General features: G+C 50.0%; 2 protein-coding genes across 2 annotated transcripts; one reads left to right on the plus strand and one right to left on the minus strand.

Moving 5' to 3' along the window:
- Positions 1 to 1,619: 1,619 nt before the first annotated feature.
- Positions 1,620 to 17,397, plus strand: LOC140390351 (pre-B-cell leukemia transcription factor 1-like). The gene is made up of 3 exons (XM_072475424.1): positions 1,620 to 1,807; positions 3,873 to 4,008; positions 17,209 to 17,397. Exons 1-3 carry the CDS (start codon positions 1,644 to 1,646, stop codon positions 17,380 to 17,382), a joined length of 474 nt encoding a protein of 157 aa, XP_072331525.1. The 5' UTR covers positions 1,620 to 1,643; the 3' UTR covers positions 17,383 to 17,397.
- A 31,093-nt stretch (positions 17,398 to 48,490) lies between these two features.
- Positions 48,491 to 109,835, minus strand: LOC140389138 (uncharacterized; the record flags this gene model as incomplete). The annotated part of the gene is made up of 8 exons (XM_072473295.1): positions 48,491 to 48,561; positions 74,743 to 74,797; positions 75,125 to 75,163; positions 75,726 to 75,788; positions 106,082 to 106,201; positions 108,710 to 108,809; positions 108,899 to 109,105; positions 109,738 to 109,835. Coding segments are annotated over 8 exons (753 nt in total), but the record flags the coding sequence as incomplete, so codon positions are not given.
- Between the last annotated feature and the right edge of the window lie 13,987 nt (positions 109,836 to 123,822).

Consider the following 123,822-nt stretch of genomic DNA (forward strand, 5'->3'; position numbering starts at 1 on the left):
ATTACGGCGCTCTCTCCATTACGGCGCTCTCTCCATTACGGCCCTCTCCACTACGGCGCTCTCTCCATTACGGCGCTCTCTCCATTACGGCGCTCTCTCCATTACGGCGCTCTCTCCATTACGGCGCTCTCTCCATTACGGCGCTCTCTCCATTACGGCGCTCTCTCCATTATGGCGCTCTCTCCATTACGGCGCTCTCTCCATTACTGTACTCCATTACGGCGCTCTCACCATTACGGCCCTCTCCATTACGGCCCTCTCCATTACGGCCCTCTCCATTACGGCCCTCTCCATTACGGCCCCCTCTCCATTACGGCCCCCTCTCCATTACGGCCCCCTCTCCATTACGGCGCTCTCTCCATTACGGGGCTCTCTCCATTACGGCGCTCTCTCCATTACGGCGCTCTCTCCATTACGGCCCTCTCCACTACGGCGCTCTCTCCATTACGGCGCTCTCTCCATTACGGCGCTCTCTCCATTACGGCGCTCTCTCCATTACGGCGCTCTCTCCATTACGGCGCTCTCTCCATTACGGCGCTCTCTCCATTACTGTACTCCATTACGGCGCTCTCACCATTACGGCCCTCTCCATTACGGCCCTCTCCATTACGGCCCTCTCCATTACGGCCCCCTCTCCATTACGGCCCCCTCTCCATTACGGCCCCCTCTCCATTACGGCGCTCTCTCCATTACGGCGCTCTCTCCATTACGGCGCTCTATCCATTACGGCGCTCTCTCCATTACGGCGCTCTCTCCATTACGGCGCTCTCTCCATTACGGCGCTCTCTCCATTACGGCGCTCTCTCCATTACGGCGCTCTCTCCATTACGGCGCTCTCTCCATTACGGCGCTCTCTCCATTACGGCGCTCTCTCCATTACGGCGCTCTCTCCATTACGGCGCTCTCTCCATTACGGCGCTCTCTCCATTACGGCGCTCTCTCCATTACGGCGCTCTCTCCATTACGGCGCTCTCTCCATTACGGCGCTCTCTCCATTACGGCGCTCTCTCCATTACGGCGCTCTCTCCATTACGGCGCTCTCTCCATTACGGCGCTCTCTCCATTACGGCGCTCTCTCCATTACGGCGCTCTCTCCATTACGGCGCTCTCTCCATTACGGCGCTCTCTCCATTACGGCGCTCTCTCCATTACGGCGCTCTCTCCATTACGGCGCTCTCTCCATTACGGCGCTCTCTCCATTACGGCGCTCTCTCCATTACGGCGCTCTCTCCATTACGGCGCTCTCTCCATTACGGCGCTCTCTCCATTACGGCGCTCTCTCCATTACGGCGCTCTCTCCATTACGGCGCTCTCTCCATTACGGCGCTCTCTCCATTACGGCGCTCTCTATTACGGCGCCCTCTCCATTACGGCGCCCTCTCCATTACGGCGCCCTCTCCATTACGGCGCGCTCTCCATTACGGCGCGCTCTCCATTACGGCGCTCTCTCCATTACGGCGCTCTCTCCATTACGGCCCTCTCTCCATTACGGCCCTCTCTCCATTACGGCCCTCTCTCCATTACGGCCCTCTCTCCATTACTGTGCTTGTGCCTTGTGGAGGGTCACTGAACCAGGCCGCCGTTGTTCAGTTTGATCTTCTCTCTCCCTCGCTCAGGCCTGCAGTGAATTTACGACACACGTGATGAACCTCCTGCGGGAGCAAAGCAGAACACGGCCGATCTCTCCGAAGGAGATCGAGAGGATGGTTGGGATCATCCATCGGAAGTTCAGCTCGATCCAGATGCAGCTAAAGCAAAGCACGTGCGAGGCCGTCATGATCCTTCGGTCCCGCTTTCTCGATGCCAGGTCAGTACGGCACGTCTACCCAGCTCAGGGTCACCGTCGTCCTGGAGGAGGCAGGTTCTCCGCTCTTCCCTGACCAGTGCCGGGATCCAGTGTGGGATCTCCCTGATTTTATGGAAATAGAATGCTAGCTTTTATTTCAATGGGGATGGAGTCTAAAAGTGAAGAGGTGTTTCTGCAACTGTACAAGGTAAGAGTGAGTCCACAGTGAGAATACGGTAAACAGCTTTGGTCCCTTATTTAAGGAGAGATATGTTATTGGAGGCAGTACAGAGGAGGTTTACTAGGATATTCCCGGGTATGGAGGGACTGCCAGGCGAGGAATGATTAAACAAGTTGGGTTGTAGCTCAGCAGAATGAGAGGTGATAGATTGAAATAGACCAGATTCTGGGGGGTGGGACAGGGTAAATGTTGGCAGGACGATTCCACTCATGGGAGAGAGCAGGACCAGAGGGCATAGTCGCAGAATAAGGGGCTCATTTAAGACGGATTTGAGGAAGAAATTCTTCTCCCAAAGTGTGGTGAATCTTTGGAATTCTTTACCCCAGGAAGCTGTGGAGGGCGAGTCCCTGAACATTTGCGAGGCTGAGATCGATAGGTTTTTAATCAGTTGGGGAATTAAGGGTTACGGAGAGAAGGCAGGAAAGTGGATTTAGTGAGTGTGAGATCAGCCATGATCTTATTAAATAGTGGAGCAGGCTTGAGGGGCTGAATGGCCTGACTCCTGTGTTTTCTGATCCTCTGTCTTGGGAATGGACTGGAGGAAAGAAGAGAGGAAACGTCACAGGTTTAAATTTTGCAGTTCAGGGGAGGGAGTGGGACCCGGGTGTGAGCGTGAGCGGAGGGGGGGGAGCGTGAGCGGAGGGGGGGAGAGCGAGCGTGAGCGGAGGGTGGGAGAGTGTGAGCGGAGGGGGGGAGAGCGTGAGCGGAGGGGAGAGCGTGAGCGGAGGGGGGAGCATGAGCGGGGGGGGGGGGGGAGAGCGTGAGCGGAGGGGGAGAGCGTGAGCGGAGGGGGGAGCGTGAGTGGAGGGGGGGAGAGCGTGAGCGGAGGGGGGAGCGTGAGCGGAGGGGGGGGAGAGCGTGAGCGCGGAGGGGGGAGCGTGAGCGCGGAGGGGGGAGCGTGAGCGGAGGGGGGGAGCGTGAGCGCAGGGGGTGGAGCGTGAGCGGAGGGGGTGGAGCGTGAGCGGAGGGGGGGGAGCGTGAGCGGAGGGGTGAGAGCGTGAGCGGAGGGGGGGGAGCGTGAGCGGAGGGGGGGAGAGCGTTGAGCGGAGGGGGGGGAGAGCGTGAGCGGGGGGGGGGGAGAGCGTGAGCGGAGGGGGGGAGAGCGTGAGCGGGGGGGGGGGGGAGAGCGTGAGCGGAGGGGGGGAGAGCGTGAGCCGGGGGGGGGGGGGGGGGCGTGAGCGGAGGGGGGGCGTGAGCGGAGGGGGGGGGGGAGTCAACGGAGGGGAACGGGAACAGAGGGAGGGAGGAGGTGAACAGATAATAATAATCGCTTATTGTCACAGGTAGGCTTCAATGAAGTTACTGCGAAACGCCCCTAGTCGCCCATTCCGGTGCCTGTTCGGGGAGGCCGGGAGGGGAATTGAACCGGCGCTTCCGCCATTGTTCTGCGTTACGAGCCAGCTGTTTAGCCCACTGTGCTAAACCAGCCCCAGATGGAGGAGCGAAGAGAAAAAAGTCTTGATCGCACCAAAATATTTGTGTTTTTTTAGAATTCATGGGGCATGAAAAATCCTGACCGGTTGGCATGGGCGCAATGCAGGAAGGATGGGGGGAGGCAGGAGGAGAGGGGGCCAGGAGGAAAAGGGGACTGAATTGTCCCGGAATGGTGCAGAGTCTAGGGTAACGTTGGAAGTTCGGGAAACCGAGTGACCAAAGGATTGCCAGTAAAATGAAGGCTTTATTTGCAGGACCCTTCCCGCCCCTCCCCCCTTGGCTCCCAGGTTGCCGCATGTGCACGACGGCCTTGTGGCAGTGCTGAGGGAGGCCGGAGTTTTGGGATTTTAGCACCGTGCTGCTCGCTTGTCCGGTCATTTCTGCAACCTTTTTTTTTTTTGACCCCTGCAGGAGAAAAAGGCGTAACTTCAGCAAACAGGCCACGGAAATTTTGAACGAATACTTTTACTCCCACCTCAGTAACCCGTACCCCAGTGAGGAGGCCAAAGAAGAGCTGGCAAAGAAGTGTGGCATCACTGTATCGCAGGTCAGTGTATCTCAGGTTAGGTCCATTTAACCTTCTCACAGGTACTTCACTTATTATTGTCCTGTCTGTTTTCCGTCGCTGTCGTAATCGGTTGCTTGCCGTTTGTTTTGTGCGCGCCAACTTTGTGAATTGAAATGTTGGTTGGCTATTCAAATTTTATGATGGCTGCACGGCCTGTATCTCTTTGAGGACTCAGCAGCGATCGAAATGTGTTTTAAAGCGGAACTATTTCCTCTGGTCTTGGGGTGGGGGGAGGGGGGGGTGGTGGGAGGGGTCGAACGCAGAAACCAATCTGAGCTAGGCCGTTTGAGGGCATTTCCAAGAAGCAGTTCCTCACACAAAAAGGCCCGTGGAAAAAAATCCGGAACTTTCTCCCCTTCTAAAAGGCCGGGCTGTCATATGAACGTTTGGGACTGAGTTTTTTTTTGGTTCAGTCAAGGTTTAAAGGCAAGGTTGACGAACAGGGTGGCCATGATGGATTGACTGGTGGAGCAGGCTGGAGGGGCTGGACGGCCTCCTTCACTTCCTCAGCTTTAGCAACTGCGGTGGAGAGGTTGCCCCAAATCTGTCAGCTGAGTCGGTTGGTAGCACTCGCGCCTTGTCCGACCCAAGGTCGTGGGTTCGAAACCCAAACCCCCAGTTTTGGTTTTTTTTAAACTATTCGTTTTCCGGGATGTGGGTGTCACTGGCTAGGCCCAGCGTTTGTTGCCCATCCCTAGTTGCCCTTGAGAAGGTGGTGTTGAGCTGCCTTCTTGAACCGCTGCAGTCCCTGAGGTGCAGGTGCACCCACTGTGCTGTTAGGGAGGGGGTTCCAGGGGTTTGCCCCCAGCGACAGTGAAGGAAAGGCGATATATTTCCAAGCCGGGATGGCGAGTGACTTGGAGGGGAACCTTCAGCTGGTGGGGTTCCCAGGTATCTGCTGCCCTTGTCCTTCTAGATAGTGGTGGCTGTGTGTTTGGAAAGTCAGCCCAGGCTGACACTCCCAGTCAGGGCCGAGGGAGTGCTGAGACGTCAGCGGCACTGTCTTTCTGGTGGGACGTGGGCCCGGGTCTCCATCTGCCCACTCGAGCCAAAGTGAACGGCTCCACTTTGCAGCACAGCAGAACCTTTCCCCTTGCTCCCCTGACCAATGTCTACCCTTCCGGCCACACCATTAAAGCAGATTATCCGGTCAATTGTGATTGTTTTGTTTTCGTTTGCGGAAGGCGGCCGAGGGCGAATTTGCTGCTGCGCTTGCTCACACAGTACACGGAGCAGGAAGTAGGCCTTGTGCCACCTCGAGCCTGCTCTGCTACTCAATAAGATTGTGTCTCACCGACCTCGAGCCTTCTGTCGGGTGGAAGGTGGGAGGCTGGTCAGGAGCACATTGGAATAGCCCGGCAGCAGGACGAGCTAAGGCAGGGGCCATATCCATACACTCCCTCTAGTCCCTAAACACGCTATATTCCCTTGATTCCCTTAGTCTAATAATCTTATTGACGTCTCTCCTGAATATCACAACGAACTGAGCATCCGCAGCTCACTGTGGGGCAGAGAATTCTGAGGTTTGGCTACCCTCAGAGTGAATTAATCTATCCTCCTCCATCCTAAATGGCCCATCCCTTAAGAGAGTGACCCCTGCTCCTAACCCGCCTCTCAGCGTTTGCTGTTGTCAAGCTCTTCATGCGTTTCAGTGAGGCACAGAATACAGTGGCCACACACAACACTTTGGTTTTCCTTCTCGATTTATTGACCGTCTGGACCGACTGCCCACAGTCTCGCCCGGTGACCACGCGTGATTGAAGCCGGGGCCTGGTCTCTTCATGCTGCATCAGAGCCAGAGGGTCGGTGTTCGAAAGTCCATCACAACCTTGTAAAGATGTCAAGCATGGGCAGCAAGTGCCTGCCTTGTCAACGCCGCCCAGGTGCCAGGACCTAAACGGTATTGAGATTTCTCCCTCTGCTCTATTGCCCTGATGACAATTCCTTGACGCTCGGCTGCCATAAGCAGTTGCTGCCTTATTACCTCCACCTCATTGCCTTTCTCTGCCCCTGCCGCCGGGCTATTCCAATGCTCTCCTGACCGGCCTCCCACCTTCCACCCAACAGGATCTTGAGGCTGTCCAAATCTCTACTCCACTGTCCCATCAAACACTCCCAGGACAGGGACAGCACGGGGTTAGATACAGAGTAAAGCTCCCTCTACACTGTCCCCATCAAACACTCCCAGGACAGGTACGGCACGGTGTTAGATACAGAGTAAAGCTCCCTCTACACTGTCCCTATCAAACATTCCCAGGACAGGTACAGCATGGGGTTAGATACAGAGTAAAGCTCCCTCTACACTGTCCCATCAAACACACCCAGGACAGGTACAGCACAGGGTTAGATACAGAGTAAAGCTCCTTCTACACTGCCCCCATCAAACATTGCCAGGACAGATACAGCACGGGGTTAGATACAGAGTAAAGCTCCCTCTACACTGTCCCCATCAAATACTCCCAGGACAGGTACGGCACGGTGTTAGATACAGAGTAAAGCTCCCTCTACACTGTCCCTATCAAACATTCCCAGGACAGGTACAGCATGGGGTTAGATACAGAGTAAAGCTCCCTCTCCACTGTCCCATCAAACTCTCCCAGGACAGGGACAGCACGGGGTTAGATACAGAGTAAAGCTCCCTCTACACTGTCCCATCAAACACTCCCAGGACAGGTACAGCACAGGTTAGATACAGAGTAAAGCTCCCTCTACACTGTCCCATCAAACACTCCCAGGACAGTTACTGCACGGGGTTAGATACAGAGTAACGCTCCCTCTTCACTGTCCCATCAAACACTCCCAGGGCCGATATCGAAGGGAGTTAGATACAGAGTAAAATGCTAATTCAAACATTATTGTACTTTTGTTTTTTAATCGTTCCTCTACCTGGTTCCTGCGATGTACCTGAGTATTAACTGAGTTAATCAGATTACCCTTCGCCTCACTTGGTGCTGAGTGGCACCCAGCAAGTTGAGGAACCGGTTTTCTCAGTGTAAAAGAGCGATGCGTCTTTGGCGCCTCGTGGGCTGTGGCAGATTACCTTCCAACCCAGTTATTGCAAACGGAATATTTTTAATTAAGTTGCTGAGCATTTAGCTATCGTTATTCATGTTGGAGTTAAAGCTTCCATTCGAGCAGTTGAGATTGAAGCTGTTCTAGAAGTTGCGTTCAGTGGAAGGATTTTAAACTCCGGTAACTTCGGCAGATTGTGTAGGCTCGGAGTTTGCGATATCCACTGGTTAAGTGCAAAGAGCAGGTAACTTAATAGCTCCGAGATCAGGAAAATCAAATTGTACAAATTCCTTTAGGGTTTGCTAATCTCCAGCTGTCAGGGGACGTGGCAATTAAAGTGAAGCATTAAATGAAGGGTAACTCGGGACTTGTTAACCCTGTCTCCTCTCACCCTCTGCATTAAGGTGCTGTTCTGTTCTATATCCAGTTCCTCCCTCCATTTCTTTCTCTCTCTCTCCCCATTTTTCTCTCTGTCTCTCTCTCTTTCACGCTCTGTCTGTCTCTCTCTCCTGAAGATGCTGATCTGTTCTGGATCCAGTTCCTCCTTCCATTTCTCTCTCTGTCTCTCGCTCTTTCTCTCTCTCTCACGCTCTCTGTCTGTCTGTCTCTCCCCTGAAGATGCTGATCTGTTCTGGATCCAGTTCCTCCTTCCATTTCTCTCTCTCCCCCATTTCTCTCTCTGTCTCTCGCTCTTTGTGTCTCTCTCTCTATCTCTTGCACACGCTCTCTGTCTGTCTGTCTCTCTCTCTCTCTCGCTCTGTCTGTCTCTTTCTCGCTCTGTCTGTCTCTCTCTCACTCTCTCTCACTCTGTCTGTCTCTCTCTCACTCTGTCTCTCTGTCTGTCTCTTTCCTGAAGATGCTGATCTGTTCTGGATCCAGTTCCTTGCTCACTTCAATCTGGCAGCAGCAAAGTCAATTATCTACTGAGATCTGGTAACTAACAATGTCACGGATCTGCCCTGGATTCCGGCTGCTCATTACCACCCCATTCGAAGTACATCTGTTGAACACTCGCTCGTTAGCCATCATGTCAGCAGAGTTGGTTAAATATGCCTTAGGTTGGAGCCTATCACCTGTGGGATAGTCTTGTACAAAATGTGCCCACCGGTAATCTCTCTCACCCTTGTTGCTGATTTTGCCTTAGTTTAAGTGCTCTGTTTTATCACCTTTGCTCTTGAGTCGCCAGGTATCTTTATGATACCGCCACGTGGTTCAAGTCCAAGTAATGATCAATAATCCAATACACCGATTAGTAAGAATTAAATCAAAGCACATTTATTATACACTGTAATCACTACTCATGCGTAAATTCTACGTCTAAGCTACTTCTACAACTAACAGGCCTATACTTAACTTCGGACTGGCCCACCAGGTCAGGGGAACAAATGGCCTTTTGTTCGGGTTCTGAGTCTGCGGGATTCGAAGTTGGTACAGATTGATAGCTAGGAGCGCCTATCTCATAGCGAGCGTTGAAGTTAGACTTACAGGTTCGGTCAGCTGCTGAAGAGTGACGAGAGCTGGAAGCGAGCCGAAGAAGAAGAGTCCCCAGGGGCTTCCCGCCTTTCGAGGGAGACCCTGTACCTGGTCCCAAGTGATTGGACTTTGTCCCAATCACTTGGTTCGATTTTCTCCAATGCTGGAGCGGTTCCCTGATCGATGGGCGGTCTTGAGGTGGTTGGTCACCTCCCATTGTGTAGGCTTCTGCTGGCGCCGAAGAGTCTGGTTTTGCTTGATGTGTCTAAATGTTGCTCATTGTTCCCGGGGATTGCTCATTAATATGCAGATGGCTGGTGTTTTGTTATGCTGATGGTTGCTGATATCTATCTTGTCTGGCCTTTCCAGAGGTAAATACACAACCAACCTGCAGCTGCTCGTTTTTGTCCTGTTAGCTGACTTTCCCATCAGTCTTTGCCGTTCGCCATTTTAAATCGGGAGTTGGCCATTTTAAGTGGCTACACCCTCCACCTCCCGGCACACATCCTCGGTCCTGACTCCCAACAAAGATATATCCCAGCGGCGAAGAAGGATTTTAGGAAGGGGATAAATCAACCACGGTTAACCAAGGAAGTTCAGGACTGTAATAAACTGAATGAAAAACATACAATGTGGTAAAGATTATTGGTAAGCAGAGGATTAGGAAAGATTTAAAAACCAACAAAAGATGACCAAAAAATAATAGCGGGCGTAAACTGAATGAAAAACATACAATGTGGCAAAGATTAGTGGTAAACCAGAGGATTAGGAAAGATTTAAAAACCAACAAAAGATGACCAAAAAATAATGGCGGGCGTAAACTGAATGAAAAACATACAATGTGGCAAAGATTAGTGGTAAACCAGAGGATTAGGAAAGATTTAAAAACCAACAAAAGATGACCAAAAAATAATGGCGGGCGTAAACTGAATGAAAAACATACAATGTGGCAAAGATTAGTGGTAAACCAGAGGATTAGGAAAGATTTAAAAACCAACAAAAGATGACCAAAAAATAATGGCGGGCGTAAACTGAATGAAAAACATACAATGTGGCAAAGATTCGTGGTAAACCAGAGGATTAGGAAAGATTTAAAAACCAACAAAAGATGACCAAAAAATAATAGCGGGCGTAAACTGAATGAAAAACATACAATGTGGGAAAGATTTAACAACCAACAAAAGATGACCAAAAAATAATAGAAGGTGTAGACTGAATGAAAATGCCTTCAGCATGGCTTCATGAAGGAGGAATCATGCCGTATTCTAATTAAATAGACTTCTTCGAGGTGGGAGCGAGAGGGATAGATAAACGGGAACCAGTTGATGTAATACACTTGGAATTCCAAAAAGCGTCCGATGACGTACTGCACAAAAGGCTAGATCAGAGCCCATGGAGTTGGGGGTAGGATATTAGCATGGATAGAGGATTGGCTAACTGATAGAAAACAGAGAGCTAGGATAAGGGGGGCATTTTCAAGGTGGCAACCTGTAACTAGGGGCTGGGGCCACAAATATTTATTTAAAAAAATATTTTATTCAGGTAACAAAAGCAGAAGAAATATCATCTAACATTATAAATAACAAACACCCACTCCTGTCCCCCCCCCCCCCCCCCCCACCTGCCTTCCTCATTTTAGCCCCCTTAACCCTCCCCCTTTACTGACCCCTCAACCCTCCTTAAAGAAGTCAATGAACGGCTTCCGAGCAAACACATAAACCGATCCCCTCAGGACAAACTTGACCTTCTCCAGCCTCCGGAATTCCACTAGGTCGTTCACCCACACCCCACTTTTGAAGCTCCAAGTCCCTCGATCCAATATTAAAGTATTTTGTGCTAACTTTGTAATAGATTATAACTGGATTTGAAACTCTTTTAAAAGGTGCAGTTCCTTGTAAAAGAGTAGTCCCACTCAGGCAGCAATGGTTATTCAGTCATCAGTAGACCTTTCTCGTATAAAGCGGTAGCTAAGGAGATCCAGGCTACCAGAGAGGCAAAGGCCAAGACATCGGCCTCTCTCGCCCCCTGAACTCCCGGGGTGGGATTCTCCCTTCTGGGGACTCAGTCCCCACGTCGGCGGGAAAACTGGTGCCAACCACTCCGGCATAAACCCGCCTTGAAAGTGAGGAATTCTCCGAACTTTCAGGGGCTAGGTAGACGTCGGAGGGGTTGGCGCCGCTCCAGCCGATGCCGAAGGGCCGGCGCGAGTTGGCGCATGCGTGGAACGGCCGGCGTGATCTTGCGCACGCGCGGACCGGCCGGCGTATTTCCGTGCATGCGCGGGGGTACTCTTCTCCGCGCCGCCCCCCGGGCAATATGCCGGAGCCCTACAGGGGCTCGCGCAGAGGAAAGAAGTCCCCCCACGGAACAAGCCCGCCCACAGATCGGTAGGCCCCGATCGCGGGCCAGGGTCAGATCTCCCCCCCCCCCCCCCCCCCCTTCTGGGAGCGAGTTCCGCGTTCTCACTGTTCTCTGGGTAATGCGGTTCTCCTGTCTGATTTGTTCGTGATTATATTTCACTGATACCTTTTGTGAGGGCCACGAAGAATCCAGCACGAGTTTTAAGGATACAAAGTAATAACATTTATTTACAATAACATATGCATATAACAGCAGCAGCAACTTCCCTTGCTGCACACTCCTTCCTGCTGGTTCCTAAACTGGCCAGCTTTATTTATACTAGGAGTATACTAATGGTTTCTCCGCCCCCCTCATTGGGGAAGCTCAAACTCCCACAGGATTGTGCGATTGTCATTAGTCCTCAGCCAATGGTAAGTAGGCAGGTTATAACATCCCCCCCCCCGGCCCCCCCCCCCCCAAAGTCCAAGGAATCCACCGAAGACCCTGGCGAAGGAGGGCGTTGGACTCGTTTTGCCGCAGGCCGGACACCATTTGCACGAGGCGCTGGATCAGACGGCGTGTAACGAGACGGAGACCGGCGCTTCCGTGATGAACGGCGCGGTTGTACATCCACGGCCCGTGGACCCGAGGATTCCCCCTCTGATGCATCCTGTGTCTCCATCTCGGAGTCAGAGTCTGCTGCCTCCGTCATGTCAGCATCTCTATCTCCATTCGGTTCTGTAACGACCTGCGCAGGCTTCGAGTGAGGCACCAGTGGAAGATTGTGAGGACTACCTTCCCTTGTCTCTGGTCTCTGCGGCTGTTGAAATGAGCTCCGGGGGCGGGGAATCTTTTGAGGGGATGGTCTTCTGGACCGAACGTGGTCTACATGTTTGCGCTGGAGACGACCCCGGGCTTGCACCTGGTAAGATATAGGGCCCGTTTGGCGAAAGATTACACCAGGAACCCACTGGGCACCGCCAGCAAAATTCCGAACGAACACTGGGTCACCGGGCGCAAACTGCCGAATCGGCCGATGCCGAGAAAATCCCTGTCCCTGTCGTTCTTGTGTGCGGCGTACTTTTGCGCCAATATCCGGGAAAACCATACTAAGGCAGGTGCAAAGTCTCCGTCCCATTAGGAGTTCTGCGGGAGCTACCCCAGTCACCGCATGGGGGGTGGTCCTATACGTAAACAAAAACCGAGCCAGTCTCGTGTCCATTGATCCAGAAGACTGCTTCTTTAGGCCTCTTTTGAACGTCTGCACTGCACGCTCTGCCAACCCATTTGAAGCCGGGTGGTAAGGGTCAGTGCGGATATGGCGGATGCCGTTCATCTTAGTGAACCTCGCAAACTCCTCACTCGTGAATGGAGTGCTGTTATCCGTGACCAGCACCTCGGGGGGGCCATGCGTACTAAACGACAAACGCATCTTTTCAATTGTTGCGCAGGACGTTGTCCCCTGCATCTTATGCACCCCTAGCCATTTAGACTGGGCGTCAATTAATAGAAGGAACATGGATCCTTGAAAAGGGCCTGCGAAATCTGCATGTAAGCGTGCCCAAGGCCGCCCTGGCCATTCCCAGTGATGTAGGGGCACGGCCGGCGGAAGCTTCTGATGCTCCTGGCAAATGGAGCAGTTTTGGGCCACCTTCTATATGTCGGTGTCGAGGCCTGGCCACCAGATATAACTCCGGGCCAACATTTTCATTTTGGTCACATCTGGATGCCCATTGTGCAAGTCTGTTAGTATCAGCTCCTGGCCTTTTTCCGGGACAATCACACGCGTCCCCCACAAGAGGATGCCGTCTTCCACGCTGAACTCTGACAGCTTGGAGGAAAATGCCCGCAACTCGCCTGGGAGCTGTCTATGCTGCCCACCATACAGGACTGTGTGCCGAACCTTTGACAGGACTGGCTCCGTCTGGGTCCACTCACGGATCTGTGATGCCGTGACAGGCAAGGTGTCCATAAAATTTAGGGTTGCAACCACCTCACCGGTCGTGGGGGTCGACATGGGGCCGGTCGATAAAGGCAATCGGCTCAGTGCGTCGGCATTTGCTATCTGCGTACCTGGTTTGTGCTCCAGAGAATTCTCGTATGCAGCGAGCAACAAAGCCCAGCGCTGGATCCGTGCGGAAGCAATGGGCGGTATTGGCTTATCCTCTCTGAAAAGTCCCAGCAGAGGCTTATGATCAGTCACGATAGTGAAATGGCGGCCATACACGTACTGGTGGAAGCGTTTCACCGCAAAACCCACTGCCAGGCCCCCCTCCTCGATCTGCGCGTACTTTTTCTCCGCTGCAGTCAATGTGCGGGAGGCGAAAGCTATCGGTCGCTCGGCCCCGTTCTCCATCTTGTGGGACAGGACGGCCCCAATACCATACGGGGATGCATCACATGTGACGAGCAAAGGCTTTCCAGGATCATAGTGGGTTAGTAACCCAGACGACGACAATTGTTGCTTTACCCGCCGGAAAGCGGTTTCCTGCGGCTGACCCCAAACCCAGGTGTGATTTCTATTTAGCAGAAGGTGCAAAGGGGCCAGCGTAGTTGCCAGATTGGGGAGGAACTTCCTGTAATAGTTTACGAGACCGAGAAAAGAACGAAGATGCGAAGTGTCAGTCGGGGCGGGGGCCTGTTAAATTGCATGTACCTTCTCTGCGACGGGGTGCAAACCTTCGCGGTCCACCCGATAACCTAGGTAGACTACTTCCATTGCCTGAAATACGCACTTTGTGCGACATAAACAGACTCCAGCCTCCGAAAGGCATCTAAGGACAGCCTCCAGATTTTCCAAATGTTCCCGCTCCGACGACCCTGTAATCAAAACGTCATCTAAGTAGACAGCAACACGTGGTAAACCTCTCAAAATGCCCTCCATAACACGTTGAAAAATTGCGCAGGCAGAGGATACTCCAAAGGGCAACAGTGTATATTCATACAGGCCCCGGTGTGTATTAATCGTTACATATGGTCGGGAGGCAGGGTCCAGCTCCAACTGCAGGTAGGCGTGACTCATATCTAATTTTGTGAACGAGAATCCACCTGCAAGCTTCGCGTAGAGATTCTCTATGCAAGGCATTGGATATCGGTCGAGTCGGGAAGCCGTATTCACTGTAAGTTTATAGTCGCCACACAAGCGAACTGTGGCATCTGGCTTCATTACAGGTACAATTGGTGCTGCCCAGTCAGTAAAACGGACGGGCCTGATAATACCCAAACTCTGCAAACGAGTGAGCTCCCCTTCTACCTTCTCGAGCAAGGCGTAAGGCACCGGGCGTGCCCGGAAATAGCGCGGCGTGGCTCCTGGTTCGACTTGGATACGAGCTACGGCCCCTTTTATTTTCCCCAAACCAGGCTGGAATACATCTGGGTATCGTCCTAGCACCTCAGTCAACCCTTCAGAAACTGTTTGGAGGATGTGCTGCCATTGCAACCGCAAATGGCGCAACAAGTCCCGACCCAACAGGCTGGGCCCATGGCCGTGCACCACGATAAGTGGGAAACGCCCCTCCTGGCGTCCATAAACAACAGGGGTCATTGTAGTTCCTGCAATGTCCAGTGGTTCCCCCGTGTAGGTGGCCAACCTGGCCTGTGAGTCGGTTAATGTAAGGGTCTGTATACCCTGCTTGATGCGGTCGAATGTCCTCTGGGCAATCACGGAGACCGCTGCGACAGTGTCCAACTCCATCTCAAGCGGGTGGCCATTGACCCGTACTGTCACCTTAATGGGGGCCACACGGGGAGCTGCCACACAATGCAGCTGCAGGCAGTCCTCCGTCTCCACGTCCTCAGGAGTAGTCGCCGCAGGTTCATCCACATGGAAGGTACGGCATCTGGGCTGGTCCCAGTTACGGCCCCTGGGCTGGTCCCAGTTTCGGTCGGAACGACGGCGCCTCTGGCGCCCCCAGGACCGCCGTCCGCGACGGGGTCGGCGCCTACAAGTCTGACACGGACATGGCTCCTCATCCATTGGTTCTGGAGAAGGCTTCCTTCGGGGAGGAATGTCCGACGGCCACTGGCGTCGGTCCGGACGTTGCCTCGCCCAAGGTACCGCAGGAGTGCGGGGGACATTTTCGGACGGAAGGGGTTGCGCCCCAAGGCATGCACTTCCATTCCCTGTAGCTCCTGCACTCCTCGTTCTGTGCTCTCTCGGGACAATACTATTTGAATGGCCTGTTGAAAAGTAAATGTTGGCTCAGCTAACAACTTTCTCTGGGTGGCCGCATTGTTAATACCGCAAACCAAACGGTCGCGTAACATTTCTGACAAGGTCTCACCATAGTCACAGTACTCCGCAATCCTGCGTAGCCTGGATAGAAAATCGGCAAGGGATTCTCCAGGGGTCCTCTCAGCGGTATTAAACTGGTAACGCTGGACTATCGTGGACGGGGTTGGGTTAAAATGTTGCCCCACTATATTCACAAGTTCATCAAACGTTTTGGTGTCCGGCGCAGTTGGGTACGTAAGGCTCCTAATCACCCCAAACGTATGCGGGCCGCAGGCGGTGAGCAATATGACCACCTGGCGCTCGTTTTCGGTGATATTGTTTGCCCGGAAATAGTAACGCATCCATTGTGTGTACTGGTTCCAGCTTTCCAGCGCAGCATCAAAAACATCCAAACGTCCGTACAGAGGCATGGTATAATAGAAAACAATTTCCAACCTGTATCCAACAAAAATCCAGGGAGGTGGCTTCAGCAGTGTAGACAGCTATTCACTTTTACCTTCGTCGCCAGTTTTGTGAGGGCCACGAAGAACCCAGCACGAGTTTTAAGGATACAAAGTAATAACATTTATTTACAATAACATATATACATAACAGTAGCAGTAACTTCCCTTGCTGCACACTCCTTCCTGCTGGTTCCTAAACTGTCCAGCTTTATTTATACTAGGAGTTTACTAATGGTTTCTCCGCCCCCCTCACTGGGGAAGCTCGTACTCCCACAGGATTGTGGGATTGTCATTAGTCCCCAGCCAATGGTAAGCAGGCAGGTTATAACAATACCCTATCCATGCTCTTCTCGCATGCTGGGGGCAAGCTTTTTCCTACCTCTATCCTCTCGAGCCCTGTCACTAATTTGAAAGACTTAGTCAGTCACCCCCTATTCAGCAAAAACAACCCCAGGGCCTTCCTCTTGGGCATAACCTTTCATCCTTATGAAGCCTTTTTGCACCTTTTCCAATTCTATATATTCGTCACGTGGCACTGTTTAGCCCAAGGTTTAATACAAATTTAACATCACTTTTCAATTCCAATTCTCTTGAAATGCTCTATTTTGTGCAGCGTTGCTCCCGAAATTGAGGACCCTGATGGCAGTTTAAGCCAGTGCCAAGCTGAAAATGAACCTCAGCCAAACTGACTGGGTTTACCAATGCTCCAGCTATTAATGACGCCGCCTCCTGCTCACCTCTGCAGGCGAACCCTGGGGAGAGCAATTGTTGAGGCGTTAACATTTCTCTTTGAACTAGAATTGGATCGTTTTCTATGAATAGTTTTTTGTAAAAATTCGTCATAAAGGTGTTGGAGACAATGGGGGAGGAGTGGGCGGGGCAGTTAGAGGTGGGCGGGGTCATGCACGGTAGCACAGTGGTTAGCACGGCTTCCACACAGCTCCGGGGTCGTGGGTTCGATTCTAGCCTCGGGTGACCGTGTGGAGTCTGCACGTTCTCCCCGTGGCTGTGTGGGTTTCCTCCAGGTGCTCCGGTTTCCTCCCACAGTCTAAAGATGTGCAGGTGAGGTGGATTGGCCGTGCTAAATTGCCCTTAAGTGTCCAACGGTTCGGTGGGGTTACTGGGTTCCGAGGATAGGGTGGAGGCGTGAGCTGAAGCAGGGGGCTCTTTCCGAGGTCTGGGGCAGACTCTGTGAGCCGAATGGCCTCCTTTTGCACTGTAAATGTCATGATTCCTGTACCAATATGACCAACCAGAGTTGGCAGTGCTGAATTAATACATTTTTGTTCTGTCAAGTTGTGAGGAATCAAAAAATCCAAGGCGGAGCTGGGTTACAGCTCAGCTGCGACTTAATTGGCCAGAACAGGACAGGCTCAGGGGGGTTGAATGGCCCCCTCCTGGTCCCGGGCTCCATGAGGAAAGAGATGTTGCACACTTTAGAAGCAGCTTGCCAGTGTCCGTTCCGATAATGGCACGGACTAGATTGGCGCACCCCTGAGTGCGCCACGCGTTAAGTTGCCCATTCAACCATAGATAAGATGGTCCTTTTGACGCCTCACCATGAATTGGCGGCCCTGGCTCGCCAGCTCTATGTTTTGCGGTTGTGCGTTGCTGAGCGTGGACCTCAGGGTGGGAATTCTCTGAAGACCTTGCCTGAACTTCTCTGTCTCCCTCCAGGTGTCCAACTGGTTTGGAAACAAGCGAATTCGGTATAAGAAGAACATTGGTAAGTTCCAGGAGGAGGCTAACATTTACGCTGTTAAGACCGCCGTGAATGCGACAGCAGCCTCTCAGAACAGCCAAGCAAACTCGCCCACCACTCCCACCTCAGCAGGTAGGCAGATAACCTAGCAACAGTATCCTCTACACTGATTGGCTCTGTTGCCCTTATCAACACGACAACCAAATGGGGGGGAAAAAAAGCCTGATTGGGTTGCCGCAAATAGATTTTCGTCCCGGACAGCGTTAATCGATACCAGCCAGTCATATTCCAATTTTTTATTTCTCCTTTTTCAATTTATTTTTCCATCTTGTCATTGCTGTTTTCCCGGTGTCTTGTCTCTTGGTGATCTTGTCCTGTTGGACGTTGCCTCTGCTTTTGTTTCAGGGTTTGTCTGCTTCGTGCGCTGTGTACAGCCGTCCCCATTTGTTGCCCTGCTGTTAACCTTTCTCCTTCCTTATCTCCCCTGCTACCCCTGAAATGGCCTCTTTCAGCCTCTGATGGTTCATTGGATACCTGCACCGATCGATGTGATTGTGGGCAGTGTGATTTAGGTTCTGGCCTCCGACAGAACTCTACAATCCCAAACCCCCCCCCAGGCAGAGAAACGTGCAGCATTGCCCACAGATTTTGGTCACTGTTCAATTGAAATATTAGGTAAACATCAAAGTGGCAAAGGTTGTGCCTCTCTCTCTCTCTCGCTCCTTTCTATAATATATATTATTATATATAATATACTTTCTCAACATCCACCTCTGACTCTTTCTTTGTTTGCTCCTTTCTCCCTCACGTTCTCATTATCCATTCCCTTTTCTTTCATTCAATCCTTCATCCTTTCATTCAATCCTTCTCTTTTCTCCCCCCCCCTTCAACCCCTCCTCTTTCTGTGTCCTGTCACCCTCCATGATCAGGCATGCTTTCAACTTTCACTCCTGAAGTCTGCTCCTTCCCCCAACCCCTCTCTCTTCCTTTAACGTTCTCTCTCCCTCTCTCTCAATCCTGCTCTCTTTTTGCTCTTGCCCTCACGCCCCTCCCTGCCGCACTCGTGTGTGCCCTGCCGATTATTTGTTTCCCATTCTCCTCAGCACGGGGACTCTGTGACCAGCCTGTCACCTCCACCAGCCGCCTCGGCCGGCCAACGGTGCCCGTACCCACTGAACCAAGAATTGCCTCGCTCCTCCCCATTTCTGTTTACGTGTCGCTTGGGTGTTGTTTAAACCTCGGGCAGCAATCTTCCAATGGAATAGGGGGAGGGGGGGGGGGGGGGGGAGCTCGACCCTGTCACCGCCGGTACGAAGGAGCAGAATTGTAACTGCGTGGTCATCTCAATGTTGTAACCTGACGGAAACTCTCAATGTTGATTGAAGCTTTGTCCGGGGTTAGTGGGGTTGGGGGGGGGGGGGGGGGGAGGTGCAGGGTGGAGGGGGGGGGGGAGGTGCAGGGTGGAGGGGGGGGGGGCGGGGGCGCAAGGGGGAGTACCAGAGGGTGGCAAGGAGCTTCAAAGAAATGGGGAGAGCTTACGTCTACGGGAAGTGAATTCATCGCCTTGCCTTTCCAAGGCCAAGCTTTCTGACCTTTGGCCTTCGCCCAGAGGAGCAGGGGAAATGGCCGAGGCCTTCATTTCAATCCTCAATCCCCCGGGGAGGTTTGTTTGGTTCATCGAAGAATCGTGCATTTAGAAATAAAAACAGCCAACCTGGTGCCACCTTTGGTTGCTAGTTGAGTGACCAGGTGCCTGATTTTAATTTTTTTCCTGAGGCTGCGTGGCCGCTGTCTCAAAGCGGGATGTCTGCCCCCAGGGTGTAGAAAACAAACTTGTTTTTCACCCGTCCCCACTCCTCTTCTTCCCCTCCCAGCCCCATCGCTGTTACCTCTCGAAGCTCAGTGTCCAGACACTTTGCCGCCCACGGAGAGAAAGCCTCCTTCTTCAGGCCTCGTGGCTTTCCACTTTCAACAGCTGCTTCGGGCCTGGGCCTATCTTGCTGGGTTCCTGGTGCTTGACTGGAATAGAACCCCCGCCCCCTCCCCCGGATTCAGGCAGGGGAAGAGGGAATGGAAAGAGAACGCTTTGGGGACATGTTTGAGAAAGGGGCCCAGAACCCAGCTGCGCTTCTTCAGGTTGTGCTGAGGTTGGAAGAAGGGTTTTTATTTTGCTTGTCAAGATTACTCTGTCGCAGTCTCTCCACTTTCTTCCCTGCCCACTCCAGCTTCTCTTCCTCCTCCCCCCCCCCCCCCCCCTCCTTTTTTTTTGCGTGGGTGTTGGGACTAATGGGCATGAATCACTGTTGTGGAATTGTGATGGGGCCTGTGCATTAAGAACATTTCTGCAACTGATGCTTCTCTTCATCTCTATCCAAGTGTTTTCTCTACCATCCCCCAACTCAGCACCCCCCCCCCCCTCACAATTCCTTAATCTCGCCATCTTTCTCCACTTCACCATTTTCTCCCTTTGTCTCTTCAGCTCTACTTTTTGTTTCGTCTCCACCCTTTCTCACTGTCTCTTTCTCCCTTTCCATCTCTTCCTCTTTTTTTATGTCTCTCTCTCTCTCTCTCTCTCTGTCTCTCCCTCTCTGTCTGTCTCTCTTTCTCTTTTCGTCTCTTTCTCTGTCTCTTTCTCCGTCTTTTTCTCACTTTCACTCTCCGTCTCATTCCCGCTCGGCCTCATTCCCGCTCGGCCTCATTCCCGCTCGGCCTCATTCCCGCTCGGCCTCATTCCCGCTCGGCCTCATTCCCGCTCGGTCTCATTCCCGCTCGGTCTCATTCCCGCTCGGTCTCATTCCCGCTCGGTCTCATTCCCGCTCCGTCTCATTCCCGCTCCGTCTCATTCCCGCTCCGTCTCATTCCCGCTCCGTCTCATTCCCGCTCCGTCTCATTCCCGCTCCGTCTCTGTCACTCTCCGTCTCTGTCACTCTCCGTCTCTGTCACTCTCCGTCTCTGTCACTCTCCGTCTCATTCTGTCTCCGACTCTCTCCGTCTCCGACTCTCTCCGTCTCCGTCTCTCTCCGTATCCGTCTCTCTCCGTCTCCGTCTCTCTCCGTCACCGTCTCACTCTGTCTCCATCTCGCTCCGCCTCATTCTCTATCTCTCCGTCTCTTCCTCTCCCTCTCTCTGTCTCTTCCTCTCTTTCGTTCCATCTTTTCATCTCCCGCTCCATCTTTTCCTCTCTCGCCCCCTCTTCCTCTCTCTTTCCGTCTCTTTCTCCATCTCTCTCTCTGTCCCTTTCTCTCTCAGTCTCTTTCTCTCTCAGTCTCTTTCTCTCTCGGTCTCTTTCTCTCTTGGTCTTTCTCTCTCGGTCTCTTTCACTCCCCGACACTTTCGCGCTCCGACTCTTTCTCTTTCTCTGTCTCTTTCTCGCTCGCTGTCTCTTTCTCGCTCTCTGTCTCTTTCTCCATTTCGCTCTCTTTCTCTGTCTCTTCCTCCCTCTAACTCAGACGCTTCATCCCTCTAACTACGTCTCTTCCTCTCTCTCCGTCTCTCTCTCCGTCTCTTTCTCTCTCCCAATCTTTCTCTCTCCGACTCTTTCTCTCTTTTTCTCTCCGTTGCTTTATTGCGCTCCGTCTCTTTCTCGCTCTCCAACGCATTCTCGCTCACCGTCTCTTTCTCGCTCTCCATCTCTTTCTCGCTCTCCGTCTCTTTCTCCCTCGGACTCTTTCTCTCTCCGACTCTTTGTTCCTCCGACTCTTTCTCCCTCCGACTCTTTCTCTCTCGACTCTTTCTCCCTCCGACTCTTTCTCCCTCCGACTCTTTCTCGCTCTCCGACTCTTTCTCTCTCCGACTTTTTCTCTCTCCGACTCTTTCACTCTCCGACTCTTTCTCCCTCCGACTCTTTCTCTCTCCGACTCATTATCCCTCCGACTCATTATCCCTCCGACTCTTTCTCCCTCCGACTCTTTCTCCCTCCGACTCTTTCTCTCTCCGACTCTTTCTCCCTCCGACTCTTTCTCCCTCCGACTCTTTCTCCCTCCGACTCTTTCTCCCTCCGACTCTTTCTCTCTCCGACTCTTTCTCTCTCCGACTCTTTCTCTCTCCGACTCTTTCTCTCTCCGACTCTTTCTCTCTCCGACTCTTTCACTCTCCGACTCTTTCTCCCTCCGACTCTTTCTCTCTCCGACTCTTTCTCTCTCCGACTCTTTCTCTCTCCGACTCTTTCTCCCTCCGACTCTTTCTTTCTCCCAATCTTTCTCTCTCCGACTCTTTCTCTCTTTTTCTCTCCGTTGCTTGATTGCGCTCCGTCTCTTTCTCGCTTTCCAACGCATTCTCGCTCACCGTCTCTTTCTCGCTCTCCATCTCTTTCTCGCTCTCCGTCTGTTTCTCGCACTCCGTCGCTTTCTCACTCTCCGTCTCTTTCTCCCTCGGACTCTTTCTCTCTCCGACTCTTTGTCCCTCCGACTCTTTCTCCTTCCGACTCTTTCTCCCTCCGACTCTTTCTCTCTCCGACTCTTTCTCTCTCCGACTCTTTCTCCCTCCGACTCTTTCTCTCTCGACTCTTTCTCCCTCCGACTCTTTCTCCCTCCGACTCTTTCTCGCTCTCCGACTCTTTCTCTCTCCGACTCTTTCACTCTCCGACTCTTTCTCCCTCCGACTCTTTCTCTTTCCGACTCTTTGTCCCTCCGACTCTTTCTCTCTCCGACTCTTTCTCCCTCCGACGCTTTCTCTCTCGACTCTTTCTCCCTCCGACTCTTTCTCCCTCCGACTCTTTCTCGCTCTCCGACTCTTTCTCTCTCCGACTCTTTCTCTCTCCGACTCTTTCTCTCTCCGACTCTTTCTCTCTCCGACTCTTTCGCTCTCCGACTCTTTCTCTCTCCGACTCTTTCTCTCTCCGACTCTTTCTCTCTCCGACTCTTTCACTCTCCGACTCATTATCCCTCCGACTCATTATCCCTCCGACTCTTTCTCCCTCCGACTCTTTCTCCCTCCGACTCTTTCTCCCTCCGACTCTTTCTCCCTCCGACTCTTTCTCCCTCCGACTCTTTCTCCCTCCGACTCTTTCTCCCTCCGACTCTTTCTCCCTCCGACTCTTTCTCCCTCCGACTCTTTCTCCCTCCGACTCTTTCTCCCTCCGACTCTTTCTCCCTCCGACTCTTTCTCCCTCCGACTCTTTCTCCCTCCGACTCTTTCCCCCTCCGACTCTTTCCCCCTCCGACTCTTTCTCTCTCCGACTCTTTCTCTCTCCGACTCTTTCTCTCTCCGACTCTTTCTCTCTCCGACTCTTTCTCTCTCCGACTCTTTCTCTCTCCGACTCTTTCTCTCTCCGACTCTTTCTCTCTCCGACTCTTTCTCTCTCCGACTCTTTCTCTCTCCGACTCTTTCTCACTCTCCGACTCTTTCTCCCTCCGACTCTTTCTCCCTCCGACTCTTTCTCCCTCCGACTCTTTCTCCCTCCGACTCTTTCTCCCTCCGACTCTTTCTCCCTCCGACTCTTTCTCCCTCCGACTCTTTCTCCCTCCGACTCTTTCTCCCTCCGACTCTTTCTCTCTCCGACTCTTTCTCCCTCCGACTCTTTCTCCCTCCGACTCTTTCTCCCTCCGACTCTTTCTCCCTCCGACTCTTTCTCCCTCCGACTCTTTCTCCCTCCGACTCTTTCTCCCTCCGACTCTTTCTCCCTCCGACTCTTTCTCCCTCCGACTCTTTCTCCCTCCGACTCTTTCTCTCTCCGACTCTTTCTCCCTCCGACTCTTTCTCCCTCCGCCTCTTTCTCCCTCCGCCTCTTTCTCCCTCCGACTCTTTCTCCCTCCGACTCTTTCTCCCTCCGACTCTTTCTCCCTCCGACTCTTTCTCCCTCCGACTCTTTCTCCCTCCGACTCTTTCTCCCTCCGACTCTTTCTCCCTCCGACTCTTTCTCCCTCCGACTCTTTCTCCCTCCGACTCTTTCTCCCTCCGACTCTTTGTCCCTCCGACTCTTTGTCCCTCCGACTCTTTGTCCCTCCGACTCGTTCTCCCTCCGACTCGTTCTCCCTCCGACTCGTTCTCCCTCCGACTCGTTCTCCCTCCGACTCGTTCTCCCTCCGACTCGTTCTGCCTCCGACTCGTTCTGCCTCCGACTCGTTCTGCCTCCGACTCGTTCTGCCTCCGACTCGTTCTGCCTCCGACTCGTTCTGCCTCCGACTCGTTCTGCCTCCGACTCGTTCTGCCTCCGACTCGTTCTGCCTCCGACTCGTTCTGCCTCCGACTCGTTCTGCCTCCGACTCGTTCTCCCTCCGACTCGTTCTGCCTCCGACTCGTTCTCCCTCCGACTCGTTCTCCCTCCGACTCGTTCTCCCTCCGACTCGTTCTCCCTCCGACTCGTTCTCCCTCCGACTCGTTCTCCCTCCGACTCGTTCTCCCTCCGTCTCTTTCTCCCTCCGACTCTTTCTCCCTCCGACTCTTTCTCCCTCCGACTCTTTCTCCCTCCGACTCTTTCTCCCTCCGACTTTTTCTCCCTCCGACTTTTTCTCTCTCCGACTCTTTCTCTCTCCGACTCTTTCGTTCTCCATCTCTTTCGGTCTCCATCTCTTTCTCTCTCGACTTTTTCTCTCTCCGACTCTTTCTCCCTCCGACTCTTTCTCCATCCGACTCTTTCTCTATCCGACTCTTTCTCTATCCGACTCTTTCTCTCTCCGACTCTTTCTCTCTCCGACTCTTTCTCTCTCCGACTCTTTCTCTCTCCGACTCTTTCTCTCTCCGACTCTTTCTCTCTCCGACGCTTTCGTTCTCCGTCTCTTTCTCTCTCCGACTCTTTCTCTCTCCGACTCTTTCGTTCTGCGTCTCTTTCCTCCTCCGTCTCTTTCTCTCTGACACTTTCTCTCCTACTCTTTCTCTCGCCGACTCCTTCTCTCTCCGACTCCTTCTCTCTCCGACTCCTTCTCTCTCCGACTCCTTCTCTCTCCGACTCCTTCTCTCTCCGACTCTGTCTCTCTCCGACTCTTTCTCTCTCCGACTCTTTCGTTCTCCGTCTCTTTCTCTCTCCGACTCTTTCTCTCTCCGACACTATCTCTCTCCGACTCTTTCTCTCTCCGAATCTTTCGTTCTGCGTCTCTTTCTCTCTCCGACTCTTTCTCTCTCCGACTCTTTCGTTCTGCGTCTCTTTCTATCTCCAACTCTTTCTCTCTCCGTCTCTTTCTCTCTCCGACTCTTTCTCTCTCCGACTCTTTCGTTCTGCGTCTCTTTCCTCCTCCGTCTCTTTCTCTCTGACACTTTCTCTCCTACTCTTTCTCTCGCCGACTCCTTCTCTCTCCGACTCCTTCTCTCTCCGACTCCTTCTCTCTCCGACTCCTTCTCTCTCCGACTCCGTCTCTCTCCGACTCTTTCTCTCTCCGACTCTTTCGTTCTCCGTCTCTTTCTCTCTCCGACTCCTTCTCTCTCCGACACTATCTCTCTCCGACTCTTTCTCTCTCCGAATCTTTCGTTCTGCGTCTCTTTCTCTCTCCGACTCTTTCTCTCTCCGACTCTTTCGTTCTGCGTCTCTTTCTATCTCCAACTCTTTCTCTCTCCGTCTCTTTCTCTCTCCGACTCTTCTCTCTCCGCATTTTTCTCTCTCCGACTCTTTCGTTCTGCGTCCCGTTCCTCCTCCGTCTTTTTCTCTCCGACTCTTTCTCTCTCCTACTTTTCTCTCTCCGACTCTTTCTTCCTCCGACTCTTTCGTTCTGCGTCTCTTTCTCTCTCCGACTCTTTCTCTCTCCGACTCTTTCTCTCTCCGACTCTTTCTCTCTCCGACTCTTTCATTCTCCGTCTCTTTCTCCCTCCGACTCTTTCTCTCTCCGACTCTTTCTCTCTCCGGCTCTTTCTCCGACTCTTTCTTCCTCCGACTCTTTCGTTCTGCGTCTCTTTCTCTCTCCGACTCTTTCTCTCTCCGTCTTTTTCTCTCTCCGACTCTTTCTCTCTCGACTTTTTCTCTCTCCGACTCTTTCTCTCTCGACTTTTTCTCTCTCCGACTCTTTCTCTATCCGATTCTTTCTCCCTCCGACTCTTTCTCTCTCCGACCATTTCTCTCTCCGACTCTTTCGTTCTGCGTCTCTTTCGTTCTCCGTCTCTTTCTCTCTCCGACTCTTTCGTTCTCCGACTCTTTCGTTCTCCGACTCTTTCGTTCTCCGACTCTTTCGTTCTCCGACTCTTTCGTTCTCCGACTCTTCCGTTCTCCAACTCTTTCGTTCAACGTCTCTTTCTCTCTCGACTTTTTCTCTCTCTGATTTTCTCTCCCTATGTCTCTTTCGCGCTCTTCATCTCTTTCTCGCTCTCTGTCCCTTCCTATCTCTTTCTCCGACTCTTTCGTTCTCGGACTCTTTCTCTCTCGGACTCTTTCTCTCTCGGACTCTTTCTCTCTCCGACTCTTTCTCTCTCCGACTCTTTCTCTCTCCGACTCTTTCTCTCTCCGACTCTTTCTCTCTCCGACTCTTACTCTCTCCGACTCTTTCCCTCTCCGACTCTTTCCCTCTCCGACTCTTTCCCTCTCCGACTCTTTCCCTCTCCGACTCTTTCCCTCTCCGACTCTTTCTCCGACTCTTTCGTTCTCCGTCTCTTTCGTTCTCTGTCTATTTCTCTCTGCGACTCTTTCACGCTCCATTTCTTTCTCTCTCCGACTCTTTCTCTCTACGACTCTTTCCCTCTCCGACTCTTTCCCTCTCCGACTCTTTCTCTCTCCGACTCTCTCTCCGAATCTTTTGTTCTGCGTCTCTTTCGTTCTCCGTCTCTTTCTCTCCGACACTTTCACTCTCCGACTCTTTCGTTCTCTGTCTCTTTCGTTCTCCGTCGCTTTCTCTCTCGACTTTTTCTCTCTCCGACTTTCTCTCTCCATCTCTTTCTCGCTCTCTGTCCCTTCCTATCTCTATTTCCGTCTCTTTCTCTCTCCGACTCTTTCGCTCTCCGTCTCTTTTTCTCTCCGACTCTTTCTCGCGCCATATCTTTCTCTCACCGACTCTTTCTCTCTCCGACTCTTTCTCTCTCCATCTCTTTTGTTTTCCGTCTCTTTCTCTCTCCGTCTCTTTCTATCACCGTCTCTTTCTATCACCGACTCTTTCTCTCTCCGACTCGTTCTCTCTCCGACTCGTTCTCTCTCCGACTCTTTCTCTCTCCGACTCTTTCTCTCTCCGACTCTTTCGTTCTGCGTCTCTTTCGTTCTGCGTCTCTTTCGTTCTGCGTCTCTTTCGTTCTGCGTCTCTTTCTCTCTCCGACTCTTTCTCTCTCCGACTCTTTCGTTCTGCGTCTCTTTCTATCTCCAACTCTTTCTCTCTCCGTCTCTTTCTCTCTCCGACTCTTCTCTCTCCGCATTTTTCTCTCTCCGACTCTTTCGTTCTGCGTCTCGTTCCTCCTCCATCTCTTTCTCTCCGACTCTTTCTCTCTCCTACTTTTCTCTCTCCGACTCCTTCTCTCTCCGACTCTTTCTCTCTCCGACTCTTTCGTTCTGCGTCTCTTTCGTCCTCAGTCTCTTTCTCTCCGTCTTTTTCTCTCTCCGTCTTTTTCTCTCTCCGACACTTTCTCTCTCGACTTTTTCTCTCTCCGACTCTTTCTCTATCCGATTCTTTCTCCCTCCGACTCTTTCTCTCTCCGACCATTTCTCTCTCCGACTCTCTCTCCGACTCTTTCGTTCTCTGTCTCTTTCGTCCTCAGTCTCTTTCTCTCTCGACTTTATCTCTCTCGACTCTTTCTCCCTCCGACTCTTTCTCCCTCCGACTCTTTCTCGCTCTCCGACTCTTTCTCTCTCCGACTCTTTCACTCTCCGACTCTTTCTCCCTCCGACTCTTTCTCTCTCCGACTCTTTCTCCCTCCGACTCTTTGTCCCTCCGACTCTTTCTCCCTCCGACTCTTTCTCCCTCCGACTCTTTCTCCCTCCGACTCTTTCTCCCTCCGACTCTTTCTCGCTCTCCGACTCTTTCTCTCTCCGACTCTTTCACTCTCCGACTCTTTCTCCCTCCGACTCTTTCTCTCTCCGACTCTTTCTCTCTCCGACTCATTATCCCTCCGACTCTTTTTCCCTCCGACTCTTTCTCCCTCCGACTTTTTCTCTCTCCGACTTTTTCTCTCTCCGACTCTTTCTCTCTCCGACTCTTTCTCCCTCCGACTCTTTGTCCCTCCGACTCTTTCTCTCTCCGACTCTTTCACTCTCCGACTCTTTCTCTCTCCGACTCTTTCTCCCTCCGACTCTTTCTCTCTCCGACTCTTTCGTTCTGCGTCTCTTTCTATCTCCAACTCTTTCTCTCTCCGTCTCTTTCTCTCTCCGACTCTTCTCTCTCCGCATTTTTCTCTCTCCGACTCTTTCGTTCTGCGTCCCGTTCCTCCTCCGTCTTTTTCTCTCCGACTCTTTCTCTCTCCTACTTTTCTCTCTCCGACTCTATCTTCCTCCGACTCTTTCGTTCTGCTTCTCTTTCTCTCTCCGACTCTTTCTCTCTCCGACTCTTTCTCTCTCCGACTCTTTCTCTCTCCGACTCTTTCATTCTCCGTCTCTTTCTCCCTCCGACTCTTTCTCTCTCCGACTCTTTCTCTCTCCGGCTCTTTCTCCGACTCTTTCTTCCTCCGACTCTTTCGTTCTGCGTCTCTTTCTCTCTCCGACTCTTTCTCTCTCCGTCTTTTTCTCTCTCCGACTCTTTCTCTCTCGACTTTTTCTCTCTCCGACTCTTTCTCTCTCGACTTTTTCTCTCTCCGACTCTTTCTCTCTCCGACTCTTTCTCCCTCCGACTCTTTCTCTCTCCGACCATTTCTCTCTCCGACTCTTTCGTTCTGCGTCTCTTTCGTTCTCCGTCTCTTTCTCTCTCCGACTCTTTCGTTCTCCGACTCTTTCGTTCTCCGACTCTTTCGTTCTCCGACTCTTTCGTTCTCCGACTCTTCCGTTCTCCAACTCTTTCGTTCAACGTCTCTTTCTCTCTCGACTTTTTCTCTCTCTGATTTTCTCTCCCTATGTCTCTTTCGCGCTCTTCATCTCTTTCTCGCTCTCTGTCCCTTCCTATCTCTTTCTCCGACTCTTTCGTTCTCGGACTCTTTCTCTCTCGGACTCTTTCTCTCTCGGACTCTTTCTCTCTCCGACTCTTTCTCTCTCCGACTCTTTCTCTCTCCGACTCTTTCTCTCTCCGACTCTTTCTCTCTCCGACTCTTACTCTCTCCGACTCTTTCCCTCTCCGACTCTTTCCCTCTCCGACTCTTTCCCTCTCCGACTCTTTCCCTCTCCGACTCTTTCCCTCTCCGACTCTTTCCCTCTCCGACTCTTTCCCTCTCCGACTCTTTCTCCGACTCTTTCGTTCTCCGTCTCTTTCGTTCTCTGTCTATTTCTCTCTGCGACTCTTTCACGCTCCATTTCTTTCTCTCTCCGACTCTTTCTCTCTACGACTCTTTCCCTCTCCGACTCTTTCCCTCTCCGACTCTTTCTCTCTCCGACTCTCTCTCCGAATCTTTTGTTCTGCGTCTCTTTCGTTCTCCGTCTCTTTCGTTCTCCGTCGCTTTCGTTCTCCGTCGCTTTCTCTCTCGACTTTTTCTCTCTCCGACTTTCTCTCTCCATCTCTTTCTCGCTCTCTGTCCCTTCCTATCTCTATTTCCGTCTCTTTCTCTCTCCGACTCTTTCGCTCTCCGTCTCTTTTTCTCTCCGACTCTTTCTCGCGCCATATCTTTCTCTCACCGACTCTTTCTCTCTCCGACTCTTTCTCTCTCCATCTCTTTTGTTTTCCGTCTCTTTCTCTCTCCGTCTCTTTCTATCACCGTCTCTTTCTATCACCGACTCTTTCTCTCTCCGACTCTTTCTCTCTCCGACTCTTTCTCTCTCCGACTCGTTCTCTCTCCGACTCGTTCTCTCTCCGACTCTTTCTCTCTCCGACTCTTTCGTTCTGCGTCTCTTTCGTTCTGCGTCTCTTTCGTTCTGCGTCTCTTTCGTTCTGCGTCTCTTTCTCTCTCCGACTCTTTCTCTCTCCGACTCTTTCGTTCTGCGTCTCTTTCTATCTCCAACTCTTTCTCTCTCCGTCTCTTTCTCTCTCCGACTCTTCTCTCTCCGCATTTTTCTCTCTCCGACTCTTTCGTTCTGCGTCTCGTTCCTCCTCCATCTCTTTCTCTCCGACTCTTTCTCTCTCCTACTTTTCTCTCTCCGACTCCTTCTCTCTCCGACTCTTTCTCTCTCCGACTCTTTCGTTCTGCGTCTCTTTCGTCCTCAGTCTCTTTCTCTCCGTCTTTTTCTCTCTCCGTCTTTTTCTCTCTCCGACACTTTCTCTCTCGACTTTTTCTCTCTCCGACTCTTTCTCTATCCGATTCTTTCTCCCTCCGACTCTTTCTCTCTCCGACCATTTCTCTCTCCGACTCTCTCTCCGACTCTTTCGTTCTCTGTCTCTTTCGTCCTCAGTCTCTTTCTCTCTCGACTTTATCTCTCTCGACTCTTTCTCCCTCCGACTCTTTCTCCCTCCGACTCTTTCTCGCTCTCCGACTCTTTCTCTCTCCGACTCTTTCACTCTCCGACTCTTTCTCCCTCCGACTCTTTCTCTCTCCGACTCTTTCTCCCCCCGACTCTTTGTCCCTCCGACTCTTTCTCCCTCCGACTCTTTCTCCCTCCGACTCTTTCTCCCTCCGACTCTTTCTCCCTCCGACTCTTTCTCGCTCTCCGACTCTTTCTCTCTCCGACTCTTTCACTCTCCGACTCTTTCTCCCTCCGACTCTTTCTCTCTCCGACTCTTTCTCTCTCCGACTCATTATCCCTCCGACTCTTTTTCCCTCCGACTCTTTCTCCCTCCGACTTTTTCTCTCTCCGACTTTTTCTCTCTCCGACTTTTTCTCTCTCCGACTCTTTCTCTCTCCGACTCTTTCTCCCTCCGACTCTTTGTCCCTCCGACTCTTTCTCTCTCCGACTCTTTCACTCTCCGACTCTTTCTCTCTCCGACTCTTTCTCCCTCCGACTCTTTCTCTCTCCGACTCTTTCACTCTCCGACTCTTTCACTCTCCGACTCTTTCTCTCTCCGACTCTTTCTCTCTCCGACTCTTTCTCTCTCCGACTCATTATCCCTCCGACTCTTTTTCCCTCCGACTCTTTCTCCCTCCGACTTTTTCTCTCTCCGACTCTTTCTCCCTCCGACTCTTTCTCCCTCCGACTCTTTCTCCCTCCGACTCTTTCTCCCTCCGACTCTTTGTCCCTCCGACTCTTTGTCCCTCCGACTCTTTGTCCCTCCGACTCTTTGTCCCTCCGACTCTTTGTCCCTCCGACTCTTTGTCCCTCCGACTCTTTGTCCCTCCGACTCTTTGTCCCTCCGACTCTTTGTCCCTCCGACTCGTTCTCCCTCCGACTCGTTCTCCCTCCGACTCGTTCTGCCTCCGACTCGTTCTCCCTCCGACTCGTTCTCCCTCCGACTCGTTCTCCCTCCGACTCGTTCTCCCTCCGACTCGTTCTCCCTCCGACTCGTTCTCCCTCCGACTCGTTCTCCCTCCGACTCGTTCTCCCTCCGACTCGTTCTCCCTCCGACTCGTTCTCCCTCCGACTCGTTCTCCCTCCGACTCTTTCTCCCTCCGACTCTTTCTCTCTCCGTCTTTTTCTCTCTCCGTCTTTTTCTCTCTCCGACACTTTCTCTCTCGACTTTTTCTCTCTCCGACTCTTTCTCTATCCGATTCTTTCTCCCTCCGACTCTTTCTCTCTCCGACCATTTCTCTCTCCGACTCTCTCTCCGACTCTTTCGTTCTCTGTCTCTTTCGTCCTCAGTCTCTTTCTCTCTCGACTTTATCTCTCTCGACTCTTTCTCCCTCCGACTCTTTCTCCCTCCGACTCTTTCTCGCTCTCCGACTCTTTCTCTCTCCGACTCTTTCACTCTCCGACTCTTTCTCCCTCCGACTCTTTCTCTCTCCGACTCTTTCTCCCTCCGACTCTTTGTCCCTCCGACTCTTTCTCCCTCCGACTCTTTCTCCCTCCGACTCTTTCTCCCTCCGACTCTTTCTCGCTCTCCGACTCTTTCTCTCTCCGACTCTTTCACTCTCCGACTCTTTCTCCCTCCGACTCTTTCTCTCTCCGACTCTTTCTCTCTCCGACTCATTATCCCTCCGACTCTTTTTCCCTCCGACTCTTTCTCCCTCCGACTTTTTCTCTCTCCGACTTTTTCTCTCTCCGACTTTTTCTCTCTCCGACTTTTTCTCTCTCCGACTCTTTCTCTCTCCGACTCTTTCTCCCTCCGACTCTTTGTCCCTCCGACTCTTTCTCTCTCCGACTCTTTCACTCTCCGACTCTTTCTCTCTCCGACTCTTTCTCCCTCCGACTCTTTCTCTCTCCGACTCTTTCACTCTCCGACTCTTTCTCTCTCCGACTCTTTCTCTCTCCGACTCTTTCTCTCTCCGACTCATTATCCCTCCGACTCTTTTTCCCTCCGACTCTTTCTCCCTCCGACTTTTTCTCTCTCCGACTCTTTCTCTCTCCGACTCTTTCTCCCTCCGACTCTTTGTCCCTCCGACTCTTTGTCCCTCCGACTCTTTGTCCCTCCGACTCTTTGTCCCTCCGACTCTTTGTCCCTCCGACTCTTTGTCCCTCCGACTCTTTGTCCCTCCGACTCTTTGTCCCTCCGACTCGTTCTCCCTCCGACTCGTTCTGCCTCCGACTCGTTCTCCCTCCGACTCGTTCTCCCTCCGACTCGTTCTCCCTCCGACTCGTTCTCCCTCCGACTCGTCCTCCCTCCGACTCGTTCTCCCTCCGACTCGTTCTCCCTCCGACTCGTTCTCCCTCCGACTCGTTCTCCCTCCGACTCGTTCTCCCTCCGACTCGTTCTCCCTCCGACTCGTTCTCCCTCCGACTCGTTCTCCCTCCGACTCGTTCTCCCTCCGACTCGTTCTCCCTCCGACTCGTTCTCCCTCCGACTCGTTCTCCCTCCGACTCGTTCTCCCTCCGACTCGTTCTCCCTCCGACTCTTTCTCCCTCCGACTCTTTCTCCGACTCTTTCTCTCTCCGACTCTTTCTCCCTCCGTCTCTTTCTCCCTCCGACTCTTTCTCCCTCCGACTCTTTCTCCCTCCGACTCTTTCTCCCTCCGACTCTTTCTCCCTCCGACTCTTTCTCCCTCCGACTCTTTCTCCCTCCGACTCTTTCTCCCTCCGACTCTTTCTCCCTCCGACTCTTTCTCCCTCCGACTCTTTCTCCCTCCGACTCTTTCTCCCTCCGACGCTTTCTCCCTCCGACTCTTTCTCCCTCCGACTCTTTCTCCCTCCGACTCTTTCTCCCTCCGACTCTTTCTTCCTCCGACTCTTTCTCCCTCCGACTCTTTCTCCCTCCGACTCTTTCTCCCTCCGACTCTTTCTCCCTCCGACTCTTTCTCCCTCCGACTCTTTCTCCCTCCGACTCTTTCTCCCTCCGACTCTTTCTCCCTCCGACTCTTTCTCCCTCCGACTCTTTCTCCCTCCGACTCTTTCTCCCTCCGACTCTTTCTCCCTCCGACTCTTTCTCCCTCCGACTCTTTCTCCCTCCGACTCTTTCTCCCTCCGACTCTTTCTCCCTCCGACTCTTTCTCCCTCCGACTCTTTCTCTCTCCGACTCTTTCTCCCTCCGACTCTTTCGGTCTCCATCTCTTTCGGTCTCCATCTCTTTCTCTCTCGACTTTATCTCTCTCGACTCTTTCTCTCTCCGACGCTTTCGTTCTCCGTCTCTTTCTCTCTCCGACTCTTTCTCTCTCCGACTCTTTTGTTCTGCGTCTCTTTCCTCCTCCGTCTCTTTCTCTCTGACACTTTCTCTCCTACTCTTTCTCTCGCCGACTCCTTCTCTCTCCGACTCTTTGTCCGTCTCTTTCTCTCTCCGACGCTTTCTTCTCCAACTCTTTCGTTCTCCGTCTCTTTCTCTCTCCGACTCCTTCTCTCTCCGACACAATGTCTCTCCGACTCGTTCTCTCTCCGAATCTTTCGTTCTGCGTCTCTTTCTCTCTCCGACTCTTTCTCTCTCCGACTCTTTCGTTCTGCGTCTCTTTCTATCTCCAACTCTTTCTCTCTCCGTCTCTTTCTCTCTCCGACTCTTCTCTCTCCGCATTTTTCTCTCTCCGACTCTTTCGTTCTGCGTCTCGTTCCTCCTCCGTCTCTTTCTCTCCGACTCCTTCTCTCTCCGACTCTTTCTCTCTCCGACTCTTTCTCTCTCCGTCTTTTTCTCTCTCCGACTCTTTCTCTCTCGACTTTTTCTCTCTCCGACTCTTTCTCTCTCGACTTTTTCTCTCTCCGACTCTTTCTCTATCCGATTCTTTCTCCCTCCGACTCTTTCTCTCTCCGACCATTTCTCTCTCCGACTCTTTCGTTCTGCGTCTCTTTCGTTCTCCGTCTCTTTCTCTCTCCGACTCTTTCGTTCTCCGACTCTTTCGTTCTCCGACTCTTTCGTTCTCCGACTCTTCCGTTCTCCAACTCTTTCTATCAACGTCTCTTTCTCTCTCGACTTTCTCTCTCTCTGATTTTCTCTCCCTATGTCTCCTTCGCGCTCTTCATCTCTTTCTCGCTCTCTGTCCCTTCCTATCTCTTTCTCCGACTCTTTCGTTCTCCGACTCTTTCTCTCTCGGACTCTTTCTCTCTCGGACTCTTTCTCTCTCGGACTCTTTCTCTCTCGGACTCTTTCTCTCTCGGACTCTTTCTCTCTCGGACTCTTTCTCTCTCCGACTCTTTCTCTCTCCGACTCTTACTCTCTCCGACTCTTACTCTCTCCGACTCTTTCTCTCTCCGACTCTTTCTCTCTCCGACTCTTTCTCTCTCCGACTCTTTCCCTCTCCGACTCTTTCCCTCTCCGACTCTTTCCCTCTCCGACTCTTTCCCTCTCCGACTCTTTCCCTCTCCGACTCTTTTGTTCTGCGTCTCTTTCGTTCTCCGTCTCTTTCTCTCCGACACTTTCTCTCTCCGACTCTTTCGTTCTCTGTCTCTTTCGTTCTCCGTCGCTTTCTCTCTCGACTTTTTCTCTCTCCGACTTTCTCTCTCCATCTCTTTCTCGCTCTCTGTCCCTTCCTATCTCTATTTCCGTCTCTTTCTCTCTCCGACACTTTCGCTCTCCGTCTCTTTTTCTCTCCGACTCTTTCTCGCGCCATATTTTTCTCTCACCGACTCTTTCTCTCTCCGACTCTTTCTCTCTCCATCTCTTTTGTTTTCCGTCTCTTTCTCTCTCCGACTCTTTCTCTCTCCGACTCGTTCTCTCTCCGACTCTTTCTCTCTCCGACTCTTTCGTTCTGCGTCTCTTTCGTTCTGCGTCTCTTTCGTTCTCCGTCTCTTTCGTTCTCCATCTCTTTCGTTCTCCATCTCTTTCTCTCTCGACTTTATCTCTCTCCGACTCTTTCCCTCTCCGACTCTTTCCCTCTCCGACTCTTTCTCTCTCCGACTCTTTCTCTCTCCGACTCTTTCTCTCTCCGACTCTTTCTCTCTCCGACTCTTTCTCTCTCCGACTGTTTCTCTCTCCGTCTCTTTCTCTCTCCGTCTCTTTCTCTCTCCGACTCTTTCTCTCTCAGACTCTTTCGTTCTGCGTGTCTTTCCTCCTCCGTCTCTTTCTCTCTGACACTTTCTCTCCTACTCTTTCTCTCTCCGTCTCCTTCTCTCTCCGACTCTTTCTCTCTCCGACTCTTTCTCTCTCCGACGCTTTCTTCTCCAACTCTTTCGTTCTCCGTCTCTTTCTCTTTCCGACTCCTTCTCTCTCCGACTCTTTCTCTCTCCTACTCTTTCTCTCTCCGAATCTTTCGTTCTGCGTCTCTCTCTCTGACTCTTTCTCTCTCCGACTCTTTCATTCTGCGTCTCTTTCTATCTCCAACTCCTTCTCTCTCCGTCTCTTTCTCTCTCCGGCTCCTCTCTCTCCGACTCTTTCGTTCTGCGTCTCTTTCCTCCTCCGTCTCTTTCTCTCCAACACTTTCTCTCCGACTCTTTCTCTCTCCTACTTTTCTCTCTCCGACTCCTTCTCTCTCCGACTCTTTCTCCGACTCTTTCTTCCTCCGACTCTTTCGTTCTGCATCTCTTTCTCTCTCCGACTCTTTCTCTCTCCGACTCTTTCATTCTCCGTCTCTTTCTCTCTCCGACTCTTTCTCTCTCCGACTCTTTCTCTCTCCGACTCTTTCTCTCTCCGACTCTTTCGTTCTGCGTCTCTTTCGTCCTCAGTCTCTTTCTCTCACCGACTCTTTCTCTCTCCGACTCTTTCATTCTCCGTCTCTTTCTCTCTCCGACACTTTCTCTCTCCGACTCTTTCTCTCTCCGACTCTTTCTCTCTCCGACTCTTTCTCTCTCCGACTCTTTCGTTCTCCGACTCTTTCGTTCTCCGACTCTTTCTCTCTCGGACTCTTTCTCTCTCGGACTCTTTCTCTCTCGGACTCTTTCTCTCTCGGACTCTTTCTCTCTCGGACTCTTTCTCTCTCGGACTCTTTCTCTCTCCGACTCTTTCTCTCTCCGACTCTTTCTCTCTCCGACTCTTTCTCTCTCCGACTCTTTCTCTCTCCGACTCTTACTCTCTCCGACTCTTACTCTCTCTGACTCTTTCCCTCTCCGACTCTTTCCCTCTCCGACTCTTTCCCTCTCCGACTCTTTCTCCGACTCTTTCGTTCTCCGTCTCTTTCGTTCTCTGTCTCTTTCTCTCTGCGACCCTTTCACGCTCCATTTCTTTCTCGCTCCGACTCTTTCTCTCTCCGACTCTTTCCCTCTCCGACTCTCTCCGAATCTTTTGTTCTGCGTCTCTTTCGTTCTCCGTCTCTTTCTCTCCGACACTTTCTCTCTCCGACTCATTCGTTCTCTGTCTCTTTCGTTCTCCGTCGCTTTCTCTCTCGACTTTTTCTCTCTCCGACTTTCTCTCTCCATCTCTTTCTCGCTCTCTGTCCCTTCCTATCTCTATTTCCGTCTCTTTCTCTCTCCGACTCTTTCGCACTCCGTCTCTTTTGCTCTCCGACTCTTTCTCGCGCCATATTTTTCTCTCACCGACTCTTTCTCTCTCCGACTCTTTCTCTCTCCATCTCTTTTGTTTTCCGTCTCTTTCTCTCTCCGTCTCTTTCTATCACCGACTCTTTCTCTCTCCGACTCTTTCTCTCTCCGACTCGTTCTCTCTCCGACTCGTTCTCTCTCCGACTCTTTCTCTCTCCGACTCTTTCTCTCTCCGACTCTTTTGTTCTGCGTCTCTTTCGTTCTGCGTCTCTTTCGTTCTGCGTCTCTTTCGTTCTCCGTCTCTTTCGTTCTCCGTCTCTTTCGTTCTCCATCTCTTTCTCTCTCGACTTTATCTCTCTCCGACTCTTTCCCTCTCCGACTCTTTCCCTCTCCGACTCTTTCCCTCTCCGACTCTTTCCCTCTCCGACTCTTTCCCTCTCCGACTCTTTCTCTCTCCGACTCTTTCTCTCTCCGACTCTTTCTCTCTCCGACTCTTTCTCTCTCCGACTCTTTCTCTCTCCGACTCTTTCTCTCTCCGACTCTTTCTCTCTCCGACTCTTTCTCTCTCCGTCTCTTTCTCTCTCCGACTCTTTCTCTCTCCGACTCTTTCGTTCTCCGTCTCTTTCTCTCTCCGACTCTTTCTCTCTCCGACTCTTTCTCTCTCAGACTCTTTCGTTCTGCGTCTCTTTCCTCCTCCGTCTCTTTCTCTCTGACACTTTCTCTCCTACTCTTTCTCTCTCCGACTCCTTCTCTCTCCGACTCTTTCTCTCTCCGACTCTTTCTCTCTCCGACGCTTTCTTCTCCAACTCTTTCGTTCTCCGTCTCTTTCTCTCTCCGACTCCTTCTATCTCCGACTCTTTCTCTCTCCTACTCTTTCTCTCTCCGACACTATCTCTCTCCGACTCTTTCTCTCTCCGAATCTTTCGTTCTGCGTCTCTCTCTCTTACTCTTTCTCTCTCCGACTCTTTCATTCTGCGTCTCTTTCTATCTCCAACTCCTTCTCTCTCCGTCTCTTTCTCTCTCCGGCTCTTCTCTCTCCGACTCTTTCGTTCTGCGTCTCTTTCCTCCTCCGTCTCTTTCTCTCCAACACTTTCTCTCCGACTCTTTCTCTCTCCTACTTTTCTCTCTCCGACTCCTTCTCTCTCCGACTCATTCTCTCTCCGACTCTTTCTCCGACTCTTTCTTACTCCGACTCTTTCGTTCTGCATCTCTTTCTCTCTCCGACTCTTTCTCTCTCCGACTCTTTCATTCTCCGTCTCTTTCTCTCTCCGACTCTTTCTCTCTCCGACTCTTTCTCTCTCCGACTCTTTCGTTCTGCGTCTCTTTCGTCCTCAGTCTCTTTCTCTCACCGACTCTTTCTCTCTCCGACTCTTTCATTCTCCGTCTCTTTCTCTCTCCGACTCTTTCTCTCTCCGACTCTTTCTCTCTCCGACTCTTTCTCTCTCCGACTCTTTCTCTCTCCGACTCTTTCTCTCTCCGACTCTTTCTCTCTCCGACTCTTTCTCTCTCCGACTCTTTCTCTCTCCGACTCTTTATCTCAACGACTCTTTCTCTCTACGACTCTTTCTCTCAACGACTCTTTCTCTCTCAACGAGTCTTTCTCTCTCCGACTCTTTCTCTCTCCTACTCTTTCTCTCTCCGACTCTTTCTCTCTCCGACTCTTTCTCTCTCCAACTCTTTCTCTCTCCGACTCTTTCTCTCTCCGACTCTTTCGTTCTCTGTCTCTTTCTATCTCCAACTCTTTTTCTCTCTGACTCTTCTCTCTCCGCCTTTTTCTCTCGCCGACTCTTTCGTTCTGCGTCTCTTTCGTCCTCAGTCTCTTTCTCTCTCCGACTCTTTCTCTCTCCGACTCTTTCTCTCTCCGACTCTTTCTCTCTCCGACTCTCTCTCTCTCCGACTCTTTCGTTCTCCGACTCTTTCCTCCTCCGTCTCTTTCTCTCCAACACTTTCTCTCCGACTCTTTCTCTCTCCTACTCTTTCTCTCTCCGACACTATCTCTCTCCGACTCTTTCTCTCTCCGAATCTTTCGTTCTGCGTCTCTCTCTCTTACTCTTTCTCTCTCCGACTCTTTCATTCTGCGTCTCTTTCTATCTCCAACTCCTCCTCTCTCCGTCTCTTTCTCTCTCCGGCTCTTCTCTCTCCGACTCTTTCGTTCTGCGTCTCTTTCCTCCTCCGTCTCTTTCTCTCCAACACTTTCTCTCCGACTCTTTCTCTCTCCTACTTTTCTCTCTCCGACTCCTTCTCTCTCCGACTCATTCTCTCTCCGACTCTTTCTCCGACTCTTTCTTCCTCCGACTCTTTCGTTCTGCATCTCTTTCTCTCTCCGACTCTTTCTCTCTCCGACTCTTTCATTCTCCGTCTCTTTCTCTCTCCGACTCTTTCTCTCTCCGACTCTTTCTCTCTCCGACTCTTTCGTTCTGCGTCTCTTTCGTCCTCAGTCTCTTTCTCTCACCGACTCTTTCTCTCTCCGACTCTTTCATTCTCCGTCTCTTTCTCTCTCCGACACTTTCTCTCTCCGACTCTTTCTCTCTCCGACTCTTTCTCTCTCCGACTCTTTCTCTCTCCGACTCTTTCGTTCTCCGACTCTTTCGTTCTCCGACTCTTTCTCTCTCGGACTCTTTCTCTCTCGGACTCTTTCTCTCTCGGACTCTTTCTCTCTCGGACTCTTTCTCTCTCCGACTCTTTCTCTCTCCGACTCTTTCTCTCTCCGACTCTTTCTCTCTCCGACTCTTTCTCTCTCCGACTCTTTCTCTCTCCGACTCTTACTCTCTCCGACTCTTACTCTCTCTGACTCTTTCCCTCTCCGACTCTTTCCCTCTCCGACTCTTTCCCTCTCCGACTCTTTCTCCGACTCTTTCGTTCTCCGTCTCTTTCGTTCTCTGTCTCTTTCTCTCTGCGACCCTTTCACGCTCCATTTCTTTCTCGCTCCGACTCTTTCTCTCTCCGACTCTTTCCCTCTCCGACTCTCTCCGAATCTTTTGTTCTGCGTCTCTTTCGTTCTCCGTCTCTTTCTCTCCGACACTTTCTCTCTCCGACTCATTCGTTCTCTGTCTCTTTCGTTCTCCGTCGCTTTCTCTCTCGACTTTTTCTCTCTCTGACTTTCTCTCTCCATCTCTTTCTCGCTCTCTGTCCCTTCCTATCTCTATTTCCGTCTCTTTCTCTCTCCGACTCTTTCGCACTCCGTCTCTTTTGCTCTCCGACTCTTTCTCGCGCCATATTTTTCTCTCACCGACTCTTTCTCTCTCCGACTCTTTCTCTCTCCATCTCTTTTGTTTTCCGTCTCTTTCTCTCTCCGTCTCTTTCTATCACCGACTCTTTCTCTCTCCGACTCGTTCTCTCTCCGACTCTTTCTCTCTCCGACTCTTTCTCTCTCCGACTCTTTTGTTCTGCGTCTCTTTCGTTCTGCGTCTCTTTCGTTCTGCGTCTCTTTCGTTCTCCGTCTCTTTCGTTCTCCGTCTCTTTCGTTCTCCATCTCTTTCTCTCTCGACTTTATCTCTCTCCGACTCTTTCCCTCTCCGACTCTTTCCCTCTCCGACTCTTTCCCTCTCCGACTCTTTCCCTCTCCGACTCTTTCTCTCTCCGACTCTTTCTCTCTCCGACTCTTTCTCTCTCCGACTCTTTCTCTCTCCGACTCTTTCTCTCTCCGACTCTTTCTCTCTCCGACTCTTTCTCTCTCCGACTCTTTCTCTCTCCGACTCTTTCTCTCTCCGTCTCTTTCTCTCTCCGACTCTTTCTCTCTCCGACTCTTTCGTTCTCCGTCTCTTTCTCTCTCCGACTCTTTCTCTCTCAGACTCTTTCTCTCTCAGACTCTTTCGTTCTGCGTCTCTTTCCTCCTCCGTCTCTTTCTCTCTGACACTTTCTCTCCTACTCTTTCTCTCTCCGACTCCTTCTCTCTCCGACTCTTTCTCTCTCCGACTCTTTCTCTCTCCGACGCTTTCTTCTCCAACTCTTTCGTTCTCCGTCTCTTTCTCTCTCCGACTCCTTCTCTCTCCGACTCTTTCTCTCTCCGACTCTTTCTCTCTCCGACACTATCTCTCTCCGACTCTTTCTCTCTCCGAATCTTTCGTTCTGCGTCTCTCTCTCTTACTCTTTCTCTCTCCGACTCTTTCATTCTGCGTCTCTTTCTATCTCCAACTCCTTCTCTCTCCGTCTCTTTCTCTCTCCGGCTCTTCTCTCTCCGACTCTTTCGTTCTGCGTCTCTTTCCTCCTCCGTCTCTTTCTCTCCAACACTTTCTCTCCGACTCTTTCTCTCTCCTACTTTTCTCTCTCCGACTCCTTCTCTCTCCGACTCATTCTCTCTCCGACTCTTTCTCCGACTCTTTCTTACTCCGACTCTTTCGTTCTGCATCTCTTTCTCTCTCCGACTCTTTCTCTCTCCGACTCTTTCATTCTCCGTCTCTTTCTCTCTCCGACTCTTTCTCTCTCCGACTCTTTCTCTCTCCGACTCTTTCGTTCTGCGTCTCTTTCGTCCTCAGTCTCTTTCTCTCACTGACTCTTTCTCTCTCCGACTCTTTCATTCTCCGTCTCTTTCTCTCTCCGACTCTTTCTCTCTCCGACTCTTTCTCTCTTCGACTCTTTCTCTCTCCGACTCTTTCTCTCTCCGACTCTTTCTCTCTCCGACTCTTTCTCTCTCCGACTCTTTCTCTCTCCGACTCTTTCTCTCTCCGACTCTTTCTCTCTCCGACTCTTTATCTCAACGACTCTTTCTCTCTACGACTCTTTCTCTCAACGACTCTTTCTCTCTCAACGAGTCTTTCTCTCTCCGACTCTTTCTCTCTCCTACTCTTTCTCTCTCCGACTCTTTCTCTCTCCGACTCTTTCTCTCTCCAACTCTTTCTCTCTCCGACTCTTTCTCTCTCCGACTCTTTCGTTCTCTGTCTCTTTCTATCTCCAACTCTTTTTCTCTCTGACTCTTCTCTCTCCGCCTTTTTCTCTCGCCGACTCTTTCGTTCTGCGTCTCTTTCGTCCTCAGTCTCTTTCTCTCTCCGACTCTTTCTCTCTCCGACTCTTTCTCTCTCCGACTCTTTCTCTCTCCGACTCTCTCTCTCTCCGACTCTTTCGTTCTCCGACTCTTTCCTCCTCCGTCTCTTTCTCTCCAACACTTTCTCTCCGACTCTTTCTCTCTCCTACTCTTTCTCTCTCCGACACTATCTCTCTCCGACTCTTTCTCTCTCCGAATCTTTCGTTCTGCGTCTCTCTCTCTTACTCTTTCTCTCTCCGACTCTTTCATTCTGCGTCTCTTTCTATCTCCAACTCCTTCTCTCTCCGTCTCTTTCTCTCTCCGGCTCTTCTCTCTCCGACTCTTTCGTTCTGCGTCTCTTTCCTCCTCCGTCTCTTTCTCTCCAACACTTTCTCTCCGACTCTTTCTCTCTCCTACTTTTCTCTCTCCGACTCATTCTCTCTCCGACTCTTTCTCCGACTCTTTCATTCTCCGTCTCTTTCTCTCTCCGACTCTTTCTCTCTCCGACTCTTTCTCTCTCCGACTCTTTCATTCTCCGTCTCTTTCTCTCTCCGACTCTTTCTCTCTCCGACTCTTTCTCTCTCCGACTCTTTCGTTCTGCGTCTCTTTCGTCCTCAGTCTCTTTCTCTCACCGACTCTTTCTCTCTCCGACTCTTTCATTCTCCGTCTCTTTCTCTCTCCGACTCTTTCTCTCTCCGACTCTTTCTCTCTCCGACTTTTTCTCTCTCCGACTCTTTCTCTCTCCGACTCTTTCTCTCTCCGACTCTTTATCTCAACGACTCTTTCTCTCTACGACTCTTTCTCTCAACGACTCTTTCTCTCTCAACGAGTCTTTCTCTCTCCGACTCTTTCTCTCTCCTACTCTTTCTCTCTCCGACTCTTTCTCTCTCCGACTCTTTCTCTCTCCAACTCTTTCTCTCTCCGACTCTTTCTCTCTCCGACTCTTTCGTTCTCTGTCTCTTTCTATCTCCAACTCTTTTTCTCTCTGACTCTTCTCTCTCCGCCTTTTTCTCTCGCCTACTCTTTCGTTCTGCGTCTCTTTCGTCCTCAGTCTCTTTCTCTCTCCGACTCTTTCTCTCTCCGACTCTTTCTCTCTCCGACTCTTTCTCTCTCCGACTCTCTCTCTCTCCGACTCTTTCGTTCTCCGACTCTTTCGTTCTCCGACTCTTTCATTCTGCATCTCTTTCGTCCTCCGTCTCTTTCTCTCCGACACTTTGTCTCTTCGGCACTTTCTCTGTCTCTGACGTTTTGTCGCTCTCCGACTCTTTCTCCGTCCGAAACTTTCTCCGTCCTACTCTTTCTCTCTCCGACTCTTTCTCTCCGCCTTTTTCTCCCTCCGACTCTTTCTCTCTCCGACTCTTTCATTCTGCATCTCTTTCGTTCTCCGTCTCTTTCTCTCCGACACTTTGTCTCTCCGACTCTTTCTCTCTCCGTCTCTTTCTATCTCCAACTCTTTCTCTCTCCGCCTTTTTCTCCCTCCGACTCTTTCTCTCTCCGACTCTTTCGTTCGCCGACTCTTTCGTTCTCCGTCCGAAACTTTCTCCGTCCTACTCTCTCTCTCTCTCCGACTCTTTCGTTCTGCGTCTCTTTCGTCCTCAGTCTCTTTCTCTCCGACACTTTCTCTCTCCTACTCTTTCTCTCTCCGTCTTTTTCTCTCTCCGACTCTTTCTCGACTTTTTCTCTCTCCGACTCTTACTCTCTCGACTTTTTCTCTCACCGACTCTTTCTCTCTCCGACTCTTTCTCTCTCCGATTCTTCTCTCTCCGACTCTTTCTCTCTCCGACTCTTTCTCTGTCCGACTCTTTCTCTCTCCGACTCTTTCGTTCTCTGTCTTTTTCTATCTCCGACTCTTTATCTCTCCGACTCTTTCTCTCTCCGACTTTTTCTCTCTCCGACTTTTTCTCTCTCCGACTTTTTCTCTCTCCGACTTTTTCTCTCTCCGCCTCTTTCTCTCTCCGACTCTTTCTCTCTCCGACTCTTTCTCTCTCCGGCTCTTTCTCTCTCCGACTCTTTCTCTCTCCGACTCTTTCTCTCTCCGACTCTTTCTCTCTCCGACTCTTTCGTTCTCTGTCTTTTTCTATCTCCGACTCTTTATCTCTCCGACTCTTTCTCTCTCGACTTTTTCTCTCTCCGACTCTTTCTCTCTCCGACTCTTTCTCTCTCCGACTCTTTCTCTCTCCGACTCTTTCTCTCTCCGACTCTTTCTCTCTCCGACTCTTTCTCTCTCCGACTCTTTCTCTCTCCGACTCTTTCTCTCTCCGACTCTTTCTCTCTCCGTCTCTTTCTCTCTCCGACTCTTTCTCTCTCCGACTCTTTCGTTCTCCGTCTCTTTCTCTCTCCGACTCTTTCTCTCTCAGACTCTTTCTCTCTCAGACTCTTTCGTTCTGCGTCTCTTTCCTCCTCCGTCTCTTTCTCTCTGACACTTTCTCTCCTACTCTTTCTCTCTCCGACTCCTTCTCTCTCCGACTCTTTCTCTCTCCGACGCTTTCTTCTCCAACTCTTTCGTTCTCCGTCTCTTTCTCTCTCCGACTCCTTCTCTCTCCGACTCTTTCTCTCTCCGACTCTTTCTCTCTCCGACACTATCTCTCTCCGACTCTTTCTCTCTCCGAATCTTTCGTTCTGCGTCTCTCTCTCTTACTCTTTCTCTCTCCGACTCTTTCATTCTGCGTCTCTTTCTATCTCCAACTCCTTCTCTCCAACACTTTCTCTCCGACTCTTTCTCTCTCCTACTTTTCTCTCTCCGACTCCTTCTCTCTCCGACTCATTCTCTCTCCGACTCTTTCTCCGACTCTTTCTTACTCCGACTCTTTCGTTCTGCATCTCTTTCTCTCTCCGACTCTTTCTCTCTCCGACTCTTTCATTCTCCGTCTCTTTCTCTCTCCGACTCTTTCTCTCTCCGACTCTTTCTCTCTCCGACTCTTTCGTTCTGCGTCTCTTTCGTCCTCAGTCTCTTTCTCTCACTGACTCTTTCTCTCTCCGACTCTTTCATTCTCCGTCTCTTTCTCTCTCCGACTCTTTCTCTCTCCGACTCTTTCTCTCTCCGACTCTTTCTCTCTCCGACTCTTTCTCTCTCCGACTCTTTCTCTCTCCGACTCTTTCTCTCTCCGACTCTTTCTCTCTCCGACTCTTTCTCTCTCCGACTCTTTATCTCAAGACTCTTTCTCTCTACGACTCTTTCTCTCAACGACTCTTTCTCTCTCAACGAGTCTTTCTCTCTCCGACTCTTTCTCTCTCCTACTCTTTCTCTCTCCGACTCTTTCTCTCTCCGACTCTTTCTCTCTCCAACTCTTTCTCTCTCCGACTCTTTCTCTCTCCGACTCTTTCGTTCTCTGTCTCTTTCTATCTCCAACTCTTTTTCTCTCTGACTCTTCTCTCTCCGCCTTTTTCTCTCGCCGACTCTTTCGTTCTGCGTCGCTTTCGTCCTCAGTCTCTTTCTCTCTCCGACTCTTTCTCTCTCCGACTCTTTCTCTCTCCGACTCTTTCTCTCTCCGACTCTCTCTCTCTCCGACTCTTTCGTTCTCCGACTCTTTCCTCCTCCGTCTCTTTCTCTCCAACACTTTCTCTCCGACTCTTTCTCTCTCCTACTCTTTCTCTCTCCGACACTATCTCTCTCCGACTCTTTCTCTCTCCGAATCTTTCGTTCTGCGTCTCTCTCTCTTACTCTTTCTCTCTCCGACTCTTTCATTCTGCGTCTCTTTCTATCTCCAACTCCTTCTCTCTCCGTCTCTTTCTCTCTCCGGCTCTTCTCTCTCCGACTCTTTCGTTCTGCGTCTCTTTCCTCCTCCGTCTCTTTCTCTCCAACACTTTCTCTCCGACTCTTTCTCTCTCCTACTTTTCTCTCTCCGACTCCTTCTCTCTCCGACTCATTCTCTCTCCGACTCTTTCTCCGACTCTTTCATTCTCCGTCTCTTTCTCTCTCCGACTCTTTCTCTCTCCGACTCTTTCTCTCTCCGACTCTTTCATTCTCCGTCTCTTTCTCTCTCCGACTCTTTCTCTCTCCGACTCTTTCTCTCTCCGACTCTTTCGTTCTGCGTCTCTTTCGTCCTCAGTCTCTTTCTCTCACCGACTCTTTCTCTCTCCGACTCTTTCATTCTCCGTCTCTTTCTCTCTCCGACTCTTTCTCTCTCCGACTCTTTCTCTCTCCGACTTTTTCTCTCTCCGACTCTTTCTCTCTCCGACTCTTTCTCTCTCCGACTCTTTATCTCAACGACTCTTTCTCTCTACGACTCTTTCTCTCAACGACTCTTTCTCTCTCAACGAGTCTTTCTCTCTCCGACTCTTTCTCTCTCCTACTCTTTCTCTCTCCGACTCTTTCTCTCTCCGACTCTTTCTCTCTCCAACTCTTTCTCTCTCCGACTCTTTCTCTCTCCGACTCTTTCGTTCTCTGTCTCTTTCTATCTCCAACTCTTTTTCTCTCTGACTCTTCTCTCTCCGCCTTTTTCTCTCGCCGACTCTTTCGTTCTGCGTCTCTTTCGTCCTCAGTCTCTTTCTCTCTCCGACTCTTTCTCTCTCCGACTCTTTCTCTCTCCGACTCTTTCTCTCTCCGACTCTCTCTCTCTCCGACTCTTTCGTTCTCCGACTCTTTCGTTCTCCGACTCTTTCATTCTGCATCTCTTTCGTCCTCCGTCTCTTTCTCTCCGACACTTTGTCTCTTCGGCACTTTCTCTGTCTCTGACGTTTTGTCGCTCTCCGACTCTTTCTCCGTCCGAAACTTTCTCCGTCCTACTCTTTCTCTCTCCGACTCTTTCTCTCCGCCTTTTTCTCCCTCCGACTCTTTCTCTCTCCGACTCTTTCATTCTGCATCTCTTTCGTTCTCCGTCTCTTTCTCTCCGACACTTTGTCTCTCCGACTCTTTCTCTCTCCGTCTCTTTCTATCTCCAACTCTTTCTCTCTCCGCCTTTTTCTCCCTCCGACTCTTTCTCTCTCCGACTCTTTCGTTCTCCGACTCTTTCGTTCTCCGTCCGAAACTTTCTCCGTCCTACTCTCTCTCTCTCTCCGACTCTTTCGTTCTGCGTCTCTTTCGTCCTCAGTCTCTTTCTCTCCGACACTTTCTCTCTCCTACTCTTTCTCTCTCCGTCTTTTTCTCTCTCCGACTCTTTCTCGACTTTTTCTCTCTCCGACTCTTACTCTCTCGACTTTTTCTCTCACCGACTCTTTCTCTCTCCGACTCTTTCTCTCTCCGATTCTTCTCTCTCCGACTCTTTCTCTCTCCGACTCTTTCTCTCTCCGACTCTTTCTCTCTCCGACTCTTTCTCTCTCCGACTCTTTCTCTCTCCGACTCTTTCTCTCTCCGACTCTTTCGTTCTCTGTCTTTTTCTATCTCCGACTCTTTATCTCTCCGACTCTTTCTCTCTCCGACTTTTTCTCTCTCCGACTTTTTCTCTCTCCGACTTTTTCTCTCTCCGACTTTTTCTCTCTCCGTCTCTTTCTCTCTCCGACTCTTTCTCTCTCCGACTCTTTCTCTCTCCGGCTCTTTCTCTCTCCGACTCTTTCTCTCTCCGACTCTTTCTCTCTCCGACTCTTTCTCTCTCCGACTCTTTCGTTCTCTGTCTTTTTCTATCTCCGACTCTTTATCTCTCCGACTCTTTCTCTCTCGACTTTTTCTCTCTCCGACTTTTTCTCTCTCCGACTTTTTCTCTCTCCGACTTTTTCTCTCTCCGACTCTTTCTCTCTCCGACTCTTTCTCTCTCCGACTCTTTCTCTCTCCGACTCTTTCTCTCTCCGGCTCTTTCTCTCTCCGACTCTTTCGTTCTCCGTCTCTTTCTCTCTCCGACTCTTTCATTCTCCATCTCATTCGTTCTCCATCTCTTTCTCTCTCGACTTTATCTCTCTCCGACTCTTTCCCTCTCCGACTCTTCTCTCTCCGCCTTTTTCTCTGTCCGACTCTTTCGTTCTGCATCTCTTTCGTCATCAGTCTCTTTCTCTCCGACACTTTCTCTCTCCGACTCTTTCTCTCTCCGACTTTTTCTCTCTCCGACTCTTTCTCTCTCCGACTCTTTCTCTCTCCGACTCTTTCTCTCTCCGACTCTTTCTCTCTCCGACTCTTTCTCTCTCCGACTCTTTCTCTCTCCGACTCTTTCGTTCTCTGTCTCTTTCGTCCTCAGTCTCTTTCTCTCCGACACTTTCTCTCTCCTACTCTTTCTCTCTCCGACTTTTTCTCTCTCCGACTCTTTCTCTCTCCGACTCTTTCTCTCTCCGACTCTTTCTCTCTCCGACTCTTTCTCTCTCCGACTTTTTCTCTCTCCGACTCTTTCTCCCTCCGACTATTTCTCCCTCCGACGCTTTTTCCCTCCGACTCTTTCTCCCTCCGACTCCTCTCTACGACTCTTTCACTCTCCGACTCTTTCACTCTCCGACTCTTTCAATCTCCGACTCTTTCACCGTCCGACTCTTTCACTGTCCGACTCTTGCGTTCTCCGTCTCTTTCTCTCTCCGACGCATTCTCCCTCCGACTCTTTCGCTCTCCGACTCTTCTCTCTCCGTCTTTTTCTCTCTCCGACTCTTTCATTCTGCATCTCTTTCGTCCTCCGTCTCTTTCTCTCCGACACTTTCTCTCTCCGACTCTTTCTCTCTCCGACTCTTTCGTTCTCTGTCTCTTTCGTTCTCCGTCGCTTTCTCTCTCGACTTTTTCTGTCTTCGACTTTCTCTCTCCATCTCTTTCTCGCTCTCTGTCCCTTCCTATCTCTATTTCCGTCTCTTTCTCTCTCCGGCTCTTTCTCTCTCCGAGTCTTTCGTTCTCCGTCTCTTTCTCTCTCCGACTCTTTCTCTCTCGGACGCTTTCTCTCTCCGACTCTTTCTCTCTCGCCTTTTTCTCTCTCCGACTCTTTCTCTCTCCGACTCTTTCTCTCTCCGACTCTTTCGTTCTGCATCTCTTTCTCCGACTCTTTCTCTCTCCGACTCTTTCTCTCTCCGACTCTTTCTCTCTCCGACTCTTTCTCCATCCGACTCCTCTCTCCGACTACTTCTGCTCCGACTTTTTCACTCTCCGACTCCTTCTCTCTCCGACTCTTTCTCTCTCCGACTCTTTCTCTCTCCGACTCTTTCTCTCTCCGACTCTTTCTCTCTCCGACTCTTTCTCTCTCCGACTCTTTATCTCAACGACTCTTTATCTCAACGACTCTTTCTCTCAACGACTCTTTCTCTCTCAACGACTCTTTCTCTCTCAACGAGTCTTTCTCTCTCCGACTCTTTCTCTCTCCTACTCTTTCTCTCTCCGACTCTTTCTCTCTCCGACTCTTTCTCTCTCCAACTCTTTCTCTCTCCGACTCTTTCTCTCTCCGACTCTTTCGTTCTCTGTCTCTTTCTATCTCCAACTCTTTTTCTCTCTGACTCTTCTCTCTCCGCCTTTTTCTCTCGCCGACTCTTTCGTTCTGCGTCTCTTTCGTCCTCAGTCTCTTTCTCTCTCCGACTCTTTCTCTCTCCGACTCTTTCTCTCTCCGACTCTCTCTCTCTCCGACTCTTTCTCTCTCCGACTCTCTCTCTCTCCGACTCTTTCGTTCTCCGACTCTTTCGTTCTCCGACTCTTTCATTCTGCATCTCTTTCGTCCTCCGTCTCTTTCTCTCCGACACTTTGTCTCTTCGGCACTTTCTCTGTCTCTGACGTTTTGTCGCTCTCCGACTCTTTCTCCGTCCGAAACTTTCTCCGTCCTACTCTTTCTCTCTCCGACTCTTTCTCTCCGCCTTTTTCTCCCTCCGACTCTTTCTCTCTCCGACTCTTTCATTCTGCATCTCTTTCGTTCTCCGTCTCTTTCTCTCCGACACTTTGTCTCTCCGACTCTTTCTCTCCCGTCTCTTTCTATCTCCAACTCTTTCTCTCTCCGCCTTTTTCTCCCTCCGACTCTTTCTCTCTCCGACTCTTTCTCCGTCCGAAACTTTCTCCGTCCTACTCTTTCTCTCTCCGACTCTTTCTCTCCCGTCTCTTTCTATCTCCAACTCTTTCTCTCTCCGCCTTTTTCTCTCTCCGACTCTTTCTCTCTCCGACTCTTTCGTTCTCTGTCTCTTTCGTTCTCCGTCGCTTTCTCTCTCGACCTTTTTCTCTCTCCGACTTTCTCTCTCCATGTCTCTTTCTCGCTCTCCGCCTCTTTCTCGCTCTCTGTCCCGTCCTATCTCTATCTCCGTCTCTTTCTCTCCGGCTCTTTCTCTCTCCGACTCTTTCGTTCTGCGTCTCTTTCGTCCTCAGTCTCTTTCTCTCCGACACTTTCTCTCTCCTACTCTTTCTCTCTCCGTCTTTTTCTCTCTCCGACTCTTTCTCGACTTTTTCTCTCTCCGACTCTTACTCTCTCGACTTTTTCTCTCACCGACTCTTTCTCTCTCCGACTCTTTCTCTCTCCGATTCTTCTCTCTCCGACTCTTTCTCTCTCCGACTCTTTCTCTCTCCGACTCTTTCTCTCTCCGACTCTTTCTCTCTCCGACTCTTTCTCTCTCCGACTCTTTCTCTCTCCGACTCTTTCTCTCTCCGACTCTTTCGTTCTCTGTCTTTTTCTATCTCCGACTCTTTATCTCTCCGACTCTTTCTCTCTCCGACTTTTTCTCTCTCCGACTTTTTCTCTCTCCGACTTTTTCTCTCTCCGACTTTTTCTCTCTCCGACTCTTTCTCTCTCCGACTCTTTCTCTCTCCGGCTCTTTCTCTCTCCGACTCTTTCTCTCTCCGGCTCTTTCTCTCTCCGACTCTTTCTCTCTCCGACTCTTTCTCTCTCCGACTCTTTCTCTCTCCGGCTCTTTCTCTCTCCGTCTCTTTCTCTCTCCGACTCTTTCATTCTCCATCTCATTCGTTCTCCATCTCTTTCTCTCTCGACTTTATCTCTCTCCGACTCTTTCCCTCTCCGACTCTTCTCTCTCCGCCTTTTTCTCTCTCCGACTCTTTTGTTCTGCGTCTCTTTCGTCCTCAGTCTCTTTCTCTCCGACACTTTCTCTCTCCGTCTTTTTCTCTCTCCGACACTTTCTCTCTCCGACTCTTTCTCTCTCCGACTTTTTCTCTCTCCGACTCTTTCTCTCTCCGACTCTTTCTCTCTCCGACTCTTTCTCTCTCCGACTCTTTCTCTCTCCGACTCTTTCGTTCTCTGTCTCTTTCGTCCTCAGTCTCTTTCTCTCCGACACTTTCTCTCTCCTACTCTTTCTCTCTCCGACTTTTTCTCTCTCCGACTCTTTCTCTCTCCGACTCTTTCTCTCTCCGACTCTTTCTCTCTCCGACTTTTTCTCTCTCCGACTCTTTCTCCCTCCGACTATTTCTCCCTCCGACGCTTTTTCCCTCCGACTCTTTCTCCCTCCGACTCCTCTCTACGACTCTTTCACTCTCCGACTCTTTCACTCTCCGACTCTTTCAATCTCCGACTCTTTCACTGTCCGACTCTTGCGTTCTCCGTCTCTTTCTCTCTCCGACGCATTCTCCCTCCGACTCTTTCTCTCTCCGACTCTTTCATTCTGCATCTCTTTCGTCCTCCGTCTCTTTCTCTCCGACACTTTCTCTCTCCGACTCTTTCTCTCTCCGACTCTTTCTCTCTCCGACTCTTACTCTCTCCGACTCTTTCGTTCTCTGTCTCTTTCGTTCTCCGTCGCTTTCTCTCTCGACTTTTTCTGTCTTCGACTTTCTCTCTCCATCTCTTTCTCGCTCTCTGTCCCTTCCTATCTCTATTTCCGTCTCTTTCTCTCTCCGGCTCTTTCTCTCTCCGAGTCTTTCGTTCTCGGTCTCTTTCTCTCTCCGACTCTTTCTCTCTCGGACGCTTTCTCTCTCCGACTCTTTCTCTCTCGCCTTTTTCTCTCTCCGACTCTTTCTCTCTCCGACTCTTTCTCTCTCCGACTCTTTCGTTCTGCATCTCTTTCTCCGACTCTTTCTCTCTCCGACTCTTTCTCTCTCCGACTCTTTCTCTCTCCGACTCTTTCTCTCTCCGACTCTTTCGTTCTCTGTCTTTTTCTATCTCCGACTCTTTCTCTCTCCGACTTTTTCTCTCTCCGACTTTTTCTCTCTCCGACTTTTTCTCTCTCCGTCTCTTTCTCTCTCCGACTCTTTCTCTCTCCGACTCTTTCTCTCTCCGGCTCTTTCTCTCTCCGACTCTTTCTCTCTCCGACTCTTTCTCTCTCGACTTTTTCTCTCTCCGACTTTTTCTCTCTCCGACTTTTTCTCTCTCCGACTTTTTCTCTCTCCGACTCTTTCTCTCTCCGACTCTTTCTCTCTCCGACTCTTTCTCTCTCCGGCTCTTTCTCTCTCCGACTCTTTCGTTCTCCGTCTCTTTCTCTCTCCGATTCTTTCATTCTCCATCTCATTCGTTCTCCATCTCTTTCTCTCTCGACTTTATCTCTCTCCGACTCTTTCCCTCTCCGACTCTTCTCTCTCCGCCTTTTTCTCTCTCCGACTCTTTCGTTCTGCATCTCTTTCGTCATCAGTCTCTTTCTCTCCGACACTTTCTCTCTCCGACTCTTTCTCTCTCCGACTTTTTCTCTCTCCGACTCTTTCTCTCTCCGACTCTTTCTCTCTCCGACTCTTTCTCTCTCCGACTCTTTCTCTCTCCGACTCTTTCTCTCTCCGACTCTTTCGTTCTCTGTCTCTTTCGTCCTCAGTCTCTTTCTCTCCGACACTTTCTCTCTCCTACTCTTTCTCTCTCCGACTCTTTCTCTCTCCGACTCTTTCTCTCTCCGACTCTTTCGTTCTCCGTCTCTTTCTCTCTCCGACTTTTTCTCTCTCCGACTCTTTCTCTCTCCGACTCTTTCTCTCTCCGGCTCTTTTTCCCTCCGACTCTTTCTCTCTCCGACTCTTTCTCTCTCCGACTCTTTCTCTCTCCGGCTCTTTCTCTCTCCGTCTCTTTCTCTCTCCGACTCTTTCATTCTCCATCTCATTCGTTCTCCATCTCTTTCTCTCTCGACTTTATCTCTCTCCGACTCTTTCCCTCTCCGACTCTTCTCTCTCCGCCTTTTTCTCTCTCCGACTCTTTCGTTCTGCGTCTCTTTCGTCCTCAGTCTCTTTCTCTCCGACACTTTCTCTCTCCGTCTTTTTCTCTCTCCGACACTTTCTCTCTCCGACTCTTTCTCTCTCCGACTTTTTCTCTCTCCGACTCTTTCTCTCTCCGACTCTTTCTCTCTCCGACTCTTTCTCTCTCCGACTCTTTCTCTCTCCGACTCTTTCGTTCTCTGTCTCTTTCGTCCTCAGTCTCTTTCTCTCCGACACTTTCTCTCTCCTACTCTTTCTCTCTCCGACTTTTTCTCTCTCCGACTCTTTCTCTCTCCGACTCTTTCTCTCTCCGACTCTTTCTCTCTCCGACTCTTTCTCTCTCCGACTCTTTCTCTCTCCGACTTTTTCTCTCTCCGACTCTTTCTCCCTCCGACTATTTCTCCCTCCGACGCTTTTTCCCTCCGACTCTTTCTCCCTCCGACTCCTCTCTACGACTCTTTCACTCTCCGACTCTTTCACTCTCCGACTCTTTCAATCTCCGACTCTTTCACTGTCCGACTCTTTCACTGTCCGACTCTTGCGTTCTCCGTCTCTTTCTCTCTCCGACGCATTCTCCCTCCGACTCTTTCTCTCTCCGACTCTTCTCTCTCCGTCTTTTTCTCTCTCCGACTCTTTCATTCTGCATCTCTTTCGTCCTCCGTCTCTTTCTCTCCGACACTTTCTCTCTCCGACTCTTTCTCTCTCCGACTCTTTCTCTCTCCGACTCTTACTCTCTCCGACTCTTTCGTTCTCAGTCTCTTTCGTTCTCCGTCGCTTTCTCTCTCGACTTTTTCTGTCTTCGACTTTCTCTCTCCATCTCTTTCTCGCTCTCTGTCCCTTCCTATCTCTATTTCCGTCTCTTTCTCTCTCCGGCTCTTTCTCTCTCCGAGTCTTTCGTTCTCCGTCTCTTTCTCTCTCCGACTCTTTCTCTCTCGGACGCTTTCTCTCTCCGACTCTTTCTCTCTCGCCTTTTTCTCTCTCCGACTCTTTCTCTCTCCGACTCTTTCTCTCTCCGACTCTTTCGTTCTGCATCTCTTTCTCCGACTCTTTCTCTCTCCGACTCTTTCTCTCTCCGACTCTTTCTCTCTCCGACTCTTTCTCTCTCCGACTCTTTCGTTCTCTGTCTTTTTCTATCTCCGACTCTTTCTCTCTCCGACTTTTTCTCTCTCCGACTTTTTCTCTCTCCGACTTTTTCTCTCTCCGTCTCTTTCTCTCTCCGACTCTTTCTCTCTCCGACTCTTTCTCTCTCCGGCTCTTTCTCTCTCCGACTCTTTCTCTCTCCGACTCTTTCTCTCTCGACTTTTTGTCTCTCCGACTTTTTCTCTCTCCGACTTTTTCTCTCTCCGACTTTTTCTCTCTCCGACTCTTTCTCTCTCCGACTCTTTCTCTCTCCGACTCTTTCTCTCTCCGGCTCTTTCTCTCTCCGACTCTTTCGTTCTCCGTCTCTTTCTCTCTCCGACTCTTTCATTCTCCATCTCATTCGTTCTCCATCTCTTTCTCTCTCGACTTTATCTCTCTCCGACTCTTTCCCTCTCCGACTCTTCTCTCTCCGCCTTTTTCTCTCTCCGACTCTTTCGTTCTGCATCTCTTTCGTCATCAGTCTCTTTCTCTCCGACACTTTCTCTCTCCGACTCTTTCTCTCTCCGACTTTTTCTCTCTCCGACTCTTTCTCTCTCCGACTCTTTCTCTCTCCGACTCTTTCTCTCTCCGACTCTTTCTCTCTCCGACTCTTTCGTTCTCTGTCTCTTTCGTCCTCAGTCTCTTTCTCTCCGACACTTTCTCTCTCCTACTCTTTCTCTCTCCGACTTTTTCTCTCTCCGACTCTTTCTCTCTCCGACTCTTTCTCTCTCCGACTCTTTCTCTCTCCGACTCTTTCTCTCTCCGACTTTTTCTCTCTCCGACTCTTTCTCCCTCCGACTATTTCTCCCTCCGACGCTTTTTCCCTCCGACTCTTTCTCCCTCCGACTCCTCTCTACGACTCTTTCACTCTCCGACTCTTGCACTCTCCGACTCTTTCAATCTCCGACTCTTTCACTGTCCGACTCTTTCACTGTCCGACTCTTGCGTTCTCCGTCTCTTTCTCTCTCCGACGCATTCTCCCTCCGACTCTTTCTCTCTCCGACTCTTCTCTCTCCGTCATTTTCTCTCTCCGACTCTTTCATTCTGCATCTCTTTCGTCCTCCGTCTCTTTCTCTCCGACACTTTCTCTCTCCGACTCTTTCTCTCTCCGACTCTTTCGTTCTCTGTCTCTTTCGTTCTCCGTCGCTTTCTCTCTCGACTTTTTCTGTCTTCGACTTTCTCTCTCCATCTCTTTCTCGCTCTCTGTCCCTTCCTATCTCTATTTCCGTCTCTTTCTCTCTCCGGCTCTTTCTCTCTCCGAGTCTTTCGTTCTCCGTCTCTTTCTCTCTCCGACTCTTTCTCTCTCGGACGCTTTCTCTCTCCGACTCTTTCTCTCTCGCCTTTTTCTCTCTCCGACTCTTTCTCTCTCCGACTCTTTCTCTCTCCGACTCTTTCGTTCTGCATCTCTTTCTCCGACTCTTTCTCTCTCCGACTCTTTCTCTCTCCGACTCTTTCTCTCTCCGACTCTTTCTCCATCCGACTCCTCTCTCCGACTACTTCTGCTCCGACTTTTTCACTCTCCGACTCCTTCTCTCTCCGACTCTTTCTCTCTCCGACTCTTTTTTTTCTCCGACTCTTTTTCTCTCTCCGACTCTTTTTCTCTCTCCGACTCTTTCTCTCTCCGACTCTTTCTCTCTCCGACTCTTTCTCTCTCCGACTCTTTCTCTCTCCGACTCTTTCTCTCTCCGACTCTTTCTCTCTCCGACTCTTTCTCTCTCCGACTCTTTCTCTCTCCGACTCTTTCGTTCTCTGTCTCTTTCGTCCTCAGTCTCTTTCTCTCCGACACTTTCTCTCTCCGACTTTTTCTCTCTCCGACTTTTTCTCTCGCCGACTCTTTCTCTCTCCGACTCTTTCTCTCTCCGACTCTTTCTCTCTCCGACTCTTTCTCTCTCCGACTCTTTCTCTCTCCGACTATTTCTCCCTCCGACGCTTTTTCCCTCCGACTCTTTCTCCCTCCGACTCCTCTCTACGACTCTTTCACTCTCCGACTCTTTCACTCTCCGACTCTTTCACTCTCCGACTCTTTCAATCTCCGACTCTTTCACTGTCCGACTCTTGCGTTCTCCGTCTCTTTCTCTCTCCGACGCTTTCTCCCTCCGACTCTTTCTCTCTACGACTCTTTCTCTCTCCGACTCTTTCTCTCTCCGACTCTTTCTCTCTCCGACTCTTTCTCTCTCCGACTCTTTCTCCCTCCGACTCCTTCTCTCTCCGCCTTTTTCTCTCTCCATCTCTTTCGTTCTCCGTCACTTTCTCTCTCGACTGTTTCTCTCTCCGACTTTCTCTCTCTATGTCTCTTTCTCGCTCCATGTCTCTTTCTCGCTCTCTGTCCCTTCCAATCTCTATCTCCGTCTCTTTCCCTCTCCAACTCTTTCTCTCTCCGACTCTTTCATTCTCCGACTCCTTCTTGCTCCGGCTCTTTCACGCTCCGACTCTTTCGTTCTGCGTCTCTTTCCTCCTCCGTCCCTTTCTCTCCGTCACTTTCTCTCCTACTCTTTCTCTCTCCGACTCTTTCTCTCTCCGAGTCTTTCGTTCTCCGTCTCTTTCTCTCTCCGACTCTTTCTCTCTCCGACTGTTTCTCTATCGCCTTTTTCTCTCTCCGACTCTTTCTCTCTCCGACTCTTTCACTCTCCGACTCTTTCTCTCTCCGACTCTTTCTCTCTCCGACTCTTTCTCTCTCCGACTCTTTCTCTCTCTGACTCTTTCGTTCTCCGTCTCTTTCTCGCTCTCTCTCCCTTCCTATCTCTATCTCTGTCTCTTTCTCTCTCCAACTCTTTCTCTCTCCGACTCTTTCTCGCTCCATATGTTTCTCTCTCCGACTCTTTCCCTCTCTGACTCTTTCCCTCTCCGACTCTTTCCCTCTCCGACTCTTTCCCTCTCCGACTCTTTCCCTTTCCGACTTTTTCCCTCTCCGACTCTTTCTCTCCGACTCTTTCTCTCTCCGACTCTTTCTCTCTCCGACTCTTTCTCTCTCCGACTCTTTCTCTCTCCGACTCTTTCCCTCTTCGACCCTTTCTCCGACTCTTTCGTTCTCCGTCTCTTTCGTTCTCTGTCTCTTTCTCTATGCGACTCTTTCTCGCTCCATATCTTTCTCTCTCCGACTCTTTCTCTCTCCGACTCTTTCTCTCTCCGACTCTTTCTCTCTCCGACTCTTTCTCTCCCCGAGTCTCTCTCCGACCATTCCTCTCTCCGAATCTTTCGTTCTCCATCTCTTTCGTTCAACGTCTCTTTCCCTCTCGACTTTTTCTCTCTCCGATTTTCTCTCTCTATGTCTCTTTCGCGTTCTCCATCTCTTTCTCGCTCTCTGTCCCTTTCTACCTCTTTCCCCGACTCTTTCAATCTCCGACTCTTTCGTTCTCCGACTCTTTCTCTCTCCGACTCTTTCTCTCTCCGACTCTTTCTCTCTCCGACTCTTTCTCTCTCCGACACGTTCTCTCTCCGACTCTTTCGTTCTCCGTCTCTTTCTCTCTACGACTCTTTCTCTCCCCGACTCTTACGTTCTGCGTCTCTTTCCTCCTCCGTCTCTTTCTCTCTGACACTTTCTCTCCGACTCTTTTGTTCTCGGTCTCTTTCCCTCTCCGACTCTTTCTCTCTCCGACTCTTTCTCTCTCTGACTCTTTCTCTCTCCGACGCTTTCTCTCTCCAACTCTTTCGTTCTCCGTCTCTTTCTCTCTCCGACACTATCTCTCTCCGACTCTTTCTCTCTCCGAATCTTTCGTTCTGCGTCTCTTTCTCTCTCCGACTCCTTCTCTCTCCGACTCTTTCTCTCTCCGACTCTTTCTCTCTCCGACTCTTTCTCTTTCCGACTCTTTCTCTCTCCGACTCTTTCTCTCTCCAACTCTTTCGTTCTCCGTCTCTTTCTCTCTCGGACTCTTTCACTCTCCGACTCTTTCTCTCTCCGACTCTTTCTCTCTCCGACTCTTTCTCTCTCCGACTCTTTCTCTCTCCGATTCTTTCTCTCTCCGACTCTTTCTCTCTCCGACTCTTTTGTTTTCCGTCTCTTTCGTTCTCCGACTCTTTCGTTCTCGGTTGCTTTCTCTCTCTCTGTCTGTTTCTCGCTCTCCGTCTCTTTCTCTCTCTCTGTCACTTCCTATCTCTATCTCCGTCTCTTTCTCTCTCCGACTCTTTCTCTCTCCGATCTTTCTCTCTCTGACTCTTTCGTTCTGCGTCTCTTTCGTTTTCCGTCACTTTTTCTCTCTCCGACTATCTCTCTCTATGTCTCTTTCTTGCTCTCCGTCTCTTTCTCGCTCTCTGTTCCTTCCTATCTCTATCTCCGCCTCTTTCTCGCGGCGACTCTTTCTCTCTGCGACTCTTTCTCTCTGCGACTCTTTCTCTCTGCGACTCTTTCTCTCTGCGACTCTTTCTCTCTGCAACTCTTTCTCTCTGCAACTCTTTCTCTCTGCGACTCTTTCTCTCTGCGACTATTTCTCTCTCCGACTCTTTCGTTCTGCGTCTCTTTCTCTCTCCGACTCTTTCTCTCTCCGACTCTTTCTCTCTCCGACTCTTTTCTCTCCGCATTTTTCTCTCTCCGACTCTTTCGTTCTGCGCCTCTTTCCTCCTCCGTCTCTTTCTCTCCAACACTTTCTCTCCTACTCTTTCTCTCTCCGACTCTTTCTCTCTCCGACTCTTTCTCTCTCGACTCTTTCTCTCTCCGTCTCTTTCTCTCTCCGACTCCTCTCTCCGACTCTTTCTCTCTCCGACTCTTTCTCTCTCCGACTCTTTCTCTCTCCGACTCTTTCTCTCTCCGACTCTTTCGTTCAGCGTCTCTTTCTCTCCCGACTCTTTCTCTCAACGACTCTTTCTCTCTCCGACTCTTTCTCTCTCGACTCTTTCTCTCTCGACTCTTTCTCTCTCCGTCTCTTTCTCTCTCCGACTCCTCTCTCCGACTCTTTCTCTCTCCGACTCTTTCTCTCTCCGACTCTTTCTCTCTCCGACTCTTTCTCTCTCCGACTCTTTCGTTCAGCGTCTCTTTCTCCGACTCTTTCTCTCCCGACTCTTTCTCTCAACGACTCTTTCTCTCTCCGACTCTTTCTCTCTCCGACTCTTTCTCTCTCCGACTCTTTCTCTCTCCGACTCGTTCTCTCTCCGACTCTTTCGTTCTCCGTCTCTTTCTCTCTCCGACTCTTTCGTTCTCCATCTCTTTCGTTCTCCATCTCTTTCTCTCTCGACTTTATCTCTCTCGACTCTTTCCCTCTCCGACTCTTTCTCTGTCCGACTCTTTCTCTGTCCGACTCTTTCTCTCTCCGACTCTTTCTCTCTCCGACTCTTTCTCTCTCCGACTCTTTCTCTCTCCGACTCTTTCTCTCTCCGACTCTTTCGTTCTCCGTCTCTTTCTCTCTCCGACTCTTTCTCTCTCCGACTCTTTCTCTCTCCGACTCTTTCTCTCTCCGACGCTTTCTCTCTCCAACTCTTTCGTTCTCCGTCTCTTTCTCTCTCCGACACTATCTCTCTCCGACTCTTTCTCTCTCCGAATCTTTCGTTCTGCGTCTCTTTCTCTCTCCGACTCCTTCTCTCTCCGACTCTTTCTCTCTCCGACTCTTTCTCTCTCCGACTCTTTCTCTTTCCGACTCTTTCTCTCTCCGACTCTTTCTCTCTCCAACTCTTTCGTTCTCCGTCTCTTTCTCTCTCCGACTCTTTCACTCTCCGACTCTTTCTCTCTCCGACTCTTTCTCTCTCCGACTCTTTCTCTCTCCGACTCTTTCTCTCTCCGACTCTTTCTCTCTCCGATTCTTTCTCTCTCCGACTCTTTCTCTCTCCGACTCTTTTGTTTTCCGTCTCTTTCGTTCTCCGACTCTTTCGTTCTCGGTTGCTTTCTCTCTCTCTGTCTGTTTCTCGCTCTCCGTCTCTTTCTCTCTCTCTGTCACTTCCTATCTCTATCTCCGTCTCTTTCTCTCTCCGACTCTTTCTCTCTCCGATCTTTCTCTCTCTGACTCTTTCGTTCTGCGTCTCTTTCGTTTTCCGTCACTTTTTCTCTCTCCGACTATCTCTCTCTATGTCTCTTTCTTGCTCTCCGTCTCTTTCTCGCTCTCTGTTCCTTCCTATCTCTATCTCCGCCTCTTTCTCGCGGCGACTCTTTCTCTCTGCGACTCTTTCTCTCTGCGACTCTTTCTCTCTGCGACTCTTTCTCTCTGCAACTCTTTCTCTCTGCAACTCTTTCTCTCTGCGACTCTTTCTCTCTGCGACTATTTCTCTCTCCGACTCTTTCGTTCTGCGTCTCTTTCTCTCTCCGACTCTTTCTCTCTCCGACTCTTTCTCTCTCCGACTCTTCTCTCTCCGCATTTTTCTCTCTCCGACTCTTTCGTTCTGCGCCTCTTTCCTCCTCCGTCTCTTTCTCTCCAACACTTTCTCTCCTACTCTTTCTCTCTCCGACTCTTTCTCTCTCCGACTCTTTCTCTCTCGACTCTTTCTCTCTCCGTCTCTTTCTCTCTCCGACTCCTCTCTCCGACTCTTTCTCTCTCCGACTCTTTCTCTCTCCGACTCTTTCTCTCTCCGACTCTTTCTCTCTCCGACTCTTTCGTTCAGCGTCTCTTTCTCCGACTCTTTCTCTCCCGACTCTTTCTCTCAACGACTCTTTCTCTCTCCGACTCTTTCTCTCTCCGACTCTTTCTCTCTCCGACTCTTTCTCTCTCCGACTCGTTCTCTCTCCGACTCTTTCGTTCTCCGTCTCTTTCTCTCTCCGACTCTTTCGTTCTCCATCTCTTTCGTTCTCCATCTCTTTCTCTCTCGACTTTATCTCTCTCGACTCTTTCCCTCTCCGACTCTTTCTCTGTCCGACTCTTTCTCTGTCCGACTCTTTCTCTCTCCGACTCTTTCTCTCTCCGACTCTTTCTCTCTCCGACTCTTTCTCTCTCCGACTCTTTCTCTCTCCGACTCTTTCGTTCTCCGTCTCTTTCTCTCTCCGACTCTTTCTCTCTCCGACTCTTTCTCTCTCCGACTCTTTCTCTCTCCGTCTCTTTCTCTCTCCGACTCTTTCGTTCTGCGTCTCTTTCCTCCTCCGTCTCTTTCTCTCTGACACTTTCTCTCCGACTCTTTCGTTCTCGGTCTCTTTCTCTCTGCGACTCTTTCTCTCTCCGCTTCTTTCTCTCTCCGACTCTTTCTCTCTCCGACTCTTTCTCTCTCCGACAGTTTCTCTCTCCGACACTTTCTCTCTCCGACTCTTTCTCTCTCCGACTCTTTCGTTCTCGGTCTCTTTCTCTCTCCGACTCTTTCTCTCTCCGCTTCTTTCTCTCTCCGACTCTTTCTCTCTCCGAATCTTTCGTTCTGTGTCTCTTTCTCTCTCCGACTCCTCTCTCCGACTCTTTCTCTCTCCGACTCTTTCTCTCTCCGACTCTTTCTCTCTCCGACTCTTTCTCTCTCCGACTCTTTCTCTCTCCGACTCTTTCTCTCTCCGAATCTTTCTCTCTCCGAATCTTTCTCTCTCCGACTCTTTTGTTTTCCGTCTCTTTCATTCTCCGACTCTTTCGTTCTCGGTTGCTTTCTCTCTCTCTGTCTGTTTCTCGCTCTCCGTCTCTTTCTCTCTCTCTGTCACTTCCTATCTCTATCTCCGTCTCTTTCTCTCTCCAACTCTTTCTCTCTCCGACTCTTTCTCTCTCCGACTCTTTCTCTCTCCGACTCTTTCTCTCTCCGATCTTTCTCTCTCCGACTCTTTCGTTCTGCGCCTCTTTCGTTTTCCGTCACTTTTTCTCTCTGCGACTATCTCTCTCTATGTCTCTTTCTCGCTCTCCGTCGCTTTCTCGCTCTCTGTCACTTCCTATCTCTATCTCCGCCTCTTTCTCTCTGCAACTCTTTCTCTCTGCGACTCTTTCTCTCTGCGACTCTTTCTCTCTGCGACTCTCTCTCTGCGACTCTTTCTCTCTGCGACTATTTCTCTCTCCGACTCTTTCGTTCTGCGTCTCTTTCTCTCTCCGACTCTTTCTCTCTCCGACTCTTTCTCTCTCCGTCTCTTTCTCTCTCCGACTCTTTCTCCCTCCGACTCTTTCTCTCTCCGACTCTTTCTCTCTCCGACTTTTTCTCTCTCCGACACGTTCTCTCTCCGACTCTTTCGTTCTCCGTCTCTTTCTCTCTACGACTCCTTCTCTCCCCGACTCTTACATTCTGCGTCTCTTTCCTCCTCCGTCTCTTTCTCTCTGACACTTTCTCTCCGACTCTTTTGTTCTCGGTCTCTTTCCCTCTCCGACTCTTTCTCTCTCCGACTCTTTCTCTCTCCGACTCTTTCTCTCTCTGACTCTTTCTCTCTCCGACGCTTTCTCTCTCCGACTCTTTCGTTCTCCGTCTCTTTCTCTCTCCGACACTATCTCTCTCCGACTCTTTCTCCCTCCGAATCTTTCGTTCTGCGTCTCTTTCTCTCTCCGACTCCTTTTCTCTCCGACTCTTTCTCTCTCCGACTCTTTCGTTCTCCGTCTCTTTCTCTCTCCGACTCTTTCACTCTCCGACTCTTTCTCTCTCCGACTCTTTCTCTCTCCGACTCTTTCTCTCTCCGACTCTTTTGTTTTCCGTCTCTTTCGTTCTCCGACTCTTTAATTCTCCGTTGCTTTCTCTCTCTCTGTCTGTTTCTCGCTCTCCGTCTCTTTCTCTCTCTCTGTCACTTCCTATCTCTATCTCCGTCTCTTTCTCTCTCCGACGCTTTCTCTCTCCGACTCTTTCTCTCTCCGACTCTTTCTCTATGTCTCTTTCTTGCTCTCCGTCTCTTTCTCGCTCTCTGTCCCTTCCTATCTCTATCACCGTCTCTTTCTCTCTCCGACTCTATCTATCCGACTCTTTCTCTCTGCGACTCTTTCTCTCTGCGACACTTTCTCTCTGCGGCTCTTTCTCTCTGCGACTCTTTCTCTCTGCGACTCTTTCTCTCTGCGACTCTTTCTCTCTGCGAATCTTTCTCTCTGCGACTCTTTCTCTCTGCGACTCTTTCTCTCTGCGACTCTTTCTCTCTGCGACTCTTTCTCTCTGCGTCTCTTTCTCTCTGCGACTATTTCTCTCTCCGACTCTTTCGTTCTGCGTCTCTTTCTATCTCCAACTCTTTCTCTCTCCGTCTCTTTCTCTCTCCGACACTTCTCTCTCCGCATTTTTCGCTCTCCGTCTCTTGCTCGCTTTCTGTCCCTTCCTATCTCTATCTCCGTCTCTTTCTCACTCCGACTTTTTCTCACTCCGACCCTTTCTCTCGCCGACTCTTTCTCTCGCCGACTCTTTCTCTCGCCGACTCTTTCTCTCTCCGACTCTTTCTCTCTCCGACTCTTTCTCTCTCCGACTCTTTCTCTCTTCGACTCTTTCATTCTGCGTCTCTTTCGTTTTCCGTCACTTTTTCTCTCTCCGACTTTCTCTATGTCTCTTTCTCGCTCTCTGTCTCTTTCTCGCTCTCTGTCCCTTCCTATCTCTATCTCCGTCTCTTTCTCTCTCCGACTTTCTCTCTTCGAAACTTTCTCTCTGCGACACTTTCTCTCTGCGGCTCTTTCTCTCTGCGACTCTTTCTCTCTGCGACTCTTTCACTCTGCGACTCTTTCTCTCTGCGACTCTTTCTCTCTGCGACTCTTTCTCTCTCTGTCTCTTTCTCTCTCGCGACTCTTTCTCTCTCGCGACTTTTTCTCTCTCCGACTCTTTCTCTCTCCGACTCTTTCTCTCTCCGACTCTTTCTCTCTCCGACTCTTTCTCTCTCCGACTCTTTCTCTCTCCGACTCTTTCTCTCTCCGACTCTTTCTCTCTCCGACTCTTTCTCTCTCCGACTCTTTCTCTCTCCGACTCTTTCTCTCTCCGACTCTTTCTCTCTCCGACTCTTTCTCTCTCCGACTCTTTCTCTCTCCGACTCTTTCTCTCTCCGACTCTTTCTCTCTCCGACTCTTTTGTTTTCCGTCTCTTTCGTTCTCCGACTCTTTCGTTCTCGGTTGCTTTCTCTCTCTCTGCCTGTTTCTCGCTCTCCGTCTCTTTCTCTCTCTCTGTCACTTGCTATCTCTATCTCCGTCTCTTTCTCTCTCCGACTCTTTCTCTCTCCGACTCTTTCTCTCTCCGACTCTTTCTCTCTCCGATCTTTCTCTCTCCGACTCTTTCGTTCTGCGTCTCTTTCGTTTTCCGTCACTTTTTCTCTCTCCGACTATCTCTCTCTATGTCTCTTTCTCGCTCTCCATCTCTTTCTCGCTCTCTGTTCCTTCCTATCTCTATCTCCGCCTCTTTCTCTCTGCGACTCTTTCTCTCTGCGACTCTTTCTATCTGCGACTCTTTCTCTCTCCGACTCTTTCTTTCTGCGACTCTTTCTCTCTGCGACTCTTTCTCTCTGCGACACTTTCTCTCTGCGACACTTTCTCTCTGCGACACTTTCTCTCTGCGACTCTTTCTCTCTCCGACTCTTTCTCTCTCCGACTCTTTCGTTCTGCGTCTCTTTCTATCTCCAACTCTTTCTCTCTCCGTATCTTTCTCTCTCCGACTCTTTCGTTCTGCGCCTCTCCTCCTCCGTCTCTTTCTCTCCAACACTTTCTCTCCTACTCTTTCTCTCTCCGACTCTTTCTCTCTCTGACTCTTTCTCTCTCTGACTCTTTCTCTCTCCGACTCTTTCTCTCTCCGACTCTTTCTCTCTCCGACTCTTTCTCTCTCCGACTCTTTCTCTCTCCGACTCTTTCTCTCTCCGACTCTTTCTCTAGCCGACTCTTTCTCTAGCCGACTCTTTTGTTTTCCGTCTCTTTCGTTCTCCGTTGCTTTCTCGCTCTCTGTCTCTTTCTCGCTCTCCGTCTCTTTCTCACTCTCTGTCCCTTCCTATCTCTATCTCCGTCTCTTTCTCTCTGCGACTCTTTCTCTCTCCGACTCTTTCTCACTCCGACTCTTTCTCTCGCCGCCTCTTTCTCTCTCCGACTCTTTTTCTCTCCGACTCTTTCTCTCCCCGACTCTTTCTCTCTCCGACTCTTTCGTTCTGCGTCTCTTTCGTTTTCCGTCTCTTTCTCTCTTCGACTCTTTCGTTCTGCGTCTCTTTCTCTCTCCGATCTTTCTCTCTCCGACTCTTTCGTTCTGCGTCTCTTTCTTTTTCCGTCACTTTTTCTCTCTCCGACTTTCTCTCCCTATGTCTCTTTCTCGCTCTCCGTGTCTTTCTCGCTCTCTGTCCCTTCCTATCTCTATCTCCGTCTCTTTCTCTCTCCGACTCTTTCTCTCTACGACACTTTCTCTCTGCGACTCTTTCTCTCTCCGACTCTTTCGTTCTACGTCTCTTTCTCTGTCCGACTCTTTCTCTCTCCGACTCTTTCTCTCTCCGACTCTTTCTCTCTCCGACTCTTTTGTTTTCCGTCTATTTCGTTCTCCGACTCTTTCGTTCTCCGTTGCTTTCTCTCTCTCTGCCTCTTTCTCGCTCTCCTTCTCTTTCTCTCTCTCTGTCACTTCCTATCTCTATCTCCGTCTCTTTCTCTCTCCGACTCTTTCTTTCACCGACTCTTTCTCTCTCCGACTCTTTCTCTCTCCGATCTTTCTCTCACCGACTCTTTCGTTCTGCGTCTCTTTCGTTTTCAGTCTCTTCCTCTCTTCGACTCTTTCGTTCTGCGTCTCTTTCGTTTTCCGTCACTTTTTCTCTCTCCGACTTTCTCTCTCTATGTCTCTTTCTCGCTCTCCGTCTCTTTCTCGCTCTCTGTCCCTTCCTATCTCTATCTCCGTCTCTTTCTCTCTCCGACTCTTTCTCTCTCCGACTCTTTCTCTCCGACTCTTTCGTTCTGCGTCTCTTTCGTTTTCCGTCTCTTTCTCTCTTCGACTCTTTTGTTCTGCGTCTCTTTCGTTTTCCGTCACTTTTTCTCTCTCCGACTTTCTCTATGTCTCTTTCTCGCTCTCCGTCTCTTTCTCGCTCTCTGTCCCTTCCTATCTCTATCTCCGTCTCTTTCTCTCTCCGTCTCTTTCTCTCTACGACACTTTCTCTCTGCGACTCTTTCTCTCTGCGACTCTTTCTCTCTGCGACTCTTTCTCTCTGCGACTCTTTCTCTCTGCGACTCTTTCTCTCTGCGACTCTTTCTCTCTGCGACTCTTTCTCTCTGCGACTCTTTCTCTCTGCGACTCTTTCTCTCTGCGACTCTTTCTCTCTGCGACTCTTTCTCTCTGCGACTCTTTCTCTCTGCGACTCTTTCTCTCTCCGACTCTTTCTCTCTCCGACTCTTTCTCTCTCCGATCTTTCTCTCTCCGACTCTTTCGTTCTGCGTCTCTTTCGTTTTCAGTCTCTTCCTCTCTTCGACTCTTTCGTTCTGCGTCTCTTTCGTTTTCCGTCACTTTTTCTCTCTCCGACTTTCTCTCTCTATGTCTCTTTCTCGCTCTCCGTCTCTTTCTCGCTCTCTGTCCCTTCCTATCTCTATCTCCGTCTCTTTCTCTCTCCGACTCTTTCTCTCTCCGACTCTTTCTTTCCGACTCTTTCGTTCTGCGTCTCTTTCGTTTTCCGTCTCTTTCTCTCTTCGACTCTTTTGTTCTGCGTCTCGTTCGTTTTCCGTCACTTTTTCTCTCTCCGACTTTCTCTATGTCTCTTTCTCGCTCTCCGTCTCTTTCTCGCTCTCTGTCCCTTCCTATCTCTATCTCCGTCTCTTTCTCTCTCCGTCTCTTTCTCTCTACGACACTTTCTCTCTGCGACTCTTTCTCTCTGCGACTCTTTCTCTCTGCGACTCTTTCTCTCTGCGACTCTTTCTCTCTGCGACTCTTTCTCTCTGCGGCTCTTTCTGTCTGCGACTCTTTCTCTCTGCGACTCTTTCTCTCTGCGACTCTTTCTCTCTGCGACTCTTTCTCTCTGCGACTCTTTCTCTCTGCGACTCTTTCTCTCTGCGACTCTTTCTCTCTGCGACTCTTTCTCTCTGCGACTATTTCTCTCTCCGACTATTTCTCTCTCCGACTCTTTCGTTCTGCATCTCTTTCTATCTCCAACTCTTTCTCTCTCCGTCTCTTTCTCTCTCCGACTCTTCTCTCTCCGACTCTTTCGTTCTGCACCTCTTTGCTCCTCCGTCTCTTTCTCTCCAACACTTTCTCTCCTACTCTTTCTCTCTCCGACTTTTCTCTCTCCGACTTCTTCTCTCTCCGACTCTTTCTCTCTCCGACTCTTTCGTTCTCCGTCTCTTTCTCTCTCCGTCTCTTTCTCTCTCCGACTCTTTCTCTCTCCGACTCTTTCTCTCTCCGACTCTTTCGTTCTCCGTTTCTTTCTCTCTCTCTGTCTCTTTCTCGCTCTCCGTCTCTTTCTCTCTCTCTGTTACTTCCTATCTCTATTTCCGTCTCTTTCTCTCTCCGACTCTGTCTCTCGCCGACTCTTTCTCTCTCCGACTCTTTCTCTCCGACTCTTTCTCTCTCCGACTCTTTCTCTCTCCGACTCTTTCGTTCTGCGTCTCTTTCGTTTTCCGTCTCTTTCTCTCTTCGAATCTTTCGTTCTGCGTCTCTTTCGTTTTCCGTCACTTTTTCTCTCTCCGACTTTCTCTATGTCTCTTTCTCGCTCTCCGTCTCTTTCTCGCTCTCTGTCCCTTCCTATCTCTATCTCCGTCTCTCTCCGACTCTTTCTCTCTGCGACACTTTCTCTCTGCGGCTCTTTCTCTCTGCGGCTCTTTCTCTCTGCGGCTCTTTCTCTCTGCGGCTCTTTCTCTCTGCGGCTCTTTCTCTCTGCGGCTCTTTCTCTCTGCGGCTCTTTCTCTCTGCGACTCTTTCTCTCTGCGACTCTTTCTCTCTGCGACTCTTTCTCTCTGCGACTCTTTCTCTCTGCGACTCTTTCTCTCTGCGACTCTTTCTCTCTGCGACTCTTTCTCTCTCTGACTCTTTCTCTCTCCGACTCTCTCTCTCCGACTCTTTCTCTCTCCGACTCTTTCTCTCTCGCGACTCTTTCTCTCTCGCGACTTTTTCTCTCTCCGACTTTCTCTCTCCGACTCTTTCTCTCTCCGACTCTTTCGTTCTCCGTCTCTTTCTCTCTCCTACTCTTTCTCTCTCCGACTCATTTGTTTTCCGTCTCTTTCTCTCTCCGACTCTTTCGTTCTCCGTTGCTTTCTCTCTCTCTGTCTCTTTCTCGATCTCCGTCTCTTTCTCTCTCTCTGTCACTTCCTATCTCTATCTCCGTCTCTTTCTCTCTCCGACTCTTTCTCTCTCCGACACTTTCTCTCTCCGACTTTCTCTCTCTATGTCTCTTTCTCGCTCTCCGTCTCTTTCTCGCTCTCTGTCCCTTCTTATCTCTATCTCCGTCTCTTTCTCTCTCCGACTCTATCTCTCCGACTCTTTCTCTCTGCGACTCTTTCTCTCTGCGACACTTTCTCTCTGCGGCTCTTTCTCTCTTCGACACTTTCTCTCTGCGGCTCTTTCTCTCTGCGGCTCTTTCTCTCTGCGACTCTTTCTCTCTGCGACTCTTTCTCTCTGCGACTCTTTCTCTCTGCGACTCTTTCTCTCTGCGAATCTTTCTCTCTGCGAATCTTTCTCTCTGCGACTCTTTCTCTCTGCGACTCTTTCTCTCTGCGTCTCTTTCTCTCTGCGTCTCTTTCTCTCTGCGACTATTTCTCTCTCCGACTCTTTCGTTCTGCGTCTCTTTCTATCTCCAACTCTTTCTCTCTCCGTCTCTTTCTCTCTCCGACACTTCTCTCTCCGCATTTTTCGCTCTCCGTCTCTTTCTCGCTTTCTGTCCCTTCCTATATCTATCTCCGTCTCTTTCTCACTCCGACTCTTTCTCACTCCGACCCTTTCTCTCGCCGACTCTTTCTCTCTGCGACTCTTTCTCTCTGCGACTCTTTCTCTCTGCGACTCTTTCTCTCTGCGACTCTTTCTCTCTGCGACTCTTTCTCTCTGCGACTCTTTCTCTCTGCGACTCTTTCTCTCTCCGACTCTTTCTCTCTCCGATCTTTCTCTCTCCGACTCTTTCGTTCTGCGTCTCTTTCGTTTTCAGTCTCTTCCTCTCTTCGACTCTTTCGTTCTGCGTCTCTTTCGTTTTCCGTCACTTTTTCTCTCTCCGACTTTCTCTCTCTATGTCTCTTTCTCGCTCTCCGTCTCTTTCTCGCTCTCTGTCCCTTCCTATCTCTATCTCCGTCTCTTTCTCTCTCCGACTCTTTCTCTCTCCGACTCTTTCTTTCCGACTCTTTCGTTCTGCGTCTCTTTCGTTTTCCGTCTCTTTCTCTCTTCGACTCTTTTGTTCTGCGTCTCGTTCGTTTTCCGTCACTTTTTCTCTCTCCGACTTTCTCTATGTCTCTTTCTCGCTCTCCGTCTCTTTCTCGCTCTCTGTCCCTTCCTATCTCTATCTCCGTCTCTTTCTCTCTCCGTCTCTTTCTCTCTACGACACTTTCTCTCTGCGACTCTTTCTCTCTGCGACTCTTTCTCTCTGCGACTCTTTCTCTCTGCGACTCTTTCTCTCTGCGACTCTTTCTCTCTGCGGCTCTTTCTGTCTGCGACTCTTTCTCTCTGCGACTCTTTCTCTCTGCGACTCTTTCTCTCTGCGACTCTTTCTCTCTGCGACTCTTTCTCTCTGCGACTCTTTCTCTCTGCGACTCTTTCTCTCTGCGACTCTTTCTCTCTGCGACTCTTTCTCTCTGCGACTATTTCTCTCTCCGACTATTTCTCTCTCCGACTCTTTCGTTCTGCATCTCTTTCTATCTCCAACTCTTTCTCTCTCCGTCTCTTTCTCTCTCCGACTCTTCTCTCTCCGACTCTTTCGTTCTGCACCTCTTTGCTCCTCCGTCTCTTTCTCTCCAACACTTTCTCTCCTACTCTTTCTCTCTCCGACTTTTCTCTCTCCGACTTCTTCTCTCTCCGACTCTTTCTCTCTCCGACTCTTTCGTTCTCCGTCTCTTTCTCTCTCCGTCTCTTTCTCTCTCCGACTCTTTCTCTCTCCGACTCTTTCTCTCTCCGACTCTTTCGTTCTCCGTTTCTTTCTCTCTCTCTGTCTCTTTCTCGCTCTCCGTCTCTTTCTCTCTCTCTGTTACTTCCTATCTCTATTTCCGTCTCTTTCTCTCTCCGACTCTGTCTCTCGCCGACTCTTTCTCTCTCCGACTCTTTCTCTCCGACTCTTTCTCTCTCCGACTCTTTCTCTCTCCGACTCTTTCGTTCTGCGTCTCTTTCGTTTTCCGTCTCTTTCTCTCTTCGAATCTTTCGTTCTGCGTCTCTTTCGTTTTCCGTCACTTTTTCTCTCTCCGACTTTCTCTATGTCTCTTTCTCGCTCTCCGTCTCTTTCTCGCTCTCTGTCCCTTCCTATCTCTATCTCCGTCTCTCTCCGACTCTTTCTCTCTGCGACACTTTCTCTCTGCGGCTCTTTCTCTCTGCGGCTCTTTCTCTCTGCGGCTCTTTCTCTCTGCGGCTCTTTCTCTCTGCGGCTCTTTCTCTCTGCGGCTCTTTCTCTCTGCGGCTCTTTCTCTCTGCGACTCTTTCTCTCTGCGACTCTTTCTCTCTGCGACTCTTTCTCTCTGCGACTCTTTCTCTCTGCGACTCTTTCTCTCTGCGACTCTTTCTCTCTGCGACTCTTTCTCTCTCTGACTCTTTCTCTCTCCGACTCTCTCTCTCCGACTCTTTCTCTCTCCGACTCTTTCTCTCTCGCGACTCTTTCTCTCTCGCGACTTTTTCTCTCTCCGACTTTCTCTCTCCGACTCTTTCTCTCTCCGACTCTTTCGTTCTCCGTCTCTTTCTCTCTCCTACTCTTTCTCTCTCCGACTCATTTGTTTTCCGTCTCTTTCTCTCTCCGACTCTTTCGTTCTCCGTTGCTTTCTCTCTCTCTGTCTCTTTCTCGATCTCCGTCTCTTTCTCTCTCTCTGTCACTTCCTATCTCTATCTCCGTCTCTTTCTCTCTCCGACTCTTTCTCTCTCCGACACTTTCTCTCTCCGACTTTCTCTCTCTATGTCTCTTTCTCGCTCTCCGTCTCTTTCTCGCTCTCTGTCCCTTCTTATCTCTATCTCCGTCTCTTTCTCTCTCCGACTCTATCTCTCCGACTCTTTCTCTCTGCGACTCTTTCTCTCTGCGACACTTTCTCTCTGCGGCTCTTTCTCTCTTCGACACTTTCTCTCTGCGGCTCTTTCTCTCTGCGGCTCTTTCTCTCTGCGACTCTTTCTCTCTGCGACTCTTTCTCTCTGCGACTCTTTCTCTCTGCGACTCTTTCTCTCTGCGAATCTTTCTCTCTGCGAATCTTTCTCTCTGCGACTCTTTCTCTCTGCGACTCTTTCTCTCTGCGTCTCTTTCTCTCTGCGTCTCTTTCTCTCTGCGACTATTTCTCTCTCCGACTCTTTCGTTCTGCGTCTCTTTCTATCTCCAACTCTTTCTCTCTCCGTCTCTTTCTCTCTCCGACACTTCTCTCTCCGCATTTTTCGCTCTCCGTCTCTTTCTCGCTTTCTGTCCCTTCCTATATCTATCTCCGTCTCTTTCTCACTCCGACTCTTTCTCACTCCGACCCTTTCTCTCGCCGACTCTTTCTCTCGCCGACTCTTTCTCTCTCCGACTCTTTCTCTCTCCGACTCTTTCTCTCTCCGACTCTTTCTCTCTCCGACTCTTTCTCTCTTCGACTCTTTCATTCTGCGTCTCTTTCGTTTTCCGTCACTTTTTCTCTCTCCGACTTTCTCTATGTCTCTTTCTCGCTCTCTGTCTCTTTCTCGCTCTCTGTCCCTTCCTACCTCTATCTCCGTCTCTTTCTCTCTCCGACTTTCTCTCCACGAAACTTTCTCTCTGCGACACTTTCTCTCTGCGGCTCTTTCTCTCTGCGACTCTTTCTCTCTGCGACTCTTTCACTCTGCGACTCTTTCTCTCTGCGACTCTTTCTCTCTGCGACTTTTTCTCTCTGCGACTCTTTCTCTCTGCGACTCTTTCTCTCTGCGACTCTTTCTCTCTCTGTCTCTTTCTCTCTCGCGACTCTTTCTCTCTCGCGACTTTTTCTCTCTCCGACTCTTTCTCTCTCCGACTCTTTATCTCTCCGACTCTTTCTCTCTCCGACTCTTTCTCTCTCCGACTCTTTCTCTCTCCGACTCTTTCTCTCTCCGACTCTTTCTCTCTCCGACTCTTTCTCTCTCCGACTCTTTCGTTCTCCGTCTCTTTCTCTCTCCGACGCTATCTCTCTCCGACTCTTTCTCTCTCCGACTCTTTCGTTCTGCGTCTCTTTCTCTCTCCGACTCTTTCTCTCTCCGACTCTTTCTCTCTCCGACTCTTTCTCTCTCCGACTCTTTCTCTCTCCGACTTTTTCTCTCTCCGACCTCATCGCTCTCCGTCTCTTTCTCGCTCTCTGTCCCTTCCTATCTCTATCTCCGTCTCTTTCTCTCTCTGTCTCTTTCTCTCTCCGCCTTTTTCTCTCTCCGACTCTTTCTCTCTCCGACTCTTTCTCTCTCCGACTCTTTCTCTCTCCGACTCTTTCTCTCTCCGACTCTTTTGTTTTCCGTCTCTTTCGTTCTCCGACTCTTTCGTTCTCGGTTGCTTTCTCTCTCTCTGCCTGTTTCTCGCTCTCCGTCTCTTTCTCTCTCTCTGTCACTTGCTATCTCTATCTCCGTCTCTTTCTCTCTCCGACTCTTTCTCTCTCCGACTCTTTCTCTCTCCGACTCTTTCGTTCTGCGTCTCTTTCGTTTTCCGTCACTTTTTCTCTCTCCGACTATCTCTCTCTATGTCTCTTTCTCGCTCTCCATCTCTTTCTCGCTCTCTGTTCCTTCCTATCTCTATCTCCGCCTCTTTCTCTCTGCGACTCTTTCTCTCTGCGACTCTTTCTCTCTGCGACTCTTTATCTCTGCGACTCTTTCTCTCTGCGACTCTTTCTCTCTGCGACTCTTTCTCTCTGCGACTCTTTCTCTCTGCGACTCTTTCTCTCTGCGACTCTTTCTCTCTGCGACTCTTTCTCTCTGCGACTCTTTCTCTCCGACTCTTTCTCTCTCCGACTCTTTCTCTCTCCGACTCTTTCGTTCTGCGTCTCTTTCTATCTCCAACTCTTTCTCTCTCCGTATCTTTCTCTCTCCGACTCTTTCGTTCTGCGCCTCTCCTCCTCCGTCTCTTTCTCTCCAACACTTTCTCTCCTACTCTTTCTCTCTCCTACTTTTCTCTCTCCGACTCCTTCTCTCTCCGACTCTTTCTCTCTCTGACTCTTTCTCTCTCTGACTCTTTCTCTCTCCGACTCTTTCGTTCTCCGTCTCTTTCTCTCTCCGTCTCTTTCTCTCTCCGACTCTTTCTCTCTCCGACTCTTTCTCTCTCCGACTCTTTCTCTCTCCGACTCTTTCTCTCTCCGACTCTTTCTCTCTCCGACTCTTTCTCTCTCCGACTCTTTCTCTAGCCGACTCTTTCTCTTGCCGACTCTTTTGTTTTCCGTCTCTTTCGTTCTCCGACTCTTTCGTTCTCCGTTGCTTTCTCTCTCTCTCTGTCTCTTTCTCGCTCTCCGTCTCTTTCTCACTCTCTGTCCCTTCCTATCTCTATCTCCGTCTCTTTCTCTCTGCGACTCTTTCTCTCTCCGACTCTTTCTCACTCCGACTCTTTCTCTCGCCGCCTCTTTCTCTCTCCGCCTCTTTTTCTCTCCGCCTCTTTCTCTCTCCGACTCTTTTTCTCTCCGACTCTTTCTCTCTCCGACTCTTTCGTTCTGCGTCTCTTTCGTTTTCCGTCTCTTTCTCTCTTCGACTCTTTCGTTCTGCGTCTCTTTCTCTCTCCGATCTTTCTCTCTCCGACTCTTTCGTTCTGCGTCTCTTTCTCTCTCCGACTCTTTCTCTCTCCGACTCTTTCGTTCTGCGTCTCTTTCGTTTTCCGTCTCTTTCTCTCTTCGACTCTTTCGTTCTGCGTCTCTTTCTCTCTCCGACTCTTTCTCGCTCCGACTCTTTCTCCCTCCGACTCTTTCTCTCTCCAATCTTTCTCTGTCCGACTCTTTCTCTCTCCGACTCTTTTGTTTTCCGTCTCTTTCGTTCTCCGACTCTTTCGTTCTCCGTTGCTTTCTCTCTCTCTGCCTCTTTCTCGCTCTCCTTCTCTTTCTCTCTCTCTGTCACTTCCTATCTCTATCTCCGTCTCTTTCTCTCTCCGACTCTTTCTTTCACCGACTCTTTCGTTCTGCGTCTCTTTCGTTTTCAGTCTCTTCCTCTCTTCGACTCTTTCGTTCTGCGTCTCTTTCGTTTTCCGTCACTTTTTCTCTCTCCGACTTTCTCTCTCTATGTCTCTTTCTCGCTCTCCGTCTCTTTCTCGCTCTCTGTCCCTTCCTATCTCTATCTCCGTCTCTTTCTCTCTCCGACTCTTTCTCTCTCCGACTCTTTCTCTCCGACTCTTTTGTTCTGCGTCTCTTTCGTTTTCCGTCTCTTTCTCTCTTCGACTCTTTTGTTCTGCGTCTCTTTCGTTTTCCGTCACTTTTTCTCTCTCCGACTTTCTCTATGTCTCTTTCTCGCTCTCCGTCTCTTTCTCGCTCTCTGTCCCTTCCTATCTCTATCTCCGTCTCTTTCTCTCTCCGACTCTTTCTCTCTCCGACTCTTTCTCTCTCCGACTCTTTCTCTCTCCGTCCCTTTCTCTCTCGACTCTTTCTCTCTCCGACTCTTTCTCTCTCCGTCTCTTTCTCTCTACGACACTTTCTCTCTGCGACTCTTTCTCTCTGCGACTCTTTCTCTCTGCGACTCTTTCTCTCTGCGACTCTTTCTCTCTGCGACTCTTTCTCTCTGCGACTCTTTCTCTCTGCGACTCTTTCTCTCTGCGACTCTTTCTCTCTGCGGCTCTTTCTCTCTGCGACTCTTTCTCTCTGCGACTCTTTCTCTCTGCGACTCTCTCTGCGACTCTTTCTCTCTGCGACTCTTTCTCTCTGCGACTATTTCTCTCTCCGACTATTTCTCTCTCCGGCTCTTTCGTTCTGCGTCTCTTTCTCTCTCCGACTCTTCTCTCTCCGACTCTTCTCTCTCCGCATTTTTCTCTCTCCGACTCTTTCGTTCTGCACCTCTTTACTCCTCCGTCTCTTTCTCTCCAACACTTTCTCACCTACTCTTTCTCTCTCCTACTTTTCTCTCTCCGACTTCTTCTCTCTCCGACTCTTTCTCTCTCCGACTCTTTCGTTCTCCGTCTCTTTCTCTCTCCGTCTCTTTCTCTCTCCGACTCTTTCTCTCTCCGACTCTTTCTCTCTCCGACTCTTTCGTTCTCCGTTGCTTTCTCTCTCTCTGTCTCTTTCTCGCTCTCCGTCTCTTTCTCTCTCTCTGTTACTTCCTATCTCTATTTCCGTCTCTTTCTCTCTCCGACTCTTTCTCTCGCCGACTCTTTCTCTCTCCGACTCTTTCTCTCCGACTCTTTCTCTCTCCGACTCTTTCGTTCTGCGTCTCTTTCGTTTTCCGTCTCTTTCTCTCTTCGAATCTTTCGTTCTGCGTCTCTTTCGTTTTCCGTCACTTTTTCTCCGACTTTCTCTATGTCTCTTTCTCGCTCTCCGTCTCTTTCTCGCTCTCTGTCCCTTCCTATCTCTATCTCCGTCTCTCTCCGACTCTTTCTCTCTGCGACACTTTCTGTCTGCGGCACTTTCTCTCTGCGGCTCTTTCTCTCTGCGGCTCTTTCTCTCTGCGGCTCTTTCTCTCTGCGGCTCTTTCTCTCTGCGGCTCTTTCTCTCTGCGGCTCTTTCTCTCTGCGGCTCTTTCTCTCTGCGGCTCTTTCTCTCTGCGGCTCTTTCTCTCTGCGACTCTTTCTCTCTGCGACTCTTTCTCTCTGCGACTCTTTCTCTCTGCGACTCTTTCTCTCTGCGACTCTTTCTCTCTGCGACTCTTTCTCTCTGCGACTCTTTCTCTCTGCGACTCTTTCTCTCTGCGACTCTTTCTCTCTCCGACTCTCTCTCTCCGACTCTTTCTCTCTCCGACTCTTTCTCTCTCGCGACTCTTTCTCTCTCGCGACTTTTTCTCTCTCCGACTTTCTCTCTCCGACTCTTTCTCTCTCCGACTCATTCGTTCTCCGTCTCTTTCTCTCTCTCCAACACTATCTCTCTCCGACTCTTTCTCTCTCCGAATCTTTCGTTCTGCGTCTCTTTCTCTCTCCGACTCTTTCTCGCTCCGACTCTTTCGTTCTGCCTCTCTTTCTATCTCCAACTCTTTCTCTCTCCGTCTCTTTCTCTCTCCGACTCTTTCTCTCTTCGACTCTTTCATTCTGCGTCTCTTTCGTTTTCCGTCACTTTTTCTCTCTCCGTTGCTTTCTCTCTCTCTGCCTCTTTCTCGCTCTCCTTCTCTTTCTCTCTCTCTGTCACTTCCTATCTCTATCTCCGTCTCTTTCTCTCTCCGACTCTTTCTTTCACCGACTCTTTCTCTCTCCGACTCTTTCTCTCTCCGATCTTTCTCTCTCCGACTCTTTCGTTCTGCGTCTCTTTCGTTTTCAGTCTCTTCCTCTCTTCGACTCTTTCGTTCTGCGTCTCTTTCGTTTCCCGTCACTTTTTCTCTCTCCGACTTTCTCTCTCTATGTCTCTTTCTCGCTCTCCGTCTCTTTCTCGCTCTCTGTCCCTTCCTATCTCTATCTCCGTCTCTTTCTCTCTCCGACTCTTTCTCTCTCCGACTCTTTCTCTCCGACTCTTTCGTTCAGCGTCTCTTTCGTTTTCCGTCTCTTTCTCTCTTCGACTCTTTCGTTCTGCGTCTCTTTCGTTTTCCGTCACTTTTTCTCTCTCCGACTTTCTCTATGTCTCTTTCTCGCTCTCCGTCTCTTTCTCGCTCTCTGTCCCTTCCTATCTCTATCTCCGTCTCTTTCTCTCTCCGTCTCTTTCTCTCTACGACACTTTCTCTCTGCGACTCTTTCTCTCTGCGACTCTTTCTCTCTGCGACTCTTTCTCTCTGCGACTCTTTCTCTCTGCGACTCTTTCTCTCTGCGACTCTTTCTCTCTGCGACTCTTTCTCTCTGCGACTCTTTCTCTCTGCGACTCTTTCTCTCTGCGGCTCTTTCTCTCTGCGACTCTTTCTCTCTGCGACTTTCTCTCTGCGACTCTTTCTCTCTGCGACTCTTTCTCTCTGCGACTCTTTCTCTCTGCGACTCTTTCTCTCTGCGACTCTTTCTCTCTCCGACTCTTTCTCTCTCCGACTCTTTCTCTCTGCGACTATTTCTCTCTCCGACTATTTCTCTCTCCGACTCTTTCGTTCTGCGTCTCTTTCTATCTCCAACTCTTTCTCTCTCCGTCTCTTTCTCTCTCCGACTCTTCTCTCTCCGACTCTTCTCTCTCCGCATTTTTCTCTCTCCGACTCTTTCGTTCTGCACCTCTTTGCTCCTCCGTCTCTTTCTCTCCAACACTTTCTCTCCTACTCTTTCTCTCTCCGACTTTTCTTTCTCCGACTTCTTCTCTCTCCGACTCTTTCTCTCTCCGACTCTTTCTCTCTCCGACTCTTTCTCTCTCCGACTCTTTCTCTCTCCGACTCTTTCTCTCTCCGACTCTTTCTCTCTCCGACTCTTTCGTTCTCCGTTGCTTTCTCTCTCTGTCTCTTTCTCTCTCTCTGTTACTTCCTATCTCTATTTCCGTCTCTTTCTCTCTCCGACTCTTTCTCTCGCCGACTCTTTCTCTCTCCGACTCTTTCTCTCCGACTCTTTCTCTCTCCGACTCTTTCTCTCTCCGACTCTTTCGTTCTGCGTCTCTTTCGTTTTCCGTCTCTTTCTCTCTTCGAATCTTTCGTTCTGCGTCTCTTTCGTTTTCCGTCACTTTTTCTCTCTCCGACTTTCTCTATGTCTCTTTCTCGCTCTCCGTCTCTTTCTCGCTCTCTGTCCCTTCCTATCTCTATCTCCGTCTCTCTCCGACTCTTTCTCTCTACGACACTTTCTCTCTGCGACACTTTCTCTCTGCGCTCTTTCTTTCTGCGGCTCTTTCTCTCTGCGGCTCTTTCTCTCTGCGACTCTTTCTCTCTGCGACTCTTTCTCTCTGCGACTCTTTCTCTCTGCGACTCTTTCTCTCTGCGACTCTTTCTCTCTGCGACTCTTTCTCTCTGCGACTCTTTCTCTCTGCGACTCTTTCTCTCTGCGACTCTTTCTCTCTGCGACTCTTTCTCTCTGCGAATCTTTCTCTCTGCGACTCTTTCTCTCTGCGACTCTTTCTCTCTGCGACTCTTTCTCTCTGCGACTCTTTCTCTCTGCGACTCTTTCTCTCTGCGACTCTTTCTCTCTGCGACTCTTTCTCTCTGCGACTCTTTCTCTCTGCGACTCTTTCTCTCTGCGACTCTTTCTCTCTGCGACTCTTTCTCTCTGCGACTCTTTCTCTCTGCGACTCTTTCTCTCTCCGACTCTTTCTCTCTCCGTCTCTTTCTCTCTCCGACTCTTTCGTTCTCCGTCTCTTTCTCTCTCCTACTCTTTCTCTCTCCGACTCATTTGTTTTCCGTCTCTTTCGTTCTCCGACTCTTTCATTCTCCGTTGCTTTCTATCTCTCTGTCTCTTTCTCGCTCTCCGTCTCTTTCTCTCTCTCTGTCACTTCCTATCTCTATCTCCGTCTCTTTCTCTCTCCGACTCTTTCTCTCTCCGACACTTTCTCTCTCCGACTTTCTCTCTCTATGTCTCTTTCTCGCTCTCCGTCTCTTTCTCGCTCTCTGTCCCTTCCTATCTCTATCTCCGTCTCTTTCTCTCTGCGACTCTATCTCTCCGACTCTTTCTCTCTGCGACTCTTTCTCTCTGCGACACTTTCTCTCTGCGACACTTTCTCTCTGCGGCTCTTTCTCTCTGCGGCTCTTTCTCTCTGCGGCTCTTTCTCTCTGCGACTCTTTCTCTCTGCGACTCTTTCTCTCTGCGACTCTTTCTCTCTGCGAATCTTTCTCTCTGCGACTCTTTCTCTCTGCGACTCTTTCTCTCTGCGTCTCTTTCTCTCTGCGACTATTTCTCTCTCCGACTCTTTCGTTCTGCGTCTCTTTCTATCTCCAACTCTTTCTCTCTCCGTCTCTTTCTCTCTCCGACACTTCTCTCTCCGCATTTTTCGCTCTCCGTCTCTTTCTCGCTTTCTGTCCCTTCCTATCTCTATCTCCGTCTCTTTCTCACTCCGACTCTTTCTCACTCCGACCCTTTCTATCGCCGACTCTTTCTCTCTCCGACTCTTTCTCTCTCCGACTCTTTCTCTCTCCGACTCTTTCTCTCTCCGACTCTTTCTCTCTCCGACTCTTTCTCTCTCCGACTCTTTCTCTCTCCGACTCTTTCTCTCTTCGACTCTTTCATTCTGCGTCTCTTTCGTTTTCCGTCACTTTTTCTCTCTCCGACTTTCTCTATGTCTCTTTCTCGCTCTCTGTCTCTTTCTCGCTCTCTGTCCCTTCCTATCTCTATCTCCGTCTCTTTCTCTCTCCGACTCTTTCGTTCTCCGTCTCTTTCTCTCTCCGTCTCTTTCTCTCTCCGACTCTTTCTCTCTCCGACTCTTTCTCTCTCCGACTCTTTCGTTCTCCGTTGCTTTCTCTCTCTCTGTCTCTTTCTCGCTCTCCGTCTCTTTCTCTCTCTCTGTTACTTCCTATCTCTATTTCCGTCTCTTTCTCTCTCCGACTCTTTCTCTCGCCGACTCTTTCTCTCTCCGACTCTTTCTCTCCGACTCTTTCTCTCTCCGACTCTTTCTCTCTCCGACTCTTTCGTTCTGCGTCTCTTTCGTTTTCCGTCTCTTTCTCCCTTCGAATCTTTCGTTCTGCGTCTCTTTCGTTTTCCGTCACTTTTTCTCTCTCCGACTTTCTCTATGTCTCTTTCTCGCTCTCCGTCTCTTTCTCGCTCTCTGTCCCTTCCTATCTCTATCTCCGTCTCTCTCCGACTCTTTCTCTCTGCGACACTTTCTGTCTGCGACACTTTCTCTCTGCGGCTCTTTCTCTCTGCGGCTCTTTCTCTCTGCGGCTCTTTCTCTCTGCGGCTCTTTCTCTCTGCGACTCTTTCTCTCTGCGACTCTTTCTCTCTGCGACTCTTTCTCTCTGCGACTCTTTCTCTCTGCGACTCTTTCTCTCTGCGACTCTTTCTCTCTGCGACTCTTTCTCTCTCTGACTCTTTCTCTCTCCGACTCTCTCTCTCCGACTCTTTCTCTCTCGCGACTCTTTCTCTCTCGCGACTTTTTCTCTCTCCGACTTTCTCTCTCCGACTCTTTCTCTCTCCGACTCATTCGTTCTCCGTCTCTTTCTCTCTCTCCAACACTATCTCTCTCCGACTCTTTCTCTCACCGAATCTTTCGTTCTGCGTCTCTTTCTCTCTCCGACTCTTTCTCTCTCCGACTCTTTCGTTCTGCGTCTCTTTCTATCTCCAACTCTTTCTCTCTCCGTCTCTTTCTCTCTCCGACTCTTTCTCTCTTCGACTCTTTCATTCTGCGTCTCTTTCGTTTTCCGTCACTTTTTCTCTCTCCGTTGCTTTCTCTCTCTCTGCCTCTTTCTCGCTCTCCTTCTCTTTCTCTCTCTCTGTCACTTCCTATCTCTATCTCCGTCTCTTTCTCTCTCCGACTCTTTCTTTCACCGACTCTTTCTCTCTCCGACTCTTTCTCTCTCCGATCTTTCTCTCTCCGACTCTTTCGTTCTGCGTCTCTTTCGTTTTCAGTCTCTTCCTCTCTTCGACTCTTTCGTTCTGCGTCTCTTTCGTTTTCCGTCACTTTTTCTCTCTCCGACTTTCTCTCTCTATGTCTCTTTCTCGCTCTCCGTCTCTTTCTCGCTCTCTGTCCCTTCCTATCTCTATCTCCGTCTCTTTCTCTCTCCGACTCTTTCTCTCTCCGACTCTTTCTCTCCGACTCTTTCGTTCAGCGTCTCTTTCGTTTTCCGTCTCTTTCTCTCTTCGACTCTTTCGTTCTGCGTCTCTTTCGTTTTCCGTCACTTTTTCTCTCTCCGACTTTCTCTATGTCTCTTTCTCGCTCTCCGTCTCTTTCTCGCTCTCTGTCCCTTCCTATCTCTATCTCCGTCTCTTTCTCTCTCCGTCTCTTTCTCTCTACGACACTTTCTCTCTGCGACTCTTTCTCTCTGCGACTCTTTCTCTCTGCGACTCTTTCTCTCTGCGACTCTTTCTCTCTGCGACTCTTTCTCTCTGCGACTCTTTCTCTCTGCGGCTCTTTCTCTCTGCGACTCTTTCTCTCTGCGACTCTTTCTCTCTGCGACTCTTTCTCTCTGCGACTCTTTCTCTCTGCGACTCTTTCTCTCTCCGACTTTCTCTCTCCGACTCTTTCTCTCTGCGACTATTTCTCTCCGACTATTTCTCTCTCCGACTCTTTCGTTCTGCGTCTCTTTCTATCTCCAACTCTTTCTCTCTCCGTCTCTTTCTCTCTCCGACTCTTCTCTCTCCGACTCTTCTCTCTCCGCATTTTTCTCTCTCCGACTCTTTCGTTCTGCACCTCTTTGCTCCTCCGTCTCTTTCTCTCCAACACTTTCTCTCCTACTCTTTCTCTCTCCGACTTTTCTTTCTCCGACTTCTTCTCTCTCCGACTCTTTATCTCTCCGACTCTTTCGTTCTCCGTCTCTTTCTCTCTCCGTCTCTTTCTCTCTCCGACTCTTTCTCTCTCCGACTCTTTCTCTCTCCGACTCTTTCGTTCTCCGTTGCTTTCTCTCTCTCTGTCTCTTTCTCTCTCTCTGTTACTTCCTATCTCTATTTCCGTCTCTTTCTCTCTCCGACTCTTTCTCTCGCCGACTCTTTCTCTCTCCGACTCTTTCTCTCCGACTCTTTCTCTCTCCGACTCTTTCTCTCTCCGACTCTTTCTTTCTGCGTCTCTTTCGTTTTCCGTCTCTTTCTCTCTTCGAATCTTTCGTTCTGCGTCTCTTTCGTTTTCCGTCACTTTTTCTCTCTCCGACTTTCTCTATGTCTCTTTCTCGCTCTCCGTCTCTTTCTCGCTCTCTGTCCCTTCCTATCTCTATCTCCGTCTCTCTCCGACTCTTTCTCTCCACGACACTTTCTCTCTGCGACACTTTCTCTCTGCGGCTCTTTCTTTCTGCGGCTCTTTCTCTCTGCGGCTCTTTCTCTCTGCGGCTCTTTCTCTCTGCGACTCTTTCTCTCTGCGACTCTTTCTCTCTGCGACTCTTTCTCTCTGCGACTCTTTCTCTCTGCGACTCTTTCTCTCTGCGACTCTTTCTCTCTGCGACTCTTTCTCTCTGCGACTCTTTCTCTCTGCGACTCTTTCTCTCTGCGACTCTTTCTCTCTGCGACTCTTTCTCTCTGCGACTCTTTCTCTCTGCGACTCTTTCTCTCTGCGACTCTTTCTCTCTGCGACTCTTTCTCTCTGCGACTCTTTCTCTCTGCGACTCTTTCTCTCTCCGACTCTTTCTCTCTCCGTCTCTTTCTCTCTCCGACTCTTTCGTTCTCCGTCTCTTTCTCTCTCCTACTCTTTCTCTCTCCGACTCATTTGTTTTCCGTCTCTTTCGTTCTCCGACTCTTTCATTCTCCGTTGCTTTCTATCTCTCTGTCTCTTTCTCGCTCTCCGTCTCTTTCTCTCTCTCTGTCACTTCCTATCTCTAGCTCCGTCTCTTTCTCTCTCCGACTCTTTCTCTCTCCGACACTTTCTCTCTCCGACTTTCTCTCTCTATGTCTCTTTCTCGCTCTCTGTCTCTTTCTCGCTCTCTGTCCCTTCCTATCTCTATCTCCGTCTCTTTCTCTCTCCGACTCTTTCGTTCTCCGTCTCTTTCTCTCTCCGTCTCTTTCTCTCTCCGACTCTTTCTCTCTCCGACTCTTTCTCTCTCCGACTCTTTCGTTCTCCGTTGCTTTCTCTCTCTCTGTCTCTTTCTCGCTCTCCGTCTCTTTCTCTCTCTCTGTTACTTCCTATCTCTATTTCCGTCTCTTTCTCTCTCCGACTCTTTCTTTCGCCGACTCTTTCTCTCTCCGACTCTTTCTCTCCGACTCTTTCTCTCTCCGACTCTTTCTCTCTCCGACTCTTTCGTTCTGCGTCTCTTTCGTTTTCCGTCTCTTTCTCCCTTCAAATCTTTCGTTCTGCGTCTCTTTCGTTTTCCGTCACTTTTTCTCTCTCCGACTTTCTCTATGTCTCTTTCTCGCTCTCCGTCTCTTTCTCGCTCTCTGTCCCTTCCTATCTCTATCTCCGTCTCTCTCCGACTCTTTCTCTCTGCGACACTTTCTGTCTGCGGCACTTTCTCTCTGCGGCTCTTTCTCTCTGCGACTCTTTCTCTCTGCGGCTCTTTCTCTCTGCGGCTCTTTCTCTCTGCGGCTCTTTCTCTCTGCGGCTCTTTCTCTCTGCGACTCTTTCTCTCTGCGACTCTTTCTCTCTGCGACTCTTTCTCTCTGCGACTCTTTCTCTCTGCGACTCTTTCTCTCTGCGACTCTTTCTCTCTCTGACTCTTTCTCTCTCCGACTCTCTCTCTCCGACTCTTTCTCTCTCCGACTCTTTCTCTCTCCGACTCTTTCTCTCTCGCGACTCTTTCTCTCTCGCGACTTTTTCTCTCTCCGACTTTCTCTCCCCGACTCTTTCTCTCTCCGACTCATTCGTTCTCCGTCTCTTTCTCTCTCTCCAACAATATCTCTCTCCGACTCTTTCTCTCACCGAATCTTTCGTTCTGCGTCTCTTTCTCTCTCCGACTCTTTCTCTCTCCGACTCTTTCGTTCTGCGTCTCTTTCTATCTCCAACTCTTTCTCTCTCCGTCTCTTTCTCTCTCCGACTCTTTCTCTCTTCGACTCTTTCATTCTGCGTCTCTTTCGTTTTCCGTCACTTTTTCTCTCTCCGTTGCTTTCTCTCTCTCTGCCTCTTTCTCGCTCTCCTTCTCTTTCTCTCTCTCTGTCACTTCCTATCTCTATCTCCGTCTCTTTCTCTCTCCGACTCTTTCTTTCACCGACTCTTTCTCTCTCCGACTCTTTCTCTCTCCGATCTTTCTCTCTCCGACTCTTTCGTTCTGCGTCTCTTTCGTTTTCAGTCTCTTCCTCTCTTCGACTCTTTCGTTCTGCGTCTCTTTCGTTTTCCGTCACTTTTTCTCTCTCCGACTTTCTCTCTCTATGTCTCTTTCTCGCTCTCCGTCTCTTTCTCGCTCTCTGTCCCTTCCTATCTCTATCTCCGACTCTTTCTCTCTCCGACTCTTTCTCTCTCCGACTCTTTCTCTCCGACTCTTTCGTTCAGCGTCTCTTTCGTTTTCCGTCTCTTTCTCTCTTCGACTCTTTCGTTCTGCGTCTCTTTCGTTTTCCGTCACTTTTTCTCTCTCCGACTTTCTCTATGTCTCTTTCTCGCTCTCCGTCTCTTTCTCGCTCTCTGTCCCTTCCTATCTCTATCTCCGTCTCTTTCTCTCTCCGTCTCTTTCTCTCTACGACACTTTCTCTCTGCGACTCTTTCTCTCTGCGACTCTTTCTCTCTGCGACTCTTTCTCTCTGCGACTCTTTCTCTCTGCGACTCTTTCTCTCTGCGACTCTTTCTCTCTGCGACTCTTTCTCTCTGCGACTCTTTCTCTCTGCGACTCTTTCTCTCTGCGACTCTTTCTCTCTGCGACTCTTTCTCTCTCCGACTCTTTCTCTCTCCGACTCTTTCTCTCTGCGACTATTTCTCTCTCCGACTATTTCTCTCTCCGACTCTTTCGTTCTGCGTCTCTTTCTATCTCCAACTTTTTCTCTCTCCGTCTCTTTCTCTCTCCGACTCTTTCTCTCTCCGACTCTTCTCTCTCCGCATTTTTCTCTCTCCGACTCTTTCGTTCTGCACCTCTTTGCTCCTCCGTCTCTTTCTCTCCAACACTTTCTCTCCTACTCTTTCTCTCTCCGACTTTTCTTTCTCCGACTTCTTCTCTCTCCGACTCTTTCTCTCTCCGACTCTTTCGTTCTCCGTCTCTTTCTCTCTCCGTCTCTTTCTCTCTCCGACTCTTTCTCTCTCCGACTCTTTCTCTCTCCGACTCTTTCGTTCTCCGTTGCTTTCTCTCTCTCTGTCTCTTTCTCTCTCTCTGTTACTTCCTATCTCTATTTCCGTCTCTTTCTCTCTCCGACATTTTCTCTCGCCGACTCTTTCTCTCTCCGACTCTTTCTCTCCGACTCTTTCTCTCTCCGACTCTTTCTCTCTCCGACTCTTTCGTTCTGCGTCTCTTTCGTTTTCCGTCTCTTTCTCTCTTCGAATCTTTCGTTCTGCGTCTCTTTCGTTTTCCGTCACTTTTTCTCTCTCCGACTTTCTCTATGTCTCTTTCTCGCTCTCCGTCTCTTTCTCGCTCTCTGTCCCTTCCTATCTCTATCTCCGTCTCTCTCCGACTCTTTCTCTCGACGACACTTTCTCTCTGCGACACTTTCTCTCTGCGGCTCTTTCTTTCTGCGGCTCTTTCTCTCTGCGGCTCTTTCTCTCTGCGGCTCTTTCTCTCTGCGACTCTTTCTCTCTGCGACTCTTTCTCTCTGCGACTCTTTCTCTCTGCGACTCTTTCTCTCTGCGACTCTTTCTCTCTGCGACTCTTTCTCTCTGCGACTCTTTCTCTCTGCGACTCTTTCTCTCTGCGACTCTTTCTCTCTGCGACTCTTTCTCTCTGCGACTCTTTCTCTCTGCGACTCTTTCTCTCTGCGACTCTTTCTCTCTGCGACTCTTTCTCTCTGCGACTCTTTCTCTCTGCGACTCTTTCTCTCTGCGACTCTTTCTCTCTGCGACTCTTTCTCTCTGCGACTCTTTCTCTCTGCGACTCTTTCTCTCTGCGACTCTTTCTCTCTCCGACTCTTTCTCTCTCCGACTCTTTCTCTCTCCGTCTCTTTCTCTCTTCGACTCTTTCGTTCTCCGTCTCTTTCTCTCTCCTACTCTTTCTCTCTCCGACTCATTTGTTTTCCGTCTCTTTCGTTCTCCGACTCTTTCATTCTCCGTTGCTTTCTATCTCTCTGTCTCTTTCTCGCTCTCCGTCTCTTTCTCTCTCTCTGTCACTTCCTATCTCTATCTCCGTCTCTTTCTCTCTCCGACTCTTTCTCTCTCCGACACTTTCTCTCTCCGACTTTCTCTCTCTATGTCTCTTTCTCGCTCTCCGTCTCTTTCTCGCTCTCTGTCCCTTCCTATCTCTATCTCCGTCTCTTTCTCTCTCCGACTCTATCTCTCCGACTCTTTCTCTCTGCGACTCTTTCTCTCTGCGACTCTTTCTCTCTGCGACACTTTCTCTCTGCGGCTCTTTCTCTCTGCGACTCTTTCTCTCTGCGACTCTTTCTCTCTGCGACTCTTTCTCTCTGCGAATCTTTCTCTCTGCGACTCTTTCTCTCTGCGACTCTTTCTCTCTGCGTCTCTTTCTCTCTGCGACTATTTCTCTCTCCGACTCTTTCGTTCTGCGTCTCTTTCTATCTCCAACTCTTTCTCTCTCCGTCTCTTTCTCTCTCCGACACTTCTCTCTCCGCATTTTTCGCTCTCCGTCTCTTTCTCGCTTTCTGTCCCTTCCTATCTCTATCTCCGTCTCTTTCTCACTCCGACTCTTTCTCACTCCGACCCTTTCTCTCGCCGACTCTTTCTCTCTCCGACTCTTTCTCTCTCCGACTCTTTCTCTCTCCGACTCTTTCTCTCTCCGACTCTTTCTCTCTCCGACTCTTTCTCTCTCCGACTCTTTCTCTCTCCGACTCTTTCATTCTGCGTCTCTTTCGTTTTCCGTCACTTTTTCTCTCTCCGACTTTCTCTATGTCTCTTTCTCGCTCTCTGTCTCTTTCTCACTCTCTGTCCCTTCCTATCTCTATCTCCGTCTCTTTCTCTCTCCGACTTTCTCTCTACGAAACTTTCTCTCTGCGACACTTTCTCTCTGCGGCTCTTTCTCTCTGTGACTCTTTCTCTCTGCGACTCTTTCACTCTGCGACTCTTTCACTCTGCGACTCTTTCTCTCTGCGACTCTTTCTCTCTGCGACTTTTTCTCTCTGCGACTCTTTCTCTCTGCGACTCTTTCTCTCTCTGTCTCTTTCTCTCTCGCGACTCTTTCTCTCTCGCGACTTTTTCTCCCTCCGACTCTTTCTCTCTCCGACTCTTTCTCTCTCCGACTCTTTCTCTCTCCGACTCTTTCTCTCTCCGACTCTTTCTCTCTCCGACTCTTTCTCTGTCCGACTCTTTCGTTCTCCGTCTCTTTCTCTCTCCGACGCTATCTCTCTCCGACTCTTTCTCTCTCCGACTCTTTCGTTCTGCGTCTCTTTCTCTCTCCGACTCCTTCTCTCTCCGACTCTTTCTCTCTCCGACTCTTTCTTCTCCGACTCTTTCTCTCTCCGACTCTTTCGTTCTCCGTCTCTTTCTCTCTCCGACTCTTTCGTTCTGCGTCTCTTTCTATCTCCAACTCTTTCTCTCTCCGTATCTTTCTCTCTCCGACTCTTTCGTTCTGCGCCTCTCCTCCTCCGTCTCTTTCTCTCCAACACTTTCTCTCCTACTCTTTCTCTCTCCTACTTTTCTCTCTCCGACTCCTTCTCTCTCCGACTCTTTCTCTCTCTGACTCTTTCTCTCTCTGACTCTTTCTCTCTCCGACTCTTTCGTTCTCCGTCTCTTTCTCTCTCCTACTCTTTCTCTCTCCGACTCATTTGTTTTCCGTCTCTTTCGTTCTCCGACTCTTTCGTTCTCCGTTGCTTTCTCTCTCTCTGTCTCTTTCTCGCTCTCCGTCTCTTTCTCACTCTCTGTCCCTTCCTATCTCTATCTCCGTCTCTTTCTCTCTGCGACTCTTTCTCTCTGCGACTCTTTCTCTCTGCGACTCTTTCTCTCTGCGACTCTTTCTCTCTGCGACTCTTTCTCTCTGCGACTCTTTCTCTCTGCGACTCTTTCTCTCTGCGACTCTTTCTCTCTGCGACTCTTTCTCTCTGCGACTCTTTCTCTCTGCGACTCTTTCTCTCTGCGACTCTTTCTCTCTGCGACTCTTTCTCTCTGCGACTCTTTCTCTCTGCGACTCTTTCTCTCTCCGACTCTTTCTCTCTCCGTCTCTTTCTCTCTTCGACTCTTTCGTTCTCCGTCTCTTTCTCTCTCCTACTCTTTCTCTCTCCGACTCATTTGTTTTCCGTCTCTTTCGTTCTCCGACTCTTTCATTCTCCGTTGCTTTCTATCTCTCTGTCTCTTTCTCGCTCTCCGTCTCTTTCTCTCTCTCTGTCACTTCCTATCTCTATCTCCGTCTCTTTCTCTCTCCGACTCTTTCTCTCTCCGACACTTTCTCTCTCCGACTTTCTCTCTCTATGTCTCTTTCTCGCTCTCCGTCTCTTTCTCGCTCTCTGTCCCTTCCTATCTCTATCTCCGTCTCTTTCTCTCTCCGACTCTATCTCTCCGACTCTTTCTCTCTGCGACTCTTTCTCTCTGCGACTCTTTCTCTCTGCGACACTTTCTCTCTGCGGCTCTTTCTCTCTGCGACTCTTTCTCTCTGCGACTCTTTCTCTCTGCGACTCTTTCTCTCTGCGAATCTTTCTCTCTGCGACTCTTTCTCTCTGCGACTCTTTCTCTCTGCGTCTCTTTCTCTCTGCGACTATTTCTCTCTCCGACTCTTTCGTTCTGCGTCTCTTTCTATCTCCAACTCTTTCTCTCTCCGTCTCTTTCTCTCTCCGACACTTCTCTCTCCGCATTTTTCGCTCTCCGTCTCTTTCTCGCTTTCTGTCCCTTCCTATCTCTATCTCCGTCTCTTTCTCACTCCGACTCTTTCTCACTCCGACCCTTTCTCTCGCCGACTCTTTCTCTCTCCGACTCTTTCTCTCTCCGACTCTTTCTCTCTCCGACTCTTTCTCTCTCCGACTCTTTCTCTCTCCGACTCTTTCTCTCTCCGACTCTTTCTCTCTCCGACTCTTTCATTCTGCGTCTCTTTCGTTTTCCGTCACTTTTTCTCTCTCCGACTTTCTCTATGTCTCTTTCTCGCTCTCTGTCTCTTTCTCACTCTCTGTCCCTTCCTATCTCTATCTCCGTCTCTTTCTCTCTCCGACTTTCTCTCTACGAAACTTTCACTCTGCGACACTTTCTCTCTGCGGCTCTTTCTCTCTGCGACTCTTTCTCTCTGCGACTCTTTCACTCTGCGACTCTTTCACTCTGCGACTCTTTCTCTCTGCGACTCTTTCTCTCTGCGACTTTTTCTCTCTGCGACTCTTTCTCTCTGCGACTCTTTCTCTCTCTGTCTCTTTCTCTCTCGCGACTCTTTCTCTCTCGCGACTTTTTCTCCCTCCGACTCTTTCTCTCTCCGACTCTTTCTCTCTCCGACTCTTTCTCTCTCCGACTCTTTCTCTCTCCGACTCTTTCTCTCTCCGACTCTTTCTCTCTCCGACTCTTTCTCTGTCCGACTCTTTCGTTCTCCGTCTCTTTCTCTCTCCGACGCTATCTCTCTCCGACTCTTTCTCTCTCCGACTCTTTCGTTCTGCGTCTCTTTCTCTCTCCGACTCCTTCTCTCTCCGACTCTTTCTCTCTCCGACTCTTTCTTCTCCGACTCTTTCTCTCTCCGACTCTTTCGTTCTCCGTCTCTTTCTCTCTCCGACTCTTTCGTTCTGCGTCTCTTTCTATCTCCAACTCTTTCTCTCTCCGTATCTTTCTCTCTCCGACTCTTTCGTTCTGCGCCTCTCCTCCTCCGTCTCTTTCTCTCCAACACTTTCTCTCCTACTCTTTCTCTCTCCTACTTTTCTCTCTCCGACTCCTTCTCTCTCCGACTCTTTCTCTCTCTGACTCTTTCTCTCTCTGACTCTTTCTCTCTCCGACTCTTTCGTTCTCCGTCTCTTTCTCTCTCCTACTCTTTCTCTCTCCGACTCATTTGTTTTCCGTCTCTTTCGTTCTCCGACTCTTTCGTTCTCCGTTGCTTTCTCTCTCTCTGTCTCTTTCTCGCTCTCCGTCTCTTTCTCACTCTCTGTCCCTTCCTATCTCTATCTCCGTCTCTTTCTCTCTGCGACTCTTTCTCTCTCCGACTCTTTCTCACTCCGACTCTTTCTCTCGCCGCCTCTTTCTCTCTCCGACTCTTTTTCTCTCCGACTCTTTCTCTCCCCGACTCTTTCTCTCTCCGACTCTTTCGTTCTGCGTCTCTTTCGTTTTCCGTCTCTTTCTCTCTTCGACTCTTTCGTTCTGCGTCTCTTTCTCTCTCCGATCTTTCTCTCTCCGACTCTTCCGTTCTGCGTCTCTTTCTCTGTCCGACTCTTTCTCTCTCCGACTCTTTCTCTCTCCGACTCTTTTGTTTTCCGTCTCTTTCGTTCTCCGACTCTTTCGTTCTCCGTTGCTTTCTCTCTCTCTGCCTCTTTCTCGCTCTCCTTCTCTTTCTCTCTCTCTGTCACTTCCTATCTCTATCTCCGTCTCTTTCTCTCTCCGACTCTTTCTTTCACCGACTCTTTCTCTCTCCGACTCTTTCTCTCTCCGACTCTTTCTCTCTCCGATCTTTCTCTCTCCGACTCTTTCGTTCTGCGTCTCTTTCGTTTTCAGTCTCTTCCTCTCTTCGACTCTTTCGTTCTGCGTCTCTTTCGTTTTCCGTCACTTTTTCTCTCTCCGACTTTCTCTCTCTATGTCTCTTTCTCGCTCTCCGTCTCTTTCTCGCTCTCTGTCCCTTCCTATCTCTATCTCCGTCTCTTTCTCTCTCCGACTCTTTCTCTCTCCGACTCTTTCTCTCCGACTCTTTCGTTCTGCGTCTCTTTCGTTTTCCGTCTCTTTCTCTCTTCGACTCTTTTGTTCTGCGTCTCTTTCGTTTTCCGTCACTTTTTCTCTCTCCGACTTTCTCTCTCTATGTCTCTTTCTCGCTCTCCGTCTCTTTCTCGCTCTCTGTCCCTTCCTATCTCTATCTCCGTCTCTTTCTCTCTCCGACTCTTTCTCTCTCCGACTCTTTCTCTCTCCGGCTCTTTCTCTCTCCGACTCTTTCGTTCTCTTTCTCTCTCCGACTCTTTCTCTCTCCGACTCTTTCGTTCTCTTTCTCTCTCCGACTCTTTCTCTCTCCGAACCTTTCTCTCTCCGACTCTTTCGTTCTCTTTCTCTCTCTGACTCTTTCTCTCTCCGCCTTTTTCTCTCTCCGACTTGATCGCTCTATGTCTCTTTCTCGCTCTCCGTCTCTTTCTCGCTCTCTGTCCCTTCCTATCTCTTTCTCTCTCCGACTGTTTCGTTCTCCGACTGTTTCGTTCACCGACTCTTTCTCACTCCGACTCTTTCTCTCTCCGACTCTTTCTTTCTCCGAATCTTTCTTTCTCCGAATCTTTCTCTCTCCGAATCTTTTGTTCTCTTTCTCTCTCCGACTCTTTCTCTCTCCGAATCTTGCTCTCTCCGACTCTTTCGTTCTCTTTCTCTCTCTGACTCTTTCTCTGTCCGCCTTTTTCTCTCTCCGACTTGATCGCGCTATGTCTCTTTCTCGCTCTCCGTCTCTTTCTCGCTCTCTGCCCATTCCTATCTCTATCCTCGTCTCTTTCTCTCTCCGACTCTTTCTCTCTCCGACTCTTTCTCTCTCCGACTCTTTCTCTCTCCGACTCTTTCTCTCTCCGACTCTTTCTCTCTCCGACTCTTTCTCTCTCCGACTCTTTCTCTCTCCGACGCTTTCGTTCTGCGTCTCTTTCTCTCTCTCGACTTTTTCTCTCTTCGACTTTCTCTCTCTATGTCTCTTTCTCGCTCTCTGTCCCTTCCTATCTCTATCTCCGTCTCTTTCTCTCTCCGATTCTTTCTCTCTCCGACTCTTTCTCTCTCCGTCTCTTTCTCTCTCCGACTCTTTCTCTCTCGACTTTTTCTCTCTCGACTTTTTCTCTCTACGACTCTTTCTCTCTCCATCTCTTTCTCTCTCCGACTCTTTCTCTCTCCGACTCTTTCTCTCTCCTACTCTTTCTCTCTCCGACTCTTTCTCTCTCCGACTCTTTCTCTCTCCGACTCTTTCTCTCTCCGACTCTTTATCTCTCCGACTCTTTCTCTCTCCGACTCTTTCTCTCTCGACTTTTTCTCTCTCGACTTTTTCTCTCTACGACTCTTTCTCTCTCCATCTCTTTCTCTCTCCGACTCTTTCTCTCTCCTACTCTTTCTCTCTCCGACTCTTTCTCTCTCCGACTCTTTCTCTCTCCGACTCTTTCTCTCTCCGACTCTTTCTCTCTCCGACTCTTTATCTCTCCGACTCTTTCTCTCTCCGACTCTTTCGTTCTCCGTCTCTTTCTCTCTCCGACTCTTTCTCTCTCCGACTCTTTCATTCTCCGTCTCTTTCTCCGACTCTTTCTCTCTCCGACTCTTTCGTTCTCCGTCTCTTTCTCTCTCCGACTCTTTCTCTCTCCGACTCTTTCATTCTCCGTCTCTTTCTCCGACTCTTTCTCTCTCCGACTCTTTCGTTCTCCGTCTCTTTTTCTCTCCGACTCTTTCGTTCTCCGTCTCTTTCACTCTCCGACTCTTTCTCTCTTCGACTCTTTCTCCCACCGACTCTTTCGTTCTCGGTCTCTTTCTCTCTCCGACTCTTTCTCTCTCCGTCTCTTTTTCTCTCCGACTCTTTCTCTCTCCGACTCTTTCTCTCTCCGACTCTTTCATTCTCCGTCTCTTTCTCCGACTCTTTCTCTCTCCGACTCTTTCATTCTCCGTCTCTTTCTCCGACTCTTTCTCTCTCCGACTCTTTCATTCTCCGTCTCTTTCTCCGTCTCTTTCTCTCTCCTTCTCTTTCTCTCTCCGACTCTTTCTCTCTCCGACTCTTTCGTTCTCCGTCTCTTTTTCTCTCCGACTCTTTCGTTCTCCGTCTCTTTCTCTCTTCGACTCTTTCTCCCTCCGACTCTTTCTCTCTCCGTCTCTTTTTCTCTCCGACTCTTTCTCTCTCCGACTCTTTCTCTCTCCGACTCTTTCGTTCTCCGTCTCTCTCTCCGACTCTTTCTCTCTCCGTCTCTTTCTCCGACTCTTTCTCTCTCCGACTCTTTCATTCTCCGTCTCTCTCTCCGACTCTTTCTCTCTCCGTCTCTTTCTCTCTCCGACTCTTTCTCTGTCCGACTCTTTCTCCCTCCGACTCTTTCTCTCTCCGACTCTTTCTCTCTCCGACTCTTTCTCTCTCCGACTCTTTCTCTCTCCGACTCTTTCTCTCTCGACTTTTTCTCTCTCCGACCTCATCGCTCTATGTCTCTTTCTCGCTCTCCGTCTCTTTCTCGCTCTCTGTCCCTTCCTATCTCTATCTCCGTCTCTTTCTCTCTCTGACTCTTTCTCTCTCCGCCTTTTTCTCTCTCCGACTCTTTCTCTCTCCGACTCTTTCTCTCTCCGACTCTTTCTCTCTCCGACTCTTTCTCTCTCCGACTCTTTCTCTCTCCGACTCTTTCTCTCTCCGACTCTTTCTCTCTCCGACGCTTTCGTTCTGCGTCTCTTTCTCTCTCTCGACTTTTTCTCTCTTCGACTTTCTCTCTCTATGTCTCTTTCTCGCACTCTGTCCCTTCCTATCTCTATCTCCGTCTCTTTCTCTCTCCGACTCTTTCTCTCTCCGACTCTTTCTCTCTCCGTCTCTTTCTCTCTCCGACTCTTTCTCTCTCGACTTTTTCTCTCTCGACTTTTTCTCTCTACGACTCTTTCTCTCTCCATCTCTTTCTCTCTCCGACTCTTTCTCTCTCCGACTCTTTCTCTCTCCTACTCTTTCTCTCTCCGACTCTTTCTCTCTCCTACTCTTTCTCTCTCCGACTCTTTCTCTCTCCGACTCTTTCTCTCTCCGACTCTTTCTCTCTCCGACTCTTTATCTCTCCGACTCTTTCTCTCTCCGACTCTTTCTCTCTCGACTTTTTCTCTCTCGACTTTTTCTCTCTACGACTCTTTCTCTCTCCATCTCTTTCTCTCTCCGACTCTTTCTCTCTCCTACTCTTTCTCTCTCCGACTCTTTCTCTCTCCGACTCTTTCTCTCTCCGACTCTTTATCTCTCCGACTCTTTCTCTCTCCGACTCTTTCGTTCTCCGTCTCTTTCTCTCTCCGACTCTTTCTCTCTCCGACTCTTTCATTCTCCGTCTCTTTCTCCGACTCTTTCTCTCTCCGACTCTTTCGTTCTCCGTCTCTTTCTCTCTCCGACTCTTTCTCTCTCCGACTCTTTCATTCTCCGTCTCTTTCTCCGACTCTTTCTCTCTCCGACTCTTTCGTTCTCCGTCTCTTTTTCTCTCCGACTCTTTCGTTCTCCGTCTCTTTCACTCTCCGACTCTTTCTCTCTTCGACTCTTTCTCCCACCGACTCTTTCGTTCTCGGTCTCTTTCTCTCTCCGACTCTTTCTCTCTCCGTCTCTTTTTCTCTCCGACTCTTTCTCTCTCCGACTCTTTCTCTCTCCGACTCTTTCATTCTCCGTCTCTTTCTCCGACTCTTTCTCTCTCCGACTCTTTCATTCTCCGTCTCTTTCTCCGACTCTTTCTCTCTCCGACTCTTTCATTCTCCGTCTCTTTCTCCGTCTCTTTCTCTCTCCGACACTTTCTCTCTCCGACTCTTTCTCTCTCCGACTCTTTCGTTCTCCGTCTCTTTTTCTCTCCGACTCTTTCGTTCTCCGTCTCTTTCTCTCTTCGACTCTTTCTCCCTCCGACTCTTTCTCTCTCCGACTCTTTCTCTCTCCGACTCTTTCTCTCTCCGACTCTTTCTCTCTCCGACTCTTTCGTTCTCCGACTCTTTCTCCGACTCTTTCTCTCTCCGACTCTTTCATTCTCCGTCTCTTTCTCCGACTCTTTCTCTCTCCGACTCTTTCATTCTCCGTCTCTTTCTCCGTCTCTTTCTCTCTCCGACTCTTTCTCTCTCCGACTCTTTCTCTCTCCGACTCTTTCGTTCTCCGTCTCTTTTTCTCTCCGACTCTTTCGTTCTCCGTCTCTTTCTCTCTTCGACTCTTTCTCCCTCCGACTCTTTCTCTCTCGACTTTTTCTCTCTCCGTCTCTTTCTCCGACTCTTTCTCTATCCGACTCTTTCTCCCTCCGACTCTTTCTGTCTCCGACTCTTTCTCTCTCCGACTCTTTCACTCTCCGACTCTTTCTCCCTCCGACTCTTTCTCTCCCGACTCTTTCTCTCTCCGACTCTTTCTCTCTCCGACTCTTTCTCTCTCCGACTCTTTCTCTCTCCGACTCTTTCTCTCTCCGACTCTTTCTCTCTCCGACTCTTTCGTTCTGCGTCTCTTTTGTTTTCCGTCTCTTTCTCTCTCCGACTCTTTCGTTCTCCATCTTTCTCTCTCTCTGGCTCTTTCTCGCTCTCCGTCTCTTTCTCGCTCTCTCACCCTTCCTCTCTCTATCTCCGTCTCATTCTCTCTCTGACTCTTTCTCTCTCCGACTCTTTCTCTCTCCGACTCTTTCTCTCTCCGACTCTTTCTCTCTCCGACTCTTTCTCTCTCCGACTCTTTCTCCGTCCGACTCTCTCTCCGACTCTTTCTCTCTCCGACTCTTTCTCTCTCCGATTCTTACTCTCTTCGGCTCTTTCTCCCGCCGACTCTTTCTCTCTCCGACTCTTTCTCCCTCCGACTCCTTCTCTCTCCGACTCTTTCTCTCTCCGACTCTTTCTCTCTCCGATTCTTTCTCTCTTTGGCTCTTTCTCCCTCCGACTCTTTCTCTCTCCGACTCTTTCTCTCTCCGACCCTTTGTCCCTCCGACACCTTCTCTCTCCGACTCTTTCACTCCCCGACTCCTCGCTCCGACTCTTTCTCTCTCCGACTCTTTCTCTCTCCTACTCTTTCTCTCTCCGACTCTTTCTCTCTCCGACTCTTTCTCCGTCCGACTCTTTCACTCTCCGACTCTTTTACTCTCCGTCTCTTTCTCTCTCCGACTCTTTCTCTCTCCGACTCTTTCTCTGTCCGACTCTTTCACACTCCGACTCTTTCTCTCTCCGACTCTTTCTCTCTCCGACTCCTCCTCTCTCCGACTCTTTCTCTCTCCGACTCTTACTCTCTCCGGCTCTTTCTCTCTCCGACTCTTTCTCTCTCCGACTCTTTTGTTCACTTTCTCTCTCCGACTCTTTCTCTTTCCGACTCTTTCTCTTTCCGACCCTTTGTCTCTCCGACTCTTTGTCTCTCCGACTCTTTCTCTGTCCGACTCTTTCTCTCTCCGACTCTTTCTCTCGCCGACTCTTTCTCTCTCCGACTCTTTCTCCGTCCGACTCTTTCTCTCTCCGACACTTTCTCTCTCCGAATCTTTCTCTCTCCGACTCTTTCTCTCTCCGACTCTTTCTCTTTCCGACTCTTTCTCTCTCCGACTCTTTCTCTCTCCGACTCTTTCTATCTCCGACTCTTTCTCTCTCCGACTCTTTCTTTCTCCGAATCTTTCTTTCTCCGAATCTTTCTCTCTCCGAATCTTTTGTTCTCTTTCTCTCTCCGACACTTTCTCTCTCCGAATCTTCCTCTCTCCGACTCTTTCGTTCTCTTTCTCTCTCTGACTCTTTCTCTCTCCGCCTTTTTCTCTCTCCGACTTGATCGCGCTATGTCTCTTTCTCGCTCTCCGTCTCTTTCTCGCTCTCTGTCCCTTCCTATCTCTATCTCCGTCTCTTTCTCTCTCCGACTCTTTCTCTCTCCGACTCTTTCTCTCTCCGTCTCTTTCTCTCTCCGACTCTTTCTCTCTCCGACTCTTTATCTCTCCGACTCTTTATCTCTCCGACTCTTTCTCTCTCCGACTCTTTCTCTCTCGACTTTTTCTCTCTCCGACCTCATCGCTCTCCGTCTCTTTCTCGCTCTCTGTCCCTTCCTATCTCTATCTCCGTCTCTTTCTCTCTCTGACTCTTTCTCTCTCCGACTCTTTCTCTCTCCGACTCTTTCTCTCTCCGACTCTTTCTCTCTCCGACTCTTTCTCTCTCCGACTCTTTCTCTCTCCGACTCTTTCTCTCTCCGACGCTTTCGTTCTGCGTCTCTTTCTCTCTCTCGACTTTTTCTCTCTTCGACTTTCTCTCTCTATGTCTCTTTCTCGCTCTCTGTCCCTTCCTATCTCTATCTCCGTCTCTTTCTCTCTCCGACTCTTTCTCTCTCCGACTCTTTCTCTCTCCGTCTCTTTCTCTCTCCGACTCTTTCTCTCTCGACTTTTTCTCTCTCGACTTTTTCTCTCTACGACTCTTTCTCTCTCCATCTCTTTCTCTCTCCGACTCTTTCTCTCTCCTACTCTTTCTCTCTCCGACTCTTTCTCTCTCCGACTCTTTCTCTCTCCGACTCTTTCTCTCTCCGACTCTTTCTCTCTCCGACTCTTTCTCTCTCCGACTCTTTCGTTCTCCGTCTCTTTCTCTCTCCGACTCTTCCTATCTCCGTCTCTTTCTCTCTCCGACTCTTTCTCTCTCCGACTCTTTCATTCTCCGTCTCTTTCTCCGACTCTTTCTCTCTCCGACTCTTTCGTTCTCCGTCTCTTTCTCTCTCCGACTCTTTCTCTCTCCGACTCTTTCTCTCTCCGACTCTTTCGTTCTCCGACTCTTTCTCTCTCCGACTCTTTCTCTCTGCGACTCTTTCTCTCTGCGACTCTCTCCCTCCGACTCTTTCTCTCTCCGCCTTTTTCTTTCTCCGACTCTTTCTGTCTCTGACGTTTTCTCTCTCCGAACCTTTCTCTCTCCGACTCTTTCGTTCTCCGTCTCTTTCTCTCTCCGTCTCTTTCTCTCTCCGTCTCTTTCTCTCTCCGACTCTTTCTCTCTCCGACTCTTTCTCTCTCCGACTCTTTCTCTCTCCGACTCTTTCTCTGTCCGACTCTTTCTCTGTCCGACTCTTTCTCTCTCCGACTCTTTCTCTCTCCGACTCTTTCTCTGTCCGACTCTTTCTCTCTCCAACTCTTTCGTTCTGCTTCTCTTTTGTTTTCCGTCTCTGTCCCTCTTCGACACTTTCTCGCTCTCCGACTCTTTCTCCGTCCGACTCTCGACTCTTTCTCCGTCCGACTCTTTCTCCGTCCGACTCTTTCTCCGTCCGACTCTTTCTCCGTCCGACTCTTTCTCCGTCCGACTCTTTCTCCGTCCGACTCTTTCTCCGTCCGACTCTTTCTCCGTCCGACTCTTTCTCCGTCCGACTCTTTCTCCGTCCGACTCTTTCTCCGTCCGACTCTTTCTCCGTCCGACTCTTTCTCCGTCCGACTCTTTCTCCGTCCGACTCTTTCTCCGTCCGACTCTTTCTCCGTCCGACTCTTTCTCCGTCCGACTCTTTCTCCGTCCGACTCTTTCTCCGTCCGACTCTTTCTCCGTCCGACTCTTTCTCCGTCCGACTCTTTCTCCGTCCGACTCTTTCTCCGTCCGACTCTTTCTCCGTCCGACTCTTTCTCCGTCCGACTCTTTCTCCGTCCGACTCTTTCTCCGTCCGACTCTTTCTCTCTCCGACTCTTTCTCCGTCCGACTCTTTCTCTCTCCGACTCTTTCTCCGTCCGACTATTTCTCTCTCCGATTCTTTCTCTCTCCGACTCTTTCTCTCTCCGACTCTTTCTCCCTCTGTCTCTTTCTCTCTCCGACTCTTTCTGTCTCCGACTCTTTCTCTCTGCGACTCTTTCTCCCTCCGACTCTTTCTCCGACTCTTTCTCTCTCCGACTCTTTCTCTCTCCGAGTCTTTCTCTCTCCGACTCTTTCTCTCTCCGACTCTTTCTCTCTCCGAGTCTTTCTCTCTCCGACTCTTTCTCTCTCCGACTCTTTCTCTCTCCGACTCTTTCTCTCTCCGACTCTTTCTCTCTCCGACTCTTTCTCTCTCCGACTCTTTCGTTCTGCGTCTCTTTTGTTTTCCATCTCTTTCTCTCTCCGACTCTTTCTCTCTCCGTCCCTTTCTCTCTCCGACTCTTTCGTTCTCCGTCTCTTTTTCTCTCCGACTCTTTCTGTCTCCGACTCTTTCTCTCTCCGACTCTTTCTCTCTCCGACTCTTTCATTCTCCGTCTCTTTCTCTCTCCGACTCTTTCTCTCTCCGACTCTTTCTCTCTCCGACTCTTTCGTTCTCCGTCTCTTTTTCTCTCCGACTCTTTCTGTCTCCGACTCTTTCTCTCTGCGACTCTTTCTCTCTGCGACTCTCTCCCTCCGACTCTTTCTCTCTGCGACTCTTTCTCTCTCCGCCTTTTTCTTTCTCCGACTCTTTCTGTCTCTGACGTTTTCTCTCTCCGAACCTTTCTCTCTCCGACTCTTTCGTTCTCCGTCTCTTTCTCTCTCCGTCTCTTTCTCTCTCCGACTCTTTCTCTCTCCGACTCTTTCTCTCTCCGACTCTTTCTCTGTCCGACTCTTTCTCTGTCCGACTCTTTCTCTCTCCGACTCTTTCTCTGTCCGACTCTTTCTCTGTCCGACTCTTTCTCTCTCCAACTCTTTCGTTCTGCTTCTCTTTTGTTTTCCGTCTCTGTCCCTCTTCGACACTTTCTCGCTCTCCGACTCTTTCTCCGTCCGACTCTCGACTCTTTCTCCGTCCGACTCTTTCTCCGTCCGACTCTTTCTCCGTCCGACTCTTTCTCCGTCCGACTCTTTCTCCGTCCGACTCTTTCTCCGTCCGACTCTTTCTCCGTCCGACTCTTTCTCCGTCCGACTCTTTCTCCGTCCGACTCTTTCTCCGTCCGACTCTTTCTCCGTCCGACTCTTTCTCCGTCCGACTCTTTCTCTCTCCGACTCTTTCTCCGTCCGACTCTTTCTTTCTCCGATTCTTTCTCTCTCCGACTCTTTCTCTCTCCGACTCTTTCTCCCTCTGTCTCTTTCTCTCTGCGACTCTTTCTGTCTCCGACTCTTTCTCTCTGCGACTATTTCTCCCTCCGACTCTTTCTCTCTCCGACTCTTTCCCTCTCCGACTCTTTCTCTCTCCGACTCTTTCTCTCTCCGATTCTTTCTCTCTCCGACTCTTTCTCTCTCCGACTCTTTCTCTCTCCGACTCTTTCTCTCTCCGACTCTTTCTCTCTCCGACTCTTTCTCTCTCCGACTCTTTCTCTCTCCGACTCTTTCTCTCTCCGACTCTTTCGTTCTGCGTCTCTTTTGTTTTCCATCTCTTTCTCTCTCCGACTCTTTCTCTCTCCGACTCTTTCTCTCTCCGACTCTTTCTCTCTCCGACTCTTTCTCTCTCCGACTCTTTATCTCTCCGACTCTTTCTCTCTCCGACTCTTTCGTTCTGCGTCTCTTTTGTTTTCCGTCTCTTTCTCTCTCCAACTCTTTCGTTCTCTGTCTCTAACGTTCTCTGTCTCTTTCGTTCTCCGTCCCTTTCTCTCTCGACTTTTTCTCTCTCCGACTTTCTCTCTCTCTGGCTCTTTCTCGCTCTCCGTCTCTTTCTCGCTCTCTCACCCTTCCTCTCTCTATCTCCGTCTCATTCTCTCTCTGACTCTTTCTCTCTCCGACTCTTTCTCTCTCCGACTCTTTCGTTCTGCGTCTCTTTTGTTTTCCGTCTCTTTCTCTCTCCAACTCTTTCGTTCTCTGTCTCTAACGTTCTCTGTCTCTTTCGTTCTCCGTCCCTTTCTCTCTCGACTTTTTCTCTCTCCGACTTTCTCTCTCTCTGGCTCTTTCTCGCTCTCCGTCTCTTTCTCGCTCTCTCACCCTTCCTCTCTCTATCTCCGTCTCATTCTCTCTCTGACTCTTTCTCTCTCCGACTCTTTCTCTCTCCGACTCTTTCTCCGTCCGACTCTCTCTCCGACTCTTTCTCTCTCCGACTCTTTCTCTCTCCGATTCTTACTCTCTTCGGCTCTTTCTCCCTCCGACTCTTTCTCTCTCCGACTCTTTCTCCCTCCGACTCCTTCTCTCTCCGACTCTTTCTCTCTCCGACTCTTTCTCTCTCCGACTCTTTCTCTCTCCGATTCTTTCTCTCTTCGGCTCTTTCTCCCTCCCACTCTTTCTCTCTCCGACTCTTTCTCTCTCCGTCTCTTTCTCTCTCCGACTCTTTCTCTCTCCGACTCTTTCTCTCTCCGACTCTTTCTCTCTCCGACTCTTTCTCTCTCCGACTCTTTCTCTCTCCGACTCTTTCTCCGTCCGACTCTTTCACTCTCCGACTCTTTCACTCTCCGTCTCTTTCTCTCTCCGACTCTTTCTCTCTCCGACTCTTTCTCTCTCCGTCTCTTTCTCTCTCCGACTCTTTCTCCGTCCGACTCTTTCACACTCCGACTCTTTCTCTCTCCGACTCTTTCTCTCTCCGGCTCTTTCTCTCTCCGACTCTTTCTCTCTCTGACTCTTTCACTCTCCGTCTCTTTCTCTCTCCGACTCTTTCTCTCTCCGACTCTTTCTCTCTCCGACTCTTTCTCTCTCCGACTCTTTCTCTCTCCGTCTCTTTCTCTCTCCGACTCTTTCTCTGTCCGACTCTTTCACACTCCGACTCTTTCTCTCTCCGACTCTTTCTCTCTCCGACTCTTTCTCTCTCCGGCTCTTTCTCTCTCCGACTCTTTCTCTCTCCGACTCTTTTGTTCTTTTTCTCTCTCCGACTCTTTCTCTTTCCGACTCTTTCTCTTTCCGACTCTTTCTCTCTCCGACTCTTTGTCTCTCCGACTCTTTGTCTCTCCGACTCTTTCTCTCTCCGACTCTTTCTCTCTCCGACTCTTTCTCCGTCCGACTCTTTCTCTCTCCGACTCTTTCTCTCTCCGACTCTTTCTCTCTCGACTCTATCTCTCTCCGACTCTTTCGTTCTCTTTCTCTCTCTGACTCTTTCTCTCTCCGCCTTTTTCTCTCTCCGACTTGATCGCGCTATGTCTCTTTCTCGCTCTCCGTCTCTTTCTCGCTCTCTGTCCCTTCCTATCTCTATCTCCGTCTCTTTCTCTCTCCGACTCTTTCTCTCTCCGACTCTTTCTCTCTCCGACTCTTTCTCTCTCCGTCTCTTTCTCTCTCCGACTCTTTCTCTGTCCGACTCTTTCTCTCTCCGACTCTTTCTCTCTCCGACTCTTTATCTCTCCGACTCTTTATCTCTCCGACTCTTTCTCTCTCCGACTCTTTCTCTCTCGACTTTTTCTCTCTCCGACCTCATCGCTCTCCGTCTCTTTCTCGCTCTCTGTCCCTTCCTATCTCTATCTCCGTCTCTTTCTCTCTCTGACTCTTTCTCTCTCCGCCTTTTTCTCTCTCCGACTCTTTCTCTCTCCGACTCTTTCTCTCTCCGACTCTTTCTCTCTCCGACTCTTTCTCTCTCCGACTCTTTCTCTCTCCGACGCTTTCGTTCTGCGTCTCTTTCTCTCTCTCGACTTTTTCTCTCTTCGACTTTCTCTCTCTATGTCTCTTTCTCGCTCTCTGTCCCTTCCTATCTCTATCTCCGTCTCTTTCTCTCTCCGACTCTTTCTCTCTCCGACTCTTTCTCTCTCCGTCTCTTTCTCTCTCCGACTCTTTCTCTCTCGACTTTTTCTCTCTCGACTTTTTCTCTCTACGACTCTTTCTCTCTCCATCTCTTTCTCTCTCCGACTCTTTCTCTCTCCTACTCTTTCTCTCTCCGACTCTTTCTCTCTCCGACTCTTTCTCTCTCCGACTCTTTCTCTCTCCGACTCTTTCGTTCTCCGTCTCTTTCTCTCTCCGACTCTTCCTATCTCCGTCTCTTTCTCTCTCCGACTCTTTCATTCTCCGTCTCTTTCTCCGACTCTTTCTCTCTCCGACTCTTTCATTCTCCGTCTCTTTCTCCGTCTCTTTCTCTCTCCGACTCTTTCTCTCTCCGACTCTTTCTCTCTCCGACTCTTTCGTTCTCCGTCTCTTTTTCTCTCCGACTCTTTCGTTCTCCGACTCTTTCACTCTCCGACTCTTTCACTCTCCGACTCTTTCTCTCTCCGACTCTTTCTCTCTCCGACTCTTTCGTTCTCCGTCTCTTTCTCTCCGACTCTTTCGTTCTCCGACTCTTTCACTCTCCGACTCTTTCACTCTCCGACTCTTTCTCTCTCCGACTCTTTCTCTCCCGGACTCTTTCTCTCTCCGTCTCTTTTTCTCTCCGACTCTTTCTCTCTCTGACTCTTTCTCTCTCCGACTCTTTCGTTCTCCGACTCTTTCTCTCTCGACTTTTTCTCTCTCCGTCTCTTTCTCTCTCCGTCTCTTTCTCTCTCCTACTCTTTCTCTCTCCGACTCTTTCCCTCTCCGACTCTTTATCTATCCGACTCTTTCTCCCTCCGACTCTTTCTCTCTCCGACTCTTTCTCTCTCCGACTCTTTCTCTCTCCGACTCTTTCTGTCTCCGACTCTTTCTCTCTGCGACTCTCTCCCTCCGACTCTTTCTCCCTGCGACTCTTTCTCCCTCCGACTCTTTCTCTCTCCGACTCTTTCTCTCTCCGACTCTTTCTCTCTCCGACTCTTTCTCTCTCCGACTCTTTCTCTCTCCGACTCTTTCTCTCTCCGACTCTTTCTCTCTCCGACTCTTTCTCTCTCCGACTCTTTCTCTCTCCGACTCTTTCTCTCTCCGACTCTTTCGTTCTGCGTCTCTTTTGTTTTCCGTCTCCTTCTCTCTCCGACTCTTTCGTTCTGCGTCTCTTTTGTTTTCCGTCTCTTTCTCTCTCCGACTCTTTCGTTCTGCGTCTCTTTTGTTTTCCGTCTCTTTCTCTCTCCAACTCTTTCGTTCTCTGTCTCTAACGTTCTCTGTCTCTTTCGTTCTCCGTCCCTTTCTCTCTCGACTTTTTCTCTCTCCGACTTTCTCTCTCTCTGGCTCTTTCTCGCTCTCCGTCTCTTTCTCGCTCTCTCACCCTTCCTCTCTCTATCTCCGTCTCATTCTCTCTCTGACTCTTTCTCTCTCCGACTCTTTCTCTCTCCGACTCTTTCTCTCTCCGACTCTTTCTCTCTCCGACTCTTTCTCTCTCCGACTCTTTCTCCGTCCGACTCTCTCTCCGACTCTTTCTCTCTCCGACTCTTTCTCTCTCCGATTCTTACTCTCTTCGGCTCTTTCTCCCGCCGACTCTTTCTCTCTCCGACTCTTTCTCCCTCCGACTCTTTCTCTCTCCGACTCTTTCTCTCTCCGACTCTTTCTCTCTCCGACTCTTTCTCCGTCCGACTCTTTCACTCTCCGACTCTTTCACTCTCCGTCTCTTTCTCTCTCCGACTCTTTCTCTCTCCGACTCTTTCTCTCTCCGTCTCTTTCTCTCTCCGACTCTTTCTCCGTCCGACTCTTTCACACTCCGACTCTTTCTCTCTCCGACTCTTTCTCTCTCCGACTCCTCCTCTCTCCGACTCTTTCTCTCTCCGACTCTTTCCCTCTCCGACTCTTTCTCTCTCCGACTCTTTCTCTCTCCGACTCTTTTGTTCTCTTTCTCTCTCCGACTCTTTCTCTTTCCGACTCTTTCTCTTTCCGACTCTTTCTCTCTCCGACTCTTTGTCTCTCCGACTCTTTCTCTCTCCGACTCTTTCTCTCTCCGACTCTTTCTCCGTCCGACTCTTTCTCTCTCCGACTCTTTCTCTCTCCGACTCTTTCTCTCTCCGACTCTTTCTCTCTCCGACTCTTTCTGTCTCCGACTCTTTCTTTCCCAGAATTTTTCGCTGTCCGACTCCTTCTCTCTCCGACTCTTTCTCTCTCCGACTCTTTCTCTGTCCGACTCTTTCTCTCTCCGACTCTTTCTCTCTCCGACTCTTTCTCTCTCCGACTATTTCTCTCTCCGACTCTTTCTCTCTCCGACTCTTTCTCTCTCTTGACTCTTTCTCTCTCCGACTCTTTCTCTCTCCGACTCTTTCTCTTTCCGACTCTTTCTCTTTCCGACTCTTTCTCTCTCCGACTCTTTCGTTCTCCGTCTCTTTCTCTCTCCGACTCTTTCTCTCTCCGACTCTTTCGTTCTCCGTCTCTTTCTCTCTCCGACTCTTTCTCTCTCCGACTCTTTCTCTCTCCGACTCCTCCTCTCTCCGACTCTTTCTCTCTCCGGCTCTTTCTCTCTCCGGCTCTTTCTCTCTCCGGCTCTTTCTCTCTCCGGCTCTTTCTCTCTCCGACTCTTTTGTTCTATTTCTCTCTCCGACTCTTTCTCTTTCCGACTCTTTCTCTTTCCGACTCTTTCTCTCTCCGACTCTTTCTCTCTCCGACTCTTTCTCCGTCCGACCCTTTCTCTCTCCGACTCTTTCTGTCTCCGACTCTTTCTTTCCCAGAATTTTTCGCTGTCCGACTCTTTCTCTTTCCGACTCTTTCTCTCTCCGACTCTTTCGTTCTCCGTCTCTTTCTCTCTCCGACTCTTTCTCTCTCCGACTCTTTCTCGCTCTCTGTCCCTTCCTATCTCTATCTTTGTCTCTTTCTGTCACCGACTCTTTCTCTGTCCGACTCTTTCTCTCTCCGACTCTTTCTCTCTCGACTCTATCTCTCTCCGACTCTTTCCCTCTCGACTCTATCTCTCTCCGACTCTTTCGTTCTGCTTCTCTTTTGTTTTCCGTCTCCGTCCCTCTTCGACACTTTCTCGCTCTCCGACTCTTTCTCCGTCCGACTCTCGACTCTTTCTCCGTCCGACTCTTTCACTCTCCGACTCTTTCTCCGTCCGACTCTTTCTCTCTCCGACGCTTTCTCTCTCCGACTCTTTCTCCGACTCTTTCTCTCTCCGACTCTTTCATTCTCCGTCTCTTTCTCCGTCTCTTTCTCTCTCCGACTCTTTCTCTCTCCGACTCTTTCTCTCTCCGACTCTTTCGTTCTCCGTCTCTTTTTCTCTCCGACTCTTTCGTTCTCCGACTCTTTCACTCTCCGACTCTTTCACTCTCCGACTCTTTCTCTCTCCGACTCTTTCTCTCTCCGACTCTTTCGTTCTCCGTCTCTTTCTCTCCGACTCTTTCGTTCTCCGACTCTTTCACTCTCCGACTCTTTCACTCTCCGACTCTTTCTCTCTCCGACTCTTTCTCTCCCGGACTCTTTCTCTCTCCGTCTCTTTTTCTCTCCGACTCTTTCTCTCTCTGACTCTTTCTCTCTCCGACTCTTTCGTTCTCCGACTCTTTCTCTCTCGACTTTTTCTCTCTCCGTCTCTTTCTCTCTCCGTCTCTTTCTCTCTCCTACTCTTTCTCTCTCCGACTCTTTCCCTCTCCGACTCTTTATCTATCCGACTCTTTCTCCCTCCGACTCTTTCTCTCTCCGACTCTTTCTCTCTCCGACTCTTTCTCTCTCCGACTCTTTCTGTCTCCGACTCTTTCTCTCTGCGACTCTCTCCCTCCGACTCTTTCTCCCTGCGACTCTTTCTCCCTCCGACTCTTTCTCTCTCCGACTCTTTCTCTCTCCGACTCTTTCTCTCTCCGACTCTTTCTCTCTCCGACTCTTTCTCTCTCCGACTCTTTCTCTCTCCGACTCTTTCTCTCTCCGACTCTTTCTCTCTCCGACTCTTTCTCTCTCCGACTCTTTCGTTCTGCGTCTCTTTTGTTTTCCGTCTCCTTCTCTCTCCGACTCTTTCGTTCTGCGTCTCTTTTGTTTTCCGTCTCTTTCTCTCTCCGACTCTTTCGTTCTGCGTCTCTTTTGTTTTCCGTCTCTTTCTCTCTCCAACTCTTTCGTTCTCTGTCTCTAACGTTCTCTGTCTCTTTCGTTCTCCGTCCCTTTCTCTCTCGACTTTTTCTCTCTCCGACTTTCTCTCTCTCTGGCTCTTTCTCGCTCTCCGTCTCTTTCTCGCTCTCTCACCCTTCCTCTCTCTATCTCCGTCTCATTCTCTCTCTGACTCTTTCTCTCTCCGACTCTTTCTCTCTCCGACTCTTTCTCTCTCCGACTCTTTCTCTCTCCGACTCTTTCTCTCTCCGACTCTTTCTCCGTCCGACTCTCTCTCCGACTCTTTCTCTCTCCGACTCTTTCTCTCTCCGATTCTTACTCTCTTCGGCTCTTTCTCCCGCCGACTCTTTCTCTCTCCGACTCTTTCTCCCTCCGACTCTTTCTCTCTCCGACTCTTTCTCTCTCCGACTCTTTCTCTCTCCGACTCTTTCTCCGTCCGACTCTTTCACTCTCCGACTCTTTCACTCTCCGTCTCTTTCTCTCTCCGACTCTTTCTCTCTCCGACTCTTTCTCTCTCCGTCTCTTTCTCTCTCCGACTCTTTCTCCGTCCGACTCTTTCACACTCCGACTCTTTCTCTCTCCGACTCTTTCTCTCTCCGACTCCTCCTCTCTCCGACTCTTTCTCTCTCCGACTCTTTCCCTCTCCGACTCTTTCTCTCTCCGACTCTTTCTCTCTCCGACTCTTTTGTTCTCTTTCTCTCTCCGACTCTTTCTCTTTCCGACTCTTTCTCTTTCCGACTCTTTCTCTCTCCGACTCTTTGTCTCTCCGACTCTTTCTCTCTCCGACTCTTTCTCTCTCCGACTCTTTCTCCGTCCGACTCTTTCTCTCTCCGACTCTTTCTCTCTCCGACTCTTTCTCTCTCCGACTCTTTCTCTCTCCGACTCTTTCTGTCTCCGACTCTTTCTTTCCCAGAATTTTTCGCTGTCCGACTCCTTCTCTCTCCGACTCTTTCTCTCTCCGACTCTTTCTCTCTCCGACTCTTTCTCTGTCCGACTCTTTCTCTCTCCGACTCTTTCTCTCTCCGACTCTTTCTCTCTCCGACTATTTCTCTCTCCGACTCTTTCTCTCTCCGACTCTTTCTCTCTCTTGACTCTTTCTCTCTCCGACTCTTTCTCTCTCCGACTCTTTCTCTTTCCGACTCTTTCTCTTTCCGACTCTTTCTCTCTCCGACTCTTTCGTTCTCCGTCTCTTTCTCTCTCCGACTCTTTCTCTCTCCGACTCTTTCGTTCTCCGTCTCTTTCTCTCTCCGACTCTTTCTCTCTCCGACTCTTTCTCTCTCCGACTCCTCCTCTCTCCGACTCTTTCTCTCTCCGGCTCTTTCTCTCTCCGGCTCTTTCTCTCTCCGGCTCTTTCTCTCTCCGGCTCTTTCTCTCTCCGACTCTTTTGTTCTATTTCTCTCTCCGACTCTTTCTCTTTCCGACTCTTTCTCTTTCCGACTCTTTCTCTCTCCGACTCTTTCTCTCTCCGACTCTTTCTCCGTCCGACCCTTTCTCTCTCCGACTCTTTCTGTCTCCGACTCTTTCTTTCCCAGAATTTTTCGCTGTCCGACTCTTTCTCTTTCCGACTCTTTCTCTCTCCGACTCTTTCGTTCTCCGTCTCTTTCTCTCTCCGACTCTTTCTCTCTCCGACTCTTTCTCGCTCTCTGTCCCTTCCTATCTCTATCTTTGTCTCTTTCTGTCACCGACTCTTTCTCTGTCCGACTCTTTCTCTCTCCGACTCTTTCTCTCTCGACTCTATCTCTCTCCGACTCTTTCCCTCTCGACTCTATCTCTCTCCGACTCTTTCGTTCTGCTTCTCTTTTGTTTTCCGTCTCCGTCCCTCTTCGACACTTTCTCGCTCTCCGACTCTTTCTCCGTCCGACTCTCGACTCTTTCTCCGTCCGACTCTTTCACTCTCCGACTCTTTCTCCGTCCGACTCTTTCTCTCTCCGACGCTTTCTCTCTCCGACTCTTTCTCTCTCCGACTCTTTCGTTCTGCGTCTCTTTTGTTTTCCGTCTCTTTCTCTCTCCAACTCTTTCGTTCTCTGTCTCTAACGTTCTCTGTCTCTTTCGTTCTCCGTCCCTTTCTCTCTCGACTTTTTCTCTCTCCGACTCTTTCTCTCTCCGACTCTTTCTCTCTCCGACTCTTTCTCTCTCCGACTCTTTCTCTCTCCGACTCTTTCTCCGTCCGACTCTCTCTCCGACTCTTTCTCTCTCCGACTCTTTCTCTCTCCGATTCTTACTCTCTTCGGCTCTTTCTCCCGCCGACTCTTTCTCTCTCCGACTCTTTCTCCCTCCGACTCCTTCTCTCTCCGACTCTTTCTCTCTCCGATTCTTACTCTCTTCGGCTCTTTCTCCCGCCGACTCTTTCTCTCTCCGACTCTTTCTCCCTCCGACTCTTTCTCTCTCCGACTCTTTCTCTCTCCGATTCTTTCTCCCTTCGGCTCTTTCTCCCTCCGACTCTTTCTCTCTCCGACTCTTTCTCTCTCCGACTCTTTGTCCCTCCGACACCTCTCTCCGACTCTTTCACTCCCCGACTCCTCTCTCCGACTCTTTCTCTCTCCGTCTCTTTCTCTCTCCGACTCTTTCTCCGTCCGACTCTTTCACACTCCGACTCTTTCTCTCTCCGACTCTTTCTCTCTCCGACTCCTTCTCTCTCCGACTCTTTCTCTCTCCGGCTCTTTCTCTCACCGACTCTTTCTCTCTCTGACTCTTTCACTCTCCGTCTCTTTCTCTCTCCGACTCTTTCTCTCTCCGACTCTTTCTCTCTCCGACTCTTTCTCTCTCCGACTCTTTCTCTCTCCGTCTCTTTCTCTCTCCGACTCTTTCTCTGTCCGACTCTTTCACACTCCGACTCTTTCTCTCTCCGACTCTTTCTCTCTCCGACTCTTTCTCTCTCCGACTCTTTCTCTCTCCGACTCTTTCTCTCTCCGACTCTTTCTCTCTCCGACTCTTTTGTTCTCTTTCTCTCTCCGACACTTTCTCTTTCCGACTCTTTCTCTTTCCGACTCTTTCTCTCTCCGACTCTTTGTCTCTCCGACTCTTTCTCTCTCCGACTCTTTCTCTCTCCGACTCTTTCTCCGTCCGACTCTTTCTCTCTCCGACTCTTTCTCTCTCCGACTCTTTCTCTCTCCGACTCTTTCTCTCTCCGACTCTTTCTCTCTCCGACTCTTTCTCTCTCCGACTCTTTCTTTCCCAGAATTTTTCGCTGTCCGACTCCTTCTCTCTCCGACTCTTTCTCTCTCCGACTCTTTCTCTCTCCGACTCTTTCTCTGTCCGACTCTTTCTCTGTCCGACTCTTTCTCTCTCCGACTCTTTCTCTCTCCGACTCTTTCTCTCTCCGACTCTTTCTCTCTCCGACTATTTCTCTCTCCGACTCTTTCTCTCTCCGACTCTTTCTCCGTCCGACTCTCTCTCCGACTCTTTCTCTCTCCGACTCTTTCTCTCTCCGATTCTTACTCTCTTCGGCTCTTTCTCCCGCCGACTCTTTCTCTCTCCGACTCTTTCTCCCTCCGACTCCTTCTCTCTCCGACTCTTTCTCTCTCCGATTCTTACTCTCTTCGGCTCTTTCTCCCGCCGACTCTTTCTCTCTCCGACTCTTTCTCCCTCCGACTCTTTCTCTCTCCGACTCTTTCTCTCTCCGATTCTTTCTCTCTTCGGCTCTTTCTCCCTCCGACTCTTTCTCTCTCCGACTCTTTCTCTCTCCGACTCTTTGTCCCTCCGACACCTTCTCTCTCCGACTCTTTCACTCCCCGACTCCTCTCTCCGACTCTTTCTCTCTCCGTCTCTTTCTCTCTCCGACTCTTTCTCCGTCCGACTCTTTCACACTCCGACTCTTTCTCTCTCCGACTCTTTCTCTCTCCGACTCCTTCTCTCTCCGACTCTTTCTCTCTCCGGCTCTTTCTCTCTCCGACTCTTTCTCTCTCTGACTCTTTCACTCTCCGTCTCTTTCTCTCTCCGACTCTTTCTCTCTCCGACTCTTTCTCTCTCCGACTCTTTCTCTCTCCGACTCTTTCTCTCTCCGTCTCTTTCTCTCTCCGACTCTTTCTCTGTCCGACTCTTTCACACTCCGACTCTTTCTCTCTCCGACTCTTTCTCTCTCCGACTCCTCCTCTCTCCGACTCTTTCTCTCTCCGACTCTTTCTCTCTCCGACTCTTTCTCTCTCCGACTCTTTCTCTCTCCGACTCTTTCTCTCTCCGACTCTTTTGTTCTCTTTCTCTCTCCGACACTTTCTCTTTCCGACTCTTTCTCTTTCCGACTCTTTCTCTTTCCGACTCTTTCTCTCTCCGACTCTTTGTCTCTCCGACTCTTTCTCTCTCCGACTCTTTCTCTCTCCGACTCTTTCTCTCTCCGACTCTTTCTCCGTCCGACTCTCTCTCCGACTCTTTCTCTCTCCGACTCTTTCTGTCTCCGACTCTTTCTTTCCCAGAATTTTTCGCTGTCCGACTCCTTCTCTCTCCGACTCTTTCTCTCTCCGACTCTTTCTCTCTCCGACTCTTTCTCTGTCCGACTCTTTCTCTGTCCGACTCTTTCTCTGTCCGACTCTTTCTCTCTCCGACTCTTTCTCTCTCCGACTCTTTCTCTCTCCGACTATTTCTCTCTCCGACTCTTTCTCTCTCCGACTCTTTCTCTCTCTTGACTCTTTCTCTCTCCGACTCTTTCTCTCTCCGACTCTTTCTCTCTCCGACTCTTTCTCTTTCCGACTCTTTCTCTCTCCGACTCTTTCGTTCTCCGTCTCTTTCTCTCTCCGACTCTTTCTCTCTCCGACTCTTTCTCTCTCCGACTCTTTCTCTCTCCGACTCTTTCTCTTTCCGACTCTTTCTCTCTCCGACTCTTTCGTTCTCCGTCTCTTTCTCTCTCCGACTCTTTCTCTCTCCGACTCTTTCTCTCTCCGACTCTTTCTCTCTCCGACTCCTCCTCTCTCCGACTCTTTCTCTCTCCGACTCTTTCTCTCTCCGGCTCTTTCTCTCTCCGACTCTTTCTCTCTCCGACTCTTTTGTTCTCTTTCTCTCTCCGACTCTTTCTCTTTCCGACTCTTTCTCTTTCCGACTCTTTCTCTCTCCGACTCTTTCTCTCTCCGACTCTTTCTCTCTCCGACTCTTTCTCTCTCCGACTCTTTCTCCGTCCGACTCTTTCTCTCTCCGACTCTTTCTCTCTCCGACTCTTTCTCTCTCCGACTCTTTCTGTCTCCGACTCTTTCTTTCCCAGAATTTTTCGCTGTCCGACTCTTTCTCTTTCCGACTCTTTCTCTCTCCGACTCTTTCGTTCTCCGTCTCTTTCTCTCTCCGACTCTTTCTCTCTCCGAATCTTTCTCTCTCTGACATTTTCTCACTCTCCGACTCTTTCTCGCTCTCTGTCCCTTCCTATCTCTATCTTTGTCTCTTTCTGTCACCGACTCTTTCTCTCTCCGACTCTTTCTCTCTCCGACTCTTTCTCTGTCCGACTCTTTCTCTGTCCGACTCTTTCTCTCTCCGACTCTTTCTCTCTCCGACTCTTTCTCTCTCCGACTCTTTCTCTCTCCGACTCTTTCTCTCTCCGACTCTTTCTCTCTCCGACTCTTTCTCTCTCGACTCTATCTCTCTCCGACTCTTTCGTTCTGCTTCTCTTTTGTTTTCCGTCTCCGTCCCTCTTCGACACTTTCTCGCTCTCCGACTCTTTCTCCGTCCCACTCTCGACTCTTTCTCCGTCCGACTCTTTCTCCGTCCGACTCTTTCTCCGTCCGACTCTTTCTCTCTCCGACTCTTTCTCCGTCCGACTATTTCTCTCTCCGATTCTTTCCCTCTACGACTCTTTCTCTCTCCGGCTCTTTCTCTCTCCGACTCTTTCTCTCTCTGACTCTTTCACTCTCCGTCTCTTTCTCTCTCCGGCTCTTTCTCTCTCCGACTCTTTCTCTCTCCGACTCTTTCTCTCTCCGACTCTTTCTCTCTCCGACTCTTTCTCTCTCCGTCTCTTTCTCTCTCCGACTCTTTCTCTGTCCGACTCTTTCACACTCCGACTCTTTCTCTCTCCGACTCTTTCTCTCTCCGACTCTTTCTCTCTCCGACTCCTCCTCTCTCCGTCTCTTTCTCTCCGACTCTTTCTCTCTCTGACGTTTTCTCACACTCCGACTCTTTCTCGCTCTCTGTCCCTTCCTATCTCTATCTCCGTCTCTTTCTCTCCGACTCTTTCTCTCTCCGACTCTTTCTCTCTCCGACTCTTTCGATCTCCGACTCTTTCTCTCTCCGACTCTTTCTCTCTCCGAATCTTTCTCTCTCCGACTCTTTCTCTCTCCGACTCTTTCTCTCTCCGACTGTTTCTCTCTCCGACTCTTTCTCTCTCCGACTCTTTCTCTCTCCGTCTCTTTCTCTCTCCGTCTCTTTCTCTCTCCGACTCTTTCTCTCTCCGAATCTTTCTCTCTCCGACACTTTCTCTCTCCGACTCTTTCTCTCTCCGACTCTTTCGTTCTCTTTCTCTCTCCGACTCTTTCTCTCTCAGTCTCTTTCCCTCCGACTCTTTCCCTCTCCGACACTTTCCCTCTCTGACTCTTTATCTCTCCGCCTTTTTCTCTCTCCGACTCTTTCTCTCTCCGACTCTTTCTCTCTCCGACTCTTTCTCTCTCCGAACCTTTCTCTCTCCGACTCTTTCGTTCTCTTTCTCTCTCTGACTCTTTCTCTCTCCGCCTTTTTCTCTCTCCGACTTGATCGCTCTATGTCTCTTTCTCGCTCTCCGTCTCTTTCTCGCTCTCTGTCCCTTCCTATCTCTTTCTCTCTCCGACTGTTTCGTTCTCCGACTGTTTCGTTCTCCGACTGTTTCGTTCTCCGACTCTTTCTCTCTCCGACTCTTTCTCTCTCCGACTCTTTCTTTCTCCGAATCTTTCTTTCTCCGAATCTTTCTCTCTCCGAATCTTTTGTTCTCTTTCTCTCTCCGACTCTTTCTCTCTCCGAATCTTCCTCTCTCCGACTCTTTCGTTCTCTTTCTCTCTCTGACTCTTTCTCTCTCCGCCTTTTTCTCTCTCCGACTTGATCGCGCTATGTCTCTTTCTTGCTCTCCGTCTCTTTCTCGCTCTCTGTCCCTTCCTATCTCTATCTCCGTCTCTTTCTCTCTCCGTCTCGTTCTCTCTCCGACTCTTTCTCTCTCCGACTCTTTCTCTCTCCGACTCTTTCTCTCTCCGACTCTTTCTCTCTCCGACTCTTTCTCTCTCGACTTTTTCTCTCTCCGACCTCATCGCTCTATGTCTCTTTCTCGCTCTCCGTCTCTTTCTCGCTCTCTGTCCCTTCCTATCTCTATCTCCGTCTCTTTCTCTCTCTGACTCTTTCTCTCTCCGCCTTTTTCTCTCTCCGACTCTTTCTCTCTCCGACTCTTTCTCTCTCCGACTCTTTCTCATTCCGACTCTTTCTCTCTCCGACTCTTTCTCTCTCCGACTCTTTCTCTCTCCGACTCTTTCTCTCTCCGACTCTTTCTCTCTCCGACGCTTTCGTTCTGCGTCTCTTTCTCTCTCTCGACTTTTTCTCTCTTCGACTTTCTCTCTCTATGTCTCTTTCTCGCTCTCTGTCCTTTCCTATCTCTATCTCCGTCTCTTTCTCTCTCCGACTCTTTCTCTCTCCGACTCTTTCTCTCTCCGTCTCTTTCTCTCTCCGACTCTTTCTCTCTCGACTTTTTCTCTCTCGACTTTTTCTCTCTACGACTCTTTCTCTCTCCATCTCTTTCTCTCTCCGACTCTTTCTCTCTCCGACTCTTTCTCTCTCCGACTCTTTCTCTCTCCGACTCTTTATCTCTCCGACTCTTTCTCTCTCCGACTCTTTCGTTCTCCGTCTCTTTCGCTCTCCGACTCTTTCTATCTCAGTCTCTTTCTCTCTCCGACTCTTTCTCTCTCCGACTCTTTCATTCTCCGTCTCTTTCTCCGATTCTTTCTCTCTCCGACTCTTTCGTTCTCCGTCTCTTTCTCTCTCCGACTCGTTCTCTCTCCGACTCATTCTCTCTCCGACTCTTTCGTTCTCCGTCTCTTTTTCTCTCCGACTCTTTCGTTCTCCGTCTCTTTCACTCTCCGACTCTTTCTCTCTCCGACTCTTTCTCTCTTCGACTCTTTCTCCCACCGACTCTTTCGTTCTCCGTCTCTTTCTCTCCCCGACTCTTTCTCTCTCCGTCTCTTTTTCTCTCCGACTCTTTCTCTCTCCGACTCTTTCTCTCTCCGACTCTTTCGTTCTCCGACTCTTTCTCTCTCCGACTCTTTCTATCTCGACTTTTTCTCTCTCCGTCTCTTTCTCTCTCCGTCTCTTTCTCTCTCCGACTCTTTCTCCCTCCGACTCTTTCGTTCTCCGTCTCTTTCTCTCCCCGACTCTTTCTCTCTCCGTCTCTTTTTCTCTCCGACTCTTTCTCTCTCCGACTCTTTCTCTCTCCGACTCTTTCGTTCTCCGATTCTTTCTCTCTCCGACTCTTTCACTCTCCGACTCTTTCACTCTCCGACTCTTTCTCTCTCCGACTCTTTCTCTCTCCGACTCTTTCTCTCGCGACTTTTTCCCTCTCCGTCTCTTTCTCTCTCCGACTCTTTCTCTCTCCTACTCTTTCTCTCTCCGACTTTCTCTCTCCGACTCTTTCTCTCTCCGACTTTTCTCTCTCCGTCTCTTTCGTTCTCCGACTCTTTCTCTCTCCGACTCTTTCTCTCTCCGACTCTTTCGTTCTCCGTCTCTTTCTCTCTCCGACTCTTTCTCACTCCGACTCTTTCTCTCTCGACTTTTTCTCTCTCCGACTCTTTCTCTCTCGACTCTTTCTCTCTCCGACTCTTTCTCTCTCCGACTCTTTCTCTCTCCGACTCTTTCTCTCTCCGACTCTTTCTCTCTCCGACTCTTTCTCTCTCGGACTCTTTCTCTCTCCGACAACCTTACTCTCCGACTCGTTCTCTCTCCGACTCTTTCTCGCTCTCTGACTCTTTTTCTCTCCGTCTCTTTCTCGCTCTCCCTCTCTTCCACTAGCTCTCCGTCTCTTTCTCTCTCTCCGACTCTTACTCTCTCCGACTCTTACTCTCTCCGACTCTTACTCTCTCCGACTCTTACTCTCTCCGACTCTTACTCTCTCCGACTCTTACTCTCTCCGACTCTTACTCTTTCCGTCTCTTTCTCTTCGTCGCTTTCTCTTCGTCTCTTTCTCTCTCCGACTCTTTCTCTCTCCGACTCTTTCTCTCTCGACTTTTTCTCTCTCGACTTTTTCTCTCTACGACTGTTTCTCTCTCCGACTCTTTCTCTCTCCGACTCTTTCTCTCTCCGTCTCTTTCTCTCTCCGACTCTTTCTCTCTCCGAATCTTTCTCTCTCCGACTCTTTCTCTCTCCGACTCTTTCTCTCTCCGACTCTTTCTCTCTCCGACTCTTTCTCTCTCCGACTCTTTCTCTCTCCGACTCTTTCTCTCTCCGACTCTTTCTCTCTCCGACTCTTTACCTCTCCGACTCTTTCTCTCTCCGACTCTTTCGTTCTCCGTCTCTTTCTCTCTCCGACTCTTTCTATCTCCGTCTCTTTCTCTCTCCGACTCTTTCATTCTCCGTCTCTTTCTCCGATTCTTTCTCTCTCCGACTCTTTCGTTCTCCGTCTCTTTCTCTCTCCGACTCGTTCTCTCTCCGACTCTTTCTCTCTCCGACTCTTTCGTTCTCCGTCTCTTTTTCTCTCCGACTCTTTCGTTCTCCGTCTCTTTCACTCTCCGACTCTTTCTCTCTCCGACTCTTTCTCTCTTCGACTCTTTCTCCCACCGACTCTTTCGTTCTCCGTCTCTTTCTCTCCCCGACTCTTTCTCTCTCCGTCTCTTTTTCTCTCCGACTCTTTCTCTCTCCGACTCTTTCTCTCTCCGACTCTTTCTCTCTCCGACTCTTTCGTTCTCCGACTCTTTCTCTCTCCGACTCTTTCTCTCTCGACTTTTTCTCTCTCCGTCTCTTTCTCTCTCCGTCTCTTTCTCTCTCCTACTCTTTCTCTCTCCGACTCTTCCCCTCTCCGACTCTTTCCCTCTCCGACTCTTTCTCTCTCCGACTCTTTCTCCCTCCGACTCTTTCGTTCTCCGTCTCTTTCTCTCCCCGACTCTTTCTCTCTCCGTCTCTTTTTCTCTCCGACTCTTTCTCTCTCCGACTCTTTCTCTCTCCGACTCTTTCGTTCTCCGATTCTTTCTCTCTCCGACTCTTTCACTCTCCGACTCTTTCACTCTCCGACTCTTTCTCTCTCCGACTCTTTCTCTCTCCGACTCTTTCTCTCTCGACTTTTTCCCTCTCCGTCTCTTTCTCTCTCCGACTCTTTCTCTCTCCTACTCTTTCTCTCTCCGACTTTCTCTCTCCGACTCTTTCTCTCTCCGACTTTTCTCTCTCCGTCTCTTTCGTTCTCCGACTCTTTCTCTCTCCGACTCTTTCTCTCTCCGACTCTTTCGTTCTCCGTCTCTTTCTCTCTCCGACTCTTTCTCACTCCGACTCTTTCTCTCTCGACTTTTTCTCTCTCCGACTCTTTCTCTCTCGACTCTTTCTCTCTCCGACTCTTTCTCTCTCCGACTCTTTCTCTCACCGACTCTTTCTCTCTCCGACTCTTTCTCTCTCCGACTCTTTCTCTCTCCGACTCTTTCTCTCTCCGACTCTTTCTCTCTCCGACTCTTTCTCTCTCCGACTCTTTCTCTCTCCGACTCTTTCTCTCTCCGACTCTTTCTCTCTCCGACTCTTTCTCTCTCCGACTCTTTCTCGCTCTCTGACTCTTTTTCTCTCCGTCTCTTTCTCGCTCTCCCTCTCTTCCACTAGCTCTCCGTCTCTTTCTCTCTCTCCGACTCTTACTCTCTCCGACTCTTTCTCTCTCCGACTCTTACTCTCTCCGACTCTTACTCTCTCCGACTCTTACTCTTTCCGTCTCTTTCTCTTCGTCTCTTTCTCTTCGTCTCTTTCTCTCTCCGACTCTTTCTCTCTCCGACTCTTTCTCTCTCGACTTTTTCTCTCTCGACTTTTTCTCTCTACGACTGTTTCTCTCTCCGACTCTTTCTCTCTCCGACTCTTTCTCTCTCCGTCTCTTTCTCTCTCCGACTCTTTCTCTCTCCGAATCTTTCTCTCTCCGACTCTTTCTCTCTCCGACTCTTTCTCTCTCCGACTCTTTCGTTCTCTTTCTCTCTCCGACTCTTTCTCTCTCAGTCTCTTTCCCTCCGACTCTTTCCCTCTCCGACACTTTCCCTCTCTGACTCTTTATCTCTCCGCCTTTTTCTCTCTCCGACTCTTTCTCTCTCCGACTCTTTCTCTCTCCGACTCTTTCTCTCTCCGAACCTTTCTCTCTCCGACTTGATCGCTCTATGTCTCTTTCTCGCTCTCCGTCTCTTTCTCGCTCTCTGTCCCTTCCTATCTCTTTCTCTCTCCGACTGTTTCGTTCTCCGACTGTTTCGTTCTCCGACTCTTTCTCTCTCCGACTCTTTCTCTCTCCGACTCTTTCTTTCTCCGAATCTTTCTTTCTCCGAATCTTTCTCTCTCCGAATCTTTTGTTCTCTTTCTCTCTCCGACTCTTTCTCTCTCCGAATCTTCCTCTCTCCGACTCTTTCGTTCTCTTTCTCTCTCTGACTCTTTCTCCGCCTTTTTCTCTCTCCGACTTGATCGCGCTATGTCTCTTTCTCGCTCTCCGTCTCTTTCTCGCTCTCTGTCCCTTCCTATCTCTATCTCCGTCTCTTTCTCTCTCCGACTCTTTCTCTCTCCGACTCTTTCTCTCTCCGACTCTTTCTCTCTCCGACTCTTTCTCTCTCCGACTCTTTCTCTCTCCGACTCTTTCTCTCTCCGACTCTTTCTCTCTCCGACTCTTTCTCTCTCCGACTCTTTCTCTCTCGACTTTTTCTCTCTCCGACCTCATCGCTCTATGTCTCTTTCTCGCTCTCCGTCTCTTTCTCGCTCTCTGTCCCTTCCTATCTCTATCTCCGTCTCTTTCTCTCTCTGACTCTTTCTCTCTCCGCCTTTTTCTCTCTCCGACTCTTTCTCTCTCCGACTCTTTCTCTCTCCGACTCTTTCTCATTCCGACTCTTTCTCTCTCCGACTCTTTCTCTCTCCGACTCTTTCTCTCTCCGACTCTTTCTCTCTCCGACGCTTTCGTTCTGCGTCTCTTTCTCTCTCTCGACTTTTTCTCTCTTCGACTTTCTCTCTCTATGTCTCTTTCTCGCTCTCTGTCCTTTCCTATCTCTATCTCCGTCTCTTTCTCTCTCCGACTCTTTCTCTCTCCGACTCTTTCTCTCTCCGTCTCTTTCTCTCTCCGACTCTTCTCTCTCGACTTTTTCTCTCTCGACTTTTTCTCTCTACGACTCTTTCTCTCTCCATCTCTTTCTCTCTCCGACTCTTTCTCTCTCCGACTCTTTCTCTCTCCGACTCTTTCTCTCTCCGACTCTTTCTCTTTCCGACTCTTTATCTCTCCGACTCTTTCTCTCTCCGACTCTTTCGTTCTCCGTCTCTTTCTCTCTCCGACTCTTTCTATCTCCGTCTCTTTCTCTCTCCGACTCTTTCTCTCTCCGACTCTTTCATTCTCCGTCTCTTTCTCCGATTCTTTCTCTCTCCGACTCTTTCGTTCTCCGTCTCTTTCTCTCTCCGACTCGTTCTCTCTCCGACTCTTTCTCTCTCCGACTCTTTCGTTCTCCGTCTCTTTTTCTCTCCGACTCTTTCGTTCTCCGTCTCTTTCACTCTCCGACTCTTTCTCTCTCCGACTCTTTCTCTCTTCGACTCTTTCTCCCACCGACTCTTTCGTTCTCCGTCTCTTTCTCTCCCCGACTCTTTCTCTCTCCGTCTCTTTCTCTCTCCGACTCTTTCTCTCTCCGACTCTTTCGTTCTCCGACTCTTTCTCTCTCCGACTCTTTCTCTCTCGACTTTTTCTCTCTCCGTCTCTTTCTCTCTCCGTCTCTTTCTCTCTCCTACTCTTTCTCTCTCCGACTCTTTCCCTCTCCGACTCTTTCTCTCTCCGACTCTTTCTCCCTCCGACTCTTTCGTTCTCCGTCTCTTTCTCTCCCCGACTCTTTCTCTCTCCGTCTCTTTTTCTCTCCGACTCTTTCTCTCTCCGACTCTTTCTCTCTCCGACTCTTTCGTTCTCCGATTCTTTCTCTCTCCGACTCTTTCACTCTCCGACTCTTTCACTCTCCGACTCTTTCTCTCTCCGACTCTTTCTCTCTCCGACTCTTTCTCTCTCGACTTTTTCCCTCTCCGTCTCTTTCTCTCTCCGACTCTTTCTCTCTCCTACTCTTTCTCTCTCCGACTTTCTCTCTCCGACTCTTTCTCTCTCCGACTTTTCTCTCTCCGTCTCTTTCGTTCTCCGTCTCTTTCTCTCTCCGACTCTTTCTCACTCCGACTCTTTCTCTCTCGACTTTTTCTCTCTCCGACTCTTTCTCTCTCGACTCTTTCTCTCTCCGACTCTTTCTCTCTCCGACTCTTTCTCTCTCCGACTCTTTCTCTCTCCGACTCTTTCTCTCTCCGACTCTTTCTCTCTCCGACTCTTTCTCTCTCCGACTCTTTCTCTCTCCGACAACCTTACTCTCCAACTCTTTCTCTCTCCGACTCTTTCTCTCTCCGACTCGTTCTCTCTCCGACTCGTTCTCTCTCCGACTCTTTCTCGCTCTCTGACTCTTTTTCTCTCCGTCTCTTTCTCGCTCTCCCTCTCTTCCACTAGCTCTCCGTCTCTTTCTCTCTCTCCGACTCTTACTCTCTCCGACTCTTACTCTCTCCGACTCTTACTCTCTCCGACTCTTACTCTCTCCGACTCTTACTCTTTCCGTCTCTTTCTCTTCGTCTCTTTCTCTTCGTCTCTTTCTCTCTCCGACTCTTTCTCTCTCCGACTCTTTCTCTCTCGACTTTTTCTCTCTCGACTTTTTCTCTCTACGACTCTTTCTCTCTCCATCTCTTTCTCTCTCCGACTCTTTCTCTCTCCTTCTCTTTCTCTCTCCGACTCTTTCTCTCTCCGACTCTTTCTCTCTCCGACTCTTTCTCTCTCCGACTCTTTCTCTCTCCGACTCTTTCTCTCTCCGACTCTTTCATTCTCCGTCTCTTTCTATCTCCGTCTCTTTCTCTCTCCGACTCTTTCTCTCTCCGACTCTTTCATTCTCCGTCTCTTTCTCTCTCCGACTCTTTCTCTCTCCGACTCTTTCGTTCTCCGTCTCTTTCTCTCTCCGACTCTTTCTCTCTCCGACTCTTTCTCTCTCCGACTCTTTCGTTCTCCGTCTCTTTTTCTCTCCGACTCTTTCGTTCTCCGTCTCTTTCTCTCTTCGACTCTTTCTCCCACCGACTCTTTCGTTCTCCGTCTCTTTCTCTCCCCGACTCTGTCTCTCTCCGTCTCTTTTTCTCTCCGACTCTTTCTCTCTCCGACTCTTTCTCTCTCCGACTCTTTCGTTCTCCGACTCTTTCTCTCTCCGACTCTTTCTCTCTCGACTTTTTCTCTCTCCGTCTCTTTCTCTCTCCGTCTCTTTCTCTCTCCTACTCTTTCTCTCTCCGACTCTTTCTCTCTCCGACTCTTTCTCTCTCCGACTCTTTCTCCCTCCGACTCTTTCGTTCTCCGTCTCTTTCTCTCCCCGACTCTTTCTCTCTCCGTCTCTTTTTCTCTCCGACTCTTTCTCTCTCCGACTCTTTCTCTCTCCGACTCTTTCACTCTCCGACTCTTTCACTCTCCGACTCTTTCTCTCTCCGACTCTTTCTCTCTCCGACTCTTTCTCTCTCGACTTTTTCTCTCTCCGTCTCTTTCTCTCTCCGACTCTTTCTCTCTCCTACTCTTTCTCTCTCCGACTTTCTCTCTCCGACTCTTTCTCTCTCCGACTCTTTCTCTCTCCGTCTCTTTCGTTCTCCGACTCTTTCTCTCTCCGACTCTTTCTCTCTCCGACTCTTTCGTTCTCCGTCTCTTTCTCTCTCCGACTCTTTCTCTCTCCGACTCTTTCTCGACTTTTTCTCTCTCCGACTCTTTCTCTCTCGACTCTTTCTCTCTCCGACTCTTTCTCTCTCGACTCTTTCTCTCTCCGACTCTTTCTCTCTCCGACTCTTTCTCTCTCCGACTCTTTCTCTCTCCGACTCTTTCTCTCTCCGACTCTTTCTCTCTCCGACTCTTTCTCTCTCCGACTCTTTCTCTCTCCGACTCTTTCTCTCTCCGTCTCTTTCTCTCTCCGACACCCTTACTCTCCGACTCTTTCTCTCTCCGACTCGTTCTCTCCCCGACTCTTTCTCGCTCTCTGACTCTTTTTCTCTCCGTCTCTTTCTCGCTCTCCCTCTCTTCCACTAGCTCTCCGTCTCTTTCTCTCTCTCCGACTCTTACTCTCTCCGACTCTTACTCTCTCCGACTCTTACTCTCTCCGACTCTTACTCTCTCTGACTCTTACTCTTTCCGTCTCTTTCTCTTCGTCTCTTTCTCTTCGTCTCTTTCTCAACGTCTCTTTCTCTCCGTCTCTTTCTCTCCGTCTCTTTCTCCCTTTTTCCTTTTCTTTCTCCATCTCTCCGTCTCTTTCTCCCTATCTAAATCGTTCTTTCTCCATCTCTCCCTCTCTTTATCCCCCTTTCTCTCTCTCTCTCTCTCTCTCTCTCCCTCTCTGTCTCACTCACTGACTCTTCCTCCCTTTCTCTCCATCTCTTCCTCCCTTTCTGTCTCTCATTCGCTCTTCCTCTATTTTTCTCTTTCACTCTCCATCTCTCCTCTGTCACTTTCTCGCTCTCTCTCCATCTCTTGCTCCATTTCCCTCTCCACTTCTTCCTCCCTTTCTGTCTCATCTCTTTGTTCCTTTCTCATTCTGTCTCTCTCCCTCTCTCTGTCTCTTTCTCTCTCCATCTCTTTCTCTCCATCTCTTTCTCTCTCCGTCCCTTTCTCTTTCTCTCTCTCTCTCTCTGCCTCTTTTCTCTTCTTTTCTCTCTGTCCCTTTCTCATTCTATCTCTTTGTCCCTTTCTCATTCCGTCTGTTACTCTCTCCGCCTCTTCCTCCTTATCTACCTCCCTCTCTCTCATTCTCTTTCTCCCTCAAGTCTCTTTCTCCCTTTCTCCTTCTCTTACTCCCTCCATTTCCTCTAATTTTCTCTCTCTCTCTCCCTCTCATTCTCTCTTCCGCTTTTCCCCTCTTTCTCTCTCCGTCTCTTTCCCTCTATCTCTTTTTCTCTGTCGCTTTTTCCTGCTCTCTCTCTGTCTCTTCCTGTCCCCCTCTCTGTCTCTTTCTCCGTCTCTTTCTCTCTCCGTTACTTTCTCCCTCTCTCTCTATCTCTTGCTCCCTTTGTCTCTCCGCTGATTTCTCTCTTCACGTTCTTTCCCTCTCTGTCTCTTTGTTCCTTTCTCATTCCGTCTCTTTCTCCCAGCATCTCTTTCTCCTTTTCTGTCTTTCTCCCTTTCTCACTCTGTCTCTTTCACCCTCTCTCTCTCTCTCTCCGTCTCCCTTTTTCAAACTCTTTCTTCCTTTCTATATATTTTTTTCTTCTCGTCTTGTATTTAGTGAGTCACTTCTCTGACCTCTCCACTCACTGACCTGGGCCTCGGCCGGGTCGCCACACACTGTCCCTCTCTGGGTCCAGTGCCTCTCTGGATCCAGTCCCCCTCTGGATCCACTCCCCCTCTGGATCCAGTCCCCCTCTGGATCCAGTCCCCCTCTGGATCCAGTCCCCCTCTGGATCCAATCCCCCTCTGGATCCAGTCCCCCTCTGGATCCAGTCCCCCTCTGGGTCTAGTCCTTCCATGCCCAATGCTATAAAGACAGCAGTGTACCAGTAGTGAGTTTGAGTCAGAGAACCTCTGGGACCCTATTAAGATGGAGCCGCCAGAGCCGCACAAGGCTTCAGATCCTCCCTCTAGAGATTGGAAACTATCCTCCCAGCTGAGAATGTTTCCATGTACAACACGAGAGAGAGAAACAAACAGTCCTTGAAATGGATCTGCTCATAGCAATAAATCCAGCGACCTTCAGCTTCTTCACTGGGATGATGTGGGTGGTTAGCATGGCTGCCCCGCAGCACCAGGGACCCGGGTTGGATTCCAGCCTTGGGTCACAGTGTGGAGTCTGCACGTTCTCCCCGTGTCTGCGTGGGGTTCCTCCGGGTGCTCCGCTTTCGTCCCGCGGATGCGGGCCAGGTTGATTGGCCATGCTAAATTGCCCCTTAGTGTCCAAAAATGTGCAGGTTAGGTGAGGTTACGGGCATGGGGCGAGGGAGTGGGCCTAGGTAGGTGCTCTTTCGGAGGCCCAGTGCAGGCTCGATGGGCCAATTGGGCTCCTCCTGCACTGTAAGGAATCCTATGATTTGATACTATTGGCTGAATAAAATTGGCTTCTCAGTCCTGAGGGGCAAAAATGTGAAACTTTGGAGGGGGGGGGGGGGGGGGGGGGTGGGGGAGATAATCTTAAACAAACGGGTGATAATCCCTTGGGTTTTCCGCTCCGCCCAACTTTTGACTTTGAGGGAGAGTCAAATCAGAGGGGGAGGGAGGGGTTAACACCAGCCTTGCACCTGGTCCTATTAGTTTCCCAGTGGCTGGGGAAAGTTCTGAAGAAGGCCGAGGCTGTAGAGGAATCTCATGGGACACTGGGGTGGGAAGGAGGCCTTTGGCAATGACGATAACTGTATTAAGGGCCTTTCATGACCAAGGCCATCCCAAAGTGCTTCTAAAGTGTCGTCACTGTTGTCAAGTGGAATGAAGAAACTATCCTGACTTAAATATTTACATGGCCGACATAAATCAAGCTGAGATGACTCTCGGAAGATGCCACCAAAATTTAAGCATGTAATCTCGGCTTAACACTCCAGGCACTGCGCTGCGAGGCAACAGGGCGAACAAAAACCTCGGCCTGCTCTGTTATGTGGATCTGAAAGTACTTTCTGGGGACGGGCAAGGGGAGTTCTCCCTGGGGCCCATATTTATCCCCCAATAAACATCAGTCAAAAAACATACATCATCTGGTCATCACTATTACGTCACTGCGGGAACTTGCTGTGAGCAAATTGGTTGTTGCGTTTCCCACATTGCAACAGTGACTGCGCTTCCAAAGCACCTGGTTCGTTGTAAAGCCTTTTAGGGAGCCCTGAGGTGATGGACGGTGCTAGTGTTAATGCAAGTGCGTTCTTCAAACTGGGAAATCAATCGAAAGTTGCATTGGTCCAGTGCGAACATTCCGAAGCTTCATGTGGTGGCCCAAATATCGAACCTGCCCGCAAAGCTCTTCGATTCGGTGACCCTTCAATGATAGGTTTGGGCAAAGATGTTAAGCGTGAAGCAACCAAGGTGGGAAGAGTGAGACGTGATACAGATCCAACCATGATCTAATTGAATGGTAGAACGGGCTCATGGGGCTGAATGGCCTCCTCCTGTTTCTGTATTATTAGTGAACAGTATGTTGCTGTCTTCCCACCCTGTCCCCTGCTGGCCACGTCCACTTGGAGACCTGGCGCAGTGCTGTGCCAACAGGGCGTTGAGCTTTAACATCCCTGTCAAGTGCCGCACCTGCTCATCCAGCCCCCACTGGTCACGCTTTTCCAAAGCTGGGAGCACCTGGCCGTGGCCTCGGCTTTCTTCCCAGTTGACCAGCCTCTGGCCTTTAAAAGCAAGGACGCACCAAATGTCCCTGGATCCCGCGGGTCGATATACCTGGAGTCAGAGGCAAGGGCTCAGGCCTCGGGCCTCCTTTGTTCTGTTGACCTTGTGTTGGTTGTCTCGTGTGTGGATTGTGGATGTTTAGTCTGTGGCTCTTTCACACTGACCTATGCCCATTAGAAACTGGGTTGAGACTGGTCCAAATTGAGTCCGGTTTGCCCTGCAACGGCTAGGCGAGGAAGTATACTTCAAAATTTAATGTCCAATTAAAACTGGATTGACAGACTGGTAGGCCGAGGCCTATGGGATCGAAACAGAATTGATGTTTTCCACGTTTAGTAAATGTCACCTCACGTTGCTACCAGAGTGTCCAAACACAATGGGAGTTCCCAGCGCCGTCACGGATCACTTGCCTTGATGCTGGGCCTGGGAGATGCAAATGTTCCACCATTTTGTTGTGATTGTCACCACTGTGACCAGCCAGGGCTGCATGCCTGCTGAGACATGGCATTGTGTGTGTACGACCATCTTCTGACCCGAGGGTAAAATAATCCCCTCTGCTTTGCGACTGCTGCGTCCTGCAGTTT

The sequence above is a fragment of the Scyliorhinus torazame genome, chromosome 14 (assembly GCF_047496885.1).
Source record: "Scyliorhinus torazame isolate Kashiwa2021f chromosome 14, sScyTor2.1, whole genome shotgun sequence".
NCBI classification, from domain to species: domain Eukaryota; kingdom Metazoa; phylum Chordata; class Chondrichthyes; order Carcharhiniformes; family Scyliorhinidae; genus Scyliorhinus; species Scyliorhinus torazame.

Bases quoted from the DNA above. Each gene is read 5' to 3' on its own strand.
- LOC140390351 (XM_072475424.1), top strand. From the start codon at position 1,644: ATGAACCTCCTGCGGGAGCAAAGCAGAACACGGCCGATCTCTCCGAAG. The intron at 1,808-3,872 runs GTCAGTACGGCA...TGACCCCTGCAG, and splicing joins TCCCGCTTTCTCGATGCCAG to GAGAAAAAGGCGTAACTTCA. The intron at 4,009-17,208 runs GTCAGTGTATCT...GTCTCCCTCCAG, and splicing joins GTGGCATCACTGTATCGCAG to GTGTCCAACTGGTTTGGAAA.